General features: G+C 44.5%; 1 protein-coding gene across 1 annotated transcript; it reads left to right on the top strand.

Moving 5' to 3' along the window:
• Positions 1–46276: 46276 nt before the first annotated feature.
• Positions 46277–120490, top strand: LOC126443335 (uncharacterized). The gene is made up of 8 exons (XM_050090928.1): positions 46277–46367; positions 46468–46813; positions 69217–69325; positions 82118–82321; positions 93402–93577; positions 103583–103751; positions 107825–108047; positions 118641–120490. Exons 1-8 carry the CDS (start codon positions 46277–46279, stop codon positions 120116–120118), a joined length of 2796 nt encoding a protein of 931 aa, XP_049946885.1. The 3' UTR covers positions 120119–120490.
• Positions 120491–144179: the final 23689 nt, after the last annotated feature.

Genomic DNA, 144179 nt, shown 5'->3' with positions numbered 1-144179 from the left:
CTCTTTGGTTTGTTTACGTCTGTTGGACACCTGTGGGTTGAGGTCTGAGGTAAAGTTTGTATAGTTGTTTGTAATCAGCAGGACCGTAAATCATGAACGATGTATTCCAAATTGCATTGCGTATCAGAATTATATATATCGATGCTACTATCTAGAAGTAATGGTTTAAATTGTAGTTAATGACGTAAAGAATTCCTGATACCTCCAACCATTCAGTGCTTAGCTTCTTCCCTTTTTATGTACCACGCACTTCGTTCCATTACCTGATTCACTATTCCTTGATACTTCAGGTCATGTACTGTCAATCGATTCCTTCTATATGTTTCATCACTTCGATTCAGCACCTGTTCATTAAATACTCGATGTACCGATCTTCAGCGTTATTCACGATAGGCTGCTGCCCCTCTTGGGAACCCCATGTTGGTCTGGCTCCTTTATAGACGCCTTTTCCATGTTGTTGCATCTACATTGCATCACCGAGGTAATGACGCCACCCCACGGCGGTCTTTTCGCTAAACAATGCGGGTTGAGGCGGGATTGGACTAATTTAGTTTACAACGTTGAATATTTTACTTAGTGCACAAATGACATTGGGGTACGACAGTTTCTCAGGCTCTCCCTTGCACTGATAATCTCCAGGTAAGATTTGCTACTCTGATACCTATATGTCTACTTAATCCCATTAATATTTTCATTACTCTTTTGCGTTTTGTTGTTATATAAATTTGTCGAATTATGTATATGTATTTGTAGATGTAGAGTTCAAACTTAATGAAATGGTTACCAATAGGTAATTATTTTAGATTGTTTATAGGTATTTTCCATGAAGCCCATGGCCGGCCGAAGTGGCCGTGCGGTTAAAGGCGCTGCAGTCTGGAACCGCAAGACCGCTACGGTCGCAGGTTCGAATCCTGCCTCGGGCATGGATGTTTGTGATGTCCTTAGGTTAGTTAGGTTTAACTGGTTCTAAGTTCTAGGGGACTAATGACCTCAGCAGTTGGGTCCCATAGTGCTCAGAGCCATTTGAGCCAACCATGAAGCCCATGATGACGCGTGTAACAAGTAAGCTACAAGCCATGTCACGCCATACAATTAGAAGTGTGTGTAAAGTAACCGACGCTTCAGACATGGGCGAATAGTTTTCGGCAAATGTGGCGTATACACAAGGTATTTCGCATAACCCCACGACAAGAAATCCTTGGGTGTCAGGCCCATAGGTCTAGGTGGCAGAGAACGCAGTGCCGCCATGCAAGGACGACGGATTCAACGTTTTGGGGGGTGCTGATTCAAAAGTGTGCAGTGCCTTCCGATTCCCTACTCCTCCACAACGATAAAAATTCTGAATTTTATTTTTCGTTTTCTGTACTGCTTATCGACGTACCGGCAAGAGTCGCCTGCAGTAACGTGTCACCACTGCAGTGATTTTGGGTTTGTCTATACGCCGGGCCCCCTACTGTGTGGACTCGGCCCGTGTCTCTCGCTGGCCTCCCTCGCCCTGTGTTGTTGTGACGCCCACAGCCGGGCTGGCGGAAACTGGAAGCGGCTCAGACCGCAAACGGGATGTTAGCTGCCCACTGACCGATAACCGCATGCAATCGCAGTGAAGAAATTACGCACTTCCCACACACACACACACACACACACACACACACACACGTAAACGCGTCGAGTATTCCTGGCGCACATCCGTAATGGTCCAAATACGCAAATACTACTTGGAGGCGAGAAATCGCGATCCTGCGTTAGTAGCTTCCCGCAGATCGAGAGATTTATACCAAATATATTAATAAGCGACGGTACTAATCTCCTATTGTGCACAGGACAGACCACTATTCAAGAAGAAAGGAAAAAAATCACGGGAAACTTAAAACAATGGAATATCACCAAGATTGGCAATGTTTTATAAAAGCTCAAAATTTTGCGCGGACTTTAATGCGAGATGCTTTTAATAGTGTCCACAACGGAGTTTTGCCTACACATCTGGTAGAAAAACCCAAAGAGATTCTGGTCGTATGTAAAGTACATCAGAGGCAATACACAATCTGTGCCACCACAGTATGATGACAGTGTTTATGTTACTGATCAAAGTGCCGCTAAAGCGGAGTCACGAAGTGCGGTAAATATTACAAAATTCGGTCAATCACTGCAGCCGACTTGAGTAAGTTAGAAGTAGATATCCTCGATGTAGAGGAGCAACTTAAACCACTTAATAAAGGCAACTTTTCCGGCCGAATTGTATACCAGTCACGTCCCCTTAGGCGTATGGTGGTATATATTTAGAAATCATCTACAACCACTAACTCGACAAAATACAAGCCCCTAATGAGTGGAAATTTCGACACGTCACACCAACAGTCACGAAAGCAAACAGGAGTAATTCCCTGAATTACTGGCCCATACCAGTAACGTCGATCTGCAGTAAGATTTGGAACATACACTGGGCTCGAACATTATGAATTGTCTCGAAGAAAACGGTCTATTGAGACATTCTCAGCACCGATTCAGTAAATATCGTTCTTGTGAGGCACACCTAGCTTTCATAGTAACGAGTGCTATCGACAACGGACTCTGAACTGGTTCTTTTCTTGATTTCCAGAAGGCTTTTGATACGATTTCTCAGAAACGGCTTGTAATCATTTTGCAAACCCATTGAATTTTGTCCTAGTTGTGCGACTGGATCCATCATTTCCTGGCGGAAGGGTCACTGGGCCTACTAACTGACGGAAAGTCATCGAGTAAAACAGAAATGGCATTAGGGGTACGAAAGGGAAGGGTTATAAACCGTCTGCTGTCCCTAATCTGTATAAATTATTTAGGAGACAATTTGAACAGCTTTGTCAGAGTGTTTGCACATTATTCTGCCGTTAACCATCTAGTAAAGTTGACATAAGATCAGAACCAATCGCCAAATGCCAATTTATTTAGCCAAAAGTGACAACTCACTCTAAACAATGGACAGAGGTAGGTCATACACATGAATACGAAAAGAAATCCTTCACGTACCGGATACGTAATAAATCACACAAATATAAAACTGTCAGTTCAACTAAATACCTAGGAATTACAGTTACGAACTATTCGAATTTGAACGCTGTTACAGAAAATGTTGTCGGGAAAGGAACCAAAGACTGCGTTTCGCTGGAGTTCCTAATCTTGTTAGTATTGTTAGTTAATCTACATTCTAAATTGGAAGTGCTGTTACTGTTGATGATACACCTGCCTGCCTGATCCTGGAGCGCGGCCGATCTCGGTCGTAACGGCGGCCGACCATTCCGCGTCCGGCGGTATTGGGTAGGTGCCCCTCAGCCTTTGTTGGTCTGTTTATTGACTATTTTGGTCCCTAATAAATTCCCTCATAATCTTAAGTGATACCTCGTTTGCCAAACTATTTAGGATAGGTGTCAGCACGTCGTATTATGGAGAAGATGTCTCTGTTCGGTAGTTGTTGTCTTAAATCATACGCTACGTCGTCATATGTTCGACAGTCATAGATGATATGTTCGGGTGTGCCGTCCCGAACACCACACTCACACGCTGGTGTAGCCCGTTCACGAAATCGACGTAAGTATATCGGATATGGCCCATGCCCTGTAAGAAAGTGGAGCATTCCTCTACTTGGCTCAAAGTAACCAATCTGTAATCTTTCCTTGTTATCAGTGAGCAGTTGAAATACCCTTCTCCCCGTTTCTTCATTTTCCCATGATTACTGACATAGCTCCTCCCCCCTTCCACTGATAGCAAACTTGTCACCTAACTGTACCCCCATGATTTCCCTGGTCTTTCCTTTGGTTACCCAGTACCATGTGTGCCTTCTCCCGTATGTCTAATGGATACAGTCCCATTAACACCAACAACGCCCCCCCCCCCCTCCCCAGGAGGAGTTCGATATGCCCAACAGAGCGTGACAGCATATTCCTCTGCACCCTTCTCACGGTCATGGCAGGCCTCGTGAGCCTCTGTGCCCAGACCCCACACCTGTATCCTACTATTGATGTTGAAATATTATTGTGTAGAGTTTAATGAGATTGGGTTTCAGATGGAATCTTTTATGTCCTATGTTGATGAGATTGCTTAAAACTTGTAGGGCTCGTTGAGATATGGTGTCTATATCTGACGTATAATTCCACTTTTCATCAATTACAACCCCTAGATATCTGGCCTCGCGGCGCCGAAGAACTGGTGATTCTTTCATTCTAACGGTTGGATTTCTAATCAGGCTACCTTTCAGCAATAGATACGTGGATCTGTGTGGTACAATCCTTATTTTCGCTTCGCGGCACCATTCTAAAAGTGATGTTATTGTTTTTTCCACTTTCGGTTCTAGGTCTTCACGGCCATGGCCCCTAACCAGCAGGAGGTCATCTGCGTAGGCTGTCACGTCTAGTACGTCCTAGCTGAGGTATAATTTCTCTAGCAGCGGTTCTATATTTACATTCCAAGAGAGTGTCCCCAGAACAGATCCATGGGGCAACCCTTCGTGATGGTTTTACTTATTTTCCCGCTAGGCGATGATAACCAAACCTCCCTGTCCTCTTAACAGCTCCTCAGAGAGCCACAGCGGGGCCCTGAACACTCCTTCTCACACAAGGGGGAGAAGAGCGAGGGCCACCACAGGTTGTCGAAGGCGCCACTGATGTCCACCATGATGCCTACCACATACTTTCGTGGGGCTGAGCTGCAAACCTCAACCGCCTGGGCAGTTGCGTCAGACACTGATCGCCCCAGCCAAAAGCTAAACAGCCTGTTACTCATCCCGCGCAGTATCCTGTATATCGCCAGACTGTCAGCCAAAAACTTCTCTATTAATTGGTGTTGTTGCTCTACTCTACATGATGTTCCCTACAGATCTGGCACTGAATCTCGTTGTCCTCATTCCCCTCATCATCTGGTAACAGAATCTGTAGAAGGACCTCGGCAGACTCCTGCCAGGACTCTGTCATTTGGTCGCCATCTATGATTGTGGAGAGAACCTTGAGAGATCTTATTTTTTCTCTCGGACCAACTTATAGGGGACTCCCCTATGGGCAGTGGCCTGTTGGTGCAGCACATATCTTTCCCAGCTTTTAACCCTAACCCCCTCAGTTCTTTCTGGAAGACCTTTCTGGCTGCCCTGTATCGCTGCAGCCGGAACTGTTTCTCTTGCCAGATGACACATTGCTCGTAATACTTCCTCGTCTGTCTCACAGACTGGCGCATACGTTGTAGTTCGGCAGTCCATGGTGATGGGGAGGCTGCAATGGCTCTCCTCCTGGGTGGTACAGCGGCTTTCACCGCTCTAACTACAGACACCACCATTTTTTCAGCATACCTATCAACGTCTACATCACCCTCAGGCAACGGATGAATGTCACACTCCTGAGCTAGGCATTACCAATATGTGTTATTGGAGTTGTATTGGACCTCCCACCCCACGTCCCAGTGGCACTCCTTGTCATTAAGGCTAAACACAATCAGATTATGGTCGTTGTGACTTGATCTAGGACTCTCCAGTTCGATGTTGCTGAGGGAACTGGGTGTTGACAGGATGACATCTATGTTTTTTCCAAATCCACTCCACCTCTATAGGTGTGGGGATTCCCTCATCTGTTTGCCGCAACTAGTTCTGAGGCAATGATGAACTCTTCAGCCTTCTCCCCATTTGCATCTCTAGTGCCGCCGTACCATAGGGGCGGTTACAATAATCTTTTACCCCACAATGCCGTGGTGACTCGAGTGAGATGATCCAAGGAGTCGTCAAAATTACCTCTATATTGCAAGTATATGTTAATGATGTACACTAGTTCAACAAGTGATTGCAATTCCACGATGTTGCAGTGACTATTTGATAATTGTGCTATGGTAGCAATTCGTAAGGCCTTATTTGCTACAATTATAGCTGCTTTTGGCTCCTCCCCAGTGTACATTATGGTCCAAGTGGCAGCCATAAAGGAGATTTGTCCAGCTTGGGAGTATGGCTCCTACAAGCAGATTATATCCAGCATCCACTCCTCCACTGCCCTTGGCACTTCCTGAATGACTTAGTGACTATTATCTGTCCAATCATTATTTCACTTGACATTATGGAAAGTAAGTATGTACGTTACAATCAGGTCAGGTCTTTTTCCAATCTACCGCAATGTGTCCGTTTGCTAGGACACACTGTATTTAAATTTCCTCCAACGTCTTTCAAAAACATTTTCAATGAGGTCACGCAGGGCTCTGAAGTCAGTGGGGAGATTCATCGACTTGAGTTGTATCCTGTCTACAGACTCCATTGCCGAGAGGGTGACCTTTCTACCATATTTGTACCCTATGCATACGACGTGCATGTCAAGCTCTAAGTTTGAGTACACTCTTCTTGGGTCTGCTCCCATAGCTCTTTGTGCTGCCTGCAGCTGCATCGTGCTGGTAGCAGTGCTCTCCTGTAGTATTTGTTATGAAAGTCCTTCTTGTACGGGCATGGCACTGTTTATTGTACTAACACGCGGGCTGTTGTCTAATACTGGGCTGCGTTGGATTATGACTGGTCAGCCCACTGCCACTGGTCGCCCAACATATCTTTCCGCTTCATCAGTTTGCGTAGGCCCCCAGATGAGGGAGGAGGAGAAACCAATAGGAGCCTGAGCCACAGGCTCCGTCTGAATACATATATCAACCTTAGTTGTTCTTCGTTCTCTTGACTCTGATAAAGACCTAAAAAAGTCTTTAAATTTGCAATCTCTGTCAGCATCCCTCCTCCTCTTACTCGGCGACTGGCCTCACTGACACCATCAGCCATAATTTATTCTGGAAATCAGGCGCTGTTCCAACATTTTATATGCTGGGAAATTTCTACCAATTGCACCACATGTCTTTTTGCCCCTGTGCGTGCATGGTATACAGAAGCCTGGTTTATTGCAGTTTTTTCTCAAGCAGTCCTCAGCTCTGAACTTGGAGCATGCAGGCTTCCTACTACAGTATTTGTGTATACGATCTATGTCTCCGCAATTATGGCAACGAGGTACCACGAGGTAATCTTTGACGCTTATGGCATGGAACCCTATGTAATCCTTTCCCAGAGCTGTCAGTTTCTTCCACAAAGCCCGTGAGACATTCGTGACAAAATGGACTACATCTCGGTCCCTAGGTCCTGTCCTCAATCTCAGCTTGTAATCTTTCATAAAGGTATATATGTCCATGTCATCTAAATTTTGTTGGTGCAGGGTTTCACATAAATCTTCATTTGTTAGTGTTGTAGGGACATCATACAAAATAACGAGTGGGTTTCGTTTCTGGGGCGGCTCACATTTAACTGATGTGCGCAATTTTTGATTAGCTAATAATTTGTTTTTATCATTCTCTGTAGCAACATCAACTATGACTACGATTTTAGCTGCCTTAACTCTATTGATTTTAATTTTTTCTCTGACCAGGTTTACTGTAGTGGCGAATATCTCCAGAACTTTCTTGACATCTTGGCTGGGCATCGGTCTTAAAAAGACCGCTGTGCCCGGTGGTTTGGAGACCTCGACCATGGTGTCCTCCATTGACTGGGCCTTTGGTCCTGCTTGTGCAGCCACGCCAGCCCATGTTTTGAGAGGTTGTTTTCTTAGTCTTCCATTTTCCTCTTCTAGCTCCTCAAATCTGCCTTCTAACTTGGCATTGACAATTGCCCATGCTGCTAACTCATTTTTGATGGACTGCATCCTGACTAATTTTACGTTTTTAATATTTTGATCTAGGAACTGAGTTTTCCTTGTATGCCTGCCTATCCGTGATGCTATCCTCCATGACCTGACCCAGGCCATCTTGTGGCGAGGTAGGAGCTAGCATTGAAACCTTTAAGGAAGCACCAGAAGCGCTTCTCTCTTCAGTAGCCATCATTTCTTGGCAAGTGAAAAAGATTGGGAACCACTTCTATTAACCTGGACCGACTCCTCTGGCATGGGCGGGGGGGACTAAACTGCAGCTCCACCGCCGGCCTCGGCCCTAGACAGAGGACCCCTCAGCTGCCGCGTTCAACGCCTCATTACCAGCACACTTGTTCCTTCAGTACTTGGTCACCGCCGATTTCACTCGTCCTGCATGGGCAAGTACAGCCCGCAGTCCATAGAGGTGGATGCACCTCTCGCCCTTCGACCCCTACTGGTCTGAGCTTCCACCTTGCGGCCAACGACCCACTCCTACTCAGATGGTGGACTGGTCACGCAGTTGTTCGGGGGTCTGGACCCATCTAGCCCAACCCTGGCTGTGTTACCACCCCGTGGGCTTGGCAGATCACGCCTCGGAAGACAGAGGAGTGGCGAGGCACACTTGCCGACTTGGGGTAAGATTTCACGACAGCAAACCAGGCCACCAGCAGCAGAGACACGGACGGTGGCACGTCCCTGTGTTCTGGGGAGCAGCAGCGCCTGGGAGGCGCAGCAGACCGCAGCCAAGGCCAGCAACGTGCCGCACCGGCCCTACACTGCCACTCAGCCCAGAACCCAGAAGTGACAGATGTTGTGTCCCTTTTGCGCCGCTCCCCCAGTGCCACGGATCCTTTGCTTTCGCCTTGGGTTGGGAGACTCTTAACGTCGTCCAGGACGTGAGGAACGGCAGCAGCCAGGCCGCGGGGTTCCGGAATCGTCGCTACACTTACCCTCATAGCCTCGCCCAACTGCCACACTCAACTCAGGAGAGACAGTAGGTGTGCCTCTCGCAACGCAGCCTCCCCTCCATCACGCACCCTTTGCTTTCGCCTCAGGTTGGGGGCGCTTAACGTCCCATCATGATGGGAGTTTTACATCCTTCCTTGATATCTCCTGAAATTTTGCTCTGCAGTTGGTGGAAGACATCGTAAAAGTTCAATGAAGGGCAGTTAGTGTTGTACTGTCGAAAAATAGTGGAGAGTGTCGTGGATATGATCTACGAGTTGGGATGCCAGTAATTTGTACAAAGATGATTTTTCTTATGACGAGAACTTCTCACAAAATTTCAGTCACCAACTTTCTCCTCTGAATATAAAAATATGTGTATGATGCAGCTGTTTGCAAAACCACAGAAATACACTAGGAAAAAGTAAAGAACGTTACAAAACTAAAATATATTTAATACAGATGAAGAGAAAGAAACAGGTAACTCTCAGAAAACGGACGTAGATGTTCTACATAAAAATAAATGCGACACACCATTCATGTCTTACATTCTCTGCTGTGTAAGAGGCTGTAGACATCAGAATGTAGAGCAATAACTTTAACCAGAATGACGGTTATTATCTTATTCCTAGGAGACGATAAAGGAATGCGCCAAATTATTGCCGGCCGCTTTGGCCGTCCGGTTCTAGGCGCTTAAGTTTGGAACCGCGTGACCGCTACGGTCGCAGGTTCGAATTCTGCCTCTGGCAAGGATGTGTGTGATGTCTTTAGGTTAGTAAGGTTTAAGTAGTTATAAGTTGTAGGGGACTGATGACCTCAGATGTTAAGTCCATTAATGCTCAGAGTTATTTAAACCATTTTTGAGCCAAATTATTAACATCACAACTTGTGGAAACAGCATTCGAGATAGGTCGGCAATGTACAGAGTGGGGCAGCCACCGACCCCTTGTCTGGTAGCACAGTGGTAGTCAGTTGTTTCTGAAAACGACGATGGAGATATTTCTTGTGAACTGGAACTTTTTTTTTCAAAAATGAACATGGACGGAATGTCGAGAACGTATGACACAAGAACGTCATCGTCAGGAACTTAGCTGCACGTTGTAACGGAGTTTGAGGCCCAGAGCAGTTTTCATGGCACATCATCAACTTTCCATCACTTTAATTGTTAGGTATTTCATGCCGTCGGCCTACAAACTAGTGATCTGAGGATAAATGTCGTTACGATGAGACTCGATGAAGAATTTAGCCTCCAAGATAGTTCAGCAGCTTATATGGTGGGGCAAATAAAAGTGGTCCACAGAACGGAGTTCCAGGGTAAAAAGAAACACAGCAGGGGAAAGGAAATACAGCACTAACCAGACTATGGCAGATATCACGAGTGACCACCGTCCAGCTCTTGGCACTTGTGGGTCCTGGTCATTCAGTTGCTGAAGGTGGACCGAAGCTGGACCACTGGGATTGCTGCAGTATCATCCCAAATGCTCTGCTGCAGTTCTTGAAGACTATGAGGGTTGTTGCAACACACCCTAGATCAGGTGAAGTGGCTAACCTGCGCTAACAACTCTATCACACTTGACTCCTAGCATTGGATGGCTGTATGGGCAGCTGCTCCATCCTGTTGAAACTAACTGTAGATGTTTACCTCCTCCGTTAGTGCTGCCTGAAATGATTTCAAAATGTTGGCAATGTAACACCCCGAAGTCAGACTCTGATGAAAGCAGATGGGGCCAATAACATGGTGTGCAGACACTGCACACCTAACCCCATCGTTGTGGAAACTGTGCGGATTCTCTGCTGCCCAGAACCTGTGATTCTGTGAGTTGACAACCACTTCGTCAGACATAAAGAACGGATCCATGTCCAAGCCATTCATTGTTATCTCATCCAGTCACAAAACTGGAGGCACTAAGGAACGAGTGCTGGTTATCATGCGCGAGAAACAGATGCTCAGTAAGGATGCATGTGCCGAGACAGGTAGAATATTCGTCAGCATGATCGATGTGTCATTCCAGTCTCTTGCAACAGTCGCCGGATTAATTTGCTAGAACATTAAAGTATTTTCTGGTGCATTAAAATCACATTTCCAGGTGTCTGGGCATCTTTCAGAATGTTTTTGATACTGTCTGACGCCATTTTTGGACTATGCTTAGCGTGGCGTTTCTTGCTGGCACTTTGACACTATTAAAGTTCTCGACAAACCACTGACCACACCATTCCACCGCCTTTTTTGTCACGTAACTTTCCACAACCAACACCAGCTGCTCTTCTGTGAGCACCGTCGTCTCCTTTGCGCTGCTCCACTCGCACTGACCCAGCTCGCACTGCGCTCTTAACTGGTCTGGATCACATGGCCGGCATATACGTCACAGGGTGTTGTTATGTGCACACGTTCACGTCCAATCGTATCCATTCGTCCGCGCCATTTTTATTTGTCCCTGCCTGTATATTACTGGGTTTGCTCGCATATCACGGATGATACCCAGACTGGAATGGAATGACGTTAACTCGCGGCTTGAGGATGAAATGAGATGGAACAGCTGGAAGTGACTGAGAGATGGACGTACTGAGACTGCAGTTTTATGTCGATTTCTTCCCCCAGGTTCCAGTTCTGGAGGTCGCCCCGTATTACTGTGTCTGCCCCCACCCCAAGCCACAGATTTGTTACATGCCGGACTTTTCCTATTATGTAAGGCATTATTGACAAAATTCGTTGCAAGAGTCTGATGAGAAAGATAACTTTAAAGGTGAGAGTGAATATTATTTAGTTTTTTTTTAATTTACCATCAGATCCAGGGCAGTACTGATATTGGATAACGTAAATGAAACAAATTTTACCTCTGTTTACTTAATGAATGGAAATAACTTGCATCCTCATGCGCTACCTCTAGTGTGACAGTATTGTGGTGCTGTTTTCCAGCAGGACAATGCTCGACCACATATTACACGTCTCTCTGTGAACGGGCAGTGTCGTGTTGAAGTATTCCCTGACCCTGACGGAATGTGTGTGGGACAGCCTTGGACGCCGGCTTCGTCCCAGTGTCAGCATCAACAGCTGTGCGCCTGCTGGCCCCAGGTGGGTACAGAGCGACTCCATGACACCCATCCCAGCAGAGGCGGTGGAACGTCACACTGATAACTGGGCTCATATGCCCACACCCCTGTAAATTTGACTCGATCTTGCAAGTTACACCGATTATCTGCCTCTACCGCTGAAGTTTCAATTCGTCTTCTCCTCCCCTTCTCGACATTTAATGTTTTTTTGTCAGGTAGCGTATTTTATTATAATTGTCATTATTAAAAGTGCAGGCTTCTGTGGCACATTAAAAGTGAGCACAGATACGGCGTGATGCTAATGGCAAGTAATATATCCAGGGCTGTGGAGGGAGCTAGAGACAGTAGTAAGGTATGTCCTTTAGAACTGCAACCTGGGGGATGTAATCGATATAAATTTGCTGTGGGAAAGACAAGGAATAGCGCAAGTTATCACCTTATTTATTTAACTATCAAGAAACTGGGCATGGTGTATTTTAAAGTACTAATTAGACCTTAAGCCTTAGATATAATTGATTTGCATATCCAGGAAAAATTAGTAAGGTTAGCGATATGTGGTAATATCTACAACTACATCTACATCTATACTGCAGAAGCGGCCTTGCGCTGTGTGGCGGAGGGTACTTTGCGCAACGCTGTCACCTCCCCCTTTTCTGTTCCAGCCGTGTATGGTTCGCAGGAAGAGCGACCACTAGTTACCATCCGTCTGTGCTAAGATCTCTCTACTTTTATCTTCGTGGTCTTTTCGCGAGATGTATGTAGGAGGAAACAGTACGCTGGCTTCCAGCGAGTCACACTCTGGCGTCTCCCTCACCCGAAAACTGTTTTGTGTGCTGTTCCACTTCAAATCACTCCATAAGCATAGCTCCTAGATATATTACGGAAATAACTGCTTCCGGTGATTGTTTCGCGGTCATGTCGTCATACGATAAAGAGTCTTTCTGTTTACGTATTGCCGGTACACTACATTCGTTTACGTTGAGCGTCAGCTGCCACTCCCTGCAACAGGCGTCGATCCTCTCCAGGTCTTCCAGCATTTCGCAGTAATTGTTTGAATTCGCGAATTCTCTGTATACAACAGCATCATCCTTGGAAATCTCATGGAAATTCTGACGTTATCTACTAGGTCATTTATGTGATAAAAAATAAGAGTTATTTAGCACTCTTTTGGACCATACTCGAAATTACTTTAACGTCTGACGATTTCTCTGTGTTTAGAGTGTCATGTTGTGTTCTGTTTGCTAGAAACTCTTCAGTCCAGACACACAGTTGGTCTGATAGTCTGTACGAACGTAAAGCGTGGTTATAATTACAGTGTAATTACTCGTAGCGGTCCAGTGTGGGCTGTGATTACCGTATGGTCACGAAAGTTGGTAGACATTCTAATGCCTTAACGCAGAAATGATTTACGCTGGCAAAAAAAAAGTAGTTCTAGTTTTGGCCATCAGATGCAGCAGCTCTGGTGCTGTGAATGCTAGAAAGAAGTATAGAAGTTTTTCTTTTATTTTCTTTAGGGCCAGCAGCATAATGAATGTCTGATAACGACATGATTATTAGAGCAGATGCACCGAATAGCTGCTAAAAATCAGCAATCTTTATTTACGATAGACTGTTTCGGCTCTGTCGCATTTTCAAGTACGTCTAGATTGACGTGATGTCCATATTGCGTCGTTAGTGAACTGTCTTAACTGCAACAGTTTTAATAAGATAATAAATAATGTCAACATGTTGAAAATAAAATGTTAATCGAGATGACAGTGGTTTGATATTTCCATTCTTACGCTGATATATTAGCCTCATACAAACAATGTAAAGCTGATTTGCACCGAGTGGGCAAAATCGGAATTCCGGAGGCAGCGTTAAGCAGATCTTTCATGGTTTAAACGACTTGAGTTGTTGTCCCATCTTACATGAAAAAAGTGGTTTCCGCATTAATGCATTAGCATATCTACCAAATTTCACTGCCATGGAATAATTACAGCCAGTACTCGCCTCCATGAGCAGATGCACGTCAATTATAATCCCCTGGGATATTAATTTCTACTGACACCCACTGTGCAGAACTGTGGTGCTGGAGCCAAGTGTGAAGTTTACAGGTTGTAATAAAACCCGCGAAATTATTCATCTTCGGCAATTTCGGCACAAATCGTCAAAACCAAAAGTCAAGAAAAGCTGTTACGATGTTTGTTATTGTAATATATACTCTGAAACCATAAAAATTAAGTAATATGCATTACAAATTCATTCTATTATATCAAAAAATAGTCGACCCATTATATCCATACAGTACCCAAATGGCGAAAAATGCAAACATTTAAAGAACACGCACATGTATATAACTTCAGATACTACTGATTATATATAACAAAAAAAATCACATTGGCATGAAAGAACAAAATTAAGTATTTCACTTTAATGCTGTTTTATAGTGTTACATACTGTGGTGCTGCGTCACAAGTGGCACGTGTTCTTCCAGCAGCAAAACGCTCGATCACTCACTGAACATGTCACACAGCTCCAACCTTCCGCTGGTTATTCAGTTTCCTGGACAATGTACAAAACATAGAGGGGACACCACAAGCAAACGTAACCCAAAACAAGCCTTATCGTCTGTTGAGGGATCCTTATGGTGCAGGATGAAACAAAACCCATTAGGTTTCCTCATCCACTACGTCGTCGCTAGAACGTGTGCTTCCAGCAAGACAACGCGACTGTACTCACTGCTTTCCACGCTCTGCTCTCAGAAGTGTTCATTACATACCCGACCAAGTCTGAGTACCGTGCTGTGCGAAATCACAACCTAAAATTGCACCAGACTAATGTTGAAATGATACAGTAGTGTGCTGTATACATCCTGTCGATTCCGATGAAGATTCTGCAACACGTTTACTTTCAGCAAGACGACGCGCTTTTACTAACATACTGCGTGGAACTGATTCTCCCTCCCACAATTTTCTAAGATTTTATGGCACAGAGATAAAAGATCAGTCTTTGGAATCAAATAGTCAGCACCTCTTAACATAAAATGTATACATACCGATTGTTGATGAGATGGCACGAAACTTACTGAGTGTATCTGTAACCGACAGTCACATATCGTGGTCGTTGAGGTAAAACGGAAGTTAGTAGGAGCATCCAGCCTGATCTGGTGCCGTTGTTACATTATCAGCTTTACCTCATCTCCCATACTCTGTTGCAGTGATACAGCCGACGTAATGCTCATTGTGCCCCACCATGAAGACATGCAAGACCACTTTAATATATCATGCTGTGCGGAAACGTAAGGTCAAACGAAGCCTGGTGTTTGTTAAGGAGACGCTGAACTGTGGAGAACATAAGAAGCGTTAGCCTGTACTGACCCTGCAACACTGGTATCTACCAGCACGACAATGCGCCTCACTCATAGCCCCAGTCGTGCTGAAGTAGCTCAGCAAACCTGGTTGTGACATCTAAGAGCTAATCCAGGTAGCGTGTCTTGTTCAGTTCTAGCCACAGGTAACCCATGAGGCTTGTTCAGGGCACCCAGAAGGGAGCAGGATATACCAGACCTGTTCCAACTCCATTCCTACAAAACCAGCTGATTTAATCTTTGAACAGGACGACACCCACCTGCTCAGTTATTGTGTTACACAGATCTGCTCTCCAAGGAGTTCACCTGACCCAGACATACTGATATATTGGCGTTTCATGCTGGACAGAGTCATAAGCCAAAATAACCAGTGGTCTTTGGTCGGGAATAGCAGAATTTGCTAGATACAACAAGCCTGGTCTGCTGCATTTTGGACAACTATACTGGGATGTGTTGTTTCAACAGGACAGCGCTTACTGACTAACTTTTTGAATCACACAGCCGCTCTAACGGAGATGTTTCTCATATCCTGTGTTACTGGTTAAAGGATCAGTTTCTAAATATCCTTTGTGGCCAACTGTAACTTAAAATAACCCACGTTGTTCTGTGAGGGAACACTAAACTGTGCTGGATTCCTCCAAGCTGTACTACTGTGCTACTTTTGGGGGTGATCTTTCAACAGGACAAGACATTTATACACTTTCACTACTCTCCATTACGTACCACAGTTCCCTCGGAAGTGACAAATCAGATACACTCTCAGTCTCGTGTCTTGGGGAACTTTAACATGAAACGATCCTCGTGTGTCTGAGGATTTACTGAACTCTGCAGGTGTCTAGAGTGCTGTCCTGCCTCTGCTGGGTGAGTAGGAGACGATGTTCCACAAGAACACCGCCCTTTCCGTCGCTTTCTGCGATAAGTGGCACAAGTTGTTCTGATGTCCATCAGCTCCCCTGGCAGTGACATGCCACCTCACTTTGAGTATCATGTTTTAGAGGAACCATTAAGGGGCTCCGGAACGCCCTATACTTGCAATGTTAAAATAACGCTTATAAATTACATCTTTCCTCACAAAGTATTTGAGGTAGGAAGTTGAACTTTTTACAGATTATTTATTGGAATATGGGCTACAACTTAACACAGGGATGTTACAAAATTTTAGTTCAGTTATTAAAGATGATTTTTTTTCAATTGTAATGAAAATTCATAACATTTTTTTTGCAATTTTTCATTTATATATTCAAAAATATACAGTTTTTTGGGAAAAGGCTGTGTTAAATTATGCAGAAGGTACTGTGTAACATTTACTGAAAGTTTGAAACAAATATGTTTGGAAGATCCTTAGAAAACATGTAATTAGTATGAGAAAATAAAAGTTTTGGGACTCGAGCGACAAAGATTGGATTAACTTTTTAGTGCATTCCAGGTCCATAGGATGGATTATCTTCATCCTCTGCAAACTCCTCCTCCAGCTTCCTCTTGTTCCTCCTCCTGTTTACTCTTGCTTGTATTTCTAGACTCTTTACAGCCCTGTCTGCAGCCCGAAGGCATTCCTTGTCTAAAGCAAGCATCGCTCGTACCATGTTAGAACCTATCTTCATTCCCAGCTGTTGTGTTCGTAGATTTTGCTACCATTTTCTTCAGTTGCAGTTACTGCAACACTGTTCCAAATGGTGGTCATGTATGAACACTTATCACATTTCAGTTGTATTTCACTAGCAAGTCCTACGTGCTTTATTATGGAGAGTTCCAGACCAACTTCACTACAATGAATACATCTTACACAGTTTGAAAAAATTCCTTTGAGAACCGACATATCAAATATTTCATTCACATCCGATTCGCCCATAAAACATTCATAGTTTTCACTCATTGAACCAAGCTTCTTCTGTGAAGTATTTTCTTTCCCACTTTGACTGCTATGGGCAGGTGTACTTGAGAGGTTAGGTTCACTCACTTGGTTATCGTCTTTATTGTTTACAGTAATAACACATACCTTTGGCTTTCCAACATTTCTCCTTTTCTTAAAAGCCTTCAGAGGATTTCTAATAACTTTACTTTTACTCATTATTACACTTCAACAAAACAGAGACTCAAGAAACAGAATTAATTACGAATATTTTCGAGATAACGACAGAGTAAATAAACATGGAACAATCGACAATCACACCAGCGATATATATTGAACCATCACAGGTTAGCCACAACACGTACTTTATCTCACATCACTAAAATGTACCTGATGAACACGGACGTTAATAATAATACCATTTGACAGCAGTTTAACAGCGCCACAGTGGGTCACGCCCATGTAGAACACATTTCAAAAAAAAATTTAAAAATAGTTGTAGTCTTCGGAATTGAATAAGTTATTTATCTATTAAAAGGTAATAGTCTGCAGATTCAGAAAACGCAAAAAAGTAAAAATTGAACTTTTCATGATATTAAGCCTTTCCGGAGCCCCTTAAGCAAACAATCACTGATGATTGATCGATGAATAATACAGCATGGTCAATGGTACTTGGTAACAACCTTAACGAATGTATCCACTGTTTCTTTGCCATATTTAGCGAGTGTGTGTGACAGAATAGATACCATTGTACGCACATTAATCTCTCTTACTTCGTTCTCGAGGTTCCTACTTGAGACGTGCAATAGTTTCAACGTAAATGTAGCACATTTTGCCTCGAATTCCTTTTCTGTAAATTTACCTAATTGAATTTCACGCCAGCCGCTGTGGCCGAGCTATTCTACCCGCTTCAGTCCCGAATCGCGGTGCTGCTACGGTCGCAGGTTCTAATCCTGTCTCGGGCATGGATGTGTGTGATGTCCTTAACTTGGTTAGGTTTAAATACTTCTCAGTCTAGGAGACTGATGACCTCAGATGTTGTCTCATACTGCTGAGAGCCACTTGAACCATTTTTTTGAGAATTTCACGAAAACAACTTCCTCCTTCTGCCAAACACTCCGGTTTGAATGCCACAACCACCTCTGTTACTTCTGCGTATGCTCAGTCCTAGCACTCTTTCTGATTTTGCTCCATAGCCGCTGTCATGCCGACTTGACCAGGTCTCCAGGTGCTGCAGCAGCAGTCTACATCTACGTCTACATTTACATGGATACTCTGCAAGTCCCATGTAAGTGCCTGTCAGAGGGTTCATAGAACCACCTTCACAATGATTGCACAGTGACAGATCAGGTGAAATGGCTGGCCAGCTGCGGTCGTGACCAAACTGACCTCCGCTAACACCTCTGTCACATGTGACTCCTAGATTTGACTGCCTGTATGGGCAGCTGCTCCATCCTGTTGAAACTAACTGTAGGCGTTTACCTCCTCCGTTAGTGCTGCCAGAAATGATTTCAAAATGTTGGCAATGTAACGCCCCGAAGTCAGACTCTGATGAAAGCAGATGGGGCCAATAACGTGGTGTGCAGACACTGCACACCTAACCCCATCGTTGCGATAATGCAGCTGTGTTTTGTGGAAATTATATGGATTCTCCGCTGCACAAAACCTGTGATTCTGTGAGTTGACATAACCACTCACGTAGACACGAAGTAGCTAATCACAAAACTGGAGGCACTAAGGGACCTCTGCTGGTTTTAATGCCCGAACAACAGACACTCAGTAGGGATGCAAGTGCAGGCCCAGCTATATTCGTCAGCATGATCGACGTGTCATTCGAGTTTTTTGCAACAGGCGTCGGACTGATTTGATAGGACATTAAAGCATTTTCTGGTGAGCTCCATTCACATTTTCTCGAGTCCATGCACGTTTTGGAATGTTTTTTGACTTGTTCAAAACAGATACTGTCTGAGGCCATTTTTGGACTAAGCGTTGCGTGGTGTTTCTTGCTGGCACTTTGACACCATTAAACTTCTCGACAAACAAGTAACCACACCATCCCAATGCCTTTTTGTGACGTTACTTTCCAAAACGGACACCCGCTGCTACTCTGTGAGCACCGTCGCCTCCTTTGCACTGCTCCACTCCCACTGCTCTCTTATCTGGTCTGGATCACGTGGCCGGCATATACGTCACAGCGTGTTGTTATGGTTATGTGCACACATTCACGTCCAATCGTATCCATTCGTCCTTGCTATTTTAATTTGCCCCTGCCTGTATGTTACAGGGTTTGCTTGCATTTCACGTATGATGCCCAGACTGGAATGGAATGACGTTAACTCGCGGCCTGAGGATGAAGTGAGATGAAACAGTTGGAAATTCATGTCGAGTGACTGAGAGATGGACATATGGAGACTGCAGTTTTATGTCGATTTCCTCCCCCAGGTTTCAGTTCTAAAGGTCACACCGTATTGCTGTGTCTCCCCCCACCGCAGGTCCAGATTTGTTAGTTGCCATACTTTTGCTAGTACGTGGGATATTATTGCCAAAATTCGTTGCGTGAGTTTTCGCGCTCCAGTTCTTTTTTCTGTACACAAGATTTTTTTGGTTAATTGTATGTTGCGAACAAATGAGATTAATTGTTATTATACTGGAACTGCCTTCTTAATAAATGAACAGTTTTGTTACTGTAACTCAGTAGACTGCACAACATATCCACCACTGCTACAGTTATTGTAAAAATGTTCCGAAATTATTTCTGTTATCAAAAATAATGAAGTTACCGTACGGAATGCTTAAAGAACCTCAAACCTTGCAGTGGATTTTTCGTCAACATTAATTATTAATCAGTGCCATGGCTAACACTAGAGCGTAAGACTATCATTATTAACCGGAAAATGATTTCTCTATAACTTTTACGAGCCCATAAATTTGCATAGCAAGGTTTCCTTTTGAAACATGAAAGTATTTTAACTTTGATACTGTTAAAGTTTACAATATTAGCAGCCCGCGTCCGCCTGTGAAGCACAACGTAAAATCTGCTGCTTTGTACTCCGATCTCGAACTGCTGTGAGAAATAATTTTAAATGCACTTTTCACCTGACAGTTATTGCCGTATGATTGCCCTTATTGTCAGATTTGAATCTGCCGCGGCGGCGGCTCGCTCCGCCGTGTCTCAGCTCTGCACCGCGGACACGGCTTAAAAAGCTGAAAGTGTCGCAAATAGATGTGTAAAATACCAGGCAAGCTTTCTAATAGTAGCATACGAATTCTCATTAAACAACTACATTTAAAACTCGAATAACAAGTTCACACACCATTCTTTATACTCAGCGCCCAATAGCGTCCTGCTTACAATGTTGACAAATGAAAGCTACCTACGTGTTAAACATAGCGTCACAGGTTCCTCCTCTCTACGTGACTCCAAGAAGACGACAACGACAATATTATTCTTACACTACTACTTATAAAATGGCTGATTGTCATGAAACCTTTGAGTTTTTCTTCATTACTTCTTTTATGTGGCGATTTCAGAACTCGGCGACACGGACATTATTTCACGAATCCACTACTTAATCCTTTACAAATACAAAATGTATCATAATTGTCTCTATTCTATTATTATTCAGAGCTCACACACGTAATCAGTGCCTGTATATACATAAATAAAATTGTAGTTGCATAGTTATAAAGCATGTTTTACGTGGAAACGTTATAGAGTCTGATGTGAAAGATAACTTTAAAGGCGAGAGTGAATATTACGAGTTTACAGCAGACCACATATCGTGGTTGTGGAGGTAAAACGGTAGTAGGAGCATGCAGCCTGCTCTGCTGCCGTTCGTACAATATCAGCATTACCTCACCTTCCATGCTGTGTTACAGTGATACAGTTGAAGTGATACACATTATGTCCCACCATGAAGACATGCAAGACCAGATTAATACACTCCTGGAAATTGAAATACGAACACCGTGAATTCATTGTCCCAGGAAGGGGAAACTTTATTGACACATTCCTGGGGTCAGATACATCACATGATCACACTGACAGAACCACAGGCACATAGACACAGGCAACAGAGCATGCACAATGTCGGCACTAGTACAGTGTATATCCGCCTTTCGCAGCAATGCAGGCTGCTATTCTCCCATGGAGACGATCGTAGAGATGCTGGATGTAGTCCTGTGGAACGGCTTGCCATGCCATTTCCACCTGGCGCCTCAGTTGGACCAGCGTTCGTGCTGGACGTGCAGACCGCGTGAGACGACGCTTCATCCAGTCTCAAACATGCTCAATGGGGGACAGATCCGGAGATCTTGCTGGCCAGGGTAGTTGACTTACACCTTCTAGAGCACGTTGGGTGGCACGGGATACATGCGGACGTGCATTGTCCTGTTGGAACAGCAAGTTCCCTTGCCGGTCTAGGAATGGTAGAACGATGGGTTCGATGACGGTTTGGATGTACCGTGCACTATTCAGTGTCCCCTCGACGATCACCAGTGGTGTACGGCCAGTGTAGGAGATCGCTCCCCACACTACGATGCCGGGTGTTGGCCCTGTGTGCCTCGGTCGTATGCAGTCCTGATTGTGGCGCTCACCTGCACGGCGCCAAACACGCATACGACCATCATTGGCACCAAGGCAGAAGCGACTCTCATCGCTGAAGACGACACGTCTCCATTCGTCCCTCCATTCACGCCTGTCGCGACACCACTGGGGGCGGGCTGCATGATGTTGGGGCGTGAGCGGAAGACGGCCTAACGGTGTGCGGGACCGTAGCCCAGCTTCATGGAGACGGTTGCGAATGGTCCTCGCCGATACCCCAGGAGCAACAGTGTCCCTAATTTGCTGGGAAGTGGCGGTGCGGTCCCCTACGGCACTGCGTAGGATCCTACGGTCTTGGCGTGCATCCGTGCGTCGCTGCGGTCCGGTCCCAGGTCGACGGGCACGTGCACCTTCCGCCGACCACTGGCGACAACATCGATGTACTGTGGAGACCTCACGCCCCACGTGTTGAGCAATTCGGCGGTACGTCCACCCGGCCTCCCGCATGCCCACTATACGCCCTCGCTCAAAGTCCGTCAACTGCACATACGGTTCACGTCCACGCTGTCGCGGCATGCTACCAGTGTTAAAGACTGCGATGGAGCTCCGTATGCCACGGCAAACTGGCTGACACTGACGGCGGCGGTGCACAAATGCTGCGCAGCTAGCGCCATTCGACGGCCAACACCGCGGATCCTGGTGTGTCCGCTGTGCCGTGCGTGTGATCATTGCTTGTACAGCCCTCTCGCAGTGTCCGGAGCAAGTATGGTGGGTCTGACACACCGTTGTCAATGTGTTCTTTTTTCCATTTCCAGGAGTGTATATCATGCTGTGCGGAAACGTAGGGTGAAACGAAGCCCGGTGTTTGTTAAGGAGACGCTGAACTGTGGAGAACATAAGAAGCGTTAGCCTGCACTGACCCTGCAACACTGGTATCTACCAGCACGACAATGCGCCTCACTCATAGCTCCAGTCGTGCTGAAGTAGCTCAACCAACCTGGTTGTGACATCTAAGAGCTAATCCAGGTAGCATGTCGTGTTCTGTTGTGGCCGAAAGTGGCCCCTGAGGCCTGTTCACGGCACCCTGATGACAGCAGTATACACCAGACCTGTTCCTACAAAACCAGCTGATTTAACTTTTGCTCAGAACGACACCCATCTACTCAGTTATTGTGTTACAGGGATCACCACTGCAGGGTGTTCCTCAGCTCACCTGTCGCAGACAGGCTGATTTATTGGCGTTTCATGCTGGACAGAATAATAAGCCAAATTAACCAGTGGTGTTTGGTCGGAAAACACAGAATTTGCTGGATACAACAAGCCTGATCTGCTGCCTTTTGCACAACTATGCTGGGATGTGATGTTTCAGCAGGGCAGCTCTTATTGACTAACTTCCTGAATCACACAGCTGCTCTAGCGCAGATGTTTCTCATATCTTGTATTACTGGTTAAAGGATCACTTAATAAATATCCTTTGTGGCCAACTGTAACTTAAAATAACCCATGTTGTTCTGTGAGGGAACACTAAACTGTGCTGGATTCCTCCAAGCTGTACTACTGTGCTACTTTTGGGGGTGATCTTTCACCAGGACAAGACATTTATACCCTTTTAGCGCAGCGTCACTCTCCAAAACGTAATCAGTTCCCTCGGAAGTGACGAATCAGATACACTCTCAGTCTCGTGGCTTGGGGAACTTTAACATGAAACGATTCTCCTGTGTCTGAGGAATTACTCAACTCTGCAGGTGTCTAGAGTGCTGTCCTGCCTCTGCTGGGTGAGTAGGAGACGATGTTCCACAAGAACACCGGCCTTTCCGTCGCTTTCTGCGATAAGTGGCACAAGTTGTTCTGATGTCCATCAGCTCCCCTGGCAGTGACATGCAAGCCTTATTTTTGAGTATCATGTTTTAGAGGAACCATTAAGCAAACAACCACTGACGATTCATCAATGAATAGTATTCAGCATGGTCAATGGTACTTTGTAACATCCTTAACGAATGTATCCACTGTTTCTTTGCCATATTTAGCGAGTGTGTGTGACAGAATAGATACCATTGTACGCACATTAATCTCTCTTACTTCGTTCTCGAGGTTCCTACTTGAGACGTGCAATAGTTTCAACGTAAATGTAGCACATTTTGCCTCGAATTCCTTTTCTGTAAATTTACCTAATTGAATTTCACGCCAGCCGCTGTGGCCGAGCTATTCTACCCGCTTCAGTCCCGAACCGCGGTGCTGCTACGGTCGCAGGTTCTAATCCTGTCTCGGGCATGGATGTGTGTGATGTCCTTAACTTGGTTAGGTTTAAATACTTCTCAGTCTAGGAGACTGATGACCTCAGATGTTGTCTCATACTGCTGAGAGCCACTTGAACCATTTTTTTGAGAATTTCACGAAAACAACTTCCTCCTTCTGCCAAACACTCCGGTTTGAATGCCACAACCACCTCTGTTACTTCTGCGTATGCTCAGTCCTAGCACTCTTTCTGATTTTGCTCCATAGCCGCTGTCATGCCGACTTGACCAGGTCTCCAGGTGCTGCAGCAGCAGTCTACATCTACGTCTACATTTACATGGATACTCTGCAAGTCCCATGTAAGTGCCTGTCAGAGGGTTCATAGAACCACCTTCACAATTCTCTGTTATTTCAATCAAGTATAGAGCGTGGAAAAAACAGCGCTCATATATTTCCGTGCGACCTCTGATTTCCCTTATTTTATTATGGTGATCGTTTCTTCATATGTAGGTCGGCGTACACTCCTTGAACATCCACATTCAGGTTCAGGTTCTTCCTGGCGTTCAAAATCAGCATATCTGTACACTGAAACGTCGTGCATTTGTGTATCATCCCCATTACATTTCTGAATTGTTACGTTATGCACTGAAGAGCCAAAGAAACTGCTACACCGGCCTAATATCATGTGGGGCCCCCGTGAGCTCACAGAAGCGCCGCAACACGACTAATGTCTGAATGAGTTCTGGGGAGAAATAACACCATGAATCCTGCTGGGCTGTCCATAAATCTGTGAGAGTACGAGCAGCTGGAGATCTCTTCTGAACAGCACGTTCAAAGGCTTATGTACGTGTCACCTGTCAGAGTCGAATCTAGACGCATCAGGGGTCCCATATCAGCCAAAAACGGCACACACCCAACACCATTACAGAACCTCCACCAGCATGAACAGCCCCTGCTGACATGCAGAGTCCTCGTATTCATGAGGTTGCCTCTATACCCGTACACGTCCATCCGCTCGATACAACTCTTACCTTTAATTTTCTTTGGTTGATAATACTAAGTTTATGACACTAGTTAATTCATTTGATGCGAGGTATTCTTCGGCTTCCTGGAAGACCCTGACAAAAATACTTAAATTAAGGACGTTTTTAGCAACATACTGGCTGAAACAAAATATCAGTGCAACAAGAAACCAGACAATGTGGGATATTTCACTTTTTTATTCACTTGATAGCTAGTTTGGAGCCAGGACCCATTATCTTCCATTTACGAGTTTCCACCCGCTCAGGGTAGATGCGTTGCTTATAGCGACTATGAGGCAATAGAGCGACTGCTGTCAGGTACGTAGGTTGTTCTTGAACATTAGCCAGATTTTCTGAAAAGCAATTTGAACCAGACGCTCTGTCTTGCAATGCTGATCGGCACACATGAGAGGAGTCAGGCATCACATCTGGATAAAGAGGGAGGACATCCTGGCCACCAATCGGCTTAATGGCAGTAACAGGAGAAAGTCGGTAAGAGGTCGTAGGAAAGGGTGACTTAAACGGAACAGACAAATTTAGAGGCGTCTCAGTTTTTCTGTTGTTTAATCATTGCAACACCAGAAGTCCCAACGACTGCCCCACGCCTGCATGTTTCTGGAAGATGCTAGGACACACACCAGCCACACTTTAGGTGATGATAAAGAACGTCGCTACTTCCTCATTATATGTTGTATGAATGCGGTACTCACAAAACTGTAGATGCGAAGGAGTGTTCTTCTTTACTACCATCTCCACTGAACGGATCCTACTGTAACTCTGTGAAGAATATTGAGTGGACTAGCGTTCACATCGTATACCCCTCACATCACTCTAAGAGACCAAAGTAAACTGTTGTTACACACGAGGACACGAAAACGCTGAGAGAAAGCTGTCCAGGTATGCACGTTCTGTGGTGAGGCAGTAAACTGGCGACCCTCCCACCTGGTGCTCGATGCACCCTTGGACCACGGCTGCAGAAATAACATAGAAGAATGATGTCGTATTTGCAAATCAGATTTCTCTGGTCAATGTGTTGCATTGGAACTGTTCACGAATTTCTGAGTGACTATTTACGCAACTTGTCTGTAGAATGAGGCAGACGAATGCGTTGACAACAAATTTCTCTGAACATTATTCGACAGTAGTCATTCATTTGATGTTCACAGGCGGCGTTCACAGAAAATACCAGCTCTGGAAAATGAGACAAGTCAATTCCCAGGTTTGGAGGTGTGGATTACAGTAGAGGGATACAATTCCCATGTTTGGTCAGTAAGTGGCTACAGAAGTATCTTCCTGTTGTACACTTTTCTTGTATGATTTTTACTTGCAGTTTTCACGTTTCTTTACAGTCGAAGCGTAGTTCTGTGTATTTTAGTGAGTTAGTAATTTGGGTAGCATATTTCCATGAGGCAGTAGTTATGAGGATGAAAAGTGGTTGTTTGTCTTATACAATTGCCTGGCTTTTGGAATGGCTAGATTCAAGGTGTGTCTGGTTAGCATGGTTGAGGTGGGATGGTCAACACATTGGAGGAAATGGACAGGATGTCTGAACCCGGCCGCTCCTAATGTTTCCATAAACAGTACATCTTCTTGTCAATAAGAGTAGGGTTCACTTGGAACTTCTCCTTCATTGACTATGTTCTGCAACTTATCCACTACCTCAATAAGAACAAATTCGTTGTCTTTGCAGCTCTTAACCTTCTGACTATGTGTGTGTGTGTGTGAGTGTGTGTATGCACAGGGGCATGGACTGGTGCCCATACCACTGGTATAGACAGAACACTACCGCCTGTTACTGCTCTCACCCAGCGCGATGTATTAATTTTCATCGCTACAGCAGTCATTGCATTATCACACAATGGGTAAATAGTTCTTTATTTCTTTCTTTGTCAATGTGTTGTGTTTCTATCTAACTGCGGATGGTACACCGCTTTACTGTCTGCTGTTCTCATCTGAGAGTGTGTGCTTGCGTTTAGTTTTTGGAGCGAACGTGGAACGCCACATTCACGTTCAGCAGAAAGTGGAACAGGAAGTACGGCTGGTCGCTCGGGGAAAGAAATGAAGAAAATGAAAACTTTAGCTCTCCAACAAACCCAGGAAAAAATGCAAGTGTTGTACCACCTACATAATTGACATTAGAAGACTTATGTGGCGAGATGGCGCATAAATTCATGCGCATTAGCGTAAATTCATCTGCATTTCTTCAAGACCAGACCACGATTTCCACATGTCGTCAACCACGTGTCTGCTACCCCTGCACTCTTAGATACATTATGTATATTCCCGTACAGGGGAGACATGTTGCCGGCCGGGGTGCCCGAGCGGTTCTAGGCGCTACAGTCTGGAACCGCGCGATAGCTACGGTCGCAGGGTCGAATCCTGCCTCGGGCACGGATGTGTGTGATGTCCTTAGGTTAGTTAGGTTTAAGTAGTTCTAAGTTCTAGGGGACTGATGACCTTAGAAGTTAAGTCCCATAGTGCTCAGAGCCATTTGATTTGGAGACATGTTAACTGACAGTCGCTTGCCCGGTATCGGCGGATGAATGCAATGCTGCAGTGCCTGTGTTGTTCAGAAATACGACGCAATGTTTCTTCGGACATGCAAGCGTGCATATATGTATGCATGTCCGAAAGAACATTGCACTGTACTTCTGAAGAACACAGGTAGAATAGTAGGGGACTGACCGAAGAAAATCTCTGTCCCGAAGCAAAACTTTGACCATTATTTTAGTACTACTCTTTGCACAGTCGTTCGTAATGTACACGAGTGGATATCATAGGCAATGTGTCTCAAATTGCCCTGCGAATCAGTACTAAACTTATGGATGTTAATATCTGTAAGTAATGTTTTCAATTGTAGCTAATGACGTAAAGAATTCCTGATAGCTCCAACCATTCACTGTTAGGTTGTTTGCTTTTTCTGTACTACCGCACACTTTGTTCCGTTACCTGACCAATGATTCCTCGATACTTGAAGACGTTTGCAGTCAGTCGATTCCTTCTATATGTTTCATCCATTCGATTATGTAACTTTTCGTTAAGAACTGAATTTACCCATCATACGTTCAGCATTATTCTGTATAGGCTGCTGCCGCTCTACGGGAACCATATGTTGGTCTGGCTCCTGCACAGGCGCCCCTTCCGCGTTGTTGGATCTGCAGTACGGCTGTGTGCATCACTGAGGCACGCACGCGACCCCACGGCGGCGAGGGTCTTTCCGCCAAACAGTGTAGGCGGAGGAGGCATTGGAGTAATTTAGTGTACATTGTCGAATATTTTACTTCGTACATAAACGACATGAGGGTACCACAGATTCTCTGTATTCTCCGTTGCACTGATAATCAACAGGTAAAATTTGCTACTCTTATATCTATATGTCTACTTAATCGATTTAATCTTCTCCTTATATTCTTATATAAAATTTATAAATCAGTTATTTATATCTGTAGATATACAGCTAAAACCTAATGAAGCGGTTACCAATGGGTGTAGCTATTCGGAACAGACGAAATTTATTTTAGATTATTTGTTGGTGTTTGGCATGATGCCCATGGAGAGACTCACATCATGTAAGTGACAAAGCGTGTCACGCCATACATTTAGGTTCAAAATCGCTCTGAGCACTATGGCACTTAACATCTGAGGTCATCAGTGCCCTAGAACTTAGAACTACTTAAACCTAACTAACCTAAGGACATCACACACATCCATGCCCGAGGCAGGATTCGAACCTGCGACCGCAGCAGTCGCGCAGTTCCAGACTGAAGCGCCTAGAGCCGCTCGGCGACACCGGCCGGCCATAGATTTGGGTCTACATGGCAGAGAGCGCAGTGGCGGCATGGCAAGGACGACGGATTCCGCGTTTTGGAAGGTGCCGATTCAAAAGTGTGCAGCACCTTCCAATTCACTGCTCCTGCACAACGATGGAAATTCTGAATTCCATTTTTCGTTTTCTGTACTGCTTCCTTCACTAATACAGTAAGGAAATAAGGTGAAAATAATACTGAATTGAGGCATCAACCCCGTATTGGGACTAAATATCTGAACAGCTATCATTTCTTTCCTTTTGGAACTTAGAATCAGTCAGACATAAATGCCCTTCCGCCACGTACTTTTAAACTTTGCAAGATTGTATCGACGCTGTTCACTTGATGAAACTTACTCAACACCGAATTCAGTACCTATGAAAGACAGAAAGGACAGACTAATGCTCTTCAAGTAATCAAAACGAATATTTTCATTAGAATGTTCATAGGACAAATCAAGGTCAAATATTTTCGTTGTGGAGTCCAAATATTTCCTCTACAGTCAGCCTTGAATCTAACTAGTCAGCTAGATAATTTCTGCCTGACTGTCTGTTGACTATCTCTTGCTTTTTTTTACCAGACCAGGATGTTTCGTAATATTAACCAACCAAAAATCTTATATTCTTTCCACAAAACTCAATTTATCCCCAATCATGTTCATAACTATTTCATATATTAGTACATCTGGAAGGGGTCAAATTGTCGTCCGTTTACAGAACTGCCGCATAAGCTGCACGTGCTGCGCCACTCTGTGCGGCTGTCAGTGGTCACGTGATCACTCTCGCACTTGCAGACGAGCTCCTGCACGCCCACGCAGCCCTGACGCCCGCCAGACTCGTCTTAGTCCAGGGGCAGCGGCAACAGATCGTACAGCTACCACAGCACAGGTAACAGAGCTCGTGAGACCAGACACAAACTGTTGCGAACCACCTATTAGCAGTGAGACTGTGGGCACCCACACTTCTAGCTCCTTTCCCCTCCCCCCCTCCCACACACACCACAGCATCGACGTGGAGAGGTCGACTGCTGCCGCCAGGGCTTCCTTCGCCTCGAAGAAGGAATGGCGCGCCCTGGTCTTCAGCGACGCCAGCAGATACTGCCTGCATCCAAGTGACGGTCGTTTGTGCATACGAAGGAGAGCTGGTGAGTGCTACCTCAAAGAGTGTGCTCTTCCGAAACACACTGGCCTTACTGTGCCGTTCCTGGAGAGGACATGCAGAATGTTGTTAAACCTGTTCTTTTGCTTTTCTTGTAACAGAAAGATGGCGCGTTGTTCCAAAAGGATAATGCTCGTCCACATACTGCTCATCAAACTCAATGGCCCTGCAAGACGTGTGGCAACTTCCCTGGCTGGCAAGATCTCTGGACTCCTCTGCAGTCCAGCAGTTGTGGGCTATGATGGGACGACAAGTGACAGGTGCGACGTGGCAAGCGAGGACTCTTACACAACGACGTGACATCGCGTATCCCAGGGCTGTATTCGCCAGCTGTACGACCCACTGGATCACAGAGTCAGCGCCTGTGTTGCCGCCCGTGGTGGCTACGCCACGTGCTAGTATGGATGTCTCAGGTTGGGTCGATGCCTGGTTCGTCCAACCGTCTGTGCTATTCGTCTGTATGTGTTACCACTTCACGTACTCCATATGCACCATTGCAACAATAAATCTTGAGTGACCTATTGACCTCCAAAAACACCTAATTTTGTTCTGCCAGTGTATTAGCAACCATGAGCGGCAACATTTGCAGACAATAATCCTATACTGTGAGATCATCAGCGTCCATCTTTTACCTCTAGTCCACGCTCGCCATACACATTAAATCACGAGTAACTTGTAGTTAAAATAGATAACTTCACACAGAAGTGTCCGTGGAAGCCCTGTAGGCTTGTTCTAGCTCTACTACCGATGTGGCGACAATGGCTTGCAACTCATACAGGGTGTGGGGTTACAAGCTCAGACGTCTAGTTTATAATTAATATGTATTAAGGAAGAATATTTAGAACATGGCAGTTCAAATTTGCCGAAACTAGTCATCACTGTACGATCAATTGTGATTTCCGCAAATAAAGTTTTCGAATCAGAACACTTCATCATTTAAAGCTACAAGACTCTCTCTGTGCCACGTAATCCAATAGATGTGACTTTAATTATAATGAATGTAATCCAATCAGAGATGTACAGGGCGAATCAAAAAGGAATTTGCTACTTTAGAATGATATAGAAATGTATTGAGATAACTTACAGAATCGGTAGGTGTATGATTATGCAGCAAACAACCTGCATGTACTTCAGTCCATCAGTGCCCCATTCCACCAGCAGGAGCGCCAGCGTTGTGCACAGTTAAGATGGCTGCTTTCACTGGTGTGGAGCGTGCCCGCTGTGTGTTCTGGTTCCATGAAACGAACTCTGCAATAACTGTTCGGTGGTTTCATTAAAGACCGCGCGTATGTTCCTCCGGTAGCAAACAATTTGGCCGACCCGAAAATCGAATCTATGCTGCTGTTGCACAAGTTTCGTACTTTTTGCTACAGTGAATGTGGGAAGGGGAAGTCGACTACCAGTGGGATGTGTCCCGCATCACAGATGGTATTCACATCGAAACGAAATGAGACTTTTAGGTGAAAGTTGAGGTTCTTTGCTACAAACTAACACGTCAATCGACTCTGCAAGATATCTCAATGTATTTCTGTATTTCGAAAGCTACAAAGTCCTTTTTGACACACTCTTTATTTTTAGCGTCATCAGTACGCAGTTTTCCAGAATCCTACTGTTGACCAAAAATAAACTCCGTCCAAATGCAACATCTTTGAACCTTAGCCTCAGCCACACTCTTTGGTTTATTTACACCCTGCAGAACAAGTGGGAGTTGTTGGCTGTGCCAAAGTTTGTGTATTGCTGTGTGATCAGTCCAACTGGAGAACATGAACTACGTTCTCCAGTGTGGCTTGTGAGCAATGGGTAAATTGGTGGATGGTAATTACTGCAAGTAATACCATCAAGCCGACCTTGGAGGGTAAGTAATTTTGGATACCTTGCCACATTCTGTGCTTTTGTGTCCTTCCTTGGACTACATTTAGACATTAGAACAGCTATGCCAGAGATGACTGGTCTCGTGACATTTTGCGAAATATCTCATGTGGTAAACTTATAATGGGAGGCGCCGCCCAGGGAGGTCGGGCTCGAGGACACGATCTGAGACCGGGTTCCTCACCAGCGTTGTTGAGGCCACAACTACCAATCATTCCTACTTTGCTTTTTTTTCTCTTCTCAAAAGTTAAAAATTTTATAATTTTCGATTTGGAAATTTCATGTATTGTAATTTCGAGAAGTGATTACAGCTGTATCTTATACAAAAAATGACAAAAGACCTCCACGCGGCAGTGCACGGGCAGCGCTGCCCGTGACGTCAGCTGCGCAGCCAGACGCCGCGGTGAGGCGGGGGCCGAGTGCACTGAGTGGAGCACCGAGGTCCGCAGAAAATTATCAGGTGGCGGACCCTGGCTGTGCAAATGCGGGCTCAGCCCCCACTGCCTGAGAGGACAGCGCCGGCCGCCACCGTCAGCTGCCGTCAGCCTCCGAGGCACCCACCTGGCCGCCCACCACGTGTTTTCACGCGGCTGCACAGACAAGTTGCTGTACTGCATTTGCGGCATTCTTAGTGGCCTTCCCTGCACCGAAAGCGAGCTGCCAGTAGTTTGTACCGCTCAGAAGCCGGTGAGTCGACAGTTTGGCGCCAACCAGCTTTTCAAAGGCTTCTTACAGAACATCCAGGAAGCAAGTAGATCTATCGGACTTTCTTCATTGTAACTACTTCCCCGATTTTCCATGGCCTATTTCTAGACACAGATCACAAACGAGACATTAACATGCAGCTACCTTTGGCATCAAAAGTTGTGTAATTTCTTCTGATAATCCGTTAGGACATTGAGCTGTGCCTCAAACAAGACTATGTAAGGGTATGGAGACAACCTTATGAATACATGTCAGCAAGGGACCGACCGTTCGAGGGGCTGGAGGCTCAGGAATGGTGTGGAGCGTTTTCAGTTGCAGTGACATGGGACTCCTGATATGTCTATATACAATTCTGATAGGTGACACGTACATAAGCATCCTGTTTCATCATCTGCATCCATTCATGTCCATTGTAAAGTCCGACTGATTCGGGCAATTCCAGCGGGGCAATGCGGCAACCCACATGTCCAGAATTATTACAGAGTGACTCCAGGAACTTTCTTCTGAATTTAAAAACTTGCGCTAGCCACCAAACTCCCCAGACGTGAGCATTATTGAGCATATCTTGGACGCCTTGCAACGTGCTGTTCAGAAGAGATGTCTACCCTCTGGTTCTCTTACGGATTTATGGACAGTCCTGCAGTATTGAAGGTGTCAGCTCCCTCCAGCACTACTTCAGACATTAGTCAAGTCTGTGCCACATGAACCAATTTCTTTTACTCTTCAGTGCCTACATCTGTGGACGTGTATATGTGTGGTTCTTTTTTCACCTACGCATATTATGTACAGGCAAAAACAAATTAGAAAAGAAAAAGTGGTTAACTGGGAAAACAGAGTGCTTATTATTAGTTTTCAATTTGTACATGGAATTAAATGTAAATATGGCACATAATTAAACGGAAAAAGCAGATAGTTTATTAATTTAAAAATGTATATGGAATTAAATGTCAAATTATATATGTGATTAAATGGTATAAATGGTTCAAATCGCTCTGAGCACTATGGGACTTAACATCTGTGGTCATCAGTCCCCTAGAACTTAGAACTACCTAAACGTAACTAACCTAAGGACATCACCCACATCCATGCCCGAGGCAGGATTCGAACCAGCGACCGTAGCGGTCGCGCGGTTTCAGACTGAAGCGCCAGAACCGCTCGGCCACACCGCCTGGCTTAAATGGTATAGAAAATAAATATATTAAAAAATACACATCGATCATTTTTTTACAAAAAAAGATTGTTAGTAACCATTAGTTATTGTTTTGTTACATCTTTGTTATTTCGGAGAAAAGAAACTAATCGCTATAAATGACTAGCCAGATGCAAATGATGGAAAAGGAGGATTTCTTTAAGTCTGGAAAATTGTAAGATGTGGCTAGTTATTTACAGTGTACTGCATTACACATGTATTTTCTTCTAGAATAGACACCTTTACCTATCAGCATAAAGTGTGTCCAGTAGCCAACTTCAAGGTAAAGAAATCGCAATTAATAATATCATGTACAGTCACAGCTGCTTCATAAAACACTGCCGCTGAGTTACAGTAACTACACGTAATTCAGCATTAACATGAAAGTGCTGACTGCTGCGGGCCACACGCTGTGGAGGCCGCGGCTGGCTGGCTGGGTGGGGACCCGGCTGCTGGCTGCTGGCTGCGGCCCCGCCTCTGGAGGCGGGCTGGCGGCTCCCCACCCAGCCAGTGGCCACGTGGGGCCCGCGGCGGCAGCTCGCCACAGCACTGCCCGGCCGACACGTGCGCCGCTGCCCCACAGAGGCGTCTCGCGCACAGTGCTGGAGACTTCCGAGTAAGCGCTGGCTCATCGCATGTTTATGTGCACTTGAGTGGTGAGGATTGGTACGGAGTGAGGCGGGAAGAACAATTTATTCTGTATTTTCTTTATTTACATATGGACGTTTTATACTCATTGTGGCTGGCTGGGGTTACCAAGCGGTTCTAGGCGCTACAGTCTGGAACCGCGCGACCGCTACGGTCGCAGGTTCGAATCCTGCCTCGGGCATGGATGTGTGTGATGTCCTTAGGTTAGTTAGGTTAAAGTAGTTCTAAGTTCTAGGGGACTGATGACCTTAGAAGTTAAGCCCCATAGTGCTAGAGTCGTTTGAACCATACTCGTTGTGTAGGGCAATGTTTTTCGAGAAGTTGCTTCATATGAGCCTTAAATTCAGCTTGTATAATATTCTGCCCAACAAGTGCCTCAACACATATATGAGTAGACATACAATACCTAAATTCTGCTCGAATACACCTCATACTAATAGACTCTCCTGGCACAGCGACAATACATGCATTCATACACTGCTCCTCTTAAGCTCAGATAGCAGCACGTCTGTCTGTCTGTAGCAGTCGCTAAGATGCAGTATAAATCATCCAAATTCTCCACACTCGAATGTTTTATTTAAATGCGCATATCCCCTGAAGTTCATTCAGTCATAGCTTCCCTGTACATATGCACTGTTGAAACCCTCCTCCCATACATTTTAATGTCGGTTGGTGATTGAAATGCAACTTCATATGTTGTCATCTACTTCTGGGTACACTCCCTCATGCTACGCAGCACGTCTGTCTGTAGCCATCCCAAGCTCACTGTCGCGTTCTGGACCTACATTCACGCATTTGAGTAGACTAACAGTAAAATTATATGTCTTGGTGATAAGCAGTACACTTAACTGACACATGCGCATTGAGGAAGCTCTGATGTCTAAAAGTAGAAAGACTGCAGGTCTGATAAATGTGGAAGGTAGGCCGTGGCTTGCTGCTGCATTTCAGCTGGAGTTCATTGGCCTGGTGTAAAAATACATAGGTATAATCCAATATATCTGTTTTTTGGCCCATCCCTGCTGACAGCACTTTGCGACGTTCTTTTCACTACTCTATACTGACCTGAAATGATACTTATTGGGCGAAAGCAGTGTTGGGAGGGGAATGGAGGGGTATTGGAGTGGGGAGGGAGGGGTGAGCGGATGGAAGGCGACATAAGCAACTGTGTCTGCTGTAAAACAAAAAAAAAAAATTGACAGATCGTGAGGCAACGATTTGCTTGCAGGCCACAGTGATCCCGTGGTATGGTCCCTCTCTGCAGTCTGTTAACGAACGAACAAGCATACAGAATAGGTTTCTAGATATGTGAGTGGTTGGAAAATTTCTTAATAACAAAACCCCTTACATTGTACTCGACAGTGAGTGTTCACGAGAGACAGACATATCGCCAGGAGTGCCCCAGAACATAATCTGACAAACAGGATGAGCTGATGATGCTGTGGTGTACAGGGAGATGTAATAGTTGAATTACTGTAGGAGAGTGCAAGTTGACTTAAGCAAAATTTGTTGGTAAGATGAATGGTAGTTAGGCCTAAATGTAGAAACATTCAAATACAGCAGTAGCCGTGCGCTACTTGACAGTCACGTCGATTACATGTCTAGCTGTGACGTTGCAAAGCGATATGGAATGGAATGAGCATGTAAGGGTACAGCACAGAAGGTGAATGCTCGGCTTCGATTGGGGGAATTATAGGAAAGTACGGTGAATGTGTAGAAGACATAGGACACTAGTAGAACCCATTCCTGAGTACTGTTTGGGTGTTTTGGATCTACACAAGGTCGTATTGAAGCAAGACGTCGGAGCAATCGAGAACTGTGCAGCCAGATTTGTTACCTCTAGGTTCCAACTCCATGCTAGTGTTATGAAGGTGGTTTGGGAGCCCAAATAGGAACCCCTGCAGGGAAGACGATGTTATTTTGGAGGAACACTACTGAGCAAATTTAGAGAAGCGACATTCGAAGCTGACTGCAGCACGATTTCACTGGCGTCAAAGTCCATTTGCTATAAGGAGCACTAAGATAGACGAATTAGGGTGTCTGTGGAGGCATATATATAGTCGCTGTATATACGAGCGTCATACGAAAGGAAATGACCGGCGGTGGTGCAAGGCAACTTCCGCCATGCACCATATTGTGACTTATAGAATATGTATGTAGATGCATATGTACCAGTACTCAGCATGCCACCTGGCGGTGTGTGGCGGAAGATTCTTCAAGCATCGCCAAGTGACAGTCTCTTTACTGGGCTTGCCGCATCGTCTACGTGTTGTGCAAACAAAACAAAGTGTTTGGCTCGTCTTCCCTAGAAGATTTTCTATTTGATCGTTCCTATTTAAGTTGGTCCTAATTGTAATACCTTGGCATTTAGCTGAAACGGCACCCTTTCGATTTGTGTGACTCGTCGAGTAAAAGAAATATAACGGGTTCCTTCTAGTTCTCCTGTGGATGACGTAACACTTTTCATTATTTAGAACCAGCTGCCACTTAACGCACCCCGCCGGTAACCTCTCTATATCATTTTGCCATTGCGTCTGATCTTCCGATGACTTTACTAGATGCTAAAAGACAGCATCATCTGCAAACAATGGCTGCTCAGATTGCCTCCTAAATCGTTTTTATAGATTAGGAACAGCACAATGACTACAACACTTCCTTGGGGAAGGGCAGATATCACGTTTGTTTTACTCGACGACTTTCGCGAACTCTCACCAGGCAAACAGGAATACGGCGGTCATCCGGATGAGAGGCGTCACGCCACGCTTCCCGTGGTTTGGCCGCCCTGCGGCAGACTTCCGCTGCGCCCGCCGTCATATTGAGCGCGCGCTCCCTGCGACGCGCACTGCTTCTGTTTGCTCCCCAGTGTCGACAGCGGACAATGCAGCCGGCGGGCGTAATTGCCACAGTGGCAGCTCTGCTTGCAGGAAATGCGACATCGGTGATGGATTGCCTCTGCTGGCACCTCACCAATGTTACTGACTCTGGCAGAATCTATCAATTCAGCCCCGTTGAAGATTTGGTGCGATGGAACTACTGTGCTGATAAATGTAAGTGCTTTTTCGTGCAGTACAGACTGACAAGATGTTATGCACAGGGCAGTTTTCACTCACACACAGGCGCCTTGGCTTTGATATGCTCTTATCAAAGGTTATACGTTTTCTCCCTGACAGTGAAGGACCGCGTTGGGGACAAATTGCACTTCATTTTCACCCTTTTCGGTCAATGTACTTTGTAATAACCTTCTGAATGTGAAAAATATCATAAAGTACGATTTGGAAAGACGGTAAATTAAGCATCTATATTTGCGAATTGAGCCCAAAACGTTTTTCATATGTGTGAGAATAGATAGAAGTAAGATGTTGTGAAATACAACGAGTAGATTCTTTAAAACCAAAGCACCTTCTTGCATAATTTCTGCTGTACCTCGTCATAATAGCACCCTTTACGTATTTTCCATAGTTCTGTATTCTACATAATCGTGGACATTTATATTACAATAAAAAACAATTCACAATGAGTATAGTGATGTCAAACGGATCTTAACTACTTAACGTACAGCGATACATCGATAAGAAAGAAAATGAAATACAAACTAAGAACAAAATTTCGATCGTTGCTAAGCACAATGAGGAGTGGAAAGTTCCGAGTGATAAGAGAAAATGGTGGGCTGCATTCTGCGCTTCAGAAATTAACATTCGCCGTTGTATCATCGCGGTGCAGAGGACGTATCGTTAGCGGTACAGCACAGACATCGGTGGCTGACGCCTGAAGTGGCTGGGACGGAGTTCACTTCCTTCACTGCAATGTTTAATTTCCTAAATTAAGTAAAATATTTTTGTAGTTGTAAAATTACCTTACAATGAGCCTGACAACGTTCGTAGGGTTGAATCGCCTGTAGACGTATAGAAAAAGACCATCCTCCTTTCCTTTTTCGTGATGGATCTATGACTCTGTCGTTGAAATTTGGAAACCTGTGAATCGTTTTCTTTGCAATAGATAGCATGGCAAGATGAGACAGCCTATCTTCATCTCTGGTACTTCTAAGAAACTGTTTGATCCGCGACAATGTGCGGAAACACGTCTCTGCTTCACGGCTTCTCATGGGACAGCAGCCGCTGATTTCAGCAGATTCCTGACGTCGCCAAAAGGTTCTTGCAGATTGTTTTCAATGACAAACTTTATAAGGGCTCCTGCGCTTTTTTTTTCTTGAAACCTATTTCGAGAATAAATGGTCTGTAGCTCTGTTTTTAACTCAGCTTTACTTAAAAAATTGATAGGACTGCGTAACAGCAGATAGCACATTTTCAGGACACTAATTTTTCAATGAAAGAAAGAAGCGGTGTTTGAGTAAATTAGAGGGCAACAAGTGGCTGCAGAATTCAAACCTCTGTTTCTTCTGTGATATCATTAACATTGTCTCTAATTTTAAAAATTTCGTTTCGGAATGATGCTGCTGCTTGCTTTATTGAGACGCGACCAGTGGTATATTTTTGGAATTGGCTGTACTAGATGTTCACGTAGGGCATACATACATATTATAAAAATGGATGTGTGTGTGTGTGTGTGTGTGTGTGTGTGTGTGTGGTTTGCAGATGTTCCACATCCCCTCCTGAACCGATTTCAACCAAACTTGCTACACACATCTCTTACTGCCAGCAATGAATTGCTGTGGGGGTAATAACTACTCACCTATCATAGTTCAGGACACATAACGTCGTAAACAGTGAGATGCACGACAGATTGCCTCATAGTGCATGACGTCTGAATTTACTGCTTCTCCCCTACCACCTCTGTTCGCAGCACATTCTGCACACAGTACCGTCGTACACCAGCGAATGTACCTGCAAAGTCGTGTCATTGCATGACGCAAGGATCAGGAGATGTGGCGTCATGTATGAATTTTTAATACATTTATTCGTTAGAGCTGAGACACACACAGAGTCGAGTCCACTTAAGAGAAATCCCCGATACTTGGCAGAGCTTTCAACATCTTTCAGCTGCGAAGCGCAAACGGCTGTAGGCGAAATCATTAGCCACCTGTAGGGCTGTGAAGAGTCTATGCAGACGTTTACAGAATCGCGGTCCAGACATGAAAATAAGCTGTGCTTACATTTCTGGAAATTATGCATATTTCGTTTCGTAATTTTAAGTGTTTTCATGAATACATATAAATGAATTTTTTCGATATTACAGAAAAACGCAGTTCAATTTTTGTTTTCATTTCTCATAGAAAATTGCCAAATGAATAGCTGTACATTGCTGGGTTTGTCAGCTATTTATTTTTATAAGATATCCCTAACCGAAAGGAAATTTTTGTGTTATAGAGTTTTATCCTTAGACCACATGTTTTATTTTCATTTGTTGTCTGGCTGCTGGTATCTTCAATGTGTTTAAGACATTCTGGGGTGTCCTCTCTGTTCTCATTAACTGTGAGCACTTTTCACGATTTAAAGTTCCATGTAATGGCTGATCCATGTGGGATTCTTTGTTTCACAACTGCATCTGGAACAGCCACTTTTCGAGGTGAATGACAGAAAAGTATTGCTACCTCTGCAGTAGTTCCGAAAAACGGTTTCATTTGTTTGTTTCGACTTGTCGCTTGGACAAAAATTAAGTTCAGTGAGCGTTCATAACAATGTACGTAATACACGAAATTATGCCCTTATATTACAGTTGATTGGATTTCTGTATGATGGTCACGCATGACGCTGGCGCCATCATAAATTTCAGATATTACGTTTTCTTTCGTTTCTTGGACAACATCGGCGAGTACATCTTTAATTGAATCAGCCAAGGAGATACCACTGATACGCGATTGATTTGAAAACATGCAAAATCTTTCAACCGGCTCTTCAGCAGATAACAGAAAACGAAATACTACCAGTAACTGAAATTTAGAAGCTACATCAGATGTTTCATCTGCTAACAGAGACACAAAATCTGTCTTCGTCCTGACACACATGTAACGTACAGTCCAATAAATTCTTCTGTATACCACTGGGTGCACCTAAAGACAGCAGAATTGTTGACGTGCTCTTTCACATCCGCAGCTGACGCGGAAGTGAAATTTACCCGTTCCCTAAGTATTCTAGGACTGTTAGATTCTACTGTTTCATCATGTACACGTAGCGCAAGTTCAGACTCACTGCAGAACTTTATCTTGGAAAGAACATAGCGAGTTTGTCTTATATCGCCGTTCTGTCTTTCTGTATTTTGCCTGAAAGCTAGGATGTTGCATAATTTGTGGTTTCCAACGTCTGATAATGCTAAAAAAGCATTCTTATGTCCAATAGATTCCCCACGCTTCTTAACCTTCTCTGTTAGATGACTTACAAGGAAACTGTTAAGTCCGACGTCCCAGAACAGTCTTTAGTAAGGCTTATTCGAAAGTGAAAATTATGACCAGAAAATTATTAACTGGTGATGACGCACCATGTCCACAGAAAACGAGAGTCTGGGATGCTCAGAGATCAACCTTCTATGGGGTGCATGTATTACACCTCACAAAATGGACATCGTCGACATCCAAGAAATGTTAGAAACAAACCATTAACTTGGACCATGGAAACCGAATAAAAATGGCGCGTCTCAATGATCACAAAGAGTCGCACCATCGAGATCAAAGACGAGCTCCTTGGCAGCTACGAAGCGTGCAAGGCATCCACTCTTGAAGAATGCATACAGAAATCCCATTGGAGTAACAGGGTGACGAGAACTGATGGAAAGTGATGGCGTGCAACCGAATGCGAAACAGCTTACCGTGAAACTGGCTGTCCTTTAAGGCGTTGATGCAGATAGTGCAATAATTTGTACGCACAGAAAAGACAAACATGTGGAGGTTGAATTAATCTGGTGGTTCCAGGTGGTATGAACTGCAATGTCACACACTTTCCATGAGCGATAGTTTGTTCTTTAGGAGTACGACTTTTATACGCAGACTACGAATGAAACAAAAGCAACTTATTTTGACGAGCTATTAGCCAAATGCAGTGTTCATACCATAGTTGCAGTTATCTAACGCCCGTTCTCCCACTCTTGCTTGCTATGATGTAAATATCCCCTACTGCCCTTACCAAAGTCACTCACATGAGAAAGAATCGAGGGGCGCAAAGCAACTCTTAGTTCTTGCAGAGCAATGAATAGCGTTCCAGCATATTTACCTTCCGGTTAAAGAGTCAGTTAATTGTATACGAATTGATATTCCATGATCTTGACAGAATTCTCTTGATACCTTTAATTTCCAGGATCCCTTTCATATGTGTTTCCTCTTCAAATGCAGATTGGTTGCAGTTGAAAACAAATTCCTTACTCAACGATAGGGTAAGTTTGAATACCGCCCCTACAAATTTCTGGGCCGACTCCGTAGTATGCTGTGCATCGTCAAGCTTCGTTTGAAATTTCATTGTCCTACAATTCTGTAGCACAGTTTGACGTTAAGCAAGCATCCACTGCTTCTCTTGAAATCACTATATGTATGTCGCGCGCAGTTTGATGTGGATGACGTAGTAGGTCACCAGCATCTTCATCCAGTAAATTGTATCGAGCATCCTTGAAACGCGAAAACACCAGTTTTTGTGACAAGTGCGTCTTGTCTGTTCAATAACCGTAGTTTTTCTTATGCACTAACGGTCATATTTCTGCGAACTTCTTCAAAATACACTACTGGCCATTAAAATTGCTACACCGCGAAGATGGCGTGCTACAGACGCGAAATTTAACCGACAGGAAGAAGATGTTGTGATATGCAAATGATTAGCTTTTCAGAGCATTCACACAAGGTTGGCGCCGGTGGCGACACCTACAACGTGCTGACATGAGGAAAGATTCCAACCGATTTTCATACACAAACCGCAGTTGACTGGCGTTGCCTGGTGAAACGTTGTTATGATGCCTCGTGTAAGGAGGAGAAATGTGTACCATCACGTTTCCAACTTTGATAAAGGTCGGATTGTAGCCTACCGCAATTGCGGTTTATCGTATCGCGACATTGTTGCTCGCGTTGGTAGAGATCCAATGACTGTTAGCAGAATATGGAATCGGTGGGTTCCGGAGGGTTATACGGAACGCCGTGCTGGATCCCAATGGCCTCGAATCACTAGCAGTCGATATGACAGGCATGGCTGTAACGGATCGTGCAGCCACGTCTCCATCCCTGAGACAACAGGTGGGGACGTTTGCAATACAACAACCATATGCACGAACAAATCGACGACGTTTGCAGCAGCATGGACTATCAGCTCGGAGACCATGGCTGCGGTTACCCTTGACGCTGCATCACAGACAGGAGCACCTGCGATGGTGTACTCGACGACGAACCAGGGTGCACGAATGGCAAAACGTAATTTTTTCGGATGAATCCAGGTTCTGTTTACAGCATCATGATGGTCGCATACGTGTTTGGCGACATCGCGCTGGACGCACACTGGAAGTGTGTATTCGTCATGACCATACTGGCGTATCACCTGGCGTGATGGTATGGGCTGCCATTGGTTACACGTCTCAGTCACCTCTTGTTCGCATTGACGGCAGTTTGAAAAGTGGACGTTACATTTGAGATGTGTTACGACCCGTGGCTCTACCCTTCATTCGATGCCTGCGAAACTCTACATTTCAGCAGGATAATGCACGACCGTATGTTGCTGGTCCCATATGGGCCTTTCTGGATACAAAAAATGTTCGACTGCTGCCCTGGCCAGCACATTCTCCTGATCTCTCACCAATTGAAAACGTCTGGTGAATGGTGGCCGAGCAACTGGCTCGTCACAATACGCCAGTCACTACTCTCGATGAACTGTGGTATCGTGTTGAAGCTGCATGGGCAGCTGTACGTGTACACGCCATCCACGCTCTGTTTGACTCAATGCCCAGGCGTATCGAGGCCGTTATTACGGCCAGAGTTGGTTTGCCTGGGTACTGATTTCTCAGGATCTATGCACAGAGATTCCGTGAAAATGTAATCACTGTCAGTTCTAGTATAATCTATTTGTCCAGTGAATACCCGTTTATCATCTGCATTTCTTCTTGGTGTAGCAATTTTAATGGCCAGTAGTGTATATTCGTGATTGTTGTTTTCGTATGCCACGGATGATTGTCCAAATACAAAATTACGTTTAGTACCAACTCCTAGGACAGCGACTGTCCTTCAGTACGTTTCACTGGAAACGGCAACTGGGGCTCCCTGTCCGACAGTGTCGATGAAGTGCGCCACACCTGTTTCAGTAACACTTTCTTTCTATTGCCGTGCACGTATCATCAACACTATATGCCTTTTGTACATTGTTCGCACAACACCACCTATTCCACTGACTCATTTGCAGAAAGGCAAATCCCTCATCCGCCACTTCTTTCTCACTCAGCGAAATTTCTTGGGTTTCTTTCTGACGGAATCCCAACTTGGGCTACTGTTACTGGAGATATAACGCAATGTTTGCTTTGTTTATCGTTGCCATTGCTCTGCTTTGTATCAATACCATTAGCACTGTAGCACTACCGTGAGTTACTCGTCAACTAAGCAGTTCAGCTACGCTCCGTAGCTTCGTGCTGTCGACATCATTTGATAGCTCCAGTCCCACCCCCTGTTGGCATCTGCAGCCAGTGTTGTGTTAGCACGGTAGGCAAAATGTGGGGCGTCGAATGACGTTAGATCTGACATGCCAAAGCATGTACAGCTTGTGCCTTTACCCTTAGCTAACAGCAAACACGGAAAACAAAATGGGCTATTGGTAGGAGTGAAGCAGGCAATGCAAATGTTGCTTTTACGTCCATTTACATTAACACGGCTGGAGGATGCCTTACCTCGGCTTGTTTACGGTTGCCTTAACTCGAGCTGAGGCGGCGGCCTCTGAATTTCATAATTCCCTTCGAAGCTTTAAGGTGTTTCATCTAGAGATATGTACTCCCGCAATTTCATTACTTCACACTAATTATATTTTTTGCGCTGCTATTTTTTTCCGCCAGTATATTACTGGCGATCTTTCCCATCACTCCTGCCTGCTGTAGGAATGCCCATAAACTTCCTCGCGGAGGTTCAGAAGACGAAGTGAACCTTAACAGTCCCCGCGTAATGCTTTCAGACATACGCTTGCTATCTGAACAACTTAAAGTTTATCATACGATAAAAACTGAAAATGGAGATAAAATGGTCTCACACGAGGCAGAAACGGTGGACGATTGTTACATTCATTTGTAATTTGCACAACCAGCTCTTTTCTGGGGCTTGTAGAGTTTCCAGACTTACGGAGGTTCAAGGCTGTGGCGGAGTGTGTTCCCGCGGCGCGAGTCGCCCAGTGCGGGGGTGGGGGCCGTGGCCCGCTGCGTGGGAGGCCGGCCTGCCTGCAGCCAGACACACAGGTCTGGGAGTACGTGGAGGAGGCGCGCCAGTCGGCCGTAAACACACTTTCGCTTAATCACAATAGGAGTAGTTTCCTTTCGTTACAGTGATTGTCAGGGAAAGTCCCTGAGGCATTGGCCGTAACTGTGGCATTATTCCAGTGATGGAAGCTTCAGGTATCGCTACACAGTTGGCGGGGACAGGCTCTCGCGAGAATATACGAGAAACACCGAGTCATACAATTGTACGTCGCAGGTTACGGAGAGCGCCAAGTGAGTCAGTCGGCCCTCAGACACGACGAGGCGGAGGTCTCCGTGTTGGGTCAGGAGCGTGGACTTCCCTCTGTACGAGTCAATTACGTTCATTGATATCAGGTGTGCATTACTCGAACGTTCGCAGTGGTTAATTACAATGGGCATACAGCAATGGCATCCCGATTTTTCGGTTAACAGTAGCAGCTGCCCACAGTCCTATCAGAAGGGGCTGTTTGTATGTTTACAGCCCGGTAGCCACACCGACAGCGAGAGACGTGATCAGAATTAGCAGTCTCACTAGGCGGGTACGGATCTTTCAGAATGTTTACCGGCGAGGTCAGCTCACCGCCGAGGTAGCCTCAGCTGGACTGCCTTAGCGAAGCGGATCTGACGAGTGTAGCTGCGCGGGCTAACCGTCTGTTCCTTCACAGAGACATTACGCTTTCTTCTTTCCTTTTGCTTCATTTTGCAGTCTAGCTCACTGCAGGTTTTATCACGCATTTGCTCAAAAAGACGTGAGCCTCGTGAGGGAATGAGCAGGCAGAATATCTTTTGTGTGTCCAGAGATTCTGCCGTAACCTTTCTGGCGGGTGAGAACAGATCAGCGCTTTTTAGTGCAAAGCCACTCTCTGCCACTCGGTGCCTTCATTGCTGCTTTATCTGCGGCGAGGAACCGTATGTCAACCGCACTTGCATATCGGTCGACAATTTCAGTTCGATTATTTCAAAAATGATCTCGACATTTGATGGGTACTTAGCCATTACATTTGTACATTTGTTTTCTCCCTGCTCCGTAAGCGCTGAACGTTCCCACACAAGTACAAAGAGACAGAAGTGCAACTACGGCCTCGGAAGTGTACAGAACAACGAATGGCAGCGCCTCTGCTACTTACCTAACGAGATATCCTGGGTAAACTCGGCTACAGCTAAGAGGAAAATACAGCTCAGAGGCGGATCCCAGAGATTAAAGCGAGAGGAGAGTGGTATGCCGATTACATCATTGGGAATTCCAGCTTTTCTCGCTGGAGTTATTTGACTGTGACGCAGTACTTGGCAGGTAGACTGAGATGAGACAGACTAAGTGTGCGGCGCTCCAGGAGATGAGAGTACAGAATGTCCGGGGTCGTCATTCACGGCCCAGCCTGGACTGGAGATCTGAAGTCACCAGGAAAGGCTCCCACCGGCTGCCGCTCCAGTCTGGAGCGCCCTGCCGCCTGCAGCCCAGCTGCCTCTCGGCCAGCCTGGAGTCCCCTCTCCAGCCCCGCACTGCCAGCTCTGACACCAACGTGAGACCATATGTCTTATTCCCAATCTCGCCAATCAAACCAGTTAACGATAAGTGTGATTTCGACTTAAATATTACTGTCTGCGCCTAGCCAGGTACATCGCACGTTCCTGTGGTAGCGGTGCTAACTCTGTCAAGCTGGGGCAGAACAGCATGACTGACACGTGACATTAAATTATTTTGTTGAAAGGATGTCGAAACTATCGCAAGCGAGCTGCCTCAAGGACTCAGAAATGCAACAGCTGAGAACAGTGTAACCAATTACGTATTGTATACCGAGTGGCTCCCCGTGAGATGGGCGAGAATGTAACGTGGCATTCTCCGCTCTGCTCAGGGCCTCGATGCACGGATCTTCCACACCGATGCTGCAGTCAGAACTTGGGCTCATACGGAATGACGGCACAGTGTCCAGTGTTGTACTGTCGGCGCAGCTCTGCCCGCTTCCTCGTCAAGGGCAGCCGGAGCAGTGGCCGCCGTGCTGACAGTCAGCTGACTTGGTGACGTTTTGCTTGTAGAAGTGTGCAGCACACCTCACGCCGTGTCCATTATCGTTGGCTGCAGTTCTCTTAGTGTTTCACTTTCAGTAGCTGCTAGTAGTGATGAGCATATGAGTAGGCCGTGGAAGCTCGTGAGTCAGAGTGCAGACCTCGAGGTGACTGAAGAGCGTTTTGCAGATTGGGCACTGTGGTTATCAACGTGTGACAGCCCGGACCAGCAGGCCCCCGCGCTCTCAGCTGCGCAGCGCCTGGCAGACCGCATCTGGGACTACGGACTGTCGCCGCCGCCAGCAGGTGGAGCGTTGGAGGGAGGGGGCTGCGCCGGCGCCCTGGCGCAGCTCCGCCGCCTCACGTGGGACGAATCCTGGGAACTCGTCAAGGAGCTCGAGTGCCGGATCGCCGACGACTGTATCGACTCCTGCTCTGTACCGAGGTATGTAGACCACTCGACGCCATTACTACTAACCGTACAACTAATTCTTTCCATAAATTTATTCTCAATGCTGTCACCTACTTTTCCTATTTTACGATACTAACTATCTGTCAATAAGGGCACGTTAGTGAGACCCAAAGAGGAAGCGCGGTAATACCTTATGCCGCCGCCTCTTCTGTTGACACTTTCCACCGAGCAGTCAATGGAATGTGCCTCGTGGCATACGTCTCTCTCCGCTCTCTGTCTCCGCATGTCGCTACAGCAGACAGGAAATGATCTGATGATGACAGTCAAAGACGGAAAGCGGTGACTAACAATAAAACCTTTTCATCGAGACTGCTTGCCTTACTAAAATTGAATTTATATTCCTATTTCCGAACCGTATTATCAAAAATCAATAAAAGTACAGCGTCGTTTGAGATGACAACAGCTGTAGCTCGGTATCGTTGTTAGTTGTAAATTAGTTCAAAAGTGAACAATATACACTGCAAGTGGCTAAATTAATTACTTTTCGAAAGAAGCAATTATAGAGTCAACACCCTGCACCACCAGATTACAGTAATACTCCACAACATTTGCTGTACATACGTAATTAAAATCTCTAACATGGCAGCAGTCAGCAACAGTAAAATTATGGAAGCCATAGGAATTGAACAGCCAACCAGTGGCACGTCAGATGTTTATTCACACTTTTACCTTGCTTTACTGTTCATTAAGCCATGTGGCTATACCTTAGCATTTATATGGGTCATTTTAGTGTTGACTGAGCTTTATGACCTGTTTTCTCTTTTCACACAATAAGTTTACACACGTTACTACTTCTTCCAATGAAGAAAGGCTTATACCCGTTTAAACCTAGGTAAGGATTCGAATAAACTTGTCAAGTACAACTAGCTGGTGCATGATTCCCATTCTTTCCGTACGTCATTAAGTTATAGTAAGACAGTCACATTCAAGCCACCTTTTGCTTCAAAGATCATGAAATGGCATCAGGGTATTACCGCCTCTAGCCTCGAAGACTTCGTCAACTCGGCGGGGAAGAGAGTTCCGGAAGTTTCTTCAGTTACGCAGCATCTGCCCGAGGCCTCCCACTGACGCATCAGATCCCGCAGAGCTACCAGTGTGTGGGGATGTCGGCTGCCACGTCTCAGCTGCTCTTCCAGACAGTACCGTACAACGTCTGCGGCTCTGAGACCGCGATGTCTAGTGGTCGCCTCGAGGTGCTGTAGGGCGCCTGAGTGTTCGTGAAACCGGGAGTGTATGCACGCAGCCCTGGGAACACGACTGTGTGTGTCATCTTCTACATCGCAAGTGTCCAGAGAATAGGGCAACACTTCGTCACCGACAATGTTGAAATAAACGTGCTGCTTCAGGTTCACATTAACCTTGGTGACTGAATCCAAGTCACGGCGACAGCAACACCCCTATGACACCATGGAACCACCAGTGGCTTGAACTGCATCCTCTATAGGCCGTCGGTCCCATCGCCACCTCCATAATTTCAGAAGAGGCGAAATCGCGCGACTCGTGTGACGCACCTCCACCCAGCCACTGTCCGTCTCTGTGTGGTTTGGCCCACTCAAGACGCGCAGCTGTGTGTGTCTGTGTGAACGACGGCCGCCGACTCCAAATGTCTAGTCTGTGCAGCCGCCTTCCGAACGATTGCTAGGCGGCTGGTTCAGATGGAGCTGCTTTGCCAGGCATTGGCAATTTGCGTCTGGTTTGAAAGCGATCGCCAGTCACTTGGAGAGTCACTCGTCAACAGCCCTGTCAGCTAGAATCTTTTTACGCCACTGCCTCACATCACTACGAGTGGTTCACCATTCGTTGCAGATACTTGGACAGTCCACATTGGTAGACCAACAGATCGTGTAAGCCAGCAGTCTGGCTTTAGCTGTCGCCGCGGTCGCACGCTCCTCGAGTTTGCTCCGTGAACGTTCAGTGTTTACGCCAGTGTTTTCGTGTTTCGTGACTGTTTATTGGCTATTGGCCTTCGTTCATGTTGTCTTTCTACGTAGTGCTGTTGGGATTTCGGCGTTGTCCGAAATTTCTTCGCTGCAGAACACCATGGCAAACTCCGTGAGAAAAAACACCGTGATTTTCACCTTCGACAAGTACACCCGTCGAGTACAGCCCTCTGCACTGGAAATACACGGCTAGATTACCGAGGTATTTGGGCTTCATCCTGAATCTGCTCATACCATGCAGCTAGACCCTGATGAATACTGCATGTTTGTAAAGTTTAACGATTCCGTGAGTGTAGACCACTTTCTGGAAAAATTTGGTTATGAAACGGAATTTATACACCGTGATGGTACTACAAGTACTGTAAAACTCAGGAATTCCGAGTTTGTAATTAGAAATGTTAGGGTTTTGAATATTCCGATAGAAGTAGACAACTCGAAAATTAAAGATGTCCTTTCAAAGTGTGGGGTTGTCAGGCAAATAGTCAACGAAAGGTGGGCTTCGCATTTCAAGCTGCAGTGCTTTAACGGCATTCGCTCCGTGGAGATGGAAGTGAAGGCAAACATTCCCTCCCACATCGTTGTTGACGGGCACAAGGCGCATGTTATTTACTCAGGGCAAACCCCTACATGTCATGTATGTAACGAGTCAGGTAACCTCCGTCAGGACTGCCCTCGCCGTGTTTTTGTGCTAACAAATAACCTTACGCAACGCCGGAAATTAACACTCAACGATTTGTTGCCAGTCAGTAATACAACAGAGGCGGCGGCTGTCGTGGATCCTGTTACTACCTCTGAAAATGTTGCACTTAATGTTACTGACTTTCCGCCTTCAAAACCTGCATTAACTGCTGAAATTCCGTCCCGTGACAGCGAGACTCCCACTAAAAAGCGTCCTCTACAGGACACTGAAAAAAATGTTGATGAGGACTCTTCCTGTGAAACACCCGTTGCCAGGAACCCGAAGCCAAGTCCTGTTGGAAGTGGTAAAACGAGATGAAATGCAGGTCGATTTGGCTCCCACTTCCGCACAAGGAATTATACCGCCACGAACAGACAGTGACGCAGCTGGTAGTGACCTTTCACGGAAATGTGACCCTGAGCCTGAGGTCACAGCTGCGATAACCGCATCGAGTGCACAGCCCATACAGTGCGAACAGTACGAGGAAGTACCAAGTAGACAACCTGCTGGCTCCGAAGCGCAACACCGCGCCGAAAGAGGAAATAAACAAGCATCACCGCCTCGCCAGCAAGACAACGCAACTGACAACACCCCGGAGCCAAATATTGACGACTCGCAAGCCACAGCCGTTGCGCAAGACGGCCACCGTCGGAGGCTGCGACCGAAACAAGGTCTTGCTGTCACGCGTCATCGAGCGAAAGCCGCACCAGAGAAGAAAGACGTCAAGAAAAAGAATATTAAATATGAAGTCATCAGGGCCACCACTGACGAGGAGAAAGAGAAAGACCACAGTGACTTATAGCAATGCATTGTCAGGATTTCAGGATAATTTTCTTTTCAAGCACTTTGTTTAAAAGCAGTAAAAATTTTTCTATGAAGTTAGTGCATGCAATGGGCACACAGCTTGTAAAGATCGTGACTTGTAGAGAACGTCGTTGCTGCTATAATCATACCGACCAAATAGCTTCTTCTGGTATGTCAGTGATGCAAGTTTATAGCACTACTACTATTAACATTAATAAAATACAGTCACCCTTCAAATTGGCAGGATCAGAAGAATTCTTGTGCTAGTCTGGGACAGATATCGCGTTGCTACAAGAAGTTGCGATGACGGCATTTCGGATCCCAGGCTTTTTTGGAATTGTTAGTGTTTCTACGGAAGCCATATCGGTACAGCCATTCTTATAAGGGAAGGCATTCCGGTGACTGAAATCGAACGACTAGAATCAGGAAGAGCCGTAGGCATAAAAAATTTCGATATGACCGTGCTTAACCTTTACGCCCCATCAGGAAATTCCCATAAATTGGATGGTGCGATGTTTTTTCAAGATGAACTAATTTATTTATTGAGGAAAAATCCGTGTTCTCTTATATTAGGTGGACATATTAACTGTGTTTTAAACCAGAAAGATAAACAACCCAATTTCAACTACTCGCCACAGTTAAAAAAGTTAGTAAGTGATCTACAACTCAAAGATGTATAGGAACTTCAGCACCCGACATCAGTCGACTCCACGTATATAACCAGCCACTCCCGCAGCAGACTAGATAGAATTTACGTGTCACCAAATTTGCAAAATTTTTTATTAAACGTTGAAACTGTTCCCGTGTATTTTAGCGATCACAGTACACTTTTAACTTGCTTTAATTTAAGTGTACAGCCAACCCGTCGATTCAGAGGGCAATGGAATTTGAATATCTCTGTTTTAACTGACGAAGAACTGGAACAGAAAATAAGAGTAGCGTGGACTATGTGCCTCCGCACAGCAGACAAGCACCCAACAGTCACTGACTGGTGGACTAGGAGGGCTAATCCAAGGTTGCTGAAAGTTGTCGTGCAGTATAGTGTAGCGAGGCGCAGGGAGTTGAGGAATACAATGGAGTTTTATTATAAAGTTTTAAGAGACTTTTATCAAGAGGCAAATGATGACGTAATTCGTCTGAATGATACCAAAAAACACAAGCCAAGTTATTAAGCATTAAACAGCAACAGATGGAGGGACTAAAAATTAAATAGAAAGCCACATCAGTAGCAGCTGGTGAAACTGCTTCTCTGTATCACTTGGTGCGGCATGCTGAAAACAGACGTCAAACTTTTATTGATGAAGTCCAGACGCACACTGGTACAAGATTCACATACCAGAAAGAAATACTGGACCAAGTCCACAGGTACTATGACAACTTATATGCCCCTACCACAGTGGACGATGCAGCTCTGGAGGACTTTCTCACTATTTTAGGTCCACAGTTGTCGGGAACAGAAAACGCTGACATCCTGTCACCTATTACTACAGATGAAGTGCATGAGGCAGTGCGTAACTCACCTCTCAAAAAATCTCCGGGACTTGATGGCCTCCCTGTGGATTTTTATGCCCGCTACTGGTCTATAATTGGGGACAAGATCACTTCCATGGCGAACGTGGTCCTGACCGGAAAAGCGGTCCCTGCAGAGTTTAAGGAAAGTAAAATAGTACTGATTCCTAAGAGTAAAGGCAAAAACAACTCAAACAATTTTCGGCCGCTTTCGCTACTAAATTCTAATTACAAAATAATTTCGCGTATTATCAACAAAAGATTCCCTGCCTTTTCCAACAAAATATTGAGTCATCATTTATCTTGTTCTCCAACCAGAACGATATTCGAAAGTCTATCTGCATACAGAGACGTCATTGCAATTACGTCAGTGGCAAGTATAAAATGTGCTTTAATCTTTATAGGTTTCAACAAAGCTTTTGACCGCGTTAGTCATAGATACCTCTTTGCGACGCTGTCAAGAATGGCTTTCCACCCTCAGATTGTCAACATGCTAAGAAATATTGCAACAGGTATAAATGCGAAAATAGCAATCAATGGCCAAACATCTAAACCCATACAGATAAGGCGAGGGGTTCCACAGGGCAGTCCCTTATCTATGTTTTTATTTTCCGTACCTTTAGAGCCCTTTCTCCGCAGTGTCCACGCAAGACTAACAGGCATAACATTGAGTGGTGAGAAAACCGTCATACGAGCTTATGCTGATGACGTGGGTGTTGTAATAAGGAATAAGGAGGAGACAGTTACACTGGAAAGAGAAATCCAAAAGTGTTGTCTAGCGTCGGGAGCGACAACCAATGAAAACAAAAGTAAAATATTGAATCTGCGGGGCCTAGATCACCTCCGACTGTCATGGGCAAAGCAAGACAACAAACACAAAACTTTGGGAATAAGCTTAATGGCATGTCCGATGAGGATGGCTGCTTTTAACTGGACGGAAGCTAGGACGAAAGTTCATGGTGCTGTAATGGAGAACATCCATCGAACTGTGGACCAGGTGCGAAAAGTCAGATTCATGAACTCCTGCATTTTGTCTAAAACGTATTTCACTGCACAGGTATTTCCAATCCCCAAACTAGTATCGAAAGGGATCATGTCCACTGTTACCAATTATTTATGGCGAGGAGACATATTCAGGGTTGGTGCGACTACCGTTATACTGGATGTCAGAAACGGGGGCCTCGGTATGGTGGACATTCGAAATAAAGCGTCTGCTCTGTTCCTCAAACGGGCTTTCCATATACTCAGAGAACTTCCACAATGTATAACCGCAAAGCTCTTTCAGGCTGTGACACCCCATAGCCTGCAAGCACCGATTGATGTGCGAATGATTAATGCCCGTCTGCAGTATGTGAGGAACTTTTTCCTCGAAGCAAGTTACCTTAGTGACGAAATCAGAAGCAACAGATGTATCACAGCGCGCGACATCATACTTGAAAGGAAGTTAAATGAGGGCAGAAACAAAACTGAAAAGAAATTCCCTAATTGTGACTGGAAAGCTGTATGGCGGAACATCAACTATGCCGGGCTATCTGCAGACGCTATTTCCGCATGGTACAAAACAGTTAACAATGTCATCAGCACCAACGACAGACTATATGGGATCGGTTTAAACCAGACACACCTTTGTGGAAAACGCAATCTGGCGGATACACTCATCCACAGATTCACCTGTGGCGGCAGTGTGAATAACTGAAATTGGATCAGGCAACAAATCGCCTTTGTCGCCAGATCCTCGGCCGAATATATAACGCAATAGCTCCTCCTGAGACCAGACATGACATACTTTCCGAAATTAAAAACCAACGCCATTAGCTGCTTACCGGGAAAATATGTTAGTTATGTCATCAACAAACTTGGGTCGGACAACGAGATAGAATTCCGCGTTTACATGAAGTGTGAATACGCAGAAATCAGCACGTATCGCAACCACAAGAAGCACTACGGCAACATGCTGGAGATCATTTTTGAAAGAATGGGTGTCGGTTAAATATGTGGAACCACTACAACACCTTGGACGAGAACGAACAGAAGAAAATTAAAAGTCAGTTGTGTTATTATTATTTACTGTTACCTTGCTTCCGAATCTTCTATGTTACACGAATAGTTTTCTCAAAACATTTTGTTCAGAATTACTCGTGTTCGACTTCCAAAGTATTTGTGTGATTCAAGAAGAATTGTGAAGTTTTTATAAGTGTTCAGTTTCTACTCAGAGAAGAGGTTTCTTTGTGTTTCTTACATCGGAGAATGGGAATTTTGTGTTGAGATTTCTGCACACTTAGTGCTATGACCCAACTGGGGACATGAAAAAAGGGGTGGGAGGAGGGGTTTGGGCCTCGACGCACCGGCAGTGCCGTGAAGAGACCCCACTGCTAGTGCGGCGTGTACCACGCCCTGTGACCTTCCCTAAAAAAAAAAAAAAGAAGTAGTTAGCGCGCGGGAATAGGATACGGAAGCTCATGGGTTCGCGCGTGGGTGGATGCGAAAAATTTTCTTTTCCTCTTCATAAAAAAAGAAAATAAAAAAAAGTTGGTAGAGCACTTGCCCGCAAAAGGAAAAAGTCTTGAGTTCGAGTCTCGGTGCGGCACACAGTTTTAATCTGCCAGGAAGTTTCATATCAGCGCACACTCCGCTGTAGAGAGAAAATTTCATACTAGAAAGAATATATTGTTACACTGGGAAACGTATAATTTTAGAATTGTACATTTGCATTCAAAACGCTCTCAGAAAGATGTATGCGTTAATGGCAGATGCTGTTGCTGATGTCCGTGTCTGCTATTTCCAGTTTGGCTGGTATCTCGGTATTGCAGATGACATGCAGCGACATGAACAACGGCATGTGCTACTGTGCTTTACATGTCTGTTATAACGTTCTGAGCAAAAATAACACATTCCCAAAAATATGCGTATCCCATTGCGATAGATTACTCTTTACTCTGCAAAAGAATAAAGGAAACCCGCTGGTGATAATGAAATATGGCCGAAATACATATCGGTAAAAAGAGAAGAAACCGTGTTTGTTCAAGGTTGAATCTTTTCAAATTTTTGTTCTTAAATCAAAGACGAGATAAAAAAAAGTGAGATTTCATGTCGAGAAATCACCTCAAGATGAATTCCTACTCACAACATTCCAAGAAGCTGTATGAAGCGAGGAATCTGAGAATACAAGACGGACGCCTGGCTGTCGCTCTCGTAGGGCCGGCAAAGACGAGGTCACACTAATTACAGGGCGCACAGGAGCGAAGTGGCCGGGGAGACGGTCCAGTATGTGCTACTGCAGGAAGAACCCTCTACCACGCACTTCGCAGAGGTTTGTGGAGTATGGAAGTGGAAGTTGATTTAGATATTACCAACATGTTATTTTTACAACCTTATGACTGAATATTTAGTTTCGCACAGGAAAAAATAAATTTCACGAGCTAGGTGACTGACGCAAAAGCGGTAATGCATGATATAGAAAAATATACTGTCCCAAATAATAAATGATCTCAAGCACACTGCGTAATTACTGCTTCCGTTTCCTTACAGTTTGTATCCTTCAGCTTTACCTTTAGTTGCCAACATTAAAAATGGCGTTACAAGCAATTTGAGTGAGTGAGGCGCAGGAGTTTGACCTTTTTTCGATGTACAAGACTTTATTATTTAAACGTTTGCAAATCCCGTTAACGTTAGTAACGTCTTCACACTACGACATTCAGTAAACAGATAACCGAAGATTTCCGCTGCCCGCCTGACATTGTCCTCGTTATATACCAGCTTATTTTGATGTTATTCTCAGATATGTACATACTACTCACACAGCTGATACAATCAGCTGGTCTCATGACATTTCTCAAAATATTGCAGTGTTCTCTGTTATTATCTCTAGTTGATGGCTCTTGATACTGCTGTATTCCTCGGCAATATTATGCTTTTAATATGTGTTATTCTGATGCATTGTGTTTTACACGCTTGCTGTTTGTCACTGTTAAAAATGGACATATTTTTCCTGCAAAATATGAAACGAACATATGTGAAGTATTACATCTTACATCCAACCTGTGGCCACCGGTGACGCCTCAGGAGTTGACTGAATGACTTCGCCGCAGCTGGGTAGGGGCTCATAATCACGGCCAGCCGCGCCGTGCCACAAGTCACGCGTGCAGCGTGTCTGGCCCACGGGCCCGGCCTGCCTGCCGCTCGGCTCCGCTCGGTCCTTCTCGGAGGCGCCCGGAAGAGCGCAGCGCTTCACCCGGCGTCGCGGTGCGGCGTCTTCCGGCCGGCAGGAGTCTCTCGAGTTCGGCAGACTCGCGCTGTCAGCGCTGTCTACCCTTCGCTGTGTGATCTCGGTACGATGGAGGTTCACTGGGCCAGTGGCTGTTTGCACGAAGGAGGCAGTCGAGCGGTCTACCGTCGCGATTCTTTAAAATGAGCGGCAGTGACAGAAGAGAGCGAAGAGGTTTCTCAATTCATATACGTTACAGGCAGTGCATATCCACTGTGAAACGACATTGGATGTACATGTACACGGATGCTCTGCAGATCACACTTAAGGGCCTGGCGGAGGGTTCATCGAATGACCTTCACAACGATTCTCGATTATTCCAATATCGAACAGTGCGAGGAAAAAACGAATGCCTATACCTTTCCCTGATAGCTCCAGTTTCCTTTATTTTATTGCGACGATCGTTTCTCCCTAAGTATGTCTGCGTTAGCAAATTATTTTCGTATTCGAAGGAGAAAGTTTGAAATTTCGTGAGATGATTCTGCCACAGTGAAAAATGCCTTTTTGATGTCCACCCCAAATTCTGTAACATGTCAGTAACACTGTTTCCCCTATTTCTGGGTAATACAGAACGTGCAGCTCTTCTTTGAACTTTCTCAACGTACTCCGTTAACCCTATCTGGCGAGGATCCCACACTGTGCAGCGGTACTCCAAAAGAGGGCATACAAGGATCTCTTTAGTAGATCTTACATTTTCTAAATATTCTGCTAATGAATCGCAGTCTTTGGGTTGCCTCCCCCTCAACATTATGTGTTCTTTCCAATTTAAGTCGCGTCTGCCCATTCTGATTTAGGTTTTACGTGATTTCCCTAAATCGCTCCAGGCAAATGCTGGGATGGTTCCTTTGAAAGGGCACGACCGACTTCCTGCCCCATCCTTCCCTAATCCAATGATACTGATGACCTCGCTGTTTGGTCTCTTTCCCCCAAACAACCCAACCCAACCGCAACCCCCAATCTAAGTGGCTCGTAATTATAATTCCTAGGGTTTTAGTTGAATCCGCGGGCTTTAGATTTAGTGATTTATCGTGTAACCGAAGTTTAACAGATTCCTTTTAGCACTCATATGGAGGACTTCATTATCTAGGATCAATTGCCACTTTCCAAAATATACAGATATATTTTCTAAATCGTTTTACATTTTTTGATCTCAGATTGTTACGAAATCATTTATATAGATAAGGAACAGCAGAGGGCCTATAACACTACGTTGGGGAACGCCAGAAATCACTTCTGTTTCACTCGATGACTGTCAGTTATAAGGAACTGTGACCTCTCTGACAGGATACCACGAACCCAGTTAGCTAACTTAGATGATATTCCATAAGCACCCAATTTCAGTACAAGCCGCTTGTGTGGTACAGTGTCAAAGGCCTTTTCGAAATCCTTGTCGATAGCACTCAACACTTCACGCTTCACAAGAATGATGTTTTCTGAATCCGCCTTTACTGTGTGTCAATAGACCGTTTTCTTCGAGGTAATTCATAGTCCTCACACGCAATATATGTTCCAAAATCCTACTGGATATCTACGTTAATAATATGGACCTGTAATTTACTGGATTACTCCTTCCACCGTTCTTGAATATTGGTGTAACCTGTCCAGCTTTCCAATCTTTTCATACGGATCTTTCGTCCAGCGGACGGTTGTATAAGGTTGTTATGTATGGAGCTGTTGCATCAGCATACTCTGAAGGAAACGTAATTGATATACAGTACGGACCGGAAGACTTGCTGTTATTAAGTGATTTAAGTTGCCTCACAAATCGGAGGATATCTGCCTCTAGGTTACTCACGTGGAGAAGTGTTCTTGATTCGGATTCTGGAATATGCAGAAAGAGTTTAAAGATTTGATTGACAATGAAACAGGATAAAATCACGAATGTCGACAGACAAGATTCCTTGTTTTGTACATCAAAAAGCACTTTGTGCTAAATTTGCAGGCCTTTGGCACATGGCGAAATTGCAAGAAAGCATAGTATAATTGCTGAAGTCACACGCATCTTCCGTTTTCAGCTGCAACGGTTTTCAGTGAAACTGAACGATTCCTATGGAGACTTCATATCGTACTGCAAAGTACGTATGTTATATCGAGACACATACCTGGAACGACTTAAAACTTGCTACCGTTTAATTATTTGACAAAAAAAGCAATGCAGGAACGAAAATGAAAACATGTGTAATCTAGTGCAGATTTCACATTTTAACTGGACTTGACTGTACCTGCCCACAGTAATGCACTGCAAGGTAACTTTTTCCTCATTTGATGGGGATGCACTTAAAAAGAAAATCGCGTTTCTGGAACGGACACATTCTGACAAAGACAGTGAAGTTCCCTAATATCACTGGTGTTAAAGGAAATACGGAGTTTGAAGAATACGTTGTGGCCTAGAAAGAATTACAAGGGTAGTTTTATGAAGTTTTTGAGATTTTTAAAAGTTTGTTTGCATTAGCGCTTCATTGCGTATTAATACAGGTTACATAACATCAGTGCTCTTGTGCCAAGTTATCCTCTCCCTTTGTGTAAATTTTTCTGTCAAAACATGTCTAGCAAATGTGATGTTTGCTGTAGGAATCTGAAGGCGGGGGTGTGAAGACTGTGTAGGTTATGGTTTATTGGGGCGAAAGTAGCGGCGAGGAAACTGGGTAGATAAGACGCTCTCCATGGCAACGTACGTTATGTAGATAGGACAGAAAAGTCGCTGAAAAGGAGGTAAAAATTTGTGCCATTGAGGCTGAATTACAAAATGAGGACTTGGAATTATGTAGGCTAAGGGAAGAAACAGGGACAGGAAAGGTAGAAGCAAAAAGAGAAACTTGAAAAAACTTCGAAATTCAGTTAGTAAATCAGTTTGGCTTGCTATCTGAAGTAATGGAGGAAGGGCCTCATCCAGATGTAGTTGAATGTATTTTGAAGCAGAATATTAGCTTCAAGAAAAAAAGACACGTAGGGATCAAATCAGAATAGGAAAAGAAGAATATTGCTTCTAGTTAACAGTCAAGGCCAGGAGCTTCAGGAGGAGTTAGGTGCAGCGTACCAGCTCACAAGTTTTGTGAAAACAAATGCTAGGGAGATGAGGTAATTACAGTTGGAGCAGCAGGAAACAGTCTGCGGTATGAATCCAAGGTGTACTAGTGCGAGAGACTTGGATGAAATAGGAACATGAACTGCCCACACAAACCACACAAATGTGGTGTCTGTGGAGGTCTTTCAGCGCCGTGTTCGGTCCTGCGTAAACACTGCTGCAAGGCGTGTTAACACTCTCGTTTGCTATCTGAACTAGTGGAGGAATGGGATGTTCCAGATACCCCCAAAACCTCACACACGCGACGTTCCTGTTGACACTACTGGTAGGTGAGGATACACTACGCATGGCCTGCACCTAAATAGGAAGGGGAAAGATAAGTCAGCTGTGGTTAATGGCACCAGGCAGACACGTTTTTTATGTCAAGGTCAAAGTCAAAACAGGCAACAAGAAAAATAGAATAACAGAAGCTTCATGTACAGTAAATAAGGATGAAGCTAAGGGTAGTATCAACTTACCAGTTTCTCATTCTGGAAACATCCCCCAGGCTGTGGCTAAGCCATGTCTCCGCAATATCCTTTCGTTCAGGAGTGCTAGTTCTGCAAGATTCGCAGCAGAGCTTCTGTAAAGTTTGGAAGGTAGGAGACGAGGTACTGGCAGAAGTAAAGCTGTGAGTACCGGACGTGAGTCGTGCTTCGGTAGCTCAGTTGGTAGAGCACTTGCCCGCGTAACGCAAAGGTCCCGAGTTCGAGTCTCGGTCGGGCACACAGTTTTAATCTGCCAGGAAGTTTCAGTATCAACTTACTTCATCAGAATATCAGGGGAATAAAAAATAAAGTAGATGATCTGTTAACATCTACATCTACATTTATACTCCGCAAGCCACCCAACGGTGTGTGGCGGAGGGCACTTTACGTGCCACTGTCATTACCTCCCTTTCCTGTTCCAGTCGCGTATGGTTCACGGCAAGAACGACTGCCGGAAAGCCTCCGTGCGCGCTCGAATCTCTCTAATTTTACATTCGTGATCTCCTCGGGAGGTATAAGTAGGGGGAAGCAATATATTCGATACCTCATCCAGAAACGCACCCTCTCGAAACCTGGCGAGCAAGCTACACCGCAATGCAGAGCGCCTCTCTTGCAGAGTCTGCCACTTGAGTTTGCTAAACATCTCCGTAACGCTATCACGCTTACCAAAAACCCTGTGACGAAACGCGTCGCTCTTCTTTGGATCTTCTCTATCTCCTCCGTCAACCCGATCTGGTACGGATCCCACACTGTTGAGCAATACTCGAGTATAGTTCGAACGAGTGTTTTGTAAGCCACCTCCTTTGTTCATGGACTACATTTTGTAAGGACTCTCCCAATGAATCTCAACCTGGCACCCGCCTTACCAACAATTAACTTTATATGATCATTCCACTTCAAATCGTTCCGCACGCATACTCCCAGATATTTTACAGAAGTAACTGCTACCAGTGTTTGTTCCGCTATCATATAATCCTACAATAAAGGATCCTTCTTTCTATGTATTCGCAATACTTTACATTTGTCTATGTTAAGGGTCAGTTGCCACTCCCAGCACCAAGTGCCTATCCGCTGCAGATCTTCCTGCATTTCGCTACAATTTTCTAATGCTGCAACTTCTCTGTATACTACAGCATCATCCACGAAAAGCCGCATGGAACTTCCTACACTATCTACTAGGTCATTTATATATATTGTGAAAAGCAATTGTCCCATAACACTCCCATGTGGCACGCCAGAGGTTACTTTAACGCCTGTAGACGTCTCTCCATTGATAACAACATGCTGTGTTCTGTTTGCTAAAAACTCTTCAATCCAGCCACACAGCTGGTCTGATATTCCGTAGGCTCTTACTTTGTTTATCAGGCGACAGTGCGGAACTGTATCGAACGCCTTCCGGAAGTCAAGGAAAACAGCATCTACCTGGGAGCCTGTATCTAATATTTTCTGGATCTCACGAACAAATAAAGCGAGTTGGGTCCCACACGATCGCTGTTTCCGGAATCCATGTTGATTCCTACAGATTACATTCTGGGTTTCCAAAAACGACATGATACGCGAGCAAAAAACATGTTTTAAAATTCCACATTAGATCGACGTCAGAGATATATGTCTATAGTTTTGCGCATCTGCTCGACGACCCTTCTTGAAGACTGGGACTACCTGTGCGCTTTTCCAATCATTTGGAACCTTCCGTTCCTCTAGAGACTTGCGGTACACGGCTGTTAGAAGGGGGGCAAGTTCTTTCGCGTACTCTGTGTAGAATCGAATTGGTATCCCGTCAGACCCAGTGGACTTTCCTCTGTTGAGTGATTTCAGTTGCTTTTTTTTCCTTGGACACTTATTTCGATGTCAGCCATTTTTTCGTTCGTGCGAGGATTTAGAGAAGGAACTGCAGTGCGGTCTTCCTCTGTGAAACAGCTTTGGAAAAAGGAGTTTAGTATTTCAGCTTTACTCGTGTCATCCTCTGTTTCAATGCCATCATCATCCTGGAGTGTCTGGATATGCTGTTTCGAGCCACTTACTGATTTAACGTAAGACCAGAACTTCCTAGGATTTTCTGTCAAGTCGGTACATAGAATTTTACTTTCGAATTCACTGAACGCTTCACGCATAGCCCTCCTTACGCTAACTTTGACATCGTTTGGGTTCTGTTTGTCTGAGAGGTTTTCACTGCGTTTAAACTTGGAGTGGAGCTCTCTTTGTAGATGAGCTCACAAATAACAGTGGGATTGATATACTTTGTCTGAACACCATGTAACTGTGGTGATGGATAGTGTCAGTATAAATTAGTATAATTTAGCATCTTACACTTCCAGATATAGCATGGATAAAGGAGGGGTTGCCGTTTACAAAAAAAAAAGGATGTAAGTACAAAACTGTAGAAGTACGCAAATTCTGCATTGATCAGCACTTTGAAGTTTGTGCATGTAAACTAGAGATAGATAATGTAGTGTTGATGTTAGCAACAGTGTACAGGTCCCCATTAGGAGATTGGGAGCTAGTAAAAAAGTTTGACTACCTATTACGCTGTCTGTCAGCCAAAAACAGGAAGTTGTTAATCTGTGATGATTTCTATGTAACCTTTCTAACCAGTTCAGATGGGAAAAGTGTAAGTGTTATTAATTGCATATAACATAGAATCAGCTATCAATTTCCCCACACATATAGCTCAAGGCAGTAGCGCTCTAATAGATAATGTATTTGTACAGCAAGAGGGTGTAAAACTAACACATGCTTTCACATTGATAATGGATTATCAGCCCATGATGTACAATTGATTAAATTAGAAAATACAGCAAGGTGTACAGTTCAGAAACCATGAAATAAAACTGTACGGTTGCTCAACCCAGTGTTTATTGAGCACTTCAGAGAAAATTTAAGAAATGTTAATTGGGGAGATGTGTATAACGAGCCAAATGCACTTGTGCCCGGGCGTGGCCCGTGAGCTGATGTCTTGGCCACCCCATTTCTACACTCCTCGTTTCTTTCGTAATTCCTACAAACACTAACACATGTACTCGTACTGATAAATAATTAAAATACAACCTACTGGTCAATTTTGATTAATGGGTATTGGGCCACGTTCCATAGCGTATTTCTGTGCCAAAGACTTCGTCCCCTAAATGTGGAGGCACCACCAGAGGCAATAAACAATGACACAACACTTAACTTGTGGAGAGAGACCTATCCGAGATTTCAATTCTGATGTATTCTAGAGCTTCCAGCAGATAATGGCAACGCTACAATGCCCATGAAATAATGAACCTACTGCAGAAAAACTTGCGTTGTATTACAACCACGAAGGTACAGTGAGATTAAAAGCAATTTCTCAAGATCAGTACTTAGGGTAACGCATCAGCTAGTAAAAGCCTCTCCGATTTCTCTCACCAACTAGAAATGCCTTACTACATCAGAACTGGTCCCATCAAGATTGTGTGGTATACCAAAAATTCACAAACCTGTCATTCCATTAAGACCAGTTGTTAGCGCTATGGACTGCTCGACAAGCGTGACTGCCAAATACCTGGCCAGTCTTCAACAGACCTCTGTAGCAAAAAAAGACGTACAAAAGGTTCAGTTCATTATACAAAAAATAGAATCCTTCATGTCCATCAGATATTAGCCCATTTAGACGTTCTATTACTGCTTACTATAGTTGCTCTTAATAAAACGACGTCACATATGGAATTTACACTCTTAGACAAAAAAAGGAACACTCCGTGAAGGAAATATCCGGAAGGTACAGAAAGTAGTAGTTGTGCTGTACATGAGCACACAAACAAGTGAATGACTTCTTCAAGAGGGAAGCTTAACAAGTTAAGTAAGTCCATAATGCGTCCTTATGTAAGCAATTTTTCATCTTGATATTTATTGACAGAGTTGTTGGATGTCTCGCTGAGGAACATCATGCCATATTTTGTCCAAATTCTGCGGTAGATCGTCAAAATCCCGACCTGGTAGGACGTCCCTGCCTATATCGCTCCAATTATTCTCAATTGGGAAGAAGTCTGGTCACCTTGCTGGCCAAGGTAGGGTTTGGCAAGTCTAAAAACAAATAGTAAAAACTCTCCCCATATGCAAGAGGGCATTATTTTGGAAAAAAAGTTAGCCAAGAATGGCTTACCTTGAAGGCAGCAAAACGGGGTGTAGAACAGCATAGACGAACTGCTGTGCTGTAAGGTTACCACAGATTAAAACCAAAGAAATCCTGCTGTGAAAAAAAATGACACCCCACACCATCACTCGAGGTTGTCAGACGATATGGCGGACGACAGTAAGATTGGTATACCACGACCATCTGGGGCATCTCCAGATGCGACTTCGGCCAGGAATCTCATTGACTGGAACAGTCTTCTATGATGAGCCTCGCTTCTAATTGAGCCCCAATGTCCAGCAAAGATGTGTCTGGAAACGCCTTGGAAACTTGGGGGGGGGGGGGTTCCAACCTGAATGTCGCCCGCCATGAAGCCCAACAACCGAGAGTGATGGTCTGGGGTGCCGTTCACTTTCATAGCAGGACCACTTTAGTAGTCACCCACACAGCAGAGCGGTACGTCGACGATATTCGATGTTCCACGTCCAGTTTTGTTGTCCTTCATGGCAAGCCATACTGACATTACGTATCAGCAAGGTAATGCCCGCCCACACACACAACGAGTGTTTCTATTGCTCGCCAAACATACCTTGACTGGGAAGGGCGCCAAACCTCTCCCCAACTGACAAAGTTTGGGGCACACCAGGCAGGGCCCTCCAACCATCTCGGGGTTTTCATGACTTAAGCTGCCAGCTGGACATGATTTCGGACGATGTCCCTCAGGAGGACATTCAACAGCTCTGCCAGTAAATGCGAAGCCGAGTAACTGAGGCGGACCAAAGTGTTACTGACTTCGCTCAGTTTGTGAGGCTCTCGAATAAATCATCCAGTTTTCTGAAACTGTATTCATTACAGGAAACACACTCAGCACAGTTACAACGGAGCTCTATATGTAAAACTGGAAGGAATAGCTCATCAGCCCAACAAGAAAAATTACTATCGTTGGTTTTGTTATATTGATGACACTCATACTTCGTTATATAGCCTCATGAACAAAAAGAACTCAGACTTTCTAAACTTTCCGAATGATATTAGTTATAATATAAAATCCAGTATAGAAAAAGAGAAAGAAGAAATATTTTAAAATGTACGGCTACTTAGAAAATCCACAGATGTTAGGCACAGAAGGTCTGCAAAAACCTCACTCACACATGTGGATACATTCACAAAAATTCCAGTCATTGTCACAAACTGAAAAGAGCGGTAATGAGAACATTGGTGGGCTTGGCTTAAATAATGTGTCACCAGAGGAGTTGGAGGAACGCTCCGACCATTTAAACACTACTTTCAGAATAAATGATTAATCTGAGAAAGAGATAAATAGGGCAATAAGTCCATAAAGGTATGGAGCTTCTCACGAAGAAGAAACAAAGATTTACTCCCATTCGTAAAAGCAGTCACGGTTCACATGATCAGAGTACGAGGAATACATAGTATTGATGCAGTGTTTATACCAATTACGAAAGAGCGTGAATGTTTCGAACACTGTAAAGAATGTACGGCCAGCACTTGCCACAGGAGGAATATATAAATTGTCTTGCACACACAGTGAAGCACACATGTGTAGTACAAACAGAAGAGCAGTTGTCATCTGCGAAATAGCAATAAATCGGCAGTTGCAGAATATCCACTCGGACCAGGGAAACTAAAAATTCGTCTCTGCAATACAGAACCAATATTACTGTGCTTGAATTTACAGAGAGGGCATTCAAATACCAAAGCACGAGAGCAACTTTAACGGAAAGAAGAATGAGAGAAATTAGACGAGCTGCTGGCCTCAGTGCTGAATACAGAAAGCAGCGCCAAGTGTTCCCCGGCAGAAGCTCGACAACGCACGCACTCGTGACTCTGCGCTCTTAAGCAGCCGTCAGATGACATCACAGGGATCCGGAGAAACAGTTCAGCTTGTAGAGTTTGTAGAAGTTTCAAACTGCTGCCAGAGCCTTTTTAGCCTCTGAAGATGTCTCCAGCATTTGGAGACGGAACGTTAGAGACCTTTCCATTTTTTTTTTTTTTTTGAGCCATCTGTCTTCTCATTCGTTTGATGTGGTCCACTACAAATTCCTCTCCTATGCCAACCTCTTCACCTCAGAACAGCACTTGCGACCTACGTCCTCAATTATTTGCTGGATGTATTCTCCAATTTCGTACCATGGAAGTCATTCCTTGATGTCTTAGCAGATGTCCTATCATCGTGTCCCTTCCACATATTCCTTTCCTCTTCCATTCTGCGCAGAACCTCCTCATTCCTTACTTTGTAAGTTGACCTAATTTTCAGCATTCGTCTGTGGTACATCATCTCAAATGCGTTGATTCTCTCATTTTCCGGTTTTCCTACAATCCATGTTTCGCTACCATTCTAGGTTCTGCTCCAAACATACATTCTCAGAACATTCTTCCTAAAATTAAGGCCTATCTTTGATACTAATGGACTTCTCTTCGTCAGGAATGCCTTTTTTGCTGGTGCAAATCTGCTTTCGATGTCCTCCTTGCTCCATGTGTCATTGGTTATTTTGCTGCCTAGGTAGTAGAATTCCTTAATTTGATATACTTCGTGACAATTAATCCTGATGTTATGTTTATCTCTGTTCTCATTTCTCCTAATTCCAATTCCTTTCGTCTTTCTTCGATTTATTCTCAACCCATATTTTGTACTCATTAGACTGTCCATTCCATTCAGCCCATCATGTAATTCTTCTTCACTTTCACTTTCAGGATAGCAATGTCATCAGCAAATCGTATCATTCATGCCCTTTCACCTTCAATTTTAATCCCACTCCTGAACCTTTCTTTTATTTCCATAATGGCTTCATTGATGTACATATTGAAAATATGGGCGAAACACTACATCCCTGCCTACAACCTTTTTAATCCGAGCACTTCATTCTTGGTCATCCACTCTTATTGTTTCCCTCTTGGCTTTTGTACATATTGTGTATTACCTGTCTCTTTCTACAGCTTACCCCTATTTGTCTCAGAATTTCTAACACTTTGCGCCATTTTACATTGCTCAACATCTTGTCCAAGTCGACAAATCCTATAAACGTAACTTTATTGTTCTTTAGTCTTGCTTCTATCACGGACAGCAACGTCGGAATTGCCTCTCTGTTGCATCTACCTTTCCTAAGGCCAAATTGATAGTCATCTAACTCATCCTCAATTTTCTTTTCCATTCTCCAATATGTTATTCTTGTCAGCAATTTGGATGCATGAGATGTTAAGCAGACTGTTCGATAATTGTCGCACTTGTCAGTTCTTGCAGTCTTAGGAATTGTGTGGATGATATTTTTTCGAAAGCTAGATGGTATGTCGGCGGACTCATACATTTTACACACCAACATGAATAGTCGCTTTGTCGCCAGTTCCCCCCAATGATTTTAGACATCCTGATGGAAAGTTATCTACCCCTTCTGCCTTATTTGATCTTAAGTCCTCCAAGCTCTTTTAAATTCTATTACTGGATCTCCTATCCCTTCCAAATCGACTCTTCTTTCTTCTTCTATCACATCAGACAAATCTTCCCTCCTCATGGAGGCCTTCAATGTACTCATTCCATATATCCACTTCCTCCTCCTTTTTTGACGGTGAAATTCCCACTGCACTCTTAATACTACCACCCTTTGCTAACAATTTCACTCAAGGTTGCTTTGACTTTCTTATGCGTTGACTCAGTCCTTCCAACAATCATTTCTTTTTCGATTTCTTCACATTTTTCAGGCAGCTATTTCGTCTTGGCTTTCCTACACATCCTGTCTATTTCATGCCTCAGTGACTAGCCTTTCTGTATTCCTGAATTTCCCTGAACATTTTTGAACTTCCTTCTTTCATCATGGGTAATAAAAGAAATACTTCAGTTATTTATTTTAATTCCCATGGTTTCTTTGCAGTTACTTTCTTTGTATCTATATTTTTCTTTCCAACTTCTATTATTGTCCTTTTCAGAGATATCCATTCCTCTTGAAGTGGACTGCCTACTGGATTATTCCTTGTTGCTGTATCCATAGCCTTGCAGATCTTCAAGAGTATCTCGTCATTCCTTAGTACTTCTGTATCTGACACATTTGAGTATCGATTCTTTCTGACTTATCTCTTAACCTTCAACGTACTGTTTATCATTACTACATTGTGATATGAGTCTATATCTGCTCCTGCGTATGCCTTACAATCCACTATATCCTTTCAGAATCTCCTTCGGACCATGATGTAATCTAACTGTTGTTCCCCATATCACCCAGCCTTTTCCAATTATACATCCTTCTCTTGTGATTAAGAGTATTCGCTATTACTAGCCGAAGTTTATTACAGGACTGAGTTAGTCTTTCTTCTCTCTCATTCCCTGTCCCAACCCCATATTCTCCAGTAACCATTTCTTCCACGTTTTCTCCTACAACTGCATTCCAGTCTCCCACGAGTAATGGAGTTTCATCTTCCTTTACGTACTGTATTACCCTTTCAGTACCTTCATATACTTTTTCTGTCATCTTAAGCTTCCGACGTTGGCATGTACTGTCTGAACTATCTTGTGGGTGTTGGTTTGCTGTCGATTGTGATAAGCTTAACTGTATCACTGAACTCTTCACTGTAACACACTCTCTGCTCTACCTTCCTAAAGAATCCTACTCCCGTTATACTGTTTTCTGCTACTGTTGGTATTACCATAATAGCAGCCCAAACTACGACAGTCCCGCCCCACAGCAGAACCCATGGATAGAGACCTGCACCGGTGCCTGGTCACCTACACAGCCTTGTACGACGATCCCCAGTCGACGTTCGAAATCTGTACTCGCCGGTGAACACAAGCCCACTCCACTGATCCAGGTTCCGTTTCACGTGTCCCCTTAGACAATTTCTTCGCACTCCAAGGTCCCAGGTAGTTGTTTATTGTTGTTCGTAGTTGTCGCCTAGTGACCACATTCATCGTGTGAAACTGGCTACTTACTGACTGTGTCGACGAGCCTCCGAGTTGACACCAAACTGAGGGAGTACTTTTACAGATAGAGGCTCCAACAAAACACAAGTGGAACTGAGACCACAAAGTTCTACCTCCATGATACAGAGGCACACAGGCAGTCATATGAGCCCCTGGATAGGAACAAAATTTCCTGCAGCTACTTCCTTAATTACCTTAGTGTATCCCTCTTCCTGTCACTGTCATTTATGCAGCACTGCGCGGACCTGTGAAAGTCGTTTGGTTCAATTCTAAATCAACTGCACTACATTCCTGCAAAAAACTGGGGAGCAAATGTAGACAAACAAAACAACACTGCAATTTCTGTTGGTTATTGAGCTGTCGCATATTGTGCTAAAGCGTGGGAGAATGGCACTCATACAGTTAAGACGTAAGGAGCCATGTTGACTCTTAATGACATTGCTACAACAGCTCCCACTTACGGGGTTGCATGTTCAGTCCAATTTTGTCCCTGCTAATCTCACAATCAAGGATGCCAAGGTACTAATTCCTAAGACAGGGTGCAATAAGTATTCAGTCCAACTGAGTAAGGTAGCGCAGTATGATCTTTCTTGTCACGAAAGATCAAGATTCAACCTCATCCAAACGGCACAGGAGAGACATGGCAACGTCTTGAAAACGTGGTATTATAGTGGAGGTGCTGCTCGTGACTATGGCGCCAAGGAGCAGACGGTGAGCCATGTTGTGGGGGAGCGGCCACTCCATGCCTTTGAAGGCCGTCTGCCGTGCTTGTCCAATCATAGTTCTGGCTGCATGTTTGTATGTGAATTCTTGTATTTCATCAGAAATGATCAGTTCGCCATAATATGTTAGCAGACTCGATACCAGTCGTAATGTACGCAACAATTCCTGTCTAACACCTCGATTCGTCTCTAATGGGCTGGCGACCTCTATCAATGGGAAACGTAAAACCTGGAGAGGGGAAAGTTCAGTTTAGTTTTGACTATTCTAGTCTACAAAATACAGTCAAGTTTCAGAATATCATCTGTCACATAAGCTGACTCCATTTTATTTTGAAAGGTTGAACAACATGGAATGGAACGCGACAGCGCTGCAAGCGGGTGACCTGAGGCATCATATCCTGTCCCAGTCAGCGCATGCTGTTCGGCGCATCACAAGAGCCACGGTCGGCAGGGTGAATTGTGAGAGGCGGCGTCGTGTTCAGTTAGTGTGGTTGGATAAACCTGGTGAGTATATTATTTGGAAGTTCGTTATTGTTAAATAAAGCGTAATGTGCTCATTTAGGTTTTCTATAAAAACTCTCGTCGAAGTTAATCAACGCGTGGTGATGGAGCTTCACCACATTTGAAAATTCTGTCCTAATTAAAGTGCACAGAAATAAAAACATAAGAACTAAATAATAATCACACTGAAGAAAAGAAGCAGTTATCTAATCACAACCGATTGCATCTAACATGAGAAGATCACCAACCTGGTCTCACATACAAAACGCTCACTTGCAAGGTGTGAGCCCCAGCTGTCTATGTCGCGCGGAGATTTGGACGATTGTACGCAGTTAAGACCTTCTCAACACGTAGCTTTTCAACGCTCGTGTACCACTTGTTTCTGGCACGCTCCGCTGCGTTCGCCCATCGTCGGAGCTCGAACTACTGTACGGTACGGTGAGTAAGAGGTTCGCGTTTATAGTGCCGGTGAACCGACAAGCGACAGTGTGGCACGTCCAGGAGCAGTATACAGTGACGGTCAAACTGCCACGTTTAAACGTCAAAGCTCGCGACAGTTGTGACCGGTAAGCGTCGTTATATGTGGCTATTCGACTAACTCTTACACGAGGCAAAAGAAACTCTATGAGCGTTTCTTTGTGCTACTATTTGTACCTTGCGATTTAGTTGCGGCAGTCATACAGAAGACCCGTTAAATGGAGAGAAGAATAGTTGATTGACGTTAGACTATTCTTTATGAGAGGATGGTGGTGACAATGATGACGATATCCTTTCACCACGATCATTTTCGTCAAACAACTTCATTGGCACAATGCGACGGAGACGTAAAATCACGAACTGACTGTTTAGGAAGCTTGCTTTGAAGAGGTAATATTGTCAGATTTCACCTTGCCTCTGCCCGTAACAGAGATCTGTGTGTGTGTGTGTGTGTGTGTGTGTGTGTGTGTGTGTGTGTGTGTGTGTGTGTGTGTGTGCGCGCGCGTGTGTGTTTTATAAAAAACTGCTGCAGAATATGTCCTAAAATATTGCCAAACAGTGTTAACCATACATGCGCATGGCATTGAAATATTATCTGCTCATATTGCTTACCCGTTTTTCATGTTAAATAACGTGTGTTCTACTTGAAGAACAAAGTTTCGAAACACATGGGGCAGACGTGACCGGCTCCACACACGTCTTCCCACACTTGCGACATGAAGCGGGTCTGAGGGCTCTGGACGTCTCCCCGCTGCACAGTACTCTGCACTCGTGCATCAGGCAGCTGCGGTGGGGCGCAGCCAGTGGCAGGCAACCTGCACCTACAGAACTCTAAAAACTCTGCATTCAAGACGTCTGAAATGAGTTATATCATAAGTATGGCCATTTATTTTAAGAGTGGGCTGGTGTTTGGTATCTAGGGTTGAGATCTTGCAAGTGTACGTTTTTCTCCTTACAAAAGAAGGTCGAGTTAGTTATGTTTATGTGGAAGGTTACAAGTAATAAACATGAAGGTTGAGAACAGATTTCATTCGATGTCAGATAAGGAGAGATCATGCTGACACAGGAGTAGAGCACACCGCCTCTAGCCTCGACAAGGGCCTGAGTTGGCCGACAAAGAGAGTCCACGAGTCTCTCCAGTTGTGTCGTGTTCAGCTGACGTCACTCAACAGGTCCCGTAGAGCCGCCAGACCGCAGCGACGTTGAGACCGCCGCTGCCCACACGCTGGTCGCAGACATCTGCTGTGAGGCTGAGACCGGATGGCTTAGCGGGCATGTCGTGATGCGGCAGGACGGCTGAGTGTTCGGTCGTCCAGCCAGGAGCGTGTCCACGTGACCCTGTGAACACGGCTGCTGTCTTGGGAGCGTCCCCAGGGCACTCAGCACGAAGGTAGCGCACAGGTCCGGATTAAAAAATCACTATGCGATGTGATGCGATCTAGACTGCTCGCTCACTAAACTTCAGCACAGATCTCTGACACGTGACGTTTTAAGAATCTCGTTCATTGTCGTTGCGATAAAAGTGACAATGCAGGAAGGTACTGTAACTTTTACGAAATTTTTAGACCTTTAATGCCATACGCTACAGAGCGTACGGGGATCCACTACACGCTGCCAACCCCAGCAGAACAGACACTAAGAGTCGCAAGAAACGACAGAGCCCGTGTCCTTAGAAATAGTGTAAAGTGCGTTATAAAAAGTAGCGGAATTTGGCACATTGTGTAGATTTATTTACTTCTTTATGCGTTTATTCCACCTGATAAAATTAAGGCATTCGTGCACTCTCTTATATATAACCTGACATTTCAATGAGTCAACATTACGAGATGCGAAGTACACGGGCAGCTTACGGTAGTGATAATTATACTACTTCTGCTAATAACAACAACAACAATGGAGACACATATGAACACACGTTTCTCTTGATGGGACATGCACAACTGTTGATACACATCCCAGTGATAAAATCAACTGCTGATGTACAATTTTGCAACTGTAGCATGTTATGCTTTATATCAGAATACACATACTACAAAAATTGTAGCTCTGCATCTTTAAGTTGACTTAGATGTAAAACAGTGTAACTGTTTCAAACTGTGGATGCATTACTTTTACATGTTTGTTCACCTTTCTTTTAACAAATTACATAATGATAAAAATATCAAAACTTTACGTACTGCAATTACATAACATTATTGCTTCAGTACAAACAGTCATGATTGCACACGAGGTTTGGCCTTGGAGCGGAGTGGAAGAGGGGGGAGTCCCTTTCTCTCTCCCTCTGTCGCTCTTTGTTTTAACTCGCAACCGTCGGTAGCTACAGAAAACTCTCGCTTCCCCACGGGAGGTATGCTTCGAAAAGGATCGAGGCACAGGAAAGTTCCATCTGAGGTTACGTCCTGGCGAGACTCTTCTTAATACTCGTACATCTGTATTAATCCGAAGAATTGTCCGATTATCTATGTCTAGTAGTCGAAATCTATCGTTTTCTAAATCCTGCTCTTCGATTGTGTGGCACACCTAGGCCCAGACATAAGCTCAGATGTCAGCTGAATTGCGATCAAGGGTGGATTGAAGTTTAAGAGAATGGTCTGGCAGGATAAATGCGGGAAGCAGTGGGACACTGAAGTGGAGGGCATTCATGAAATGCCTCTGAATTTCTCTTGGGCTGTAGATACTACGTTGATGAATACCACACAGGCAGTTAATCTGAACAGGAATGGACATCTATCAGAAGGGCATCACAGAAGTTGGACAAACAAAGAACTGGCAACCAATGCTGTACAATCGCAATAAAGTCATGAGATGTTCAATTGAATCTTTTACGAGTATTAGAACATGTTACGCGTTTCGGCGTTACACCCATTTTCAGACATATGTTACAAACACGTACAAAACATAAGCAAACAGCATACTCAACACGTCTCAACGTTACAGAAAATGAGATGTGGTCATATGAGTTACATACCGCAAACTTCAACTCCTTCTTACCCAACCATGCGTACAGCCTTGACAATTCAAAGAAAGTGTCGAATAATATATGACTGCGGCTCGAGCAGTCTTGAAGCAGAGTGTATACTGACGCTAAACAAGTCAACCAGCAGCGAAGTGCCCTCGGTAGGGGGTACTGTATGGTCATGTGCTCCATGTGTTTGCATGTAATTTAAGGATAATATACTCATCATATAAATCTAACAGGGTGTAATTACGACTAGCAGTCGGAATAGTACTTCTGTACACGTTAACACTAAAAGTTTTTTAAATTTTTTTTTAAAACTCCAAATTTTTTTACATTGCCATACTATGCCTATAGCCAGTAGTGGCACTAAACACAACTCAAACCATATGTCAATATAAAATAAATAATAGGGAGAGGGGGGGGGGGGGAGTTCCTTGGTGAATAAACCTTTCAACCTCTCAAATCTCTAAAAGAATACCACCAAATTAAATATAACCAACATTATCCATCATAAACTAAATCCCTGTGATCAGCTCGCGTACACAAACGTCTTAGGCGCCATCTGTTATAGCCAACGGCAACCACATCGGCGGAAGCCATCCGCCTATCGAGTTACAGCCAAGTGATACTCATGGGCCATGATTGCCCAAACAGAAGCCAGCAAACAGCAACTTACACCCCTCTACCACATGGAAAAAGTTTAATGGTGAGAGGAAGAGCATTTTCATAAAATCCCAAAAGATACGTGGGCTATACCTCATACATTCCTTATATAAACTAGTGGCACGACAATTGCCCCAGTCCTACCTATGCTATCCGGATACCGGAGAGCTATAGATTTTTAAAAAACAAATACAAAACATTAAAAGTGTTAAAACTTTAGTCTAAAATCAATAAAATAAACCATGGTGTCACCAAAGAGCACCCAAAGGGCACGGTGGTGAAAAAATCTGTAAATGCCAACCTATATGCCCATCTAACGTTCCCTGTATGACGTTAAACTAGCCAACCACTCGGCAAAAAACCTAGCTTATCATAATGGTACGTGGACAGAACACCACCAGCTCCTATAAAATACACAATCATACTTCTAATGAGCGGATAATAGATACCAAGTTCAAAACAGTATCCGTTCAAACAAGCCAGAAAACAAGTTGTTCCCACCGGAACCCTGTTTATTAAATACTGGGTGTGCAGCGTGCTGTATACGCGCGTAGATCTCCAGATCTTCAAAGTTATCTAAAATCTTCCCTTTAGGTTATAAATGCTGAATTCTTAGGCTATCTTATATCAGGGCCCGCTTTTGGCCAGTCTCCCTCATATGACACCCCAGCCCACTATTATTACTATAGTTATGCTCTCTAAACCTTGTGGCAAAATTCCTACCCGTCTGACCAATGTATGTCCCAGCACATCCCCCACACTTAAATTGGTATATACCGGATTGCTGAAACTTATCTGTTTTCCCTTCGTCCTTATGTAGTAATATTCCTCCCAACTTCTTCCTTGTATGGAAGCCTACGCGAACGCCAGCCTCCCTGAATGCTCTAGTTATTTTTTGACAACATGGTCCAATATATTCCATTGACACAATATTACTATTTAATTTTTGGCGGCCTGACTGCCGCGTCTTGTTAAGAATTTTAGCTCCAAACTCTCGTATGAATTTTTCCTAGTACCCGTTAGCCCGTCGTAATTACACCCTGTTAGATTTATATTCTGAGTATATTATTATTGAATAATATGTGAATGCAGCGCCCCGACACTTTCTTTGCGTTGTCAAGACTGTACGCCTGGTAGGGTAAGAAGGAGTTCAAGTTTGAGGTATGTAACTCATATGACCAGATCCCATTTTATGTAATGTTGAAACGTGTTGAGTGTGCTGTTCACTTATGTTTTGTACTTGTTTGTAACATATGTCTGAAGATGGGTGTAATCCCGAAACGCGTAACATGTTCTAATAAAAGATTCAATTGAACATCTCATGACTTTATTGCGATTGTACAGCATTGGTGGCAAAATTTTTAACATAAAAATTATCGCAGGCCTCAGACGGGATTTTATGTTCTATATATCAAACAAAGATAGATGTAAGGAGCTAACGGAAAAGAAACCTTGGCAAACAGAAAAAACACTGCAACTGATCGGTAAATGTTGAAGGTGCAAAAACGTTCAGAGGAACACAGGAATACAGCAGTATAAGTCACTTGGGGACGAAGTAACTAGGGGTAGATGTGAAACCAAAGCGAAATGGCTTTTGGAAAAATGTGAAGAGAAAGAATAACACATGGGCGTCTGAAAGATTTATTCATTGTACACATTACTCAAAAGAACATTTGACGTAATCTTTAAGAGTGCATCGGGAATTCCACTGTCAAATGCAGAGGAGAGTGCAGGTAGGTGGAGAGAGTAAACTGAAGGCATCTACGAGGGGAGAGACCCGTCTGATGACTTGACAGAAGAAGAAATGAGAATCACAGTGGAAGACACTGGAGATCCCACATAAGAGTCAGAGCTTAACACAGCTTTGGAAGGCAGAAGCGATAGGTAACATACCTTCGGAGTTTCCGAAATCATTAGCGAAAGTGTCAACCAAGAACTACTGAAGTTGTCGTCTAGAATATACGAGAATGGCGCTATACCATTAGATACAACCCTGAAGATATATGCAGATACTTGCGAGGCCTATCGCACAATCAGCTTAACGCCTCATGTATGGAATTTGTCGACAGGAATAATATATACAGAGGAATGGAAAGGATAGTAGAGGATACGATAGATGACGATCATTTTGACTGTCAGAAGGCTATTAGCACGTCTGACATTGTAACTGATGAGGGAAGCAAAACTTGGAAAATAAAATGGACACATTCATAGGCCCTGTAGACCTAGAAAAAGCATCCGGAAATGTAAAAGTCTGCAAAATGTTCGAAATATTGAGAAAAATAAGAGTAAGTTGCAAAGAAAGACGGGTAATACGTACAAGAACCAAGAGGGAACAATAAGGTTGCATGACCAAGAACAAAATGCAGTCCCATCGTCCTACCAACGTATTTGGAATGTTCCATTCTTCACCGATTCTGATGAGAAACTCATCATTTCTTTTCTTATCAGTCAATCTAATTTTCGACATTCTTCTCGAGCACCACATATCAAACGCTTCAGTTCTCTTCTGTCGCGGTTTTCCCACTGTCCATGATTCACTTTCATAGAATACTGTGCTCCAAACTTACACTATGAGTTACTCGTATTCCAACTAAAACCGACATTTAATTGGATAGATAAAGAAAACTACTCACCAAGCGGCAGCAGAGCACACACATAAAAGACTGTTGTGATTGACAAGCTTTCTGGCCAGTGGCTCCTTCTTTAGGTAGGAGGGTTGAAAGGGAAGGAAGAAGGGTGAAGGAAAAGGACTGGAGAGGTCTAGGAAAAGAGGTAGATTTTGGAAAAGTCACCCAGAACCGCAGGTAAGGGGAGACTTACCGTACGAGATGAGAAGGGAAGACTAATTGTTGGGGACTGCATCGGACGAGATTTGAAAACCTAAGAGCTTAAAGGTAGAAGACGTGGTGATATGTACGACAGAGATTACTGCTAAGACATTTATCACAAGTTATAAAGAGTGAGAAGCTAAGTGCATTGTACATAACAGAGGTGGGATGGGGCGGTGTAAAATAGATGGGAAAGACAATGAAAGATGCAGGAAACTGAAACGGAGTGAAGCAAAGAGCAATTAAAGTGATAAAAAGCTGGGTGGCGAGAACCAAGGACATGTTGTAGAGGTAGTTCCCACCTACGGAGTTCTGGGAAACTGGTGTCTGGGGGAAGAATCCAGATGGTGAAACAGGCGATGGTGTCACGAATGTCATGCTGTAGAGCACGCTCTGCCACAGGATATTGTGAGTTGGCAGTGTATACCCTCACCCTATACCCATTCATGCTAACTGATAATCTGATGGTAGTAATGCCTATGTAGAAGGCTGAACAGTGTTATAATAGCTGGGATATGACTTGTGTCGTTTCGCAGCTGGCTCTCCCTTTGATAGAATATGTTTTCCTAGTTACAGGGCTATTATATGTGGTGATAGCAGGACACACTCTTATTAACTTGTGATCACTGTTTTAGCAGTAATCTCTGTCTTGCATGTTACCCTGTGTTCTTTAAGCTCTCAGGTTTCCAAATCCTGTCCGATGCAGTCCCCAACAATCAGTCTTTCATTCTCATCTTGTACGGTAAGACTACCTGACCCGCTGTTCTGGGTGACTTTCCCAAAATCTACCCCTTTTCCTAGACTTCTTCAGTCCTTTTCCTTCACCCTTCTTCTTTCCCCTTCAACCCTTCTGTCTGAAGAAGGTGCCACTGGTTCCAAAAGCTTGCCAATCACAACAGTCTTTCATGTGTGTTCTGCCGCTGCTTCGTGAGTAGATTCTTTTATCTATCCTCTTAAATAATTTTATCGATAATTGTTTGTTTTCGTTGTTACAAAACTGACATTTGATGTTGGTTGACTTCGTTTGGCCAGGAACATCCTCTTTGGATGTTCTTCTCTGCTTTTCATGTTCTCTTTAACTTGGCCATTATGAGTTACTTTATTCTCAAGGTAGCAGAATCTTTCAGTTGGTGTAGATCCTCGGCTACAGTTCTGACCTTAAGTTCAACACTGATCCCATTTCTGCTAGACTTCATTCATTTAGTCTTTCTTCGGTTTAGTCTTAATTCATAGAGTGTACACATCTGATTGTTCATTCTATTCAACACTTCCTACAGTTACCTCTCCCTTCCACTGAGAACTGCAATGACATCAGCTATTCCTGTCATTGATAGCCTTTCAACACGAATTTTAATTCCATTTCTGAACCCCTCGTTTATGTCTGTCATTGCTTCTTCGATGTACAAATCGAATGGTAGGGGCGATTACATGTATATCTTTCGCCTTTCCTAATCTGAGCAGTTATTGGTCTTCCTATTTTTTCCTCTTGTTTGATCCTACAGACGCTTCTAGATTTTCCTTAAGTCTCGCTTTAATCATCAATCGCCAACCCAGAAGTCCTTCTCTGATGCCTTTACCTTTCCTAAAACCAAATTGATCGTAATCTAACACTTCCTCAATCTTCTTTTTCCTCTTATACACATATTCTTGTCAGCAACTTGAGTGTGAGAGCGCTTTAGGTAATTGTGCGGATGTCCTCGCACTTATGTGCCCTTGCGACATACAGAACTATGTGAATGATATTTTCCAGAGATACTGATTGTTTATCTCGAGAACCAATTTGAATAATAATTTGGCTTCCAAATTTCTCAAGAATTTTCGAAATTCCGAAGAACTCTTCCATATGCCTTCCACATGATTTGATCATGAGTCTTCCTAACCCCTGTTTGTTTCTGTGGGCTGGAGAGGTAGGCAGCTCGACGGCCGCTGCTTCCCGTGACGTCTCACGAGGCCACCTGAGGACAGAGCAGCGTCGACCTGACCGCCACAGGCAAAAGCGACTCCCGCCGCTGAACACCACAGAACGCCCTACACTGTGCTGCTTGTGGTGTGGTGTCAGTGGTAGCCACAGATCTCAACCCGGGTTACATCGGTCTGTCTGTGATGGCTGGTGAACTTCCCAGCACTCTGTTGTCTCCACCCCAACCCGTGGCTATACATTCTGCAGTCGTTGCCCTACAGCCAGATGCCAGTGTAATGTGTCGGTACGATGCTCTCAAGTCCCTCATGCCGAAGATTCGTTTTTTTACAGAGACATAAAGATCCACGTTCCTTGGACTTTCTCTTTTGCGATTTGCCGCTGAATAATTCCAGTAGCATTAGGAACGCAATAAACATCGTGTACATACATGATTCTCCATCTTTAGCAATGTCTTTTCTGTACTGAAAATAAGCTCGCATAAGGACGAAATGCGAAAAATAATGCAGTATTTTTCTTAAAGACCTCGTATCTGCTATTAACTATAACATTATTTGTTTCCACGACTACAGTTTCGATCCTATGCCCTTTATACAGGTACACAGCAATAACCGAAAAGTGAAGGGCAGATGGCATGTATAGAACGCCACTATCATCCCATACATGAGGGAGTTATATTACAACCAATACTAAAAACTGTACGTCACTTGCATTGGGTCACTGGAGGTGTCAAAATTTACGAATCTTCTGACGTGTGCATATCTCACTGTTGTCTCTGTATGTTGAGTCTCCTATCTCCGAGTGTACATCAACTTTAGATGAGCGTAAGGATCATAGTTATGGCATAAGGTAAATTTATTGTTACTGATGTTAACTTCACTAACATGAATCCCCTCAAATCACTGTTCATGTTGTTTATATGACAACTGAGGCGGTTGGTGGGGAACATATTCACAAATCATTTCTTCTTTGTTCTTAGCAGTGATTATACATCCCACAGTAAACGTTTTATATCAGAGTATCTTAACATCGTGTTTACATTCGTTAACGGAATTTGCCATTCTGTTTACGATACAATCATTTGATGTAAAGAAATAAAATAAGACATTTCTTTATTATGATAGGGCGTAATAGTACATATGGTATCCATCGTATTCACAACAACTTTCGTACATGAATTGATCTACTGGACAAATAAAAAGAAAAAGGAGTACAAAAATGAGATAAAAACATGTGATGGGATACTTGTCACAAATTACAGAACATTATGTGTATCATCATGTAATTGTAAAATGTACTGTTAACATGTAAGGTACTGTACCAGTACAAATGTAGTCATACATTACCATGCTCCTTAGAACGTTTAGGCCGAGAATGGCTTTTTCAGCTACACTTACAAAACACTTTATTCATTTTTTTACTGAATTATTAAAATACACTCCTGGAAATTGAAATAAGAACACCGTGAATTCATTGTCCCAGGAAGGGGAAACTTTATTGACACATTCCTGGGGTCAGATACATCACATGATCACACTGACAGAACCACAGGCACATAGACACAGGCAACAGAGCATGCACAATGTCGGCACTAGTACAGTGTATATCCACCTTTCGCAGCAATGCAGGCTGCTGTTCTCCCATGGAGGCGATCGTAGAGATGCTGGATATAGTCCTGTGGAACGGCTTGCCATGCCATTTCCACCTGGCGCCTCAGTTGGACCAGCGTTCGTGCTGGACGTGCAGACCGCGTGAGACGACGCTTCATCCAGTCCCAAACATGCTCAATGGGGGACAGATCCGGAGATCTTGCTGGCCAGGGTAGTTGACTTACACCTTCTAGAGCACGTTGGGTGGCACGGGATACATGCGGACGTGGATTGTCCTGTTGGAACAGCAAGTTCCCTTGCCGGTCTAGGAATGGTAGAACTATGGGTTCGATGACGGTTTGGATGTACCGTGCACTATTCAGTGTCCCCTCGACGATCACCAGTGGTGTACGGCCAGTGTAGGAGATCGCTCCCCACACCATGATGCCGGGTGTTGGCCCTGTGTGCCTCGGTCGTATGCAGTCCTGATTGTGGCGCTCACCTGCACGGCGCCAAGCACGCATACGACCATCATTGGCACCAAGGCAGAAGCGACTCTCATCGCTGAAGACGAAACGTCTCCATTCGTCCCTCCATTCACACCTGTCGCGACACCACTGGAGGCGGGCTGCACGATGTTGGGGCGTGAGCGGAAGACGGCCTAACGGTGTGCGGGACCGTAGCCCAGCTTCATGGAGACGGTTGCGAATGGTCCTCGCCGATACTCCAGGAGCAACAGTGTCCCTAATTTGCTGGGAAGTGGCGGTGCGGTCCCCTACGGCACCGCGTAGGATCCTACGGTCTTGGCGTGCATCCGTGCGTCGCTGCGGTCCGGTCCCAGGTCGACGGGCACGTGCATCTTCCGCCGACCACTGGCGACAACATCGATGTACTGTGGAGACCTCACGCCCCACGTGTTGAGCAATTCGGCGGTACGTCCACCCGGCCTCCCGCATGCCCACTATACGCCCTCGCTCAAAGTCCGTCAACTGCACATACGGTTCACGTCCACGCTGTCGCGGCATGCTACCAGTGTTAAAGACTGCGATGGAGCTCCGTATGCCACGGCAAACTGGCTGACACTGACGGCGGCGGTGCACAAATGCTGCGCAGCTAGCGCCATTCGACGGCCAACACCGCGGTTCCTGGCGTGTCCGCTGTGCCGTGCGTGTGATCATTGCTTGTACAGCCCTCTCGCAGTGTCCGGAGCAAGTATGGTGGGTCTGACACACCGGTGTCAATGTGTTCTTTTTTCCATTTCCAGGAGTGTATATTACTTATGTTAAAATAAATACACCCTAATTACAAAAAAGTGAATGAGTGGACATAATTCTTCCTCATTTCCATAAAAATCATACAACTCACGGGAAACGTCGTAAAGACTACTCATATTGTAAAACCAGCATATACACGATCCTGTGCAAATCGTTACGTCCTATGCTTGTCAGCAAGTCAAAGTCAAATAGCCAAACTATACATCCTCATTAATGTTACTTTCTATTATTAGCACATAAAACAGACTCGAATTTATCTCAAGATCTCTTATTTCTTAAATCTGTCTTATTGCTGGGCAAGCCGTGTGGATGATTTTTGAAATAGTTGTATATTTGCACTTCTTCAGGTATTTTGATACTTCTACCCTTAGGTTAATTTTTATTACTGGATCTACGTTAGGTGATGGTACTCTCTCTTTGCTTGATGTGCTCTTTAAATTCGTCGCTGGAATATGAGCTTTGTAACGTCCGGTCAAGGTGTCCATGCTGTAACTCATACGATTACTGACATTGTATATTGATCTACTTTCAAAAGGTAAATGCTACCTGCATACACTTTGTGGGGGCAGAAAGTGAAAGCTGTGCTTCTACAGAAGTCTGATCCACTGGCTTGTTCACCAGTCCGTCGTCTCCCGTCTTGTGCAGAGCTCCAGGCCCAGGCGGCTGTTTTCCGGGAACGCTTCTCCAGCTACTTGCGGGACTTCGCGCAGCTGCTCTCACACGGTGCGGCGCACTTCTCACAGCTGTTGGTTCCCCTCGCATTCAAAAGTATGGTAAGTGGAGTTTTTTCCTCCTCTTATAACGTACAGGGGGTGAGAAAATGACTCACACCATCTGGCCAGTTCTTGGAGACTGTTTCCCAGTTTACCTTCTTCACACTGTAGCTATCTTTCGTTCTCCAGTTCTAATACTAACCATCTGGAAGAATTCTGAACCAACCTCTACTTCTGTGAGCCTTTTGGGGCTATGATACAGGGAGGCTAAGCTCGGAATGGTTAGAGACAGGGAAGAAAACCGTCTATATCTTTCTTTTCTCGTATTTGCTAGCTACTTCTCTTACAGATTCAAATAACTTTGTATACAGTCCTGCTTTACAAGCTGAAGCATGTTAGCTTCATATTTAGTCGAGAGTGGTCTAGAGTCTCAGTGTGGCATTTCAAGTTTCCATCAGCATCTTCTCTTCCTAAGAATCTCTACTCCATATTGAAGGCCTATAAAATTACTTCTGCTCAACATGGAGGTTCGTCAACTTCAAATCTCCTTATTAACCTGTATACGTACCACATAATTCATACATTTCGAGACAACTGCTCAAACTCTTCCCACCTTAACATTCACGTGACCATTTCCCAGGACTCCATGACCAGACGATAGCGCAGCTGACACTTGTGGCTCGACGCCATTGGCGGCCCCCTGTGCTCACCACTGCCAGCCAGCACTGTCCGTGTGACACGGCAATGCCCCAGCCGCCGCAGCCACAGAGGACGCGCGTCAATAACGAAACCCTGCAGCTGGGGTCCACCAGTTAGCGCGTGTTGCGTCTGCGAGTGGCTTTGTTAAAGGCACTGTGCTACTACAGTCACAACCAGAACATTTTATGAATATGTCAAGGCCAAAGAAAACGTCTGTCAGACTAACCTGAAACCGGATGCTGCTTTCTTAGAGCATTCATCTCAGTCGTTATCCTTTCTGCACATGTCTCGTGGCCTAACTCGAACCATTATCGAGTCTGAATTCTCTGTCTATGATTTATGAACACTACCACCAGTGATTTTCCCACTACCGAGAATAACAGCTATGTGGTCTTAACACATACACTGGACTCGCATTCGGGAGGACGACGGTTCAATCCCGTGTCCGGCCATTCTGATTTAGGGCACGGCCGACTTCCTTCGCCATCCTTCCCTAATCCGATGAGACCGATGACCTCGCTGTCTGGTCTCCTTCCCTAAGCAACCCAACCTTAACACATAGAATGGCCACTGTGCATTATGACTGTTTGGATTCTGACAGTAGTATACATGGAAAGCAAATGCACGCAGTATGATCTGTGTCTTTGTGTAACTTTTTGTGGCGTATGTAGCAACGTGCCAGTCCCTAAAATATCGTGTGAGCCTCATTTTGGATCCTTTGAGAAGAGAATTAGGCGATACCTTAGTGAACTGAAAAGGTTCTGAGTAGATTAAATCTTTTTCCTATAAATATTACGGATGTTTGCTGGATGGTAATTTCAAAGATTGATAGTTGCAGGTTCCGTATTCAAGAATTGTTTCTGCCTACATCGTATCATGTCCTGTCATTGCATCTTGTTTTCGTTACCATCATCCATGCATTTCACTGTAGCAAAGGCAATTTACCTGATACGTATCCAATATTTTGTAGAGTTACTACCTCATAGCTTGCGAGAACATTTAAAGTACGACTTCTTTATTACATTTGCGGTGCAGTTACGCTTCGTTGATGATACACTGCACCTGCTTAGGAAAAGTGTAATTGCGAAAAGTTATTCAGTGAAACCAATGTTGTACAGATAGATTCCATTTAAAGACACACTTTGCTTTCTCATTGAAACTTAAGTCTTCAGACAGCTGCAGTAGTCTTGAGGTATTCGTATTCGAGATAATTCCTCTCGTGGTTCTTCACTACAGCCCTGCAGAGTAGTACGGCAAAGCGTGCTGTGGCCCAGGTAACGAGGCAGCTCACGATTTTGACCCTGTGCCCCTGGTAACTGGGCTCTCACATAATACTGTGTACAAATATGTATGTATGTATGTTCAGAATAGTTCAAATGGCTCTGAGCACTATGGGACTTAAATTGTGAGGTCATCAGTCCCCTAGAACGTGGAACTATTTAAACCTAACTAACCTAAAGACATCACACACATCCATGCCCGAGGCAGTATTCGAACATGCGACCATAGCAGTCGCGCGGTTCCAGATTGTATCGCCTAAAACTGGTCGGCCATGTATGTATGTAAATTTAAAAAATATTGTATTCGAAAAGGATTTCTTTTTTCTCTGACACCTCCCATCAATATAAAACTGATAGTCTTAAAGAGGTATTTTATTAAAAAAATATGAAGAAGAAGAACAACTGCATTGCGAAAACAACTGAAAGTTTTTTAATTTCGATTTTTTCTCGTATTTGTGATATACCTAACAGTTTTGTTATTTCGTAATTGATTCATATTTGTTACAATATACACATTCTTTTGTGAATAAGGTAATTTTTTAATTTCCAATATCTATGAAACACTTATTAGTAACAGAGAGAGAGAGAGAGAGAGAGAGAGAGAGAGAGACAGAAGTTTTCATTGTGAACATACTTTTAATTTCCAATATCTATTAAACACTTGTTAGTACCACAGAGAGAGAGAGAGAGAAGTTTTGAGTGTGTACATACTTAGAACAGCAACAGCAATGGCAGCACAAAAACAACACACACACACACACACACACACACACACACACACACACACACACACGCACCATAAACATATAAAATACTTTCTTTACACGGATGCATATTGTACATGTTCCACACGAAATATATACTCTGTCTCTCTCTCTCTCTCTCTCTCTCTCTCTCTCTCTCTCTCAGACACACACACACACACACACACACACACACACACACACATGGACGCACACAGTGTGCAATGAAATATTCATAATCTCAAACATGCAGTCAGAACTGTGTCAAACAGTTCATCAAACTATTCCACACACACCCAGTCAAGTGGAACACCTTTTTATCTTTTTACTAACAAATAAGCCCATCCAGACACATCAGTAAATAGTCTGGGTGCAGCAGATTTCCACACCTATGCCCCCCGATGAACCACTTGTGATCGCGATAGGACACCCCTGCTTCCAGCTGGAATTGCAGTATATACCTCAGTATATAACCTCGATCGAAAGGTCTCCTGATAAGCATTTGTGGTGCAGCGCCAATGCCCTAGAGGAGGCACCTGTTGAAGTCTCTGAACGTGAAAGTCTTTCAGGCTGTGCAAATCACCGTGTTTGTCATGCAGACTTGTGGGATAGTCCAGCTCTACCTCTAGGACATATCCCTCACCAGCGTCAGCAGCCACATATTTGATCTCTTTCCTCAGTCTGGTGATTTCACCTTTGGACATCCATGAGAGCCCTTGAAAAGGTACACTTTGTTGCATGGTTTGCCTGTAGAGACAGTTTACATCCAGGTAAAGGATGAAACTGAAATCGTCAGACAACCTGTACTCTCCCTCGAACATTTGCAGGTTATTTGCCTTGGCGTACCTGCTCACACATCGGCAAAGTCACTAGTGAATCTCATGTTCCAGGAAGACAACCATCTCAACGTTGGTCAAGAATTCGATGCTGGCTTGTGTCTTTCTTAACATGGCATCCCAAGAAATCTCAGCCATATGCTACAGAACTTCTCGAAGATGTTGCCGGTCAGATGTACATTCGTGTTCATCATTTTACATGTTCTGATAAATCAGAGATGCCGAAGTCCTGCTGTTCATTCACCAAGTGCCCGTTCTTTCCATTCATTATGGAAATGCCTCTTAGTTTACTAGAGAATCCAGATATTCGTATGGAAAGACCGCTTCTCCGTCACAAGTTGAAACTCTACATCATCGAGATAAGTGGCTCCCTTTGCTAAGAATATCTCCAGGACGCGTTGGTTCAGCAAATTTCTAAAGAGACGTGAGCATGAAGCGTTGTGAATCCAGGAAGTGGTGTGATCCTCTTTGAAGCGGCATATATTTGTGAACGGTGTCAGCAATGACACTGATCTCATCATCCTACTACCCAGACTCGTCAAAGTGCTGAACTACAAAGTGGGCATCGTGCTCACTGAAATTGTGGAAAAGATGGCTGTGTGCTGTGGCAGTTGGTACTTACAGTTACATGGGTTGTCAGCTGCACTCTGGGACTTCCCCGTTACGTGGCCACAGTCTCTACAGGGAGCTTCCTCACCTCTGTCCAGTCACAGTCCCCAGGTATAACGATCAGCTGCCTGCTTGTACAGTGCATCATTCTCCTTCACGTTGGTCATGAGGACGTTTTCACTATTTTTAAACATCCCGGACAAGACTTTCAAGCTCAGTGAGCAGCCATCTCGCCCTTTTAATTTTAGTGCACAGAACTTGATGGGTAGCCACATATCGTATGCATCATTTTGTGACAGTGATATGGGAGGCGGAGGCACCACGTTCACATTGTACCACAGGAGCTAGGAGGCGCTCTAAATCGACGTAAACGACGAAGGGACAGAAGTGTTGGTGAGAGGCATTCTTAAACTTCGAGAACCGTTTATCCTTGATAAGCATTTCCACACCTATTGTTTCCTGGCTCTAGCAGTCAATCAGGTGTCTTTCAAGATACATGATCTTGGTAAACGACTTGAGACATCTACAGCAAAAATATCTTGCACCTTTTTTGTTTTCATTTCAGAGGAACGTAGGTGGAACATGCATTTGATCCACCTAATTTACACTTGACTTCTTTGTCGATGTGCCACACAGTGTGTTAATGTTTGCCTTCTTCTTATGGCTTTCCTACATCCGGCCATAAACCAGAAATTAGAACGTCAGGGGACATCTGGTGTTTGTTGTATTCCCTGTATTTTTCGGGTAATTTCTATCGCTAGCGAGAAGCAACTATGGAAATCAATTTAAACTCTCATCATGATTCTGGGCATTAGGACATGCTTTTTTTTAGCAATATATACTTCTGAAGAGAGATGTAACTGGACCCCACAATAAGTTGATCAAAATCTTATGAATATAAATCAAGGTAGTATATACAGCTGAGTGTCTTACAGGACTCCCTTTCCTGCACCTCAGAAAAGTGACTCAGTATGACCGCTGTGGTATCGACTCACCCCATGATGTCACGACAGCTATCCCCCTAACTTGGACAATGCTCTTCCCCTCAACGACACGTCGAACTCCTAATAACTCTGCACACGAGAAGGACAAAGAGACGCAGTTGATAAGTATCTAAGGAAGGAGAAATAAAAATCCGTATTCGTATAATAATAATAATAAATTCTGAGTACTTACAGGTAAAACTGTTGTTGTGTTCATTACTGGAACATACTTCCAACAACTCATCATCAGTGGGCATGTTTGTCATTACGGGCATATCCAGCAAGGGAACTAGAAGAGGTGTACGACGTCGGTAGGGGAATATGTCTAAGAGATTATGAAGAAACCCAAAAGAAAACACAGGTGCAAAAGCACTAATAGCTGGTAGTAGTGTCAAAACGATATTCGCATTGAGCACATCTACAAACAAGAGAATCTCAAAAATAACAACAAAAAATTAAATACTGTAGAATAGGCGATATCTACCTCTGAACAATCGAAGTCGTTCCCTAGACATCGTCATTATCATTATCAGCTGCTGGGTTCAGATCCCACAGCGAGTAACGCCTGCTCGCACCTAGAAAAGAAGAGGTAGAACCCATAACAATCACTTACACTACTGGCGATTAAAATTGCTACACCAAGAAGAAATTCAGATCATAAACGGGTATTCATTGGACAAATATATTATTCTAGAACTGACATGTGATTACGTTTTCACGCAATTTGGGTTCAGAGATCCTGAGAAATGAGTACCCAGAACAATCACCTCTGGCCGTAATAACGGCGTTGATACGCCTGGGCATTGAGTCAAACAGAGCTTTGATGGCGTGTACAGGTACAGCTGCCCATGCAGCCTCAACGCGATACCACAGTTCATCGAGAGTAGTGACTGGCGTATTGTGACGAGCCAGTTGCTCGGCCACCGTTGACCAGACGTTTTCAATTGGTGACAGATCTAGAGAATGTGCTGGCCAGGGCAGCAGTAGAATAATTTCTGTATCCAGAAAGGCCCGCACAGGACCTGCAACATGCGGTCGTGCATTATCCTGATGAAATGTAGTGTTTCGCAGGGATCGAGCCACGGGTCGTAACACATCTGAAATGTAGCGTCCACTGTTCAAAGTGCCGTCAATGCGAACAAGAGGTGACCGAGACGTGTAACCAATGGCACCCCATACGATCACTCCGGGTGTTACGCCAGTATGGCGATGACGAATACACGCTTCCAATGTGCGTTCACCGCGATGTCGCCAAACACGGATGCGACCATCATGATGCTGTAAACAGAACCTGGAGTCATCCGAAAAAGTGACGTTTTGCCATTCGTGCACCCAGGTTCGTCTTTGACTACACCATAGCAGGCGCTCCTGTGTATGATGCAGCGTCAAGGGTAACCGCAGCCACGGTGTCCGAGCTGATAGTCCATGCTGCTGCAAACGTCATCAAACTGTTCGTGCAGATGATTGTTGTCTTGCAAATGTCCCCATCTGGACATGGCTGCACGATCCATTACAGCCATGCGGATAAGATGCCTGTCATCTCGACTGCTAGTGATACGAGGCCGTCGGGATACAGCACGGCGTTCCGTATTACCTTCCAGAACCCACCGATTCCATATTCTGCTAACAGTCATTGGATCTCGACCAAAGCGAGCAGCAATGTCGCGATACGACAAACCGCAATCGCGATAGGCAACAATCGGACCGTTATCAAAGTCGGAAACGTGATGGTGCGCATTTCTCCTCCTTACACGAGGCATCACAACAACGTTTCACCAGGCAACGCCGGTCAACTGCTGTTTGTGTATGAGACATCGGTTGGAAACTTTGCTCATGTCAGCACGTTGTAGGTGTCGCCACTGGGGCCAACCTTGTGTGAATGCTGCGAAAAGCTAATCATTTGCGTATCACAGCATCTTCTTCCTGTCGGTTAAATTTCGCGTCTGTAACACATCGTCTTCGTGGTGTAGCAATTTTAATGGCCAGTAGTGTATAAACAAAAACACTATAGAAAATATGTATACTTGCTTTCATCCTCAGCCAAGGTGACCATGATGAATGACGTCACACCGTCGTCGGTAAACAGTGACAACAGTGCGGCGTCATCATTGTTATCCAACGTGCGTGGCGATGACTGCAGTCACCATGGTCGTCACGCATACCGCACGAGCGCTTGACTCCGATATCAGGGCTGGCTGGCAGTCGGAGAGAGAGCAAGACTCGGGTCGCCCTCCGCAGGGCTGTTTACAAACCCCTTCAGCCACGCAGCGTGCGCTGATCAGCAATTCAAGTGGCAATCCATCACGCTTCTTCTCTCCCCACTAACATTACTTACACATAGCGCACTGCGACAGTGCCCAGCGTGTTGGTACACATTTGAACACGCCTCTCTCAACTTGCTACTACTCTCACTACTTACCAAGCGTGGACGCAAGGCAGCACAAACGGGTTTATTTCTCGTAAGAAGAAGAACTTCCACATATTAAACGAGTGGGATTGTGCTGTGACAGAAACGCACGAAATGGAATATGCTGGCTGCAAGTAGCTGCTGATCGGCTACTTTTGAGCGACACATTGCAGAAACTTGGGAAATCATCTCGACAGTTCTCCAAAAAGAGTGTAGACGTCACCTGGTAAATAAACACAGCTGACAAAAGAACTGTAAAAAATGAGCTCGGGAGTATCTAAACAAGTACAAAAGTTTTATTAAGAAAATAATATTTGCACATATCTGCAACACAAGTAAATCCGTTTTTCTCTCCACCACCGTACTCTTGCCTAAGGTGTCTGACTGACATACACTTGAATGATTCCAAATTCAGGATGGCAGTGTTCTTGAAAATATCCCACATTCACACCACCACCTCACCACCTTTGACGTGCATGACGCTCTCTCTGTGATCACAGTTTCGGAGTGACGTCAGCATATCCTCACAGGTCATTCCTGTATCGTGGCGGCTACTGCGATAGTGGAATCGAGTCAATCACGCTACTGTCTTCCAAGACATGTCACACTTTATTGTTCTGAGCAGCTGGGCAGAAGTGACAACTGTGTAGAAACTTGCCGAAACACAGACTGAGTCGATGCGTGTGACAACAGCTACTCCTTTAATCATCTTTAAACATGAAGCGGCCGCAGTCGTCGTGGAGGCCTCGCCCGTGAGCAACAATGTTGTACCAGGAGGCAGGCAGCTTGGACCCTGGCAAGCAGGTCTTCAGCTGTATCTACAGGTGTTTTGTACATAACCTCAGAGAATGAGGTCTAGGGTTGAGGGTTGTAAGATCCAGCGATCGCAATGGCCATCAGAGAGGACCCCCCCCCCCTCCTTTCCAGTCTTACAATGGGTGTGAGTATTCTTCAGGTGCTTGCAAACATTAACATCAAAGTGGAATGATCTTGGATAATGCCCTAAAATACCTTGACTGAGAATCTTTGCTGTTGGCCTCCGATATGGGTGGCGTGGGTGTTGTCCTCATTCTAGATCTGCCTGTTTGGCTTTTGAAAACAACATCGCGGATGAATGAGGCCTCATCCACAAACAATACAAACTGTATGAAGTTGGACAGTACAGCGCAGTGAACGATACTGGATTGACACAAGCAGACATAGGGCTCAAAATCCGTTCGTCGCAGTGCTTGCACATTTCCTCTTTGATTACTCATTGTGCGCTGTACACAGCAACACACCTCACCATGAACACGACACAAGCTATCTGATGCAATGGGCAGCTGACAGCAGCGTCAGTGGTGTGCTTGCGGCACAGGTTAATGCGCCACTGCGGTGCTTGAGTGGTACGAGCCTAGTTGTGCACAGTAGGTCCGTTTGGTGGTCAGGTGTCTACACTGTTTATCAGCTGCTACTGTTCGAGTGCACAACGGACACCCGAGATCTTTGCCAGAGTGTGAAGAGCTGCAGGCCTCATTGCAATACACGCACTCATTCAGACTGACAGTCGTTGCTTTGAAGAATTGCTATGAGCTACATTGTTGTCAGGTGGTGTATGCTGTGTATGTCCTTAACACAATAAATATGCACTTTCGAGTATTGGTTCCCTATCTCAATATAATCTATTGTGGAACCACTGTCACCTGTTTCAGTGTGACCCAAAAGGATTGGGGACCCCACGTACAGAGAACGAGAGCAGTTCTGTCCCACTTCCCTCAGACACTCCCGACGGCACCCATGTCTGTGGTGAGCACTCACCTTCCAGAACAACATACTGGGTGATGCTAGGGTAGATAGAAGAAAGGAAAACAGAATGGAAAAGTGCGAGCGGAACTCACGCACTAAGGGTTCTGTACAAACTCCCCATCCTGGGAATCGAGATTCCCAACAATTTTTGCCTGTTATCGACACTTTGTAGCTTTACTGGCAAGATACTGGTCCCAGAAATACCAAGATCGATTCAGAAATTCTACGTTATTTCCTCAGCCCACCCCAAACAAACAAGAACAAGCAAGCATAGGACTTTAGTTTATGTATGTAGGGAGAGAAGATTTAATAACACATTTCCGTTTACGTACTAAATCATGAATACAACATACATTTTATGTTTGGATGCAGTAATGTTCGTATGTTATACTTTCAACAGGTCATGAATACAATGTATGTCCAAATCGAAAACGACATTTTTATGTGATATAATTACAAGTTAACAAGTTTCAGATTTTTTGCTTTACTTGTACCGGAAAACTTAGTTGTTGCCAAATCTCACGATTCCAAGTCAATGGAGAGCACCCTATAGGTTTCGATGACTGAGTTTTCGATTATCAAAACACGAGACATAAACGGCCGTATCTGTTGACTGGAGTCAGTTATAAGCTTACAGATTTTACGCCGCCAAGGGTCCGTATACCTTTGTATGTGACATAATTTGAACATGATACCCACAACGTATCCAGAGAAAAAGATTCCCAACAGATGGACAGACAAATAGACAGACTGTTAAAAAATAATACGAAAAGTATTTTCTAGAGTTATATAGTTACCAATTATGGATTTTAAGATTTTTTTCATTTATTTGCACTGTGAAATCTGGCTTCTTTCAAAATGTCATGATTCTAAATCAACAGGGAGCACCATATTGATTTTATGAGTGATGTTTCGAGTATCAAAATATATAATTTAAATGGCCGTATCTTTATTGCATTGACTTAGAAGCTTACGATTTTTACAACGCCAAAGTAACATAGACCTTAATATGTGACACAAATGTGAGCTTCGTACCCGAAAATGGTCCAGAAAAAATGATCTTAACACTCGGACAGTCAATATATTCCTTAAAATCTGCAATATTCGAGACGTGTTCAGATACAGACGACATCGTGTTAGACGACGAGCTACAAACGCAAATTTTCGGCAAAAGCGATCAGCCAGGCAACAGACAAACGCTACAACATTTTGAGTCAAACTGACATTTCGTGTGTGCACAATTACCTCAGATAATGTTTCAGATATGGAGCGGCTGATGTCTATCGTTGCGTTTGTAGAAGGTCATAACATGTGTTCAGGTTTCTCACAGCGTTGGTAACGAGTAGGATTTTGACGGATTTGTCAACAGTCTGGCCATTCTATTTTCGAAAATCGTTCAAAAGTTTGAATAGAATCTCGTCAGAGCTCCAGCCACGCCATGTGGCTTTACACGTAGGAACTCGACGCTGCTGGCAGCTCCAGAACATTTCAGTTGGATACATCGTCACGGGAGTACACACTCATACATTCAGACGTCTGTAATGTCAACTACCAAGAAATATCTGCACCTGTCTTATCTGATGTCACAGTTTGAGAAATGTATTTATTTAATAAAACCCCACCAGGCATCTGCTGTGCATTAATGTTTTTATGCCTGTACAAAACTGAATGTACTACACTCATGCGCTGGCAGTAATTTCAGTGTCATGTAATAGTGCTACATGTAACTGTATATTAAGACAGGCTGCTGCTTGTGGATGTTATGAAAGTAATTTGAACTATTTTCTGTGTGTCTCAGGGTAACCACACGAGTGATCAGCAACTCCACGGTTGGATTAAGGACATGGAACGTGTGAAAGAAATGCTGCGCACGAAATTAACCGGATGGTTACAGGACTTGCAATTAGCCAGCAAACAGGTGGAGCACTACGAGGTGGAAGAAGACAAGGACGAGCCAGGGGACTTGATACTCAGGTATAAGCCAGTGTACACTCAAATGTCTGTCGTATTCACTATGGTTTATTGGAGTTTATCTCACTTTTATCCATGGAAGTATTCATTAAAGTTATAGAAAACACAGGGGTCATTTAATTGAAAATGGAGTAAAGAACTAGCACTAAGAGACTGTAGTGAAGGACATGGTTAAAGATACTCGTGATTTACAAAGGTTTTTGACTTCTTTTAGTCTTCGATTTTTTGATTCGTATTGTGTCATAAAATGTGCCACGTATTACGTAACAGACCAGCGGAGAAAACTGACACAATAAACGATGTTACTGCATTTACTAGAGAAAGTATTGATGGTTACAGATACTTCCGAAGTTTTCATAATTTGTGGAAACAATGATGTGGAACCTGACACGAAAAGTGAGTGTGTCCTCGTCTAATTCGGGACAAAAAAAAGGAAAACAAAAAACCACTTCGGGAGAAATTACGGTAATACCATGTAGTAGCGACTCTAGTCCAGATACTGGCATCCAGTCGGTGAGGAAAAAAGGCCACAAGTCATGTTCATCTCAATAGATGGAGGAATAATTTAAGCAGCGATGAGGGAAGGAAGCGGATAGCCATCGTTCTTATATTTTGTCCTGTGGTTGGTGTGTTTAAATCAGTCCGTAGCATAGAGCGTAAATACTGGAGGTTGCGAGCGGGAGGAAAAGCGGAATAGTCTCTCGAGTGGTTGACATATGGGGCCGTGCAATGGAGTGTTGTAGGAGATACGTTGGCACTATGGAGGGTGACCAGGTGGCTTCCTGTGTGGGAATGGGCAAGCTCCCAGCAGGCACCCCAGGTCTTGTGGCTTTGTTGTTGGATTCTTTTAGGTGGCTTATTGTGAGGTAGCTATGGAGATGGAGAACATGGATTAGGATGGACAATTAGACTCAGTCGTGATTGCTATCAATTAGATGAAAGACTTTTGCAGTTATATCTGAAGATGTCGGTAGGGGAGCTACTTTACGATGAGTGTGTCTGGGAAATGGACTAGGTCTTTTGAAATGAAGGTGATCATCTGACATCTACAGTTAAGTTCATCATGGGAATTGATGTGGGTAAACAGCTGTGGAGAGGCAGTGGTCAGTGTGAGGAACGAAATTATGTGCTATAGGATTTCTCGGATGGAGACAGGCAGTAGGACAGATCACGGCCGGGGTGGTAAAATACACACTCAGGATAAAGTATTATGCAGGATGATTGAACATGATTTGTAGCCAACTGGAGCTGTTTTTGAGGAACGGTATTGTTACTTCACAATGTTTGTTGTGTGGGGATTTTTGGTTTGCTACTCCACATCTGTCATCAGGATTGTGAGTGGGTTACCGGTTCACTGTGTACAGAGACATGCAGATAGTGTGACGGGATAAAACCATCGATATTGTGTCAGGCAGTGGGAATGAAGGTAACAGTGGTTGGGAAGGTGAACTGAAAATCGGAGATGGGTAGATTTCAAGACAGGGGTGCACTACACAAAGGAAGCAGCTGATCGGATAGCAGAGTACTTGTGGAGTGCACATGGGGGGTTTCAGGGTAGCCAGTAGTTTGAGGTACTCTCATGAACACTCGCCAGTTGGTACACATTTAGGGAAATCAGATAGCTTTCAGAGTAAAGTCAGTTCGACTCTGAAACTTTTATCAGTCAACTTTCGAAGTATTTGTAACATAGTTCCTGATGTGTCGGCAGCTGGGCCAACACCTTGTAGATCGAGATGGCTGAAAATGCACGCTAGACTAACGCAGACGGGCGTGAAGTACTGGAACAGGCTACGTAATTAATGCTATGAAGAAAAGTACGTAGCTGGATTAATACTTAGCTTTAATCAATCATTGTGGTACATCGCTCTTGACGATACACAGGAGACTTTAATTACAATCACTGTAAGGCTAATGGCGCCTTGCTAGTTCGTAGCCATTAACTTAGCTGAAGGCTATTCTGTCTCTCGGCTAATGAGAGAGAAAGGCTTCATACATCTAGTCGCTAGCTAGGTCGTCCGTACAACTGGGGCGAGTGCTTGTTCGTATCACGAGACCTGCCTTGTGGTGGCGCTAGGTCTGCGATTACACAGTGGCGACACGCGGGTCCGACATGTACTAAATGGACCGCGGCCGATTTAATCTACCACCTAGCAAGTGTGGTGTCTGGCGGTGACACCACATTCCTCCCCCGCAAATCGGCGAACGGTCGTGAGATAAGGCTTCCGCCCGCCGTGGGGAGGACCCCATGTTGACGTATGTGATGAGGTGGGGAGCCTAACAACAGGCGAGACTGTGCCACCCGCACCCGGCCATTCGGTCCGAGGGGAGCTAGGAAACGCCTGAAAACCTAGTCCAGGGTGCACGTCAACATGCGGTGTATGCGCCCGTAAAGAAACAGGAGGGGCCGAAGGGTCGACCTCCATTGCGTCGGGGTAGCCGACGCACGATGACGTCATGTGGTCCGGAGCGGGCGGGAGTTCCATGGCGGAGGACAGCTGGTCACGGGAAGCGATCGGCGGCGCGTGACCCTGGGAGGCGCATGGCGGCTGCAGCAAAGCGTCGAATGCGGGCGGCGCCGGCGGGAGTACCGGCGGCTGCGGCGGCGGCGGCGGCGACGGCGGCTGCTGCGGCGGCGCGCCGCCATGGGGCAAAATGGAAGGCATTGTCGGTAACACCTGGGGATGAGGCGAGCCAGTAGATGGGTCCCCAGGGCGCTGACCGGACGGCACCGTTGCTGAAAGCAGACGGGGAGCGGCAGAACCCGTGCGACGACAGAGGCGCAGCTGATTGAGATGCCGACGCACCTCACCAGAGGCCCCCAAAACCAAATACATCGCGCGGCCGAGGCAGCGAAGAATGCGCCCTGCGAGCCAACGCCGTGAACCGCGATAGTTGCGATAGAATACAACGTCGCCTGGAGCAAAAGCAGGAGTCTGCCGCTGCACAGGAACCTGATGCGGCGGAAGCAGCAAAGACATCAAGGTGCGATGAGGACGACCATGGAGCAACTCAGCCGGCGAGCGACCATCTCGGGGCTGAGAGCGATACGAAGACAAAAAGAGCAACAATGCGTCCTCCCGAGAATGCGACTCTTTCAATTTCAACATCTGTGACTTGAAAGTCCGGACCAATCGTTCAGCGGCACCGTTTGACTGAGGCGAAAACGGCGCGGATGTCAGATGTTGAATACCATTGGCCTGGCAGAATGACTGAAATTCTGCGGACATGAATTGTGGGCCATTGTCGGAAACAATAGTCTGTGGAAGACCTTCAATACAAAAGATAGCAGACAAGGATTGGATGGTGGCGGAGGACGTCATGGAAGACATCCGGACAACAAATGGAAAATTACTGAAGGAGTCGACCAGAACCAACCATCGAGCATTCCAGAATGTACCAGCAAAATCAATGTGCAAGCGTTGCCAAGGGGAAGTGGCTTTCGGCCATGCAAAGACTTTCCGCGGCGGTGCGGATTGTTGTTCGGCACACGCCATGCAAGAAGAACACATATTCGTAATCGCAGCATCGATTCCGAACCAAGTGCAGTGCTGACAAGCTAGTTGTTTCATTCGCACTATACCCCAATGTCCTTGGTGAAGAAGCCGTAAGACAGAGGACTGTAACGAACGTGGGACCACGACTCTTGACTGATCATTATCAGAACGCAACAACAAAACACCACGTCGAACAAAAAGTCTCTCCTTGTGAGCAAAAAATCGGCGTTTCCGTGCTTAGCAGTGGACCGATACAAGATATCGTAGCGGTACTGCGAGAGGAAAATAGACCAGCGAATGAATTTCTGCGCTGTACGCGGAGGTACAGGCTTCTTCGGATGAAAAAGCGATGTCAAAGGTTTGTGGTCTGTGATGATGGTGAAGTGACGACCATACAAGAAATCATGGAACTTAGTAACACCAAACACGAGAGCCAAAGCTTCTTTCTCTATCTGCGAGTAATTTCTTTGCGCAGACGAGAGCAATTTGGACGCAAAGGCAATAGGGCGATCATGGGAGCCAACTTTGTGCGCAAGCACAGCACCGATCCCGAAATCCGATGCATCTACCATCAACAAAAGGGTTTTCTGGGGATCGAAAGGCGTGAGGCAAGTATTAGAAAGCAACGCCGATTTCAACTGGCCAAAGGCGCGTTCGCATTCCGTCGTCCAGACGAACGGAACACCTTTACGGCATAAGCGATGAAGCGGAGCTGAAATGGAAGGGGCATTGCGCATATATTTGTGATAATAGTTAATTTTACCCAACACACTCTGTAGCTGTTTCACATTGCGAGGAGAAGGTAAATCTTGTATGGCACGGAGGTGCTCTGGACTCGGATGTATGCCTTGGGCATTGATGACATGGCCCAGGTATGGTAAGTCACGAGCAAAAAACACACATTTGTCCTTCCTCAAGCGAAGACCATTGTGTCGCAAGACCTGAAATAACGTTCGTAGGTTCGCAAGATGATCTTCTTCTGTCAGTCCGGAGATCACTATATCGTCCAGATAGTTTGCTGCAGTAGGGACCGACGCACAAATAGTTTGTAAATACTGCTGAAACAATGCAGGGGCGGATGCACACCCGAATGGCAGTCTTTTGAACCTGTACAATCCAAGATGCGTGTTAACCACCAATACGCGCTGGGATTCGTCGTCCACAGGTATTTGCAAGTACGCATCGGCTAGATCCAACTTCGAAAAATATTTTCCCGGGCACAGTTCAGCAAAAAGATCTTCCGGGCGGGGCAAAGGAAAAGTAGCAGTCACTAGTTGTGGATTCACTGTGGCCTTGAAGTCCATGCAAAGTCTCAAGTTGCCGGAAGGTTTTGACAAAATTACTAACGGTGAGGCCCAGAGAGAAGCTTGCACACGTTCAATTACACCCTGTGATTCTAGATCGTTTAATGTTCTTGCGACCTCATCACGCAATGCGTGGGGAACATTGCACGCTCTGAAAAATTTCGGTTGCGCGTTGACCTTCAGTTCCAAATATGCTTCATAGTTTTTAGCGCAACCTAAGCCCGGTGTAAAAATGTCTGCAAATTCGTCACATAAGCGAGAAACACTGTCTGAAGGCACAGTCTGATTGACTGATAGGATCTGATTTACAATAGACATGTTAAACAACTGAAATAAATCTAAGCCAAACAAGTTCACTGCAGAAGAAGAACGAAGAACGTAAAACGACACAAGTTTTGTTTGTCCCTTGTATGTTGCAAGAAGAGTGCACTGTCCTAACACAGGAAGTGTCTGTCCGGAATATGTAGTGAGCTTAACATTTGCGGCACACAACGGAGGTGCGCCCAGTTGTTTGTACGTGTCGTGATTGAGCAATGAAACTGCAGCTCCGGTATCGAGCTGGAATGGTATCACTTTGCCTTCAAAGTCTAAGTCCACAAAAAGTTTATTGTCCTGCTGACGACAAGAGCGACTGTTTTGTGCAATAGGAATAGACACTGGTACAGAATCACTTGCTAATTGACGTGATTTCCGGCGACGTCGACGCACAGTTTGTGTGGGACGAACACAGTCACTGTTAGAGAAAGTGGCACTGGACGAATCGGAATTAACTACATGAATGTCCATGGGCGAAGGTCCACGATCCTGAGTGTCCTTGGTTCGATTCCGGCGCGAAGCAAAGGGCCTGGAATGATTGTGATTGTCTGATCGGAGCTTTTTCTGGCAAACACTTTGAACATGTCCTTTCCTATTGCAGAAAAAGCAAAAAGCTTGGCGTGACGGGCAATGTTCACGCGAATGTCTAGTAGCACACCGCGGGCACGATTTCACTGCATTTGTGGGCTGGCGCGGCACACCTGGTTTATAACGCGGCGGCAGCTGCGTTTGTGTGCGCGAGGGCAGTTGACCAGGCCGCGCAGCTCGCCCGGCGGGCCGGTTAATGTTACACACTGCTGGCGAAGTTTCAAAAGATTCCTGAGCACAGTCAAGTGTGTCTTGTCTATCTAATATGTCGATCACTTGTTGAAGGGAGGGATTAACTAGTTTCAATATTTGCTCCCGTATGCGAACATCAGAAATGTTCTGTGCAATTGCATCACGTACCATTGTATCTGAATAAGAAAGACCACAGCCACAGTCAAAAGAACACTCCCTAGTAAGTCCTTGCAATGTTGCTACCCACTCCCTATTAGTTTGACCGGCCGTACGTTTTGTACGAAAGAACGTATACCGTTTTGCAACCACATTAACTGTTTCTTTGAAATAGGCATCTAAAGCAGACAAAATTTCCTCGTAAGACAGAGTTGCTATGTTGCGTCGGGGAAACAATTTCACTATCACACGGTAGGTGGACACACCGACACAAGAAAGCAAAAACGGCTGCCGCTCATTACCTTGAATTCTGTAGGCGGCGAGGTGGAAGGCAAACTGGTGGGACCATTCCCGCCAAGTCTCGTGGGTTTCATCAAAACTTCGAAATGGTGGTGCAACTGCAGGTTGTGGCTGCGGTACCGGTGAAGCAGCGGCGGCCGCATCGGTTTGAATGGCACGTTGACCCTGTACGAGCTGTCCAAGGGCATCCAATAACGCCTGCGTCTGCTGATTCTGCAAGCGATAAAATTCGGACAGTACATCTGGAGAATGTGGTGAAGCCATGACACACATAAATTAGGGCAAAGTAAAACACAAGATCCTTTGTAGACTCATCGCCATGTGATGTGTTGGCAGCTGGGCCAACACCTTGTAGATCGAGATGGCTGAAAATGCACGCTAGACTAATGCAGATGGGCGTGAAGTACTGGAACAGGCTACGTAATTAATGCTATGAAGAAAAGTACGTAGCTGGATTAATACTTATCTTTAATCAATCATTGTGGTACATCGCTCTTGATGATACACAGGAGACTTTAATTACAATCACTGTAAGGCTAATGGCGCCTTGCTAGTTCGTAGCCATTAACTTAGCTGAAGGCTATTCTGTCTCTCGGCTAATGAGAGAGAAAGGCTTCGTACATCTAGTCGCTAGCTAGGTCGTCCGTACAACTGGGGCGAGTGCTTGTTCGTATCACGAGACCTGCCTTGTGGTGGCGCTAGGTCTGCGATTACACAGTGGCGACACGCGGGTCCGACATGTACTAAATGGACCGCGGCCGATTTAATCTACCACCTAGCAAGTGTGGTGTCTGGCGGTGACACCACAGTTCCCAAATTTGCTCTCCTCCATGAACGTTCTCAGCCTCAAATTATTCTTGAATTGAGAGCTGGCTAAGACCCAAAGTAAAAAAACTCTGAGATATTTAGCGAGTCTTGGAATGTTTATCGGAAAGACATATTCGACGCCGTAGGAGGGGAAGTGTTTATTGCAGTTGACAAAAAATATTCTCTTTACTGAGGTTGAATTTGAGTGCAATAGTGAAGTTACGTGGTCGCACATAACAGGACTAGGTGAAACCATGTCAGTTGTTGGATGTTTTTACCACGCACCCGACTCCGCTGGGACAGATGTGGAGCTATGCAAAGAATCAGCATTGCATAAATATGCAGATCACGCGACACTAGCTGGCGGTGACCTTAACCTACCGAGTATAGACTGGGACGTCTATATATTCACTGCAGGTCGTGCAGACAGACAGTCTTGTGAAGGACTTTTGAACACGTTTTCCGAAAACTTTGTTGAGCAGCTAGTTCGTCAGCCAGCACAAACAGGCAGGACCTTATCGATGGCGTCAGCATAGAGATGGGGATTAGTGATCATGATGTCATCATAGCGACTATGGTTACGAAAGTCAGTAAATCAGTCGAGAACGCTAGGAGAGTTGATATGCAGTTGTCAGCGTCTCACTTAGACAATAAAATACAATCATTTAATTCCAGAATTATGGTCATAGAGGAATTATGGCTAAAGTTTAAAGAGACTGTAAATCGTGATCCGGAATAGTATGCGCCTACTAAGTGGATCAAAGGCGGAAAAGACTCATCGCGCTTTAATAACAAAATTCGGAAAATGTTGAGGAACGAAATGCTGTTACATTCTCGGTTCAAAAGAGAACGCGCAAATGAGGACAGCAAGATTTGTAGAGATTCGTGCGTCTGTGAAAAGATCTGTGCGCGAAGCATACAACAGCTACCACCGGAGAACCGGAAAAAGTTTTCGTCCTCTGCAAAATCGTTAAGCGGATCTAACGCTTCCATTACAGTCACACGTTGACCAGTCTGCTTTGGCGCTAGAATATTCCAAAAGGAAGGCCGAAGTTAAAAATTCCTCGTTTAAGGAATCGTTCACGCAGGAGAATGGTACAAACGTGCCGTCTTTTGACCATCGCATAGTAATGAGTACCGCTGGCGTAGAGAAACAGCTGAAACAGCTGAAAATAAATAAGTGGCAATGCCTAGGTGGAATGCCAGTTTGGTTTTACAAAGAGTAGTGTACGGCATTGGCCCCTTACTTAGCTTGCATTTACCGCGAATCTTGCGATCAGCGCTAAGAACCAAGCGAATGGAAAAAAGTGCAAGTAAAGAAAGGTAAAACAACGGACCCAGAAAATTGCAGACTAATATCCCTAACACCTGTTTCCTGCAGAATCCTTGAACATATTCTCAGTTCGAACATAATCAACTTTCTTTAGACTAAGGAGCTTATGTGCACAAATCAACACGGTTTTGGTAAGCATCGCTTCTGTGAAACTCACCTTTTCCTTTTCTCGCATGATGCACTGAGAGCTATGGATGAAGGGCAACAGGCAGATTCCATATTTCTAGATTTCTCGAAAGCATTTGACACGGTGTCCCATTGTTGGGTGCTAACGCAAGAACGAGCATATGGAATAAGTTCAGGGACTGCAGGTTGACACAAGGTGACGTCGACAAAATTTCTAGTTGGTGTGATGAATGGCAGGTGGCTCTTGCTGTAGAAGACAGTGGATGAGTAGCAAAAACGAACTCGTAATATCCGGATACGGCATTGCAAGTGTCCTGCTTACGACAGTCACTTCGTTGAAATATCTGGGCGTAATGTTGAGAAGCGAGATGAAATGGAATAAGCATGGGAGGATTCTGGTAGGGAAGGGGAACGGTGGACTTCGGTTTATTGGGAGAGTTTTGTGAAAGTGTGGTTCGTGTGTGAGGGAGACCCCGTTTAGGACGCCAGAGCGACTTCTTGTTCAGTATTGCTCGAGTGTTTGGGATCTGCACCAGGTCGGATTGAAAGAAGGCATCGAAACAATTCAGGGGGAGCAGGTAGATTTCTTACCGGAGTTTCGATCAGTATGCAAGTGTTACGTATATGCTTCGGGAGCTCTGGAGGGAATTGCTGCAGTGAAGAAGACACTAAAAAGAAAATGGCTCTGAGCACTATGGGACTTAACATCTTAGGTCATCAGTCCCCTAGAACTTAGAACTACTTAAACCTAACTAACCTAAGGACATCACACACATTCATGCCCGAGGCAGGATTCGAACCTGCGACCATAGCGGTCCCACGGTTCCGGACTGCAGCGCCTAGAACCGTACGGCCACCGCGGCCAGCGAAGACACTCATTTCGAAGAAAACAACTGAGGAAGTGCAGAGAACCGGCACTTGAAGCTGGCTGCAGAACGATCCTAATGACGCCAGCATACATTTCTGGTAGGGACCACGGAAGACAAGATACGAGGAATTACGGCTCCTAAGGAAGCATATAGACAGGCGTCTGTCCCTCGCTCTGTCAGCGGGCGGAACAGGAAAGAAAACGACTAGTCGTGGAACAGGGTACCCTCCGCCACGCACCGCACGGTGGCTTGCGGATTATGTATGTAGGTGTAGATACAAAGGACGATAGTTGAGAGGAATTATTGGTTTCATGTCCGTAAATTCAGTGAAATCATTTTTGGCTTGGTTTCATTTGGAATCGTGAGGTTTTATCTATTCTATTTCATTTGTTTGGTCTTATGACTGCATGCATGAGGGTTGTGGTGTAATAGGTGGCCCCAGTTGTGTGTAGGTAAGGACATTGACAGGAGTTTATGACGGCGGTGACGAATGTGGATGTGGTTGGAACTTCTGGCTCCGGCAGTGGTGGGGGCGATGGGGCGGGCCGCGGTGTGGGGCTGGCGACGGTGTTGGCGACAGAGCCAGCGGCAGAGGCTGCTGGAGAGGGAGTCGACGGTGGCGCAGGTGGCGGCGACGGTGGTGGAGCATTTGACGGAGGCAGTGGCGAAGGAGCTGCCGGACTACGGCTCTCTGTGAGTGGTGAAGCAATGAAGACGACGACGAAGGGTGGGAGATGATCGGCGAAGAACCACTAGCAGAGTCCATGTGAGAGCTGAGGTGCTGGCGAAGTGTAGTGGGGCGTGTCAGTAAAGCGGAGGATATACTTCGTACTGGAAATTTTGGGAGGACATTTTGAGGTTAACATGAGTAAAGCGAGTCAGAGAATATACTCCAGCCGAGAATGTGCTCATCGCGAGTAAAAGGGTGAGGGATGTTGCTCAAAACAAAGAACGTTCTCCGATTTCGTGTGAACAAAACTAGAGGAGCTTCTCACAACCGGAAAATATTGAAACGATCTCTTTAGCATTCTTCGGGCTGAGTAAGTTCTGCTAAGTTTTACCTACATTTTGGCAATGATGGCAGAATTCATATTTTTTGGGAGGCAAAAAAAGAAATATATAGCCCAACGAAGTGCTGAATTGAGGAGCTGTAGAAGTTTATATCGCTTTGACAATAAGAACATCATCTGCGGACGACCTCTCAAAAGAAGTGAAAATTGAAACATTTTTAGTGCTATTTAGTAGACCCAAGTTTTCAGACTGACGTACGAGAACATTTAGCTGTAGGCCTACACCAAACAACCGTGTCGCTGACTTTTACAGACGTTCATCATCATGCGTTCTCACAGCATAAGTCTTATATAGTGTGATGTTAGAAATAAGTAGGGTTACCAGAAAAATTAATAACTGGTTTATCGCAAACCTAGCTACCTGTTACTCGTAACGAACGCATGGTGGGGCGCTTACGTGCTTGCCAAGCGCGCAGACAGTTGTGGGCCGTATTTAACCAAAATTATCTCGTGTTAGAGAACTCTGACAGAGTTCCGGCTTGGAGTAGATAAAGAGTCATGTAATCTTAAGATTTCGTCCGCATAATGTTCGCCCAACTTCTATAACTGAAAACTTTTCCGCATGTTGTAAATTCGGTAACATCTCAAGAAAATGCATTTTCGTAAGCTGTACGTAATTGTCTTAATAATTTGTTGCCGCACATAAAATAAACAAAATGAAACGTAGTGCAACTCTGCCTGAAGACACTGGTGCCGGTTCCAGACATGTCGCCCGTTTGAGCGAGCTGAATGACACGTGACACTGCGAGTGCTTTCTGTGCCGGACACGGCAGACCACACACACCGAGAACTCAGCAGGGAGCAGAGGTAGTGAGAAAAAGGAAGACTCTCGTCAGAGAATATGGCTTAGAATGTTTTCCTCCTAAGAGCTTTCCCAGAGAATGTCCTTTTGCTCGGAGAATCTTCTCCAGAGAACGTCGTCTTGTTTATTCATACGACCCAGCGTGTTTACCTTCTGTTGGATGTCTGTACAAAGTCGAAAACCAGAGATGCAAGAGGGGAGGGGGCCACAGGCCTCCAGCGGCTGTGGTGGATATTCGGTACCGCCCTCGTAGTTCACGCAGCGCACCATTTCGTGTCTCTTCTGTAGTTCACGTATCGCCATTTACAGTCGGTCATTTCTAAATTCCGCCAATCCACTTCATTACTGGACTCGCATGATACCTTCAGTAATGGCTCCAGCACTACAGGCCAAAGCCGCCTATGTCACACTGACCCTGCCTCTGCACCCTAATTGACGACGATTGCCTTCCGTGGCAGCGGTCTGCCCCGCTTGTCGACACTCCAGCTCCATGTGGCGAGTATGTATTGCGTCCTCTGTTGATTTGCCACTTTGTGTTGCAACGCACTTGCTCCTAAACTGAATATGGCAGTCAGTTTTGTATCATTATAGCTGTCCAGAAGTTTCGAGATTTTCTTTAGAGCTTGTTTCAGTGGATATTGTTTGTTCACCTCCTTGCTGCATTTAAATCCGTTCTTTCGTTGCCTTATGGAATGAACGGCTCCATTACGTTAAAAACAGCCCTTTCCCGAAATTCTTCCCCAACCAAATTTCCGTATAATGTTTATTCAGATCATAGTCAGTGTGCACGTACATCCTGCATCTGGGGCGTAGAAATGATGATTTTCATCACGGCACGGATTCTGAGTCCCAGCTTGTCAGTGGAGTAGGTGTGGTACTGTACCTCCAAGCAGAACAGCGTGCTGGTGTACGTAGCGTGGAAATGATTTGCGAGCCTTAGCACCATGGCACCACATGTCTTATGGGAGGGACTGCTTTCCAGTCAAACTGGGGACCCAGACATGACACGGAACTCATTATGATGCAGCTTCATGTTTTAATTGACAACGTCGTTTTCAAGTAACAGTGATAACCAAGGACCATACTACAAGGAGTAGAGGGAGTACGGATTGTTCTGCATTGTATCTGTCAGTATGGAAACTTTCCATCGTCGATGGGCTATAGGGAATGCAGTCGTAGATTAATCAGGAAAAAATTGTCTCATACCAGATTCTGACGGCTCCATTCTCATGATAAGATGTACCTGACACAGATGCATCGAATCGATGTACGGAACACTGACCTTAGGACAGAGTTTTACGGCCAACAATTTCTGTATGATAATTTCCACTGCCAAACGAGAGACCCGCACCAACCACTCACGAAACGAGACGGAGCGAATGCTTCAGAGCCAAGTAAACAAACATTTGTATGCAATACTGAAGTGTCATTTTGTCAAGTTTTACGTCAGCAGACATGTACTTCTGCACGTCAAGCATACAAGTGTGAGATGGTGGGCTGCGCACTGCCGGATGTAAGCGGAAACATTATAAAAATGCCACAACTGATAAGGGTATAATGAGTAAAGCAAAACACGTATTGAGAAATAAAAACACCTGTTTGGTATTTGCAAAGACGGATTTGAAATAGTTTAAGTCATCGTATCGCGCTGTCCTTAGAAGTTGGATTAGGTGAAAGGGACTGAATAAGTGGACCAGCTTGACGGTACACTCACGATTGTCCATAGAGCTCTTCTTCCTGTGGGAGTTCTGCTTTCAGCTGTCATACAGTCTTTACGGAAAATTATCGCAGATGCCACATCACCTAAAGCAGGTAGGAAACTCCCTGGCAGGTCAGAGCCGTGTGTCGGATCCGCGACGTTTCAAGTGACTGCACTCTCCACTGCAGAGTGAGGATTCGCCCAGGAAGCAACTCCCGAGGCCTCTGGTCACTGCAGTGCCCATCCTTCCGGGAGCGCTGGTCCCGCCAGCCGTGCAGGGGAGCTTCTGTGACGGCTGGAAGGCAGCGGCTGAGCTACTGGCGGAAGTAAGGCTGTGACGGCGGCTCTCGGTTCCTGCCTGCCCAGCTCTAAGTCTATTTTTTTAAGGACGTCATATTCGCCATTGACTTTAGAAATTATTTGTTTTACTATTGCAGTTTCGGCCTTTTGAGCCATTTTCAAGTGGTAATGTGTGCTTCAGCTCATGACAGACATGTGTACATGTCAGCGTCTAAAATCATCTATAACAAATTCGAACAAGTCATTCATATCCTTAACATAAATATCACATGTTCACTCTCTTGCAATGCATACGAAATTCTTCTTTAAAGAAAAGAGGTATTCTGCAGGAAGCGCTGCAGTTCTGCTGTTTGATGTGCCTGAAACCTGTTAAAACGATATAGCAGCACAGAACGGAGTGGATGATCTGCAAGAAATATAATCGGTGTCTCACTGAAGTGCTCCGAAATCTAAAGATGAAATCTCGATGCGCTAAAATGCTAAGAAGACCAATGGATTTGCGATTGTTTGCTGTGTTACTATGCATCCTTTAAAGAATGAAAAAGTTCCAGGTTTGTGTCCCAGTGTGGCACACAGTACTCATCTACCAGGAAGTATCTTATGCATTGCTGAGTGGAAATCCGTTCTGGATACTTTTAGCCGCGCGGGATTAGCCGAGCGGTCTCAGGCGCTGCAGTCATGGGGTACGCGGCTGGTCCCGGCGGAGGTTCGAGTCCTCCCTCGGCCATGGGTGTGTGTGTGTTTGTCCTTAGGACAATTTAGGTTAAGTAGTGTGTAAGCTTAGGGACTGATGGCCTTAGCAGTTAAGTCCCATAAAATTTCACACACATTTTTGGATACTTGTACGTTCTTGCATAAACTATACATGCTAGGTTTTCAACTTTTAACCTGGCAGCTTGTGTGCTACAGGCGGCCGCTGTTGAGTGAACGCCTGCTGCGCTATCAGCCGTGGAGCCCCTTCTTTGACGACGACTACAGTGCGCTGTGCAAGGAGCGGCAGCCAGAGGCGTCGCAAATGTTCAGCCTCGCTGACGAACTGTACGCCTTCCATCGTGTCTACTGGTACACTACAGCTGAGTACATCGATTCATCCTACGGAAACCGTTTCAAGATTGTAGGTAAGTTTAATACTGGGACCCGGCCACTTCATGGTTATGCGCTGACAAGTGTTCAAGTTGTTCGAGGAATGAGATTCAAATACCCTTCTGAATATGTAGTTTTAGCTCTTGCGTGATTTTGCACGCCACGCAACGTAATCTCTGGTGCTCTTTCCAAAGTCAGTGTTTAGATTCCTCGGCAACTCTCCGTCTGGATCTATGACAAGTTTATGTGACACAAAGGTCAAAGGTGTACCCCCAGCTGCTCGTGGCCCGTGAAGGTTTCGATGCCGGCGATGTACAGAGGCTGTGTGATGTTCTGGAGACGTTACTCAAGTGCCAGCTCGAAACAAGTGGGTGTCTCACAAATAATGTTTGCAGCCTCAGCCTAAAAGGCGACCACCTCACCTGGGGAGTCTGCCAGTGTCTGGTACACTGAACAACTCGTCTCCCTCCTGTAGGAGGCCCGCAGCACCTCTAAAACGGTGCCCATCCCACAGCACTTTGAACTCCGTCTCTGAACGCCAGTGCAGATAAGACCTTCATACATGTGCGACACGTGCCTCACATAAAAAAGTGTTCCTTTTTATCTTCTATAAACGCTCTAAAATTCTGTATACGTAGTTTTTTTTCAGACCTAGTCTAAGGCTTGTTTTAAAAATGGCGAATGGTCTCTGCAACATAACGGCTACAGACAAGCTAATGTTTTGTCAATACTGTCCTTGGTGTAGTGATCTAAATCATGTGTGATCCTAGCACGATAGTGTTCGTATTTACTATTTTTCTTCGACGAACAATATTTCGATTTGTAACTAAACAGTTAATTGTATGAGGTACACTGCTAATATTATCCTTAGAAGTATTAATACTATGAACTGTAGTAGGACTGAGGAAACACAGCTATCACACCTGTCTGCTAAACAACTTTATTTCTCCGAATCACTATATTTTTTTTAATTTATTATTTTATTCTCGTTGCTGGACTTTATCTCTTACTCGATCATCTATCTATCTTGCACCAGACATGAAACGAGTTGTAATCGTTCATTTCTCTCTTTGTAACTGCCTGATAGCTTCTTGTTCGGCAGGGAGTAACTCCATTTAGATGAGAGGAAAGGAGGACAGTGGGCTTGTGCTCTCTCAGCGGAAAAATTATTTATGCCAGCCGTTGTCACTCTTGACCGCTTCAGGCAATCGAACTTGCAGGGTTTTCATTGGTAGTAAGCCGACAAATTAAGAAACTAAGGTGGTCGAAAAGGGTTACAACAGATAAGGAAGTAAGTTATCATAAGAATATCCGTATATTAGAACCAGGAACTGTAATACTGAGAAAAAAGGCCTTTCCAAAATTTCGGCTGTCGCCGATAATTTACTGCAGACACTCACAAGAATAATACTGGCACATAAAAGGAAATACGCATTGTTAGCAAGTTACTAAACAAGCAGACTTTTACCCCATCTGTTGCTAGACTGAGCTGCACTCTGCAGCATGTCTATAATCATGACTGAAACTGTTATGGACACCGAGAACAAACGTGTGAGCTGTAGTTGATGTTTCAATTCCTCACGAGTGGCAACAAGATATTAAAGAATGAGCAGCGACAAGACCTTACAGAGTTGTGGACCACTAGCTGTTTGTCTGGAAGCTAACTTTAAGCCCGACGGTGTGGCCGTACGGTTCTAGGCGCTTCAGTCTGGAACCGCGTGACCGCTACGGTCGTAGGTTCGAATCCTGCCTGGGGCATGGATGTGTGTGATGTCCTTAGGTTAGTTAGGTTTAAGTAGTTCTAACTTCTAGAGGACTGATGACCTCAGATGTTAAGCCCCATCGTGCTCAGAGCCATTTTATCTTCAGGGGAAAGTTGACGTCAAAATCCAGAGAGATCGGAGAGGTCGTGGCAGTTCGGTCGAGATGGGGGGGAAGGGGGGGGGGAGGGAAAGAAGAAAGTCGTGCGAATCTCTTCTGAGCACGTGGCGATGTTCGAAATGGTTTGCACCATCCAGCAGGCTGCTACAACGGCCCTGTCTGAAAGAGTTGCCCTCGCCACTATTAAAACAATGGCGCTTCTCTGCCGGCTTCTTTACGCATCACTGTCCAGCAGAACTAGATGCTTGCCCACAACAGACCAACGTATCAGGAACTGAGTCCTGATTTGCTGTCGCTGCCATTGTGTAAAATCAACTAAATCGCAAATCCGAGGCTACAGATGTCAAAAATACTTCCTGTGTGACGACTATCTGACCCGGTATCGCAGAACCACCTGGCCTATCCCAATTACAAACAAGACCAGTCCAAGTTGCAAATTTTTATTTTTTATTCATTCGATGATTTGTTTCGGACCGAGACCCATTTTCAAATCACCATAACATAGTCGAAAATGGCATTTCCGAAGATGTCAAAAACGTGCAATGAACATTTACAGTGCATGCAGATAACTCATCGAATGAACAAAACCTCGGAACGGTTTTTCGTTCACTGATTACCAGAAGTTGCTGACCCAAACTACAGCAGCATACTGGAAGTTCGTAAAACCACCCATGTTAACTGGGCCCAAATGTACAATCCTTGCACAACTGCATCATCTACACAGCCTCAACTCGAATGATCTAATAAATATAATGTAAACGCATTATTCACGATACTATACTTACATTCTGCATCCCAACAACTACATGCATTGCATCCTCACCATCAAATATATTGAGTTCAGATCCACAGTGTTCTACACCATCAGTCGAGCTCACCGTCATCATCTCAACAGTTTTTTGTGTCGCATCCCTAACATGAAAGACATCCAGTTTTTCCACAACATTCACTCGCCTTCTACTCTCGTCCAACAGATGACGACAACACCAACAGTCACCTTCCACTTTTAACATCCAAGTCACCTGTTCCAAAAAGCAATCCAACTTTATCTTCAGCCACACCAAAACATCAGCTTAAAACCTATACCTAACCTTGTTTCGCCACATAAAACATCAAGACAAAGCAGCAGCATAGCGTTCCATCCACATGTCTGTTCCCTCAGCTCCAACGAGATCTTCATCAGTCACATGTAATCTCAATGCTACAACTATACTTTAATGAAAATTGTTACAGTTTCGTAACACAGTCCCAGTCACTATACACTCTACAAAGCACAGATAATTGCTACAACATAGAATCAGATGGTACTGCCAATGGGTGCTTGTGAGACATCCTGATACCAGCACCTCACTCTGCAGATCAGAAACCCTGGGATTGGTGATACACATGAACAAAAACACTGCCACATTTTCCATAAACTGAACAATCTATTGAAAAAGGATTCATTCTCCTCTCATCCATAACAACCACACATTACCAAACAACCTCAACAAGGCAGACTCAGTGCTTCATATCTTAAAGATATACTCACTGTATCTAATGACTGCTCGACAATTCGGTACATACAATGTCACACAAATACGACCACCATATCTCTTGGTCCCAGTTTAAAATACCTGTCTATAACGCCACAAAACGAATTAAATATAGCATTTACAACACAAGACTATAAAGCCACACATTTTGTGAGCGTGTGGGTTGGTGCTATTCTGTCATCCTGCGCAACAGATTAATCTGAGATGTACCCTTTACCCTTTGGCCCCTGCAAGATGCAATTTCCACCCCCACACTACTACAGAAGTCAGACGGACACTCCTAAAGTTCTAAAGAGAAATTCCTGAAAAACTTTCAGCAATAAATACCTTCCGGAGTCGTCCACTGTAAGGAAATGACACAAAAATTCACAAAATGTGTTACGTAACTAGTGGGATACTTGGGTACTGGAGTAGTGCTAGTTAGTGTAAGATATACATGAAAGTAACGAAAATTATTATTTATTTTGCAAAAATTCTGAGAAATCACAATAGCACTTTTACTTATGAATTGAACACATTATTTGTGGGTTCTTTTCAGAATGTGAAGTTACCTCTTAAGGGTAGGATTCGGTAATGAAATTTCTATACAAAGTTTAAGATTGTTATTGAATTGGCAGAATGGCTGAGAGCCGCACCTACTCAACTTGAATAATTATCGGTTAGAATGCTGCTAGGTACAGTGGAGGCTGTCACGTGTGATATGCTGTGAAGGGTACTGTTGTGGAGGAAATGTGGGGGTCGCAAGAGCTGTAGCTGCGATGACTGCTGTCTGCGCCGCTCGCTGCCGACAAATAAGACAACTCTCGTTCTCTCTGGATTGACCTTCGCCAATCAAACTCTCCCTACGCCTTGATGAAGGCGAGGACTCCTGTTCGCCCCTAGTCTAACTATTGGCGTGGTACACAGGTCAGATAACCAGTCCACCGCGATGCCACTCAAAAATTCGCTCGCAGGCGTTTAACTATTACTCAGTCTGTTCACACCGCACAATAAGTGTGGCGGCCAACACAGTGAACAACATTTAATCGCAAGGACTCAATACACAGTTGCACTTCGATTCGCTCTCGACAGAGGTGCTCTCCCAGTGAAGTACTGAGGAGAGACTTGTTCCTCGCTCTTTGAGCACACGTACGAGCGCGCACGCTCTCGTTATGTGTTCTCGCTCCAAGAGCGACAACGGAACGGCCCCTCTGCACGCCAGACGTGAAGGGGTATATCTTTCGATCTCTTCCATTACTCCTTCAGCTCAAGGCGTCAGAAATATCCTCTGCCAGTCAGCATTGCTCTTCTAAAACGGGAGAATGACGTTTTGTTTAAGGTGACCAATCCGGAAATCTGTAGTATCGGTGTTTGGCGTTTGCTGTCTCCCTGTGAAAATCTCTGAAACTGCGTGCTATGTGTAAAGAATGCGTAGGCTGGCCGCTCCCACACAATGTAGCGGAATTTGCTTTTAAGCCGAACACGGGGTCGTCCTTTCACTAGGGCTAACGCTGTCTGCTCTACAGGCGGTCACTGGCCGACGTAGATAGCTTGGGACCGGCCTCCTGGGGTGCAGTTGCCTCTCTCGAGCTAAAAGTTCCTGTGACCGTCGAGTCTGGAACGTATGTGTGTACGCCAGCCTCGAGTATTTCAACCACGGTGCGCACTTGCGATTTATTAGTTATTTGCATATCGTTTACATGAATTCTTACAATACTGACTTTATCTTATCGAGTTTGGGCTCGAATGAAGCGCCTTGATGTGCAGAGTATGATTGTGAGGGCGGAATATGGAAGCAATGAAGGAGACCACGACGTCTTACAATTTCAGGAAATTCTTATGAGAGGCTGCTCATGACTGCATTACTTTCGACCTCCTTAAAAAAAAAAAAAAAAAAAAAAAAAAAAAAAGAGAGAGAGAGAGAGAGAGAGAGAGAGAGAGAGAGAGAGAGAGAAGCAAAACTGTTATTTCCTACTAGCTCTAGTCAAGTTGTGTGATATCATACTGTACGCAAGTTTACATCCGACGGCTCCCCTACGATTTAAGGGTAGTGTCTTTGTATACTAATCAAAACGTGATGGAACCCAGGTTCGAACCTCGCTACTGCTTAAATTTAGAACAAAAATCGTCAGTAATGATGGATGGGAGGATAGAGCTTCAAGGCACTTTTTTCCCCTGCTCCTAAAACCCTGAAGAGTCTGCAATGCTCAAAGGCATGAGAATGCAGAAGGTAATGGGAACCACTGGTGTCTGTCCACAGGACATGTGGCCTATAATTGAAAAGTGGTATGATGACTGCTCCACTGGCGAAATATTCCGCAATAGTCGCACATTCTGATCTGTGGGAGGGAACTGGCAAGTGCCAGGTGTCCCAATGAATTATGTTTACTGTATAGCTCCTTGCCTGGCACACCATGCTTCTTTTGTCACTGTAAATCTTACTCAACAGCATATCTCCATCTGCCTCGATAACTTCACCTCTTGGTGTAGCCTCTGCTACATCAAAAACACTTTTGTTAAAAACCCAAGGAATTATTACAATAAATACCACCAATCATTTCTCTCTCCCTAACTTCCACCATGGCACACATAAACATGACTGTGTGGTGGTACTCTCTTCAAAGGTAAGCTGGTTCGAATCCAGGTAATGGAAGAAATTTGCATTGCTGGTATTTCCCCAGTAATGGGAGGGGGAATTGAAGCATAAAGTTTCTCATCACCAGACCTCGTGTCAGTGTTCTACATTACATTACCTCTCCTCAGTGTATCATGATACACTGATGCCTGTGACACTGTTGAAGGTGACACATGTGGTGTCGACGATAATCGCCTGCAGCAAATCGTCAATCGACCACCGCAGAGATGCTGTACACCTAAGCAGCATCGTCACCGCCTATGAGAAAGAAGCAGTAAGCCACGCCTCCTGTAGCTTCGAGGCGCCACAGACGACAAGTATTTCCAGCTCTGCCAGTGCCTGGTACGAGTTCTGCCAGAGTCCAGCCTGAGTTCTGTTCTGTCTACGAGGATATCAACAGTTCCATGACGACTGCAGAGAAGCGACGAATTTCTGCCTTCAGAGTGCAGTGTCGGCGTAACGTCACTCAGTCAAGCCTAGGCCAAGCAAGCACATACAGAGAGTCGATGGCCAACAACAGACACATATTTGGCACAACTGTAGTAAACGTTCAGTGTTCATCATCTGCAGACTTGTACTGTAATGCCGCTCAGTGTTTTCAGCAGCTCCTGTGTATCTGAACCCCAATTAATACCACACGTGCTCCTGCAGTCACAGCTGCGAGGAGCTAAAAATAAGTTTATCGCTTTCCAAACAAAAAGGCGTTCTTTTGACTGTTTCATTTATGTACTTGTAAATTTATTAAAAGCAAGACACAACAACATGTGTGTCGGATGTGGATGTTAAGTTCCTAACGCATCCATTACAGTCATGTACACTCAACAGATAACTTCGAGTCACAGTTCTCTCACAATGCAAGGACAGTGCCCAATTACGTGGAGGAAGATAAGCGCTTGCAGTAAGGCGGTGGACTTGCTGCTCCATTCCTCTCTGCTGACATGGGCAGAGGACTCTCACTTTCTTATATCTTGGAATAATCACGGAACCGCAGCCTACAACAAACTCAAATTAAGAAAACAGCAAACTCGACAATGTGGGGATTCCATCATCCAGCCATCCTCTGTACTTGGAAACAACCAACTGAACGAGGCGATGCTGTGGTAAGCTGGTGGCTACAAACTTGATTTTCGACCAAATTTAGTTTCTCTGCGATGTCCCTACACAGCGTAAGGTGAATGACACGAGGGTCCCTATGGATGGACGCAGCTGTCCTGCTTCCCCGTTCTTCCCAATTCTGGGTTATGCTCTAATAGCTGTTTCACCAACAGGACGTTAACCCCTGATCTTGTTTCTTCCTTCGTCTTTCCAAAAGCCTTAGTGGCCCCAGTGTTACTTCCGCCAATATAGCTTGGATCTCAGCACTCTCAAAAATTTGCCATTCCTTACAGTCTTAGAACACCTTGCACTCAGTATCATATTTGCAGTCTCAGACGCAACCTGTACCAGCTGATTAGATTGCCCTCTCTTCTGAGATTCCTCAGACTTTGTCACAAATTGCAAACGTTCCATAAACGTGGGAAACAAAAGCAATTTTTCTCGCCTATCCTCTGGATACCTAGGCTTCTGGTGCGCCCTCCACTTGCCACCCTTCTGTATCCTATTCGAGCGGAACTTCAGCTGGCTGGTTCTTCCTGTTCCAGAATAGTATGTAGACACTTACTCCTCCAACCAGCTATAATCCTAGCGTCTACGCCTCTTCAATATGTAGATGATCCCGCTTCCAGCCTCCTGACCACTGCCATCCCTCCCTCACACCTCCCTCTACCCACATCAACTTGTCAATCATACTTCCCAGCCCACTCCAACACCTTGAATACATACACCCTTTCTGGCCGGCACCTGCATCATACTGTATTACCCTCGTAGTAGATATTGGGAACTGACTGCCAGTGACTTGCCAGAAGCACGAGCCTTATCTTCACCATAGCACCATCATCAACTTCAATGTACATGTGTTTATGTAGAGACGCTATGGCTTTTATTTTTTTGAAACCTATCATTTTATTCATTCTCCCCAAAAAGCAGCAAAGTGTCCGAACCTTGCGCACCACACGATAATGTGGTGGGAATGGAATGAATAACAAAGAAAATGGAGTGTTTACGTCAAAGTGGTGCATTCGGCCTTCCACAGGATGTGCCTGTGTATAAGAATCTTTCAGAACTTATTCGTCTTACTGGGTATACATTTGCGCTCAACACGCCAATGAGGTATACATTGGATGACGTGTAGCATATATAACTCTCCTTTGATTTGTACTCTGAACAGGAATAGTGCTCGAGGACAACGACCATCAGGACTTCTCAGAATGCAGTAGGTAAAGCCGTCATCAAGCTGAAGCCTGGTTTGGTCACCACAGTGCTTCGCGAGCCACTGTCCTACTGCAGGTTGTCGTCACTCGCCGTCTTCCTACTTCTGAACTAACTTACCCAGTTAATAATTGTGGGACACAGTTAATTATTGGGTCTCCGTACAATTCTACAGTTCCATCATTTTCGTTTCCCATAAATCAGTGTCAGAGATGAAAGAAAAGATAAGTAAGAGAAGGAATCTCGGGAGCAATGCCTGAATCCCAAATCTCTGGAGTTGCAATCCCACATTCATCCACTCAGCAGCTGAGGCATATATGTCCCAATTGCATTTATTGCTACATTATTATCATTACACAAGGTACGAGTGAGACGAAGTAATTACATTTTTCTGCGTGTTTTTGAATGTATGCAAACAGACTATTAACAGTAAATCGTTCATTGTGGTAAAGGTACTTCCTAAATCGTCAGTTACTGTATTTTGTTGTGCTTTTTCTCGACAATCTCGTGCTAACGAAACAAACTGGTAACAAATATGCTCCATCACTTTTTTTCACGCTGCGTGATGGGGTCACTAAGTTCACGGAGGAAAGTGAAATATCACACAGACGAGAATTCAGCCTGCATCCTATTTCTTTGTACAGGACGCCTATGGAGTTATGTCAAAAGAGTATATTCTATATGGACGTAGTTAGATATTTAAAAAAATACGTATCCAACGGATCAGTGTATGGACGATCACACCTTCCTCAGATATCTATGTGTCTCGCTGTCCCCCTTGCTTTATTGCGGATCGTTCTAGTAATTCTGCTTAGAAAGACTTCTTCAACACTTGTGTCAATTTTCCATTAATCTTTCAACGTTGAGCCACATGAGGCTTTATTATTCTTCATATTCTGTTATTTGCGTGGTAAGATCAAAAGTTTGTCATGACGATTTCAAAAGGTTGTTGAGGTGGTAATGTTGGGATTTCGTGGTAACCACTTTAATGTGGCTTTAAATGCTGCAGAACCAAATAATCCGAGAATAAGTTGTTCATTAAGAAACCCACAAATCTGACCAACAAAACGAGACTCAAGCTCCTTCCTTCTACAACCACACAAGATCCGTGATTACCTTGTCATGGAGCTGAGATACTGAAAACTTCTGTTGTACTGAGAAATGGAAGTTCCCACTCATGTAAGCTTCAAAAGAATGTGGTCCTAACAGGTATTCTGATCACACAATGGCCCACATAATGTGAGGTAGGTTCCTTTCCAACTCTTGGTAATATGGGTACTTTCCTTAGAGAAGAAAACAATTTCTTCCTGATCAAACAGTGGTATATGGCACATTTATACATAAACAACACTCTTGAGCGAGACATGGCAGAAGTCGCCACAAGGAAGTACGGTAGGTTACAAATCGTTGCTCCACACTAATGTCAGATAATTCAGTAACAAACATGGGCCTAAATCCTTTCGTATTCATATTTTTTCAATATGGTCGTGCATTGTTGAACAAGATGCTTGAAGTCGAACTGCTCTCTTGCAAATGATTTTCATTGGAGACTGCTCATCTGATTAAGAGTGGGTGACACACGTTTCCTGTCACTTTTTATTGCTTACAATACGTGGCCTGTCTTTGAGACAGCCTGAAAATACAGGACAAAATGGTTCAAATGGCTCTGAGCACTATGGGACTTAACATCTATGGTCATCAGTCCCCTAGAACTTAGAACTACTTAAACCTAACTAACCTAAGGACAGCACACAACACCCAGCCATCACGAGGCAGAGAAAATCCCTGACCCCGCCGGGAATCGAACAAAATACAGGACATTTATCTCAATCAGGCATGGCTACTTTACGAGGGGGACTGAGGCAAATGGTCTCATCATGTATTACATAGTTTTTCCTATCTGCGGATATTCATGCACCGACGAATCCTCCACTAATCTCTCCTTTACAAGATGGATTCGGAACTCAAAGACTGCAGTGCTGAAACAAAAATATAATTCTGATAACATTGTTTTTTGTCATCTTCAGTGCAGGACTATCAATAAAACCTATTTACTTCCTCATTTTTACTATGTCAAGAGCGATACAGGGACTTCTTGGACACCCTGTAGATGAAATAGACGTCTTTTTTAATACTCTTACTTTGTGTTGACATGCCGCCTTACATAGCTCTGGGTAACTGAACCTGGATAATGCGGGTAAACAACGCCCAGGCTCGTCACCCAGAGAAGAGTTTGGATTCAGCTGCCTGCAGTGTACGGCCACCACCTACTTGCTGTCGTTTTCTTGCAGACGAGGAGTGGCAGCTGGAGGACAGAAGCCACGCTACGCTCTCCGTGGACACTGACTGCGTGCAGCTGTTGGTGAACGCCCTGGACCACCCCACGTGTCCGCTGGAAGACCTGCCACTGGAAGCCGTGAAGCAGCGCGAGCGTTGCCGCGAGCAGCTGTGGGACGACGTGGTGCAGAGGTCGCCCCACATACCCGTCACCAGCTACCTGGCCTACACGCAGAGGATAAACGTCAACCTCTGTCTGCTGGCCTGGATGGCTGTCAACTCGTACGGCATTTGTCAAGACGTCCCGTTTAGTATAATACGGTCCGTGCACGATGCTCGCTGCTATTTCGATAGTCCTGATGATCAATCATGTCTGCAATCGAACGCTACAGACGCCATCTGCTCTGTTTCCAGAGCTATTCTGTTGCTAAAGTGTCGCAACTTTTCCTCCATCAGGACTTCCCATAATTGTACGTCAAGTAGTTTCGGACTTGGATTATTCCGTAGTAGAAGCAGTGTACTGTATCAAAAGCTAACAGAAGAAACACTGAACTACAAAAACAGTTTAAACAACGCCACCTTGAAGTACAAGGATTTCAAAATCGACAGCTTGAAGCCTTTAGAAATCTCATTTATACTGATAAATATCATTTTCCGTTTTTCGACTGCCGGAGTATACATGTACCTTCCCCAGTTACGCAACTTGCCTGGAAAGATACTCTTGTCGTTTCAGATCACGTGCATAGTCCAGATCCTGTGTTCTGAGGTCGTGTATCGTATGGCAGGCGTCCCTGACTTACCAACAGCAGTGCTGATAGACAGCGCCCTCACACTTCTCAGCTGTTTCTGGCTGAACTCATTCTGCTACCACATGTACGCTTGTGTTCGCCATCTCAGGCTTCCTAACCAGCTACTACCTGCTGAAGTAAGCCAGTTATTCCGTCGTGAGGTGCTGTGTGTGCTTATACCGTGGAGTATAGTATGTGCGGCAGCTGTTGCTTTGGAAAAGACGAGTAAATATTACCTGATCCACAGTCGCATAGTAGTCCTTGCAGGGATTTCAGTGTCTGTGACATTCAATTTGGTTTGTCTCGGACTGCTTGGATACATGTACCTGCGTAATCGGAGCTCCATGCGGCAACTCGAAATTGTTGATAACAAGAAATTTGCCTCAAAGAAGGAATGTCTTTTTATGTCAGTTAAGGCCATTATATTAAGTGGAACAGGAATTATTATTAGAATTGGGTTCCACCAGGCTCAGGGAATAGCGCAGGTAGTGTACTATATGCATCTAGTTACGATGGTGCAAGGACCAGTGCTCTTCGTCTGTTTCGTTTGCAATGGAACGACGCTCCCGATACTGAAGAACAGGATACTTCTTTGGTGGAACCCAACCAACATCCCTGCAGCTCTAGAGCTGTGTTCGGCAGCCGAGAGGAATCTGGCCAGGAGAAACAATGAACAGTCTCCCTTTTCAGAATCCTCGCTGTAGCCTCCTTCAGTATTTTTCGCAAATAACTGTCTCCACACTACACTGCATTAAACCCAGCAATAAAATGGACTCTACCTGGTATGACAATATTAAATGTCATTAAATCTGATATCGTACAGCCAGTACTTCTCTGCCCATAACGTCTCCTTCATTTATAACTGTGTGCTTATTTGTGAGTGGTAGCCTCTGTCTACCTATTCTAATGCACTGAGACTACTCACTAAAATTGTTGGGAAATGCTTCGTGTATACAATAGGCTGCGTTAATCACACGGCCTGTTATATACAAAGAAAACGCAGCACGTTGTCGGAGGAATTCCCTTCGTCAGTGTCATCTACCGTGGCGATGATGCATTTCTGGACATATGTTCGTATGACGTTTTTTCTCCGTTTTCCGTCGAGGATCTCTCTTTGCAGTTTGTCGATTTTATTAATGTATAATGTATGATACTAGTATATATCATATTATGTCTGAAACAGAGAAATTTTCCATATGTGTGTGAAAGATGTACTTTTACATGATTTGTAATTCAAGTACCATGACAAGAGACATTCAGATACTTATAAAATCAAAAGAGAGGGGCCAATGACTGAAGTGGTGTGTGCATGAAAGTGTAAATGGGTTTGTTGAGCTTATTAGTGGTTTGATTACATAGAGTGGCTGAAACAGGTATGGTAGTAAAGTAACAGATGACTTGTGTGAAATGTGGCTTGAAGTGAACGCAAAGTGTCGAATGGCAGAGTTATATGAGATTAGCATTATTGGGTTTGTGAGACAAGACGGTGATTTGTTAAGCTAGAGGTTTGTAAGGGTACTACGGCAGATGTTAAAAGTTAATGTTCCACGTGCCACTCTTGGGTAAGGAAGAACATTACTTAAAGGCGTATTTACAGAAACAGTACTGTGGAAGGATAAACTTGTGTCAGTACTGTGAGTCCTGGAAAACATGTGCCATAGTAGCTTCACTAGAAGCACACAGTACGCCGAAATTGTTGTGATTCGTAATCAATAGACGATCTCCCATTTGTTCAAATAAAACCTGAGTGGGCAAAGTAAAGGAGTGTCTGTGTGAATTTAGTATCCAGCCCAACTGAAAATCCTGTGATAAATAGTACTACCTGGAGTGATCTTCGTGAATTTCGCACTTAGCAGGCACCCGCAGTGTTAACCGCGATTTCCGTTTGGACGCAGTGGAACCAGAGGGAGGCAGGTGCCGGGTGCAGCCCGGCTGGCCGCAGGGGGGCGCCGGCAGCTCAACACATTCTGTAAAACCGTTTGACGAAGATTTGCAGGCCGTGCGCCTCGATTCTGTCAGCGCAGCGCCAAGCCAACCCTGGCCCGCTCTGCGTGACGTAACGAGAGCGCGCCGCGGCCTTTTTAGGTGGTGGCGGCCGCGCGCGGCCTTCTCTTTAGGTGGTGGCGGCCAGAGCCGACACGGGGCGCACTGGGGCGCTTAGCGGCCCACCCACACAAGCGTCCTGCACCACCGGGACACGCGTAAAGTCGGTCCGACACAGTGGTCGCCAGCCGAGCCTCGACCCGCTGGAAAGTATCGAACCTCATCGCTCGAAAGCCAGTAGGTAACGGCCCTCGTGCTACCTACTTACCCCCAGGCAGGATCCCGAGTTCCGACCGCAGTACTGGGAACATTCACAGCCGAGCCCAGGAAATTACTTTCGACTGGCTGTACGAAACACACAGTTCAAACTCAACAGAAAGACGGTCACTCAATTTGGATAACAAACTGAGATTATCGCTATCCAATTACCCCAGCCAAGTCAGTCATTTGAGTCGGAGGACCACTACCACTTAATTAACATCACCGAGTTTTCCCTGAGCTACAATTCGCCGTAAACGCCCACACTAATTACTATTTCAACATTCGCAGATAACGACAGGAAAGTTCTTAAGCGGTAATAGATGCGCGCAAACGAGAAGGCGTTTGGAAACTCGGGAACACTGTGCGTCGCGACACAGAACTCCGCTCCAGAGCGCCCGCGACCCGCCACGTCGGCCACACGGGCGCCGACGGCCAGCTTTCGATTCCCCGAGCTCCGAGCCTCTCCACGAAATCCTTCTACACGTGGGCCTTTCAGCCAATCAGGAGCAGCAGAGGACTGCAAGCCCCACCACTGGCCACTCCCTGCTGCTGCTTACAGCCGCTGCTGTCACGTTCTGGTCTTCAAAAAGGCGAACCAGCGAGCAGATATGGGTGGTCAGGGAATCAGCTGTTGCAACCCTTTGACTCGTGGGGTATCAAGCATTAACGTCTGCAACCGATATACCTACTAAGGGCTTTCCTCTGATATATCTGGAGACAAGCATTCTCGCAGCCGAAACTGCTTGAACTGTTGTTACATGTACGTAGTTGTTCGACAGCAAGCGTGTTGATGTCCCCTGCAAAGTGCATCATGCGTAACTCGCGCCACTGCCGTCAAATGCAGCATTGTCAGAGCGACTCAGACTTGGGATCGGCAGTCTGCACAACCGCCACACTTGAGACAGGGACGACCAACTCGCATCTGCCGAGGCTAAAGGCACAGAACTCGAAGCTGACTGCGAGCGCTCTCAAGCAGAGCGGGGGGACTATGGATCGTCCTGTTTCCGATATGCAACAACAGTTTTCACCGCACCAGACTGAAGCAGGGAACTCTGTCTCCACCAGATCTCCAGAAACGCAACGCTACGCGAACTAGCCGAAAACCCGGACAAGAAACCCGAAGTAAACAGGCAAAGCCGCCAATTACAAAAAGTTTACACTCATCCAAATACATCTCACGAAGAACAATGTTTACAACTGGTTGGATGCAGATTGAATTAAAGCACATCTAACACAACTTATGGCACTTTAGCAAACCCTACAATAAACTATAAACTAAGAAGGTGGCAAAGAAACCGCCAAATCGTTGTAACCTGCACTAAAACAGTTGCCTGGGCCACCAAGTCGTTCACAAAAAAATCCGAAAAAATTTGCCAACATCACAACACACCCATAAGATATCGAAACCCGTGAGAACAGTTTGAGTTACTTACCGATCTGAAGCAACAATAACAGAAATCACATCGCACGCCAAACACTAAGCAAAAGAGAAACTACACAGAGTCACGCTCGCCTTTGTGATAACCAATTTTGACCGTGATACAACAAACGAAAAAACTGAAGGGGACCTAGAGGTACCGGGAAACTAAATGAAAATTCCCCGCTATTCCTTCCAGTCATCTATAGTTACAAAGAACCAACTAACAAGCTACTTGTCCACCATATCAGAATGCACTGTGTACCTCACAAGGTTGGACTATTTAAACACTACCTCCTCAATAACAGCTACGTCCGTATTGCAACACTTTCGAATAAGCCACGAAAAGCTGCGATATAAAGAGAAATGTGAAGAACGCAGTCGAGCACATCGAATTTTTAATGGCAAAGTAGACCCGAAACAAGAAGCACCAAAATACACGAGCTGCTACACTGATAACGTTAATAGTGATGAGAGTCGCAAAGAAAGACCAAAACAGCCTATCTCAGCAAACAAAACTGAATACATTAAGCGCATTGATGAAACTATCACGGTCTTCGTCCAAGAATGTCACGAAAACAATCAAACGGAAAACATACTCTGAGTCTTCACTACAGCCCTTCACAACCTGATATTTGTAAGAAGGGAAATAATAACAGCAGCTTCTAAAAAGCTCCTACTACGTTCTTTGGCGAACACGGATCCACGTCTATATCGCCATATTGATAGACAAGGAGGCCTATGCCCAACCTAGGAAACAAGAATTAACCTTCACATTCAAGCCTAAGAAAGATGTTGCCAATATCTGCATTGTCAACACACTGGGTTTCTGCTCTAAAAACAAACTCCCTAAAGGCATAGTAAGAGAAAAAGAAGTTGGTATTATAGTCGCAGCACATACCTCATGAGCAGGTAGAGAAATCAATCTAGATAACTGTATCTGTCACGCAAAACAGACCGTAGTAGAAGCTGAGATAGATGCTTCAGAGTCTTTCATATAAAACACCACAAGGATGTATCCTGCCGAGGAACCGCCAACTGATCTCGTTAATTATATACCCTCATTGTGCCCAGCTAAAGGAACAGGAGACTCAGTGTTAGATCTGCGATATTTGCTGAAAAATTGAACAAGAAAGATATTAAACTTGTCGTAGCCATTTTGAATCACGCTAGACTCAGAAATGACTCGCCGCCTTTTATCAATCACTATGGCACTTCTATCTTAGGACATATACTACGTACAACATAGCTACCCAGATTCTGAAGCTACACTGAATTTGGCGACTGCATAGCTAACGAATACCTATCATTTATTATGCTGTGAATCACAAAAACTAGGAAAAAACTTAAAACGATGATAAACTCACGAAATTGGATAGTCGAAAAAATCAGATTGATACGTTTTAACACAAAACCTAACCAATCAACTATTCAAACCACTCCTTAAGACTCCTGACGTACATAAGAAACAAAATTAAACAGTAGGGAAATTCTGTAGACCATACGGCACTAACCAAATGGATATGCTACGATTGGCTTCAACGTTTTCAATGACCTAATAAGAAGAGAAACCCACCAAATGATGCGCGAGGTAATCACAAGAATTAGGTCCCACAATAAAAAGTAGTTTTTGGAAAAAAGTTCCAACAGGTCATAGCACACCATTTGCGAACAACCATCCTTAATAGCAGATGAGAATGTCATTGATTACTGACGACCTCAAAAAAGTTCCTCAAAGTGCTACAAAAACATTCACGGTCATCCGTGGTATCCAAAATTCGATGAAACCGACGAGGAAATAATATTCGAAAATCCGAATGCAACCGCTTAACATCCACTACTTTATAAGATTGACGAATATGAAATGGAAAGAAAGCAGCTCAGAGACTGGAAGCACTGGAAGATAACAAAATAAATCACTCCTTTCACAAGACACCTGCCTCAAACACATCAGACGTTTCTTCATCGCGGCCATGAAACTGAAAATAGTCTCTCTAAAATAGAAGCAAGCTAAAATCAAGATGATTTCCCAACCCGAAAGACCAAAAAACAACACCAAATCACAGGTTACCGTGCTCTCAGTGACAGGGAAAGCTTTCGAGACAGACTAAAAATATTCAAGGAATAGAGCAACATAATGGCACAAGAACAAGCCGGGTTCAGCGGCAACCACAGCACAGGTGACCCGGTCCCAGGACTGAGCAGCAGAGCGACGCAGGCTGAACGCAACACGGCAGGCGCGACGCCGGCACGCTTTCTAGTGGACGGCGAACGCGCCTTCCATTGGTTGTGGCATGCTGGGCTGCTCTTTGAAACGTTACTTTTGAACTTCGGATGCCAAAGTGTGCAGCTTACTAAAAATGTTGCTGGAAATAGGTAAGTACAAGCGCTGCTTGGTGATCACCATTGGACAAGTATTACGCCAGCCGCAGAGACGCCACGTGGGACAGTCACGTCTCCACTGCTACACACCAACAACACGACTGACATCGCTAAAGGTCGAGGATCCAAACAACAGCCCTGTACACAGACGACACTGCGTACTGTTGTCGCGGCCCGACATGCGGCAGAATTAACGAGCAGGTCAGCCCCTTCACAAACAAGCAGGAATCATCGCTAAGCAAGTTGAGTAGATTAAAATACAGTGGATCCACGAAATCTATTATTCAGCACCAACCTGTCATCTTCAACTACCCCTACTTTAAATAAATATGTATTCCTCACGTCATCTTCAGAGGTACTCTGACAGTCAGTTATAAACAATGAAGAAATACACCAACTGGAAAATAAGCTGTTATAACAGAGAGATGTTGTTCCGCCCCTCAGTGTGAAGACTGGTTTTAAAAATAGCTCTCCATTCTACTGTATAACTTGCAGGCCTCTTCATCTCCAAGTACATACTGCAGCCCACATCCATCCCAATCTCCTTACTGTATCCACCACCTGGTCTTACTCTACGATTTTCACCCACACTTCACTTCAAAACTAAATTGGTTACCTGTCGACGTCTCGGAACGTGTCCTACCAACCGCCCCTCCATTTGGTCAGGTTGCGCCTCGCATGTTCCCACGTTTCTCGGGATTCCAAACTTATCTTCCCTGAGGTCGACGTCTACCAGTTTTTTCATTCTTCTGTAAAGAACTTGTGTTAGTATTTTACAACGACGAGTTATTAAACCGATAGTTCAGTAATTGTCACACCTACGAGCAACTGCTTTCTTTGGAATTGATAACATTACATTCTTCGCCTGTCTCATACGCCGGGCACAACAGGTGGGAGAGCTCCGCCGTGGCCGGCTCTCCCGAGGCTGCCTGTAATCCTGCCACAAGACTGTTTACTCCCTGGACCTCGTTTCCACTTAGAATTCTCAGAACACTGTCAAATTTGATCTCGCACAGTTACATCTCCCACCTCATTTACATCCATGACCACTTCCCTATCTGTAATATTACCTTCAGTGAGATATAACTGACATAACTACATTAGCAAAAAACAAAACCTATGTGATGTCATGACAGTAGATATTCTAAATATGTTGTGGCTATGCTATTGACTATACAAAGACATATATCACTACACCATTCAGACAGCAGTTTCTCCTACATAACATGGCACTTACCTCCGACTTACAAAGTTATCTTACAAATCCTTCGTATCATACTAGAGGTTAGTTCCTAAGCATTTGTCTTAAGATGAACAGCGTCACTACATCATTAAGCGCATTTCCGTTCAAAGAGTAACACGTTTGCTAGGGCACATTGCTGCTTGTACTAAACTTAAATATTTTCATTTTCACCTCTCCCCTGTCAACAGTGACTGTAATTGGGATCAGCAACTCAGAAACAGACATTCTTTAACAAAGTCAGTCTGAAGTAGTCGACGAATGATCTTGGCATTAATCACGTGTTATTAAGACCTGACTTATCAGGTGCTGCAGATAAGTGATCTTATGTATTTCTGAAACATTAAAACTTAATTACGAAACCTTTTAATTTTCTTGATCGCAAAAACACATTGCTTTACCATTCATTACACGTTTTGGTTGCCAGTCAACTATTGTTAGCTTGTAAAAGAAACAATAAACAGGGAATTGCCTTAGATTTAACCAAATTTAACAAAGTTACGTAGTATTGCGTGATGATATGCCAGTCATGGTAAGTACAATGTGGCTATGAATTCTGTAGGCTTGAACGCCATCATCTAATAGCATATCTTGGAACTGAGTAAGTAATTGGAAAGTACCTATCGGGTGAATGTGAATAGTAAACTGTTTTCAGATATTAAAGAAATAAGCAAATAGAAATAATGAAAACGTACCATGCTGACTAATGAACCACATTTTCCATAGACTATTGGTTACACCAACGAAGTTACAGAGTTCAGCTCTCAACATATAGTAACAATCGAAACACACTCTTTCGTTAAGAATAAAGGCGCTAGCCCAGCTTAAGAAGCGAAAGTAATTTAAGGAAGAGACACTCTCTCTAGTTACTTATATCGAAAATGAGTATGAGCAGAAATTAGTAAGTGTAGCTGCCTTTTTGGCCCTATCAGCTGTTCTCGACACTGCTTGGTGAGAAGCACTTCTTTACAAATCCACGATTGTGTCGTACATTTAAGGACTTACTTAACAACATGCTAAACAATAGAGCATTTCATATCCATTCTCACAATGACAGATGCAGGGTAATTAAACCAAATGATAGTTTACTTCAAATGTCTGTTCTGAGTCCACTACCACTTTGGTCTGTACATGCACAGCTTACCAAAAGTCTTCAAAAAAATTGATTTATACTGATGACATTTCCTTGGTGGCCCAGAGCCTCAACGTTTATGATGCTGAAACCTCTTTATCCACTGATATGGAAGTCTTAGAAGTATACATCAAGAAATAGTGGCTCCACCTAAATCCACAGAAAATAATTGTATCTGCATTACATCTGTGCAGAAGACAGTCAGAGTGCACACCAGAAGACAGATTCAGAGACCAGGTCTCGTTGTACTGCATTACACCGTAATACATAGGAACAGCGCTAGATAGAACTCTTGACTTACAAGTAGCACCTAAAGCCAAAACGAGAAAGAACAGTCTTCAAAAATTTGGTGGTATCTTATGGGGAGCTAATGCTCGTGTTATGAGATCCATAGCTCTAACCCTATCATAGGTGCTCTGTTGCTGAAGATTACTGTTCGACCAGGATCAATAGTGCTCATACTAAGAAGATAGATGTCCAACTGAATCAGGTATTATGGGATGTATTCAGAGTACAATCGCTCTAACACTTCCTGTTCTCAGCATCATCCCACCCCCAGCTCTAAGAAACCAGCTCTCCTAAAGGTCTGGAAGAACATTCTGAAGAATCCTCAGCTGGCCAGTCATCGAGATGCTCCACAGGCAGAACATCAACACTTGAAATCAAGGAAACCCTCATCATGCACAGCGGAAAACCTCGTTGTGTTCTCTTTGATTGTCAACCATTTACGGAAAATTCAGTGGAATCCGTCATCAATAGTCAACAAGCATCTAGTCAAGGACCCATTCATGCAGACATGATTCGATCTCCCCAGACATCAGTAGAGGATCTTGAAATGGATTAGCAGTGGAGAAGGCTGATGTGTTTATCTTAAGTATGGGGTAAGTGTTCTTTTTACAGACAATTCAATGCCGCTTTCTAAATATTCCAGTTTTAATGGCCTCAGTATTATCATAACAGAAACAGGGTCACATGTTGCAATACGCTTGAGGCAGGTACATGTCCTGCCCGCTGCTGTGACGCCACATGATGATCAAATCGTGCTAATTCCAGAGATCTCTTTACCCTCACATGTGCTGATTCGATTATGTGCATGCTTAATTAACAAGATATATAATTACCCAGGGGTTGACTTCTGGATCCTGAGGTGTATGTCATAATTTCATCAAATGATTTATCAGTTATGCTTCTCCCATGGTCTTGGTCTCTGTATCCTGAAGTGAACTGGACTGTGGATACTGAAATAGTACTTACCGACGAGAGTCGCGGCACAGTGTCATTTTCACTATGTCGTCACTGCTTAAAAAGTGTGTTAGTTGCCCTGTCGTCGTGCTATATAATTTTTGCATGTTATTGCATTAAGTCTTGGGATTTCGAGGTCATCTATACTGCAGAGAGGTATATAAACCATACAGCTCTATGATATTATCAGTTCATTTCAGAATGCTACTATTTAGCAGTACATACATGTTAGCTTATGGTTCAAAACATGTAAATGTAGGATTAGCATGAGATCGTGAGTGTGAAGTTACAGTAGAAACTGAGGATGTCCGTCGTAATGTAAAACACAATTTACAGATACGAGTTAGGGGGAGCATTGTTTGCCGATGAAGCACACTGAGAAGTTGATGACAACAGACTACGATCCTTTTCAACTTCCTCTTCACATGAACATCTGTAGCAATAAGGCAACCATCATCGACCTGTACAAAAGTGTCGTGAAGTTGTATTGGTTATGCAGTGCACTACGGATTGCAACAGACAAATACGGTGGCAAGTATATGTGAAAGCGTTGCTAAACGATGTTGTATGTTATGTAAGTGAATGTTGCATACAAGATGATTTAGAACAATATGTAAACATATGTATGCTTGCAGCACCAAGGGCTGCTACTATAATCCTATAAATATTGAAACTGTAGAGCCTGATTTACAGACAGAGAACGGAGATACGTCGTTGCTCCTGTTGGATTGAACACAATGGAAGCAGAATTTATAGCATAAAAAAACCAGTTATTTAAAGAATAATACAGAGATATAAGACAGAGCGAATATTAAGAAATGTGTCAACAATTGTTTTTTTTTATTTTGTGCATGTATAAAACGTTAATAAACAAAGTTATTTAAAATGTGTATTTGTCTTTCATTGAAAGAGCACCAGTGCAAAACAAATATTATGCAAGATATTTACAGATATGATAAACACGTCATACTATTCTGCAAACCCTCAATCATACATACAGCAAATATATTCACTCATTGAGTGAATAGGGGCAGTATGGTATAGTGTGAAAAAATTTCGACGATATAAACACACATTTAAAACAGCTTAAGAAGGGTTCAAGTTACTTGCAAATACCCACATACTTAAAACAGAGATATGAGCAACTGAAGACGGTATTGACTTTGTAAGTGGAGGTCCAATAGTACTACCTTCAGGTTTTCTGTTAGGACAATGCTTAGCATTTGATGCTAAAAAGGTTTGCAAATCCTATCTGCCTGTAGAAACACACATCAAAATGTATTACATCACATCGGTTCCGAGAGATCCAGAACCTGTACAGAAACCTGGAATAGAATCAAGATAAACATCATTTCCGCCCTTTTTATTGGTCATGAAAACCACACACTGCATATTGTTCCACCATACAGCGAGACCTTCAGAGGTGGTGGTCTAGATTGCTGTACACAACGGTATCTCAAATACGCAGTAGCACGTCCTCTTGCAATGATGCATGCCTGTATTCATCGTGGCATGCTATCCACAAGTTCATCAAGGCACTGTTGGTCCAGATTGTCCCACTCCTCAGCAGCGATTCGGCGTAGATCCCTCAGAGTGGTTGGTGTGACACGTCGCACATTAACAGCCCTTTTCAATCTGTCCCAGCCATGTTCGATAGGGATTATGTCTGGAGAACATGCTGGCCGTGAGGTACAGGAGGATTCCAGTTACATTACGTTATAGTCAGGCAGAGGTTCCGAAATCAGGTATTGGATTGTAACGCATACCCAGGGAGTAGTTATAGACTCAGCTCACAATTTAATAGTGGTGAAGAGTAGACTGAAGTTTGAAACATTAGTCAGGAAGAAACGATACGGAAAAAAGTGGAATACGTAAGTACTAAGTAATGGAGAGGCAAGCTTAAATGTCTCCGAAGCTACTGATACTGCAATACAGCGCATTATCCAGTTCAGTAGAATAAGAAGGACACTTCTATAAAGGGCGATCAGAGAGAAAGGGTCCAGTAAACGAAGTTCTAAAATGCATACCTTATGAGCTATGAGCACTTTTTCACGTTCGATACTGTGGAACGAGCACTAAATAGTTTACCTCTCACTCTTTTTGACGTGTCAGTCCTTTTGTATTTCGTTCTTTGTACCTTACGAATATGTCTATAGTAGTGGAAAAGGCCAGTTACTCGTGTGCTGATAGCAAAGTTTAAGCATCCTCCACTCGACCGTCATTTCAGCATCGTCAGAGTTCTGAGGTGCAGCGATCATGGTTCATTAAGTTACTTCCTCAGTTTGCACACATACCTGCAAATCCATCGCTATCCTCCGGTGGAAATGATGAAAGTAACTGTGACTGTTCACATGTATGAGCTACGCGTGGGCATTATCGAGGCATTTCGAGCCATGGAACAGAGAATAATTTTAGGAACTGGAAAATATATTTTATAAAATGCTGCTTGTTCCAGATATAGGCACAGAAGCTCAGGACGACTCGCGAGAAATATGCACAGACAGTCCAGTTACGCTGGATTCCCTGAAAAATTACAGCAATCTTAGATAAATAAGGGCATAAATGAGTACTGCGCAAGGGGGAGTGGCACCTCATCTTGGAATGATCAGAAGTAAAAGTCTGCAGTCCTGTGAATGAATTAGGACACAAGCTGGCCAAAGAGCGAGCCCAAGAAAGTGCAACAGGAAACTAGAGCGGAAATTTTGTGTCAGTGAGGAAATGACAGACGCAGCGCGAAAGAGAAGTGAGAAACGGTGGTCTGAAACCATGAAAGAGACTATGGCAAAAAAGTTTTTTTCAGCTGTTCAACATCGCCATTCTCCCATTTACCACTGTCGCCTAGTCTTACAGCTGTGTCGGCTGTGCAGGGGAGATTAAAGGCTCTCTCCAGCTTGCTGAGACAGTTGAGTCTGGTTGGCCTGGAGGAGGGGCGCGCGCCCGGAAACCGAGGCGTCACTCGACGAATTCTCCTCGGGTTATCAGCCGAGTGGCGGCGTCGTCTCGTCCCAACACTCTCTTATACTATGGCTAGCAACTCGCGATCGCGTAAAAGCAGTGGAACTTGGGGTTTCTTCGCCGATTTAGGTGATGGGAAATCAAAGTGCAGCTGTCGTTCTAAGTGTGTTTCATATAAAGGAGGAAATACGTGTAATCTAGCGCGTCATGTTCGAGTGCTGCATCCGACAGTGTCATTGTCAGTCAGGCGCTTAGCGCCGCCTGCTCCTGAATCTTCCGATATTTCTTGCACAAATAACGCGGACAATCCGGAACAAACACCAGCAATTGTCAGAAGCGAACAGCAGTCGGTGCCAGAAAATAACAGTATCACTTCATTATCAGACAGCAGGCATCAATAACACAGGACATTACCGACGTATTTTTCGAAACCTCTTTCGAACAGAAGAAATCAAGAGATAGATTTCACACTTCAGGAGATTGTTGTAAAGGATTATTTGCCCTTCAACATAGTGGAAAGCAAACATTTCCAAAGATTTGTAGGCAAACTAAATGGTGCGTACAGAATGCCAGCTCGGAGGACAATTTCCAATACACTACTAAAACAACAGTACGCCATGATGAAAGAAATAGTAAGAGTCAAAATAAATTCTGCGGTAGCGGTTGTGCTGACAATGGATGGGTGGACCTCAACCACAAATGAGAGTTATTTGTTGGTGACAGCACTCTACGTTAAAGACCTGGAGCTGGCATCTACCCTCCTAGAGTGCTTTAAATACGACGAAAGGCACACGTCAGGAAAACTCTCCGAAGAACTGCGACATGTCACAAGGGAATGGGGCAGTCCAGAAAAAGTCGTGTGTGTTGTTAGTTACAATGCTGCTAATATTGTGGCAGCTATAAGACTCACAGCCTGGAAACACATCCCCTGCTTTGCGCACACACTCAATTTAATTGTTCAGAATGGGCTTCTGCACATTCAACCCATTCTGAATAAAGTAAAAAAAAAATTGTTCAATTTTTTAAAAGAATTTCATAGGCCTGCACGAAACTGAAAATGATGCAGGAATTTTAAACATAAAACGTGTTATGCTGTAGTTGCCCTCTTTTATGCTACCTTTTTGTATTTTAGATCTGAAGAAGTCTGGCCAATGATCTGAAACTAGTAATCAGTAGAGGAGCTTTAGCGATCTTGAAATACGACTTTTATCCACACATTTTAACATAACAGATCGCCCATCATCCCTTTTGAAAATGGGAAATAATAACGAAAAAAAACTTTAACTTTTGTGCCCAAGGGCATATTTTGCACTGGGTTGACGCCACCTGCGACCGCAATTCTAATTCGGTCTAAATTTATTTTGGCAACCCAGAATGCAAGTTTGATGGCGCATTGTTGAATGTCTAGTTGCTTAGTTTCATTTTCATGGTTGATTTATAGACTAACCATTATTATTAGCAGTTTGTCACAGTTGAGCAAACGTGTTTCTTTTGAGGAAGATTTTCTACAATGAGTCATAGAGACCTGAACGAGGCGGAAATTTTCGCTTAACATCTAATAGACGAACAAGTATCAGAGTTAAGGGATTTCGAGTCGAATTATATAGACATTGAAGAGAATAAAAATAAAGAAGATACGGGGAGGGGTGGGGGCAATGAAGAAACAATGCACACGACAACACTCCCAATATGCTACGAGTTCTGGTAGAGTGTATCCGGAAGCAGCTCCAAGAATACGTAAAAGTGGTTCTGCGAACTTGGCCCATAAACCTCAGCGAAGAAGTCCAGCTGGGAAAGAAGTATCTGAATCAATCAAAAAAATTTTCGCTCCTGAAATGGTTAGGAAAGTAACTGACGATACAATTGTGTCATGTGAATGCAAAAAATGGATCTCTTGTTAGCGATTCTGAACTACATGCTGTACAGTAACACATACTACAATATACTGCCCTACTTAACGTACTCTGTTATATTAGTTTGCTTTTAGCATCTAAGGTGTACGTACTCACTTTGCATTTGACGATGTATTCGTTGTGACGCCTGATTTGAAACCAACAATCTGCAGAAATCGAATGTTTGAAAATAAGAGTTACCTCCCCAAATAAGCGACAAAAAAAACTAACATTGGATCTTACAGCCGATAAATTTGTCCGAAAATGGGGCAAAAATACGTAGTTTTATTCGGTAAGTCGCAAAAAGAGACGTCCTAAGGGACTTTATAAATACAGCGTTCATATAGGGTTTAGATGGGACCATTAGATTCCTGTGTTATAGCCTAAATGCAGCATTCATGTACGGTTTAGATAGAACCATTAGATTTCGATGTTATAGCCAATAAGTCGTTAAAAGTGATGTCGCTACGAACGGTCTCGACTGAATGTATCCACAGGACGTGTGGCGTGTAATTGAAAAAGTGGCGTGCCAACGCGTCTCCTCGAGGCTTTCAGGCTTGCAGCGAAATGGCCACGACGAGAAAAAATGAGGAATTGCAGCCAATATAAGAGGCCCTGCCGAGGATCGCCCCAACCACGCGACATTCGCGAGCGGAACAGGAGTAGACGGCTGACAGTGTGAGGAGAAATGTTGTTGAGAATAGGTTCTGGGTTCGAACCCCAGTCCAACACAAAGCTTCACGTCACGGCATTTCAAATAAGTTACATGTGAAGAAGCAATATTTAACATCTCTCGTAGTTCGTTAACAAGGACGATAGATGCTGGGTAGGAATCCGCGTCCGTTAAAAATGTTTACGTTATGTAATTTATAGTTGATATTTGCTAACTGAAACTGTCTAAAATCGAGGTATATCACTCTCTGTATGCCTAGTCAGGAATGACTGTAGGTTTCCGTCAGTCACGAAATCTTTGCTTAGTCTACATGACCTGGGTTTGAATCCATATGCAGAACGAGACGGTTCGTCGTGTCATTTGAAGTCCATAGATATTCTCAACTAGCTGCTCGTGAATTACTTAAATTTTTAATGGCATTTTGCGTTAAATAATAAGTACGGTATGTTACTTTCAAGAAAAAAATCATGAATATGACGAACTTACTACGTGCATTACCTATCCGACGTAACAATGAGAGTGGTAACATTTGAGGTATGTCATTTATTGTAATAAATGTGAGCTTACAAGCGTTAAGGACAGTTTATATGTGATAAGGGGTTCCCTGATATTTGTAGTGTCGTGGTATTACTTTACATCTTGAGTTACTGCGATACAGAGCAGTGTTTCCTAGTGATGACTTGTTGGAACCATTTTCAATAGTCAAACGACTGTTCGCATTCGGGAGGACGACGGTTCAATCCCGCGACCGGCCATCCTGATTTAGGTTTTCCGTGATTTCCCTAAATCGCTCCAGGCAAATGCCGGGATGGTCCCTTTCAAAGGGCACGGCCGACTTCCTTCCCTAATCCGATGAGACTGATGACCTCGCTGTCTGGTCTCCTTCCCCGAAAACAACCAACCAATCAAACGACTGTACTGAGGGGCAATTAGAGGACCTGCTAAACAGCTGCGTTATGTGGGTTGCATGCGATTCAGGCAAAATGCAATTCGATTCGTTCGGATACTTTTGAGCATGACTGTACGTACATAAGTTGTGTACCAGAAAGGAGTATTGTGGGTCCGATACAAGTAGACTATTCTCACCATTTACGTACGTAATCGTTCATTGCTTACGGAAAGATTCCGGACAGTAACGTACACAGTGTAAGTACTGGCATCAGAGGCGGTACCTTCAGTGTCGGCGCTGTGTGGTCAGGAAGGGGCAAAGTGCCAGCACGTTCTGTGAAAGAAATATTAGGCGCTGCAGTCATTAGTAGTAAGGGCACAGAAGTATTTTGTTTGTAAACATTTTCGAGGGTGTTGTTGGAGGCAGATTATCTGTAAAAATATTCCTACGTTACTAAAAGAATTCGTAAATACAATATTGTCAACCGATCTGACTAAAAATTGAACTAACTTTGGGCATAACATAAAACCAGCAAGCGGATCGAAAGCATGAGTTGAGTCGCTCAGTGACCATACTGTTACAGAAACGGAAGATGACAGACAGAACGCGAAATACAGAGCTGCCATGAATCATTCACTCGTTTCCAGAATTCTAAATTTTCGGAAATATTGCTTGTACAAATATGATTGGAGCATGAATATAACAGCAAACTCAGCGAGTTTAAACTGTGCTGACCACCTCACATTAACAATGCAGCGCCTTGCCAAAATGCCGACAAAGCGAGATAACACTTTTCTCGTGTTGTAATATGCGGCATATTTGACCAAATGTGGCAGCTGAAATCGTGTAGGGGGGTGAACGAGATTTCTGTACGCGGTCCACAGAAGTCAACAGCAGGCGCAAGCCGCGAACTCTAAGATATCGGAGCAAAGTGTGTGGAACACCGTGCGTCGGCGGTCACACATCGAACCGCGCCGTCTGCATTTCTCACAACTATTAAAAGCAGAAGGTTGCGGCCGGCGCCTTCAGATTTGCGCCACAATGCACGGACCGGTTGATGGACATTTCGTCCCCATGCTCATACTTAGCAACGAAGCAACTTTGCATTTATCTGAAAATGTGTTGTCTCCGCAATGTGAGAGTGTGGCGTACTGTGGATCGTCGTAGTTCCTTCACAGAATAAAAACGGCCCATTCAAGCTTTGTCTGTGACACTGGACAGAAAACATTAACTATCTGCGAATCTGGTTCGTGCGCCGCAATTTCATGAGGATTTTCAGTAGCCCACACTCATATTGCGGAGATTAAGTTTTTCAGATAAATTCTAGGTTGCTTCGTCGCTGAAGATCAGGATGGAGGTTCAGCATGGAGGTTCACCCTCCAGTGATCCCTCCGTTGTGGCGCGAATCTGAAGGCGCCGGCCGCAACCTTCCGGGCTGCAGACGGCACGGTTCGAAGTGTAACAGCCGACGCACGGTCTTCTACACACCTTGCTGCGGTATTCAGAGTTCGCGGCTTGTCGCTGCTGTTGACTTCTTTGTACAAAAATCTCGCTCACCCTCCTCCACGGCCGCAGCTGCCACATTTGGTCAAACATCCCGCACATTCCAACACACGAAAACTCTTCTCTCGCCTTGTCGGCATTTTCGCAAGGCGCTACATTGTTAATATGAGGTGGTCGGCACAGTCTAAACTCGCCGAGGTGAAACATATTTCGAAAAATGTAGAATTCTGGAAACCAGTGAATGATTTATTGGTAGCCCTGTATTTCGCCTCCTGTGTCGTCTTGCGTTGCTGTGACGGTATGGTCACTGAGCGACTCAACTCATGATTTCGATCCCATTGTTATTTTCACGTGAGGCCAAAAGTTCTCTTAATTATTAGTCGGAAAGGTTGACAATGTTGTATTTACAAATTCTTTTAATAATATAGATAATATTTGCACACAAAACCTGCCTCCAAGGATTCTCCTGATAATGTTAGGAATCAAAGTACTTCTGTGCATCTCCAATTAATCACCGCAGCGCCTAATACTTCATTCACAGAATGTACTAGCACTTCTGTACTAACTATTCACATACTGCCAAAACTATGTAGTGACTTCAATGCTACTATTTATACGGCGTACATTAGTATCTGCCATCTTGCCGTAAGCAGTCAACGATGAGGTACGTAAATGGTGAGTATATGCCTACTTGTACCCGAGTTTTATTACTCCTTTCCAGTACACTATTCATTAAGTACGATCATGCAACCCAACGCAATTTCGCACCTGACTGACGAACTCATAGACCAAGACACAGGTATCGTTAATAGGTATCGTGTGTTTGAATTCCGTAATTAAGTCTAGACCTTCTTTCTGTGCAGTCTCAAGAATGAAAAATTAATACCCCAATGGCTTTATTCTTCCCGCAAAACAATGATGAGAAATTTATGTATGATAGTGTTTTCTAACAGGTATGGTGAGCTATCAGTGCTGCTATTCATTAACTTTTAATTCACGTCTTGCTGACAATTTACTTATAGAATCAGTGACGAGTGGCTGCTTTCCTTACCTGAAATAGCGATTACAAGATACGAAGTGCCACAGTACCTGACCTAACGTTCTTTAAAGGGCAGATGGACCTGTACTGTATCACTGGCTTGTACAGATAATGTACATCATTTTCGTTACCACTCACGAATGATCCTGCTTCCTGTTTATTTTTCATTTAAGGCATACTGAATTTGTAGCTGGGTTCACTGTTGCCTTTCATCTAGTAATGCAGTGTCCGAACACAAAGCTCCGACGTCATTTGCATGGGAAAATTTAGTCAATAATTTCACATCTCCAGACAAAAACCGATCGTGAAGGTTTGATATTTTGCACAGAAACGAATATTCTTTTAAATGGCGGTTAAAGCAAGTACTGATCAGCTTTTGAAAGCCACCTAACAACTTTTTTTTGAAAATCGGCAACCGGCAATGGTTTTGTGTAAATAAACTTTGCTTATCATATTCGTCGTTGACTGCTCTAATAAAGTTGTAACCTTTATAATTTTACTACAGCCTAGTTTCTCATGCTGTTTTCGAGAATGCAGCGATAGATAGCAGGCACGATATAGTGTGTCTCAAATCAACATGAATATTATTCAAAAGGCCATTAGTAAACGATACGCGTTACCACTGCATTGGAAAGCACGTTTCCTCATAACATTATCACTAAAAAGTTCAACTCGGTTATCCATTATACCATTCAGAAGACACACTATATGTTACCGATAACTCGCGCCATAAGTATGCACGATAATATTCTTCAGATCCGTTTCTTCCTTTTTAGGCCACTCGGCCAATGGGTTAACAAAAATTTGAAAGCGCACGAAAGACTGGAACTTAATAGTGCGACGCAGCAAAACGGAGCAAACGAAACAAAACCGTGGACGGGACAGCAAGGTCTGTATTCGCCTGGGACGTGTTGACTGCCCGCGCCCACGTGTCAACAGGCGTACGAGGCTGGCTGCACCGATGCCTCTTTGTGCGAAGGCTGCGTCCGTCTTGTGCACATACAAATTTACACAGGTGTAAACGTACGTTTGTTTACACTAGCTACGAACTGTGCCCAATGCTGAAAAATACTGAACCTGCCGTTCCAACTGTGTTTCGATCCATGACGACATCAAAACGGACAAAAAACACTCGTCGAAATCTAACGTGCATAAAATATCTGATACAGCAATAATTATCGTTACTGTAACACTCCATTTCTTTGGCTCCGCTAACTGACAGCCGTACTGTAACCTGTCAACCCAGCCTGGACCTCGGGCTATGCAACACGTCACTTTTCCACCACAACCTATATTAGAAAAAACACGTAATATAGCAGCCATGTAAACATCACCGCGTTCTGTTGTATCCGTAAGTATATATGACGTCACAGAGTACGTCATTACGCCACGGGGCAATGTCGACGCCCCCTATTGGTAGCTGCGACCTGCTCCAGTTTAGACAGTCGCCTGTACTGGGAAGACGGGTATTTGCAGAAGGAGTGTTGATGCTTCAAAAAGGTGAAACAAGACGGAAGTCCGACAACTGCAGACTTTTTTTAACTGGCTAACTACTAAATGGTTTATGAACAAATGGGCCAGAAATGCGACAGCGAAATCTTCGCGAATCGCTTTTTTCTTCAGCAGAGCCATAGAAGTACCGGGTGGTCGTAAGTAAAATGTAGCCACTCACCGAGGTCCATTGTGGTCTGTAATTACCGTATGGCAACGAAACTTGGCACGTATGCTAAGGCGTTAATTCGAAACCAGTTTGCGCCGGAGGAAATCAGTTCCGATTTTGGTTACCAGGTGCGAATCTGTCGTTGTGCAACGTCTCGCAGAAGTCTTCGGTTCTCATACTGAACAAATTTTTCAACTAACAAGATCAACAGTCTGCCTTTCTCACTTGTTTGACCCTTCCTGCCCACGTTCCGTTGCCAATCCATTACATATGGAAACATTTCTATACGTCTTTCTTCCGTTGATAGAGCCATTTGGTGGCCAAAATCGAAAATAATTCCTTTCCAGTGTAAATCGGTTCCGCAAGGGGGCTTTAGTATACCAAGCTTCGCTGCCATACAATAGTTGCAGTCCACACTGGACCCCTGTGAGTGGCTCAACTTCAGATTATGAGCACCCAGTGGTACAGTACCGTTACTGCCAGCCCAAGTATCGTGTGAGACACTACACTGTCAAAGATTCTGCTGGTGGACAGAACACGTGAAGAATTAAAAGCACCCAGAAACATTGTACACATTCGTAAGTCACCAGCGATCTTAATCCGTTGTTATGGGCAATCGATGTGTGCCTCAGAGAGCGAATTCCACACATTCTCGATTAAATGGCGGCCTTTTTCTGAAACTGTTTTGGCTCCGGCCACTCTTCATCCGTCAACGTCACATTTCCCGACAATTCAGCCAACTGATCTCGCTACCCACGAGACGTTTTGGACAGGTCTTCATTACGGTGCTCCAATTGCGTTGCATATTTTGTCATAGACGAGTATAAAAACGGTAACCACCACACAGACACACACTTCAGTGCCACGAAAGTGAGAGCCATTTGGAGCTCAGATTTCGGGTTACGCATTATTCATAAAATTCGTGGAACTTTTATTTAATCATCCCGTCCCTCACGTGTGAAGACAGTCACTTTTATGTGACATCACGCGTCCTGTGCTGCGATTGGATGCGGGGAGCAAACTGGACAGTTGCTGTGCTGATCTACCTGTTTGCGAAGTTAATGTTAGCAATTTCACAGTTTTGGTACTCAAATTTGCGTTTTATGACGATATGTAGTCTAAATGATACACGACATTTCAGAAGTCTTCAAGATTTTCAGTACTTTATCATGCTAAAATGTCGGTAAATCTGACGTCAGTGGCTACCGATAATTCCCAAACAGTGACTTACCATCAGTAAAGGGTAAGGCTTCTGTAGCAGTATTTGCCTAAACGAAATAATATTTGCTATAGGTTTCAGTCAAATATAATTAGCAAATGCCGCCACAAATGTAATTCCGACGTGATTCAGTGCTCTGACGGAAACTAATAGCAAATCTACCTCGATTCTCGCAAATATTGCACTGGAAATGGCACAAATTAAATCTAGATGCTGCCGTCGTTATAGGCCGCATATAAAAATTTACACTGCACTTTAATTGTGTCATTTGAACGTCAGATAAAGAAGTTGCCAAGTGACAGTCAATCACCATCATTCATTCTTTGGTCACGTAAGATACAACTAATTCGCGAGCACGATTGTGACATCTTTTCTGCACAACAAGCCGCACAGAACACGACGCGTCTCAAAGACCTCTCATGCGTTGCTTTGTCTCTTATAAGGCAAATAATAACACGTGACAGCCAGACAAAGCAGTGCAGGGTTGGGTTCAAATGGCTCTGCGCACTATGGGATTTAACTTCTGTGGTCATCAGTCCCCTAGAACTTAGAACTACTTAAACCTGGCTAACCTAAGGACATCAGACACATCCATGCCTGAGGGAGGATTCGAACCTGCGACCGCAGCGGTCGCGCGGTTCCAGACTGTAGCGCCTAGAACCGCTCGGCCACTCCGGCGGCGCTGCAGACTTGTACAGAGCAAAAAAATTGTAGTGTGTGATCGCTTCTCTTTGATAAGCAAATCACAAACGAAACGTGACGTCACAGAACGATAAAAAAGAATAAGGAAGTTTTATTTCATGAAACGCAAACATTACGATAAATTTTCAAGAATTCGCCAACAAGCAACCAAATCTTCGCCTCAGTCTAACGTAGGTTGGGGAAAGCAACAGATTGCTCATGCATCACAACCTAAATTCCAGAAAACTGTAAAAATACTGAAATAAACACAAGTGCTGCGTTTCATCGTCAGAAACATGTCGGCATGACGCCACGAGTTCTGATTCGCGAGTGGAGTACAGGATTCGGAATGCATATGCACTAAACAACTTCGGAAGTCTGATTACTTTGCAGATGAGTTAACGCCTGTAATATCTGACGTTAAGCATGTAAGCGAGCAAAAGTTTAGGACCGGTTTGAAATTATTCTTAGAGTGTGTTCGAAGTTACCAAGTGCTCAAATGGTGGGTGAATAACGTTCGCGTATTTCAGCGCCGTGCGTTACGTTCCCTCACGACACGCCAAGTTTACAACTGTGATACTTTTGTTACTGTGTGAAAGCCGTAACGTCTGGTTATACCTCTGAATGAGTAGCTTACATTTTGGATGTTTAAATCCGGCCAAATTAAGCGAAATATTAAGAAATAAACTTCTGTCAGCCCTGCAAGCCGCTAGATAGGCAACCTGCAGTCCTTCTCGGCTGGCGGTTCAGAATTACAGACAACCACGGCTGCTGGAGTCAGTGGCAGAAGACGCTGTGTCGCCATAAAACTCACTCAGCCCGAAGTGCTGACTGTTTGCTGGTTTTCGCATACTTGCGTCCTCTACGAACAATGGTTATTTCGTTGCAGTGACGTAACCAGGAAGGCGTGGTTTACGTTTCCAACAACTGTGGTACGAGAAATCTGCAGGAATCGACACTGATACATCGAAACACCGCCCGACTGCATGTGGCACTATTTTCCGTTCGTTGCACGCTATTGTCGCTCAAGGTATCAGCGGTTAAACCACTGTAACAAGGTGATAAATAACGAGTAATAAATTATTAAACACTCGACGCGCTAATTTAACAAACTATTCGCCATCCCTTTGTTCGTATCGATCCTAATTTTTAAAGTAAGACAATGTATTAAACAAGAGCAGTTCCGTCGTGAGTTACGCGACAAGCCACACAAAAGCGAGCAAAACGACAGCCGCAGCTTCCAAGTACCCCAGTGGAGGCCGGCTGCCCGCCTCACCTGTCTCTGGTGTTCTCGCCGAGAGGCGGGACTGCGCCGCACACCGCCACACGCCTGGCCCCTCCGCCACAGCTGGGCCGCACAGACAGCCGGGGCGCGCGGCTGCCCCATTCCTCCCCCCCTCCCCCCCCCCCAAACAACTCGCTGACGTCATGGGGCTGAGTTGCTAGCTCGGCCCGCGGCATGCGAGGGAACGGCTGCAGCAGAGAGAGCGAGGCGTCTACGTCCGTGTCGGCACTGCCGGACCGCCTGCGTCCACCCACGCCACAGTCCGTTCATCTCGTTCCGTGCTATGCAGCTAGTAACAAAGGCCCCGCCCCCCCTCCTACATGGGGCTCCCAAAACCGGATTTCGTAAACCGATTTCCCAGTACCACTTCTGGTGAACGCAACGATGGAACTAAGACGCTGTATTTTGGTCACGGGACCAGGAGAGGTGTGAACAGAACATTGTATTCGTACTTACGCAGTAGCTATTCACTATCGTATGACAGATTTGTAGTAGATGCAACCGAGGTGGTGGTGTTAAGTCCCAAACTGCTGAGGTCATCAGTCCCTAGGCTTACACACAACTGAATCTAACTGAAACTAAATTACGCCAAGGACAACAGACACACCCATGCCTGAGGGAGGACTCGAAACTCTGACGGCGCGGGGGGGGGGGGGGGGGGGGGAGCAGCGCAGATGCAACCGACGCGATGTCTTCGGACTGGGCAGTTGCAACACAGGTTTCGGCGAGCTCGCTTTAGTGCGTCCCATTGTCTGTTGGCTGCTCTGTGTAAAACTAACTCGTGCCCCTTAATACGAGGAGGAGAAAGTGTTATTCCTCTAAAACGATGAGACAAGAGTTCCCTTTCTCGAAGTAAACCACAATCATACACTGTGTCGTTCGGTGTTTTTCATTGAACATGCCGTACATGTCGATGAAACACAACTCACAAAGAAAAACAAGCACCTGTTGACAGTTTTTGCATTAATTTCTAGCAGCGTGTATGTATCAATAAACTACTAAAAGAAAAACAGAGGAAGACTTTGGCGTATCAGGTTGAAAAGTATGTCACATTCTAGCTTCGATGGCGCGATGGCAGTGGAAACGTTTTGTGCTTGTAGCTGAAGCCAGGGAAAAGTTACGGCCACTTATGTGACACGCTTGAACAGTCGAAACGACAAGCGGTGAAGAACGTCTTTTAGATCTGACGACCGACATGCATCCATAGTTTCAACGCATGCAAGGATTTTTAAACAGGTTTGTACAGTCATTT

This window comes from Schistocerca serialis, unplaced genomic scaffold (genome assembly GCF_023864345.2).
Source record: "Schistocerca serialis cubense isolate TAMUIC-IGC-003099 unplaced genomic scaffold, iqSchSeri2.2 HiC_scaffold_1458, whole genome shotgun sequence".
Taxonomy (NCBI): Eukaryota; Metazoa; Arthropoda; class Insecta; order Orthoptera; family Acrididae; genus Schistocerca; species Schistocerca serialis.
This window is presented reverse-complemented; position numbering and strand designations above follow the sequence as displayed.

Coding starts and splice junctions, on each gene's coding strand:
- LOC126443335 (XM_050090928.1), top strand. CDS start 46,277: ATGACGGCACAGTGTCCAGTGTTGTACTGTCGGCGCAGCTCTGCCCGC. Junction 46,368..46,467: donor CAGTGGCCGCCGTGCTGACA/GTCAGCTGACTT, acceptor TTTCACTTTCAG/TAGCTGCTAGTAGTGATGAG. Junction 103,752..107,824: donor CTGCCGGACTACGGCTCTCT/GTGAGTGGTGAA, acceptor TTAACCTGGCAG/CTTGTGTGCTACAGGCGGCC.